Source organism: Crotalus tigris, unplaced genomic scaffold (assembly GCF_016545835.1).
Source record: "Crotalus tigris isolate CLP2741 ecotype Arizona unplaced genomic scaffold, ASM1654583v1 scf7180000017764.6130737, whole genome shotgun sequence".
NCBI classification, from domain to species: Eukaryota; Metazoa; Chordata; class Lepidosauria; order Squamata; family Viperidae; genus Crotalus; species Crotalus tigris.
In genome coordinates, this window is record NW_024096618.1 from 1,623,912 (window position 1) to 1,768,090 (window position 144,179).

Sequence of the window (144,179 nt, forward strand, 5' to 3'; positions counted from 1 at the left end):
TACTGCCCATGTGCTCAATCTCTCTCTTCTTCTCTCCTGCCCTCTTCTCTCTCCTCTGCACTTTCCTGAAGAACCATCTTTCTGCAATAAACTGTAACCTTCTTCCCAAAGCAGTCACCATGTTTGCTTATTTATTCCCGGCTTGGATGAACCAGGATGAAGACCTTACTTCTAACAATTGATAAGTCTAAAGTTTTACTGGACCATTCTTAAAGTACTTCAAAGGAAAGAGAATCCTGGGCCATCAGAGTAAATCCCAGTGGGGTTTATTTCAAAGTAATGAAGCAGAAATTGTGCAGATTGTCAGAGCAGCATGAATTCTGGGAAACTAGCACTTGAATATTTCATCAGATACATTGGGGTTTGCTTGGCGTCCAAAAGCTGCAGCAATAAACTCTCTTCCAAGTTGCTGTAGGATTCTTTGCTGCAACAGCGCAAAAAGATGCTTGCCTTTTCTTGCTTTCTTTGTATCTGCACTAGATGACTAGAACAGTTAAAATGTAAGGATTAATATTTTAAAATCATTCCTCACAATCAGAGCACCAGCAACCTTCTTTGCAAATACATTTGGGAGAATCCCAGTAAAATCATCCATGTCATCTTTTCTCTGGGAGAATTTAATGATGCATTTACATTCCAGTCTCGGAATTATACACAGCTCCCCTCCTTGCTCCTGCAGTTCTGTTTCTCATCATCTGTCAACATAGTATAGTAAGTAGGTGTTACTGCAGCAGTGGAATCTAAAAATAATCTTACGTTTGCAACTAATATGAAATCATTCTATGTGAATGTGAGAAGGCAAATCAATGTGTTAGGGACCACAATAGGTTCCACATTAAACAGTTTCCTTTACTCATCTAATGGTTTTCTCCACTGTAAGAGCTCTCAACACATCCTTGAATTAGCAGAAAACTGTACCTGCATGAAATGTGTTTAGTTCACATTTTAGTAAGACAATGCTCAAGATTTTGCAGTCTAGATCTCAACAGCACATGGAATGAGAAATGCCAGGTGTACAAATTGGATTCAGAAGAATCAGGTTCCTGAGATCGCATTGCTAACATCCAGTGGACAATGAGGGGAAAAAAGGAAGTTTCAGAAAGAAATCTATATTTGCTTTATGCAAGATTCAAAGCTTTTGAGGTGTAACCACAATAAATTGGTCAAAGTATGTCCATCAGGTCATGAAGAGTTGGAAGGGACTGAACAATAACAATTGCCTCTGTTCTCAGCTACTGCAAATCCCCCACATTTGTCGAAGATGATAATGGACAAAAAGTAGTATTTTTTATTCACTTTTTTATTCACAGGGGAAAATGTTAGCAGTGATGTAGCTAAGGACAACCTAAGATTGGCTTTCAGGGCTAAGGACAAGGTGAAACCAACATTGTGGGGCAAGGCAGAAACAAATATGTTGTGGGGCATCCCTTGATTAGATATAAGCGTAGAAAGTCCTCATCCAAAATGCAGCTTGCCCATGTTGGAAAGAGGAGCAAGTGTCACTTACTATGGTCAGCCCAAATTAAGCCAACACTTCCTTATAACTGATATTATCCTATGATGTTAGCAGGTGGGAATGGGTGTCATAGATTGGCCAGGAAATTTAAAATTTAAAAAATGCTTTAATAGGCTCCAAGGTATTGTTCTTCGACTTTCCTACTTTGATTTTCAAGGTCAGCTTCTCTGATAAGGAATTCTACTTGTAATGGAAAGCCAGCAGGTGGTAAAGAATAGAAAATCAGGAGATAAAGGCACCCCTCTTTTTAGAATAAAAGAAGTCATACCTTCTAACTGGTAATCTAACTAGTTACCAGCCAGCAAAGCCCATCCTGATAATGCTTTTTAGGTGAGAACCTCTTCAGCATTGCTACCTAATTGTCTCTTAAAATGGCTTTTTAAAAAAATTATTTGGTGGTGTTCCTTCTAATTCAGTGGTTCTCAACCTTTCTAATGCCGTGACCCCATAATACAGTTCCCCATGTTGTGGTGACCCCCAAGTGGGTGTGGCCACCAATAAGAGGGAGTAGGACAGCTAGGGAAAAGGGAAAAAATGGCGGACAGCGTGGTTTGGCGACCCCCGTGAAATGGTCGTTCGACCCCAAATGGGGTCCTGACCCACAGGTTGAGAACCACTGTTCTAATTCTTCATCATTGCAAATGTTAAATTTTAGTTTCTATTTCACTTGCTTTTCTTCTTTTTCTGATCTTGCCACAGAGAATATTTCTAAAAAGCCTACTTGAATATAATTGATCTAAACATTTAATTATCCAAATGGTTGGAAGTAAGGATTGTTTTCCTAAACATAAATTATATTTAAGTTAATGTTAAGCAGAAATAAAATTAATAAATGTAATTTGATATTTCAAACAAATTTAATAATTAAATTCCAATGGTCACCATTAGAATGTCACAGTCATGTGATCTTAATTTCCAATGTTCCCTGCCACCTTTCCACAAGCAAAGTCATTGGGAAGCCGGCAGGAAGTTGGAAGTTGCTATCACTTGAGTTCCTCTCTTAATGATTTGCTTCTTGATTGCAGCTGAGACTGCCATAATTGCTGTTGCTAAGTGATTTGATTACATAATGTCACACTTTATAACTGCATCATTTAGCGATGAAAATTCTGGTCCCAATTGCCATTGTAACCGAAGACTATTTGTATGTTTAAATATCATTATAGCCTGTCAGAAAAAAATAGGTCTCTTTCAAACAAAGAGGCACTTTGGAGTATTTTAAACAACTCTCATTCCACACTCATACAATATAACACACCCTGTATTAACTGCCTTCCTATGATATGTAATTTCTATGGGTGCTGTAATGCCAATATTAATTATGAGAGCACAGAATCTATAACTGTGAAGTGTTTAACAAGCCACTGGTGCAACCTCAAGTTTAAAGCAAGGTTGGCTATGTGATATTGTGCTATTTTTAACATGTATATTTGTATTTAATCTTGCTTTCAGAGTCACCCTCTTGACAATTAATTAACTGAGCAACTGTTGAAGCTCTATCCTCTCAGGTTTAGCTGTGACTCTGGAGACAGAGTGTGCTGTTAATTCAATTAAATTTGATGGAATAGGATAGGCTTGTCTGGGGGATCTAGAAAGATCTAGACTGATGATGCTTAATTGGCAATACATACACCCATTAAAAATAAGAGAACTGTTATAAACTTTAAAATGTCCTTAAGAGAATTTTTTTATTTTACTGTTATTGTAAATAGGACCAACATTTTTGATAAAATGATGTTGGGACATAAATAATTCTCAGATGTTTATATCTTTATAGCACAACCTTTAAATACATCCCCAACCTGATGCCCCCAGCTGTCTTTTGACTGAGCCCAGAATTCCCAGCCATGCTAGTTTGAAATTGTAAGCTTTGCAATTCCAATATGGATGGAAAACATTAAGTTTGGAAAGCAATCCATTTTTGGCAATAGATAACAATCCACCTATAAATGACCACGGTTAGGAAACACAGAATTACAAGGTCATTAGGAAGGTGTATTCAGCTGTTACATATTTTTTTAATTTACTGGCTAGCCCCATGAGGTCAGAAATGAAGCAATTTACTTGATTGGACAAAGCAAGAATATCACCCTAGATCAATGGTTCTCAACCTGTGGGTCAGGACCCCATTTGGGGTCGAACAACCATTTCACGTGGGTCGCTAAACAATGCAGTCTGCCATTTTTCCCCCTTTTCCTTAGCTGTGCTACTCCCTTTTATTCTATTGGCTTTTGAAAGCCAATAGAATAGACTCTCTTGAATAGAGTCTAATTCTATTGGCTTTCAAAAGCCAATATGAATTGTCCGGGCTGTCTCTGCCCTGCTGAGCCCGCCAAAAGTCCCATTCTGCAAACGGTGCTGCATTGGTTGAGTAGTCCTCGACTTACGACCGGTTGAGTAGTCCTCGACTTACGACCGGTTGGGGGGTCACTGCATTAAAAAGGTTGAGAACCACTGCCCTAGATGTTTCTTTTTAGTTATTCTGTAAAAATGATGTTAGAAACTTAAGCAGAAAGTTCTGGTCAACAACATTCATCTTATTCAAGAAGATAGTAAATAATCAATTATTGATTGTGTGCTCTTTTTCCTAATAAACACATTTTTCTACCTAAATTTCCAGCTTCATTCCCTCCCCTTCCTGAACCTCCCCTCAAAAAAGCATCCACTTACATGGTTGCGCCAGTTCCCCTTGAGTTTGGCACAAGGCTGATTAAGTTCTGTAATTCTGAGTTTAGGCAGGATTACACAAAGCTGGGCTGAAGAATGTTATTATTCATGGAAACATTCATGTATGATTAGTCCTCGACTTACTACCATAACTGGAACCAGGTTTTCTGTTGTCAAATGAGGCAGTTAAGTGAGATGTGCTGGATTTTATGACTGGTTTTTGCCCTAGTTCTTAAGTGAATCACAGCAGTTTTTAATCACAGAGTCAAGTGAACCACTGACTTTGGTTATTAGAAGTCGGCAAGAAAGGTCATAGATGGCCATCACATGACCCTGGGATGCCACAACCATCATAAAAATATGCCAGTTGCCAAGCACCTGAATTTTGAGCACATGACTGTAGCAACACTGGTCGTTAAGTGTGAAGACTGGTTGGAAGTCATTTTTTTTTCAGTGCCATTGTAACTTTGGCTGCTAAATAAATGGTGTAATTTGAGGACTTCATGCAGCTTTCTTGCTAGCAGTACAGCCACTGCTTCCATTGGCTGTTTAAACTTCCCAGTTTAATCTACACCCCTAGTATCCCCTAGAGCAGGGATAGGCAACCTTGGCTCTTTTATGACTTGTGGACTTCAACTCCCAGAATCCCTGAGCCAGCCATGCTTGCTCAGGAATTCTGGGAGTTGAAGTCTATGAGTCATAAAAGAGCCAAGGTTGCCTACCCCTGCCCTAGAGATTTACCATCCAAATACTAATGAGCTTCCAAATTGCTTAGGTTCTGAGCAGTTATGCCATGTAACCGACTTCAAATGATTTAGGATAGTTAAAAAAAGAAGAAAGAACTTGAAAATAATCCCTGTGCTTTGGGAATAAGCATTTTAGAAAACCCAAATATCATGATTTTCCCTGATGGGGCCCAAATACAGTGGCTGGTGATTCACTAAGAACAGAATCACAGGACTGCTGTGGGTAGTTTATGAATGTGTTGGCTTTGTGTTTGTATCTTTTCTTTTAAAAAAAATGCCAAATCTATATTGACATAATTGCCATTGGCTCCAAAATAAATGTATGTTATCATTCTGTTTGCTTTTACACAATTCTGTGTAAAACACTTGGAATACTGATCAAAACTCTCTTCCTCAAAGGATAAATAAGCTCAGTTTGGTGGGTAGTTTGATGCAGTGGCAAAGGTGCTGGCCTAAAACAGGAGACTGTTCTGGTCTCACCTTAGGCCTGAAAACTGGTTTGAGTGACCAATCACTCTCTCAGCCCATCCCACCTCATAGGGTCATTGAGGGGAAAACAGGAAGCAAGAGTATTAGTTGTTTGTTCCCTTGAGTTGACATTCATTCTTTCTCCCAGGTCCTTGGGAAGGACCTGATAGGTGAATAAAAATGCCAAAACTAGTCTAAACATCTTGATGACTGTGTGACCAATCATAATAATAATTAGAAGTATGGGCCACTTAATGCATCTGAATGATTCAAGACCACAAAGAATAGCTTTACACTGCACTGCACTGTGGAGTAAAATTTGCCTTCACAATATGCTGTTATCAGCATTGGCTTAAAGAGTGGAGTAGACACATTAATGGAAGATATAACTATCAATGACTAATATCTGTTATTATCTATAACCGTCAGTATTGGAGGTGGAATGTCACTCAGCATTGGCTGCTAACAGAGAAAGCTTATTGCCTTCAAGACTTGCTTGTGGATTCCCAAGGTACTAACAGCTTTTGAGAACAGAATCATTAACTAAATAAGCACTTAGTGGCTTTTTTTTTATTGACAAGAAGAGCATATACTTAAGTCTGGAAAAATGGAGATTCTGTAAAACTAGCCCCTTTGGACAATAATATGCAATTAGTTCTAGATGAATTGCATTTCTTTCGAAGGATCAGCAGAGTTTGTGTGCACATCCTGATCAGGTAGCAGCAAGAGCCATAAGCAATATTTACAAGCTCTGGCTTGTAATGATCATTTTGTAGCATTTTAATAACCATTTTAGTTTTAAACAAGACATCAGTATGACTTGAAAAATCAACCAAAGGTCACAAAATGGCACAGCAGAGCACAGCAATCACACACAATTAAAAAGTAAAAGGGGAAAAAAAACCACCACTCATAATAATGACAGTGATGGTTATTTGGAGTACTTGGATGTGGTAACAATTATCCATGCTCCAGATACCTCCAAACTAGTTCTACTGTAAAATGCCTCTGAAATGCAAATATTCAATGCTGATGGGAGTCAGAAAAGTTGAACACATGAGACTGCCTTAAGAAAAAATGGTTGGAAATGGACCAAAGAGAGAAGCAAGCTGGAACTAAGGAGAAACTTCCTAACAGTGAGGACAATTAACCAGTGGAATAGTTTGCCTTCAGAAATTGTGGGCACTCCATCACTGGAGGTTTTTAAGAAGAGACTAGACCAGGGGTCTGCAACCTTGACAACTTTAAGACTTGTGGACTTCAGCTCCCAGAATTCCTCAGCCAGCTGTGCTGAGGAATTCTGGGAGCTGAAGTCCACAAGTCTTAAAGTTGTCAAGGTTGCAGACCCCTAGATTAGACAGTCACTTGTCTGAAATGGTATAGGTTCTTCTGCTTGAGCAGGGGGCTGGACTAGAAGACCTCCAATGTCCCTTCCAGCTCTATTGTATTCTGACTTGAAGGAGTAGTAAGATGATATACTCAGTTATATCAGTGTCCTGGCTACCAATCCATTGTCAAGCCTAATGTTCAGTTCCACAACCCTTAAATACTTAGGACCTGGTTACCTAAAAGTTTTTAATCCATTTGGTTATTTAAACCTACTAGAAAACTTGTTCTCGAATGCATATCCTTAAGATTAGATGTATGTGTATGGTATGTAGGCCTAGTGGCTCAAGTGCTAAATAATCTCCCAGTCACATGGGAAGGGTGATTTATTGCCATTTTCTTGATCTGCTATCCTCGGCTATCCGCTATTCATCTTACACAATTTCTGAGACTCTCCAACCCGAAAGAGATTCTCCTCATAATGCAGGAAAGTCTAGAAATTCTGTTCTATATAAGGAGGCATGGGTTTAGTTCAAAGATTTGTGCTTTCAATATCAAACTCTAATGTGGAAATTGACTCCTCTTCTTGCTTTAATTTGGTGAAGAACAAATGTTGGCAGAGGACACTTCTGCTAGTTTTTCTTCAGTAATTTATAAAAAAGTAATAAATGTCAAATACCCCCCCCCAAATAATTTTTTTAAAAATTGCTTCTCCTTTGAATGTTAAAAGGACTTGGACTTTTAAAAAGAGCCACGCTATACAGATTACACCTTTAGTATGGTAAATTTAAACTTGAAAAAAAAACGTTCACTTACAAAAGCTTAGAATTTTAAAGCATTTAGGTTTTTATCAATAACATGGCTATTTAAAAAAAAATTGGATAGAAGTATACATTTAACATGGTTAAGCATGTATAACCAATGAACCAGACTGGATTTCCATACAGCAAAATCAGATACTGGAAAAATCCACGCTCGCTAGAAAATGATAAAAATAGAATCTTCAGCCTGTGAGCTTGAGAAACAAGTTAGACCTATAATCTCCTAAAGCAGTAATTCTCAACCTTTCCTATCTTCTCATCATTCATTCTATCAAATTACTTGGGTCCCACTATAAATAAACAGGCATTTTCCCCAAGGATAAAGGAATGAATGAAACTCTCTCTCTCTATATATATACACATACACACACACAGAGGGATTCCATTTTACTATCATCTGAGGTAAAGTGCAAAGTCCGTCAAATTTAAATGACTAATTCCTTATCTGTCTCATCTGATGTCTGCATACGACTGACTTGAGAACTCTTGTAAACTACAAATAGCATGCTTTTAAAGTATTCGTCCTGGAGAATAACTTTTTCAGACACTGATAATTTCCTAAAATTAGCACTTTCCTTTGTAGAGCACACCAAAAAGCACATGCGAGCATTAAAATCCCATTGCTAGTTTTCCAGGCTTCTTGTTGGATGTCGTAAACTGCAGTTTCTCATGTTGTTCAGCAAAGGTCTTCTGACTTCCCCTGCAATCTGGTGTGCATCCTTTCAGATTCTCATTTAATTCAGTGGAGCTTACTTGCAGATATGTAGACAATAGATTTTACACTTAACTACTTGTCCCCAGCCATTTGTAGCATTGCTGTCTTTATTGAAGTGAAAGAACCAACCCCCCCCCCCAAAAGAGAATTGGTTATAAAGCCTGGTGAGATTAGCAGTATGCTAGTTGATGGCTGGAGTGTACTAACCCATAAACCATGGCCTGCAAATCATGTAACATGCATAGCCCAAAACATAATATGACCTAGGTCCTAGTACATTGTACAACCTAGGCCAGTCATTCATGCTTGATATTAATATATATTAATATATAACGGCACTGCCTTCAAATAACTTATCCCTGAATAAGAATGAAGTTCTGAATTTAGACAACTGAATTCTGGAGTGATATTTAAGGGATGCCAAAGATAGGAATTAATTTGTTAACTGTTGCTTAGAGAGGAAGCTTAAGTTATGGTAGAATGGATAAGTTTTTGGAGGGTAAAGAGGAAAGAATGGAGGGAGCAGAGCAATAGAAATATTAATTAGGGTAAAAAGATGGCAATGGCTTAACAGGAAGACACTCAGTGCTTTCATATATACAGAAAATATACCAAAAGCTTTTTAAAGAACAGAAATGCAGAACTCAATTAGCCAACCACCTAGAAAAGATTACATACAGGAGAAAATGGCAGGAATTGTGATAGTGCTTTTACAGCTACAAAAAATACAGCGTGTACACATAGCCTTCAATGGACTAAGGTTACTAGTTAGTCCACGATTTCCCAGCTGAAGAAACCTTCAGGTTTTGATTTTATACCCAGGCCTCCCCTTATTTCAAAATAACTTTACATATTTGTGGAAGACATTTACTTTGCCCTTTGTATTGTTCTAAAAAAACTCGTTGGCTTTAAAAATTACTTACTAAATAAAATGCTTTTATGGATCTTAAGACCATATCCTATTGTTCTTATTTTTATTTATTTGGTACCTTTGAGTCATTGTTGACTCCTGGCTACTGCCTAACAAATCTGTGCAGTTTTCTTGGCAAGGTTTTTCAAAAATGATTTTGCCATTGCCTTCTTGCTAGGGCTGAAAGCTGACTAGCTCAAGGTCACCCAGCTGGCTTTGTGTCCAACATTGGATTACAATTCAGTCTTCTAATTTCTGGCCTGGTGCCTTAACCACTGCACCAAATTGGTTCTCTTTGCTCTTGCACAGTGGCTTATTTATGTGGCATTTCCTGAAACTATTCCCAAGTTTTGTGCCAAATCAGAACATCTACACATTCCAAGAGTTTTCTTTGCACCTCTTTTCTGTCAGAAATCCATTTATATTTAATGCTCAATAAGGATGCTGTTTTCAATCATGAGGTTTCATTCCACTAATCTGTTAAGGTTTGTATTTGCTAGCAGCAACATTCAACATTCTTCCCCAGATTTGATTGGCACTTTTGCTGTTTTATTTCCCCTTACTTTTGCTTACTGCAATGATTGTATTCCCAGGATAGCTTTAAAATAAATTTAAATATCAAATCATAGCTGCTTGCTTGAATTAATCCTGGTTTTGTAGTAGGTTTTAAGAGAACATACTGTTTTTGTACTGGCAGGTTGTAGCTTTTGATGCACAAAAGATCAGGTATAAGTTGATAGGAACAAGCACCATGAATTAAAACAAATCAGCATGACTAATCTATACGTAATGACTGCATGCAGGTGTTACATCCCACCAGAATACATGTTAAATATTTATAATTTCAATTCCTATTAATTAGCACCTTGTACCCAGAAGACATCAAGATCTCAGTATTACTTGTACAATATATTATGTTTACTCTTTTGTATAAAATAAACAGATTGTAGTTCATATAGAATCTCAAGAATTCAAAGAGATTAAAAAGCAAGAAGAAAATAAAGGCTCTAAACATTATTTATAATCTTAAATGTCATAAGGTACGAAATACGGATAGAAAATTTTAGAATATGGCCATATTCCACTGTTTTTATAACATTTCAGAATAAACTCCTCTAGCTCGTGCAGCATATTTATTCCAAGATGTGTGCTCCATATATGTTCGACTGCCATCGATGTACTGTAAACAAAATCACAGGTATTGGCCTAGTATATTGAGCCTAGCCTTCCTAATTTTGATAAACTCGAATGTACTTTAAAGTATGAAGATAGCATTTGCTTCAATTTTGGAAGCTATAGTTTTCCGACAAAATAAATGGTTGAAAAGATGGTTTCAGTATTTTTATGTATGCAGCTTACTGCCCTTTACTAGAACTGCTAATTTTGAATGCACTATAAGATTACTAAGATTTGCAAAGTTATGTAGATAGAGCAAATGTCTACTACTGATACATATTAAAATTTTTCTGGATAAAGTATTGCTAGTATATATCATTTTAATAGTGCAGAATTCATAAGATAGCAAATGTGGGAGGGAAAAATGCATAGTGGATTAGATAATTGGGTTTTCTCATTCATGCTGTTACAATGCAGCTGAAATCAAGGGTAATCAATATGCAGACCCCACATATTTTTTTCTTGAAATGTTTATTCCAAAATCCACCCCATTGAAACAAAGTCTCCCTTCAGAGGCTGGTATCTTTTCTTCCCCCTTTCACTTGTGTCTCAGATCTGTGGTAATATGTTTGAGGAAAGATTCTCTAAAACCATTATTGGCAAATGATTAGAAAATGAAAAATCCCAACTAGCTTCCCTCCCCTTTAGCCCCAAATATTCCCCAACCCTAAACATGTCAACCGCGAGAGCTCAAGACTTGGTTTCTTTTACCCTTAATGCTTACATTTAATTTTGAAGCACAACATTGGAGATTGACTCTAAGTTAGCAACAAAAAAATATATATTTACATTTCTTCAAACAAACAAACAAACAAACCAAAGAAAAGAAAAACACAAAATAACAACCAAACCCTTTTAGACAATAGTGACTTTCTTAGGGAGTTTTATTTAGGGAGCATGTTTGTCTTTTGTTTCTTTTTTAAATCACCAAGTGATTTTATATATAATTTTTCTTTCCTTTGTGTCACCACTTGCCCTCTGAAGTGGTGATCAGTTTAGGCAATGAAGTTTCACAATTACTTTTAAGTCTCTTAAGCCACAGTCATTTGAGGGCCATTTCTGAGAAGGCTGTAGGATAATAAAAGCCTAAACTCACAACAATACCCTCCCCGATCAGTCTGCTGATGCTTTTTCATCCCTCTTGCCGCAGGACGAGATTCCTCCCAGACTAATGCTCCTGTTATGCCAACTTGCTGCAGTTCAGCACTTCTCAGGCTGATCAATGCACATGGAGTTATGAAGGTGCTCCCACTTTTGAGAAAACAAAAACACAAAATACCCAGAGTGTAGAAAACTCAATGTGGGAGTTATCTGGGCAGATGCACTTGAATCTCCTATTTATGGCTATTCTCACCTTTCTCTTGGAAACAAACAAACAAAAAAAAAAGCACAAAAAGATTGGTTCTACAATTTTTTTTTCCCACAGGAGCCAACACAACAAGGCAGAAAGTTTCCACTTCTAGGAGATCAGTGGGCATTTTTGCAGAAAAATTCAATTTGCAGCAAAGCTCCTGTATATTGAGGCACTCTGGAACTCATCACACTAGCATTGTCCTCTTGGCAAAGAAGCCTGCTCCTCATATGGAAGTGAGGGGGGAACCATTGGATTTCAGTAGATCTAAATGTTATCTCCCTCACCCCATCCCCAATAGTGCAGGGGAAGTCAGTCTTCCCCGAGGCTCAGTTGCCACAGCATTCAATGCAATTAGGCTGGGCTATTTGGAGAGTTATGGGTGGATTCCTCCCCCTCCCTTATTGCTTCAGAAGCAGCAGCAAGGGTGCACTGGGTCTTCTTCCAATTCTGCAACCACTCTCCTCCTTTCCCTTGCTGCACAGACACTGGAGAGCTGCTTTTTTTTGCCATTTGAAGATCAGAGGGGGAGGCAAGGGGGAGGGCAGTCCAATTTGTGCTATCACTATGGGGAAGAGAGCAGAGTGCAAAGTGTGCATTCAAACCCTGACAAACTCAGACAGCTGGAAGGAGTGTCCAGTCACTCAAGCAGGGGAAAATAAAATAGGGATCCAAAATATTACCTTTCTTTCTAAAGTGCAAAAAGCTCTCTGCTGCCCAAGAGAGAAGTTCTTTGGACCGGCCATTCATTGCAAAGGAAGAGAGGCAGCTAATGGAGCATTAACCCGTCTTCCAGCTCAAGAGCCAACAGTTATGCACCCCCCAGGATGTAGGCATTTGTTCTAGCCAGCATCTCTAAGAATGCTAATTTCAGCAGACATACGGAACAATAGAGACCATTTCTGCTGGTGTTAAAAATCCCAGTGGATGCCCCTGAAGCCTTCAAGCTATACTGCAGCTTTTTCTCTACACAAATGCTGCCATCTTTTCATAGCAGGAAAGGTAGAACATGCTTGTCTGACACCTTCTCCCTTTTCTGGGATAATCTAGGATAAGAACATGGCTCCCTTATTCTGAAAGTTCCGCCATCCCCTCACTAGCTTTAAGTTGGGAGATGCCTGCGAGCTAAACTGAGGGCACACGGAGAGAGACCCTCACCGCAAAACAGGCATCCCTACTGCTGGCACTGCAGCTCTTGAGTAATCAGCACAAAGCAGTAGCTGCCCATTCAGCTGCTGGTGAGTGAAAAAAGGAAGCTTAGCAGAATGTGGTGGGCAAGAGCAGTTACGCTCAAGTCTTAGTAACTCTGAAGACTTAGTAACAAATTGTATACCATGACAGTACAGAAACAGGGAACAGAAATGCACCTGTTTTATACTATCCAGGTCAAGTTTCCCATAATCTGATGAGGAAGTATAATCTGTTTTCACAGGATTTATGAGAAGGAGAAAAGGTGGAGAGAAAAGGTCATGTTCCCCCTGAAAAAGTGGCTACAAAAATGAGAGCATGTAGCTGATGAGAAAGTACCCCAACAAGAGCGATTGTCCATCTCTTCTTGCTGCCACTTACTCAACTGCCTGGTGGGATTTTCTGGTTTACAGAAGTCCCAAGTAGAGGAGGGTCATTGCGATCACAATCAGGCTGGCATCTCTCCTGACTGTAGAGATGGGGTAAACTGAGGGAGGATCTGCTCTCCAAGAGGGGTTTGTCTGGGATTTTTCCTTCTCTTCAGTCTTTCTGTGGCAAATTTCTAGCTGATTTTTTGGATCAGCTTTTCATCTGACAGGCAATAGAGGCTGTTGATTGACAGGTCTGAAATGAAGTGCTCGCAGGCCTTACGGGTGATCTGTTTGCAGCCACGCAGATCTATCAGAGTGACATTAGAGATGCGTCGCAGGTACAGCAGGGACTGGTCTGTGAGCTTATTGCAACCTATGGAAAGTAAGGCAGTGTGATACATGTAATATTCATTTCTTGATTCGATTTTATTCTGCCTTTATTCCTTTATAAGTAACTTAAGGTAGCAAACTAACATAACACTCCTTTTATACCACCTATTCTCCCCACAATTCTATGACGTGAGTGGCTGGCCCGAAGTCACCCAGCTGGCCTTCATGCCTATTTTGGGACTAGAACTCAGTCTCCTGGTTTCTAGGCCAGCACCCTCACCACTACACCAAACTGGCTCTCATGCTCACTTCTTCAATGTGTTAAATATTAACAGAACAGGAGAGATATAAATGCACAACAGTACTGAAGCACACATTTAAAGGGTAATTCTCCATTAGCTGTTCTTAATCTTTCATATAGTCTGATCTCCAGATCAGCTTAAGCATCTAACAGAACAGTTCTTCAAGCTGACGTAATTAGCAATTAGACAAGCTGTTATGGAATGACCATTTTGTTAAGGATTATTTTCCTCCTGGGGTATATGTCAATTTTTTTATTGAATGTGGATGTGCAACAATCAGTAAAATGCTTGTACTATATATGGAATTTAATTTTAACATGCTACTTCAAATGAATTTCTTAAAAATATTTATAATTGAATATTATCCAAGTTCAAATACATGCAGATTAAGTTTTTATCTCTGGTGACTGTTTTGCTATATCCACATTTAATAAAGACTGGAGGAAAAGCCCGTGAAATATGGAAGATAAGCATCTCAGACTTTCATGGGACTTTGGGTTCAGGAGAAAGATGTCATAGCTTTGTGACTTGGAGTAAAAGAAGTCACCATCTGCTTGAAATTGCCCTCTTCTGCAACCATAGGTCAGAAAACTAGAGGCCATTCAGGTTAGTGGTTCTTGCCAGGGCAGAGATGTATTTTGAAAAAGTGCAAGTGCACATACCTGCCATATTAATTTCAGTGAGTGAGTTTCGTGTGGAAGATCCAACAGCTGTTAACAGGTTGGTTGACTGGTCTGTAAGGTGATTGCAGTGACCAAGATCAAGTCGTGAGAGCGCAGGCATGTGGCGAATGATGAGCCGGAGTGTGGCATCAGTAATATCCAGCCCGGCCAATCGGAAGTCTATCATGTTACGGAGTTTGCTGCGATTGTCTTGACCTATAATATAATACATAATAACATTGAAAGGGCACAAAAAATGAACATTGTATATTTCAGCCCTACACTTCCCCTTTTAAATCTCTTACTCATTAGCAAACTGTCTGCCACCCATAAATTATCCAGAAATTCCTGCTGTATGAAAATGACAAAGAAACATACTGGGTTTATCTGATGGAGGTGTCAGCAAGTCCCGAATCTGAGGATCCTTGATTCCTACTGCCCACCGAAGATCGAGGGTCCTGAGAAGGGGGCAGGTAGAGGTACTGAGAGCAGACACTGCTGACCAGGAGCAGCCTGCCAAGATGAGGTCTTTGAGGCCTGTTGAAAAACGATAGACAGACAGACAGATGCATGTGAAAATATTTTATATAATTTCCCATATCTGTTTGGAAATCATTTTCCATAGTTATTCCAGGACTCTAATTACTAAGCTTCTACTTTGAGCCTTCATTCCAGGTTATAAATAGTGTGAGGTAATAGTAGACCATTGCTGGGGTCCACAGAATAAGAATGATATCAGTATTATAAGAACAATGCTTCTTTGATAATCCATTAACATTTGCCTCACAACTTATTAAGAGTTAGGCCAAGTAACAAATCTAATCTATGGCTATCTTTGGGAAAGCAAAGGAACGCTATATTATGATATTCAGAATCCTAAAATGTATTCACAACCAATCTTAGTGATCGACTATCATAGGAGAGCAATCTGTTCAATGGGGAACCTTTAATGTGAGGCTATGACAGAAAGATGCATCCAACTTGATAAAGGCATTTACCTGGTAATCTGTTGATGAGCCAGGTAAGCTGTTTTCTAGAAATATTGGTCCAGCTGAGGTCAAGGCTGACTGGTTGCCTCCTGATTATACCACCAAGAGCCATGGGTGTGATGGATTTGTATCTGCTTAAGTCAATCTTTGTCCACAATCTCCTATCACCGCACCTATCAAATATATTGACTTAGATATAGAACATACTTTCCTACATCGCTTAATATACTTAAACAGTTCCTGACAAATCTGCAACAGCTATCTTTTGGGGCAAGACTAAGGTTATCATAGTGTAGTGGATCAATATTTTCTTTGAAACAAAGTCTAGATAGGAAAGATATACCTTGAAGTATGATATGGATATATAGCTTGTTTTTTTCTGTCTTCCATTTCTTCACCATATATATTTATTTATGCTTTTATTTTTGATATGTGAAAGTTAAGTTTTTCTATTTACAAAGATAAGTTTTACAGTAGTTAGATCACTGCTGTACAATAATCCTTCAAACAGTGCATTTGGATCTATGAAGCTTTGTAGTGATTAGAACTATTTTGTCTGGATTATTGTTGACATATTTACTCCCTCCCAATCCCTGTAGATGATAGATGGATGGATGTTCACTACATATGAAAATATCTTATTCAAAGCATGAAGACAGAGAACTGGAAAAAGTCAAAATGATGGTTCATGCTTGTTGTTTGACTTCAACCTAAATATAAACCTAGCAGACAACTTTGTCTCCCAAAAAGTAGAGAAGGGAACTAGGGGATCAGCCATATTCGACTTCTCACTAACAGAGAAGAAATGATAGAAGGTGTTGAAACCACAGGAACCTTGGGGGGGGGGGGGGAGTGATCGTGCAATATTGGAATTCAACATTATACAAGCACAAGCAATAGAACACAGTCAAACTAGAACTTTGGACTTTAAGAGAGCTAATTTCAACAAACTTAGAGAAAGCTTGGGAAGGATTCAATGGATGAGAATCCTCAAGGGGAAATATAAACCAGTTCCAGTGGCAGGTTGAGATAGAATGTTTTTTCCCAACAAAGAGACCGAAGAAGGTCTGAAACTTATGCAGAGACCAAAGAATTGTGTAGCAATAAACCCAGATTGAATATTTCAGTTGAAGAGATTTGTAATGTGAGCTCATACAAATTCTCAGTGTATAGCTACATATTCCAGTATTAAGTACTGTACTTAAAAGCTCACAGCTACCATACTTTCCGGCGTATGACGACGACTTTCTAAAGCGTTGAAATTGGTGCCAAAGTCGGGGGTCGTCTTATACGCCGAGTCGTCTTATACACCGGAAATTACGGTAGTTTCCGGCGTATAAGACGACTTTCTAGGCATGCAATTCGGCGCCAAAGTCGGGGGTCGTCTTATACGCTGGGTCGCCTTATACACCGGAAAATACGGTAGCTTTTTTCACTGAAAGAAGACTATGAACAAAGAATCAAAGCAAAGTTCTTTAAATATAATTTGCTGATAGAACAGAAACATCTTTACTTTGATTTATAAACACTTGAACACAAAACTCAAAATTCAGGGAGTTAAAATGCACAAGATGGCCATTCTCCTTAGAATATTATAACATATTTAAGTCATGCCTAGACTGAGACATGTAAAATATTACACGAGATCAGTCCAGAATATATGCTTCCAATGAACACGATTCCATTCTTAGCTATTACTAGCAAAAACAGTTCTTTATTACCTGTACATTTTTTCCAAATTGTCACTGAGCATAGAGGCAATATGTACACATTAGATATTGTGTATAAATATTGTTGCATTAATATCTTTGTTCCTTTTTTGTATCCCCATTTCTGCTTATACATAAATCTGTCAGTTGAGACCCAGCAAATACAACCTGATCTAAGTTTTTTTTGTGGGATATGCATGGATTGTGTAAGACACTGAAAAATAAAGGCATTACCAAATTGAGCGATAAAAGCTGTTCTGGCAGTAATTTCTGTACACTTACCATTTGTACCAGGTTTTGCATACACGCATACATTCACAAAGCTCCTTGCGAGTAAGGTATCGGAAGACAGACATCCACACTTCCTTTTGCATCCAGATTTCCTCACTATCTGATGCCCTGCCCCCCTGTCCGTTTAGCCTGGCTGCCCCATTTTCCTCAGCATTCTCTTCTTCTTCATCTGCACTTTCATCTTCCTCTTCCTCCTCTGCTGCTTCTTCATCTCCACCCCGCTGGGGTGTCCTGGCTGAACTTTGGCGCATGACCACACGGGGGGAGTGTCTCAGATTACTGGAGGGAGTGATAGCCTGCAACTTGGGTACAATTGAAGTGCCATGCACGTCTTTGGTAGGTCTTTGCAATGTGACTGTGAGATATGAACCATGAAGCTTGGCTTTTTCAACCTCTGAAAGCTCTTTCTTGCCACTAGGGTTGTTTTCCTTTTCCCGCACAACTGTACGTTCTGTGCCCTGTAGTCGAAGCATCTGTCGTCTCTTAAAGCGTTCATCCCGACTGGCACCATGATGGTCACTAGGACCTGCCCCTGGAGAGGACCGCGTCACTATGCTTCGAGGTGACACAGGATCATGGATCAGCTGCAACATTGGGGTAGGAGAGTGGGGTGGTGGAGTCAGAGGTTCCTCACAGCTACGCAAGGGACGCAAGACTTTGGCTTGAACTGTGTCATCATCACCATCATCCATTTTCCGTTTCTAAAAAGTGAATGATATTGTTATCATTTAAATATTGGGCCTTGCAATTAATACTATAGGTCAGGGATAAGTATGATAATCAAATCATTTTCTATGGTTACCAACCAGAAGCCTACATTTTTTAAAACTAGAAAAATAAATGAGAATGGGAAATACACACTACATTAAAAAGTTGATGGTTGGGGTTCCCAGAGCAACGCTTAGTATACTAAAGTATCAGCAGAGATGGAGAACTCCTCTTTGCACCTTGATGCTTTCAATTAAGAAAAATACTAAATGTGTTCTTTTCCCTTAGGGAAAGTGCAAGGATAGCAGTATAGTGTGTGATATTGAGAGCAAAAGGAGAAAAGACAGGCTGTGTCATCACTCTTCACTTCCTGTGTGCACAGAAAGGAAGCAGAGATAAAGTTATGTGGCTGGAGCATGAAGAAAAGGAAGCACAAAGGAAAGAGGACACACTACTGTACCTAAGAGGCTTGTTCTGTGAAAAGAGTTGCCAATTCCTTAGCAGGAATAACCTGCTAAATTACCAGCTATGCAAACATAGCTGCTATAGAATTTTTAGAGTTTTGAGAATGCTTGATTATAAGTACAGAAGAAAGACTCTGTATTTTTGCTGAGAGCGTTATTTTTATCCTGTTTTTTCCTTAGCAGACTTTGCCTTTTCTTTCATTTTGTTTCCTTGACTTTTTCCATTGTTTCTCCTTATCTTCACAGGTTTCTATTGCAGTACTTTTTTATTTCCCTCCTCATCACTCCCCCCACCCTGCTTTTCTGTTTTTTCCCTTCCCCTTCCTGCTATTCCCAGACAAGAAATTAGAGAGTGCAAAGCACAAAATTCTTTCCTTACTTCTCCTTTTGTAACTGGTAATATTCATGAAAGTGATTCAAGTTGTTCCTTTACTGCTTTAACCCTTTGACATATATGTTTAATGCATTATTAAAATTTCTGTTCTTCACAAAGATTGCCTTTCTAGCTTATGTATTTTTTTCCTTTGTGAAATAAAATGGAAACAACTTGGACTTCCATCCTTGACCATTGATTAAGCATAAGGATCTATAGATGTAATGCAAATTATGTTATTTGTGTTTCATATTAATTTCTTAACATTTAGTTCTATGGTAGAATTACATCTTATTTAGGGAGAAGCTCAGAGAAATACATTAAGACCTATATTATTGCAGTCATCATTTATTTAGAACACTTCTATATCTGCCCATCTTTCAGCCAACTCTGGGTGGCTCTTGATCAAAAATTAAGTCATATAAAATCATTTTAAAAATAATAAAAAAACCGGTCAATACATATAATATTACGACAATAAAAATGTGGTGCCCATCCCTGTTAACGTGCTATTATCGAATCCTCTCCCTATACTTGGGGGAAAAGCCAGGTCTTTAGAGAGCTAAAAGGGTGGAAGCCTGTCAAACTTCAGGGGACAAGATGTTCCATAGGGTAAGGGCTGCCATGGAAAAGACATGCTTTCTAGCTCCCATTAAATGACAGTATTTGGGGAAAGGGACCAGGAGCGTCCTGACCTATCTGACCTGGTCAGACTAGTATCGTGTTTCTCCGAAAATATGACCTGGTCTTATTTTGTTTTGGCCTCCAAAAGAGGCATCAGGCCTTATTTTCAGGGGGTGTCTTTTCCACAGTTTTACCTCACAGTGGCGGCAATGACAGTCCCGCCCAGCTGGCTCACTTCTTCTGTGGCTGCTCGCCACCACTCGCACGCATCACCCCCAGCCTCCATTTGCTGTCAGAGGCCTTCAGGAAATGCTTCTACAGCTGAGGATGGAGTTCTGGATTGACACATGCGGCGCACCCGGGCCTGCATTTCACCATCAGAGCCTTCTGGAAAGTACCAGCAAGGTGAAGCAGGTGTCGATTCATGGGAGGCCTGGTTGCAACGGTAAGTGGGTGCAGGGTGCGGTTCCACCCCCGTTTGATTTTTAGGCGTGCACCTTGCCCCAAAACTAGGGCTTATTTTGTGGGTAGGGCTTATATTAGGCCCATCCCGAAAAATCAAGCTAGGGCTTATTTTTGGGGTAGGTCTTACTTTTGGGGAAACACAGTAAATATCCTTAGGTAAAGGCAGTCCCCGCAGATAACTTGGCTTCATGCCATATGTATGGTGCTTTAAAGATGATAATCGGTACATTTATTTCCACCTGGAAATGAACTGGAAGTAATGCAGCTTGCACAATAGAAGTGCTATGTGGGCAAACCTATGAATGCCCATTACTATCCGTACTGCTGTATTCTGGACCAGTTGAAGCATTGTGGTAATCTAGATGGGGAATGACTAACACATGAATGATGTGAGCAAAGCCTCCAGGTTCAGGAAACGATGCAATTGATTTGTTCATGATAAATTCTTCAAGTTTTTAAGGAAAGCACATTCCACTATCTGTTATATATGGCAGAGGTCCCCAACCTTGTCCACTTTATGACTTGTGGACTGCTGGCTGAGGAATTCTGGGAGTTGAAGTCCACAAGTCATAAAGTGGACAAGGTTGGGAACCCCTGCTGTATGGAGTTGTAACTTCCCCCTAACTCATTTTTGAAGAATTTACTTGAAAAACTACATGTCTTCAATACTATCTGCCTGGCCTGATTCAATCTGGCAGGATTGGTAGTCCCCAGAAGTGTACCTTTTCTGTAGCAGTACCTGTTTGCTGGGATATCATTCCACCTCTGCGATTCAAACAGCCCCCATTGTATTGATATTTCAAAGGGCCCTCAATATATGGCCCTTTGCCCAGATCTTTGGTGAGATGATTGATGCTCCTTTGCTTCCTTGTTTCCATCCAAATTCTTTTCTGCCATCTTTCTTCTTTTTTTTTTTTTTTGTATTTCTTGTTTTGTTACATTTGAAATGTTTTTAACAATTTGTTAACCATCCAAAGTTTCTGGGAGTTGAGAGTCCTATAAATTTAACTGACTGTGACCAGAACCACCTTTCTTCCACAAACCCTTTAATTCATTTGAATACAATATATTTTCTTCTTCCAATTGGCCTCAAATTATCTGTAGTGATCATACAAATGTATATTTTACCGTATTTAACCAAAATTTAAAGCGATATATGCTCAAGACTATCTATGCTGAGGTATCAAATGTAACTAGGAAGTTTCAATAGTGTATAGCATATGTGAAAAGCAAGCCAATTATTCTTCCAAACTGAAATAAAACACAGCTTCTTTGAGTTGCTAGTTTAACATACAGATTAGGAAGATGACCATTTCTTGACAATATTTAATTCTCCAGCAAATATTCAGGGTATGAGCCAAGTTCTTCCCTTGCTGAACAATACTTCACAAACAGTATGTCATAATCAAAGGCTCCTACAAGGACTCCTTACTACTATAATCTGAGTTACTTAGGACTGGAATGAAGTATTGGAGGACCACCCAGAGGGCAAATATTCTCCTATTTGGAAATAGGTCTTGTAATGCTCAAAAAGGGATCACCACCTTGGATAGTTTTCATTAGAAGGATCTTTGTTGGGGGTAGCAGGCGCAACAGCCCAACTTTGCAGCTTTTGCACAGTCACGTATTCACTATTTAATAGCTGGATGCTGATCTCCCCTGGGTAAAATGTCATAATTTACTATATACCCAATTCTCTGTAGATTCCAGGAAGGTCATATGACAAAACTGTGAAGCCATCTGCTTATTATGAACAATGCACAGTATCTCTTGTGCTCATTAATAGATGCAGATATTTTCCGCAGTAGCAACCAAAAGCTCACTTGCGAGTACTATGCACTTCCTGCAAACGGTTCTCAATACACATAAACCAAGATGCTGCACGAATCTCACCTACCCAGTCATAAAAACTACATGAAATAGATATAGTCCTCGACTTACAACAGTTCATTTAGTGACCATTTGAAGTTACAAGGCACTGAAAAAAGTGACATGACCATTTACCACACTTATGATCATTGTAGCATCCCCATGGTCATGTAATTTACATTTGAATACTCAACAACTAGTTCATATTTATGACGGTTGCAGGGGTCATGGGATCTCATCTTTTGCTACCTTCTGACAAGCAAAGTCAATGGGGAATCAAAATTCACTTAACAACCGTGTTACTAATTTAAGAAATTTAGCAAGAAAAGTTGTAAAATGGGACAAAACTCACTTAACAAACTTCTCACTTAGCAACATAAATTCTGGGCTCAATTTTGGTTGTAAGTCAAGAACTATCTGTAACATTTGTCTTGTTACTCAAGAGCAGCATACTATGCACAACCAATTAAAAAATATCACTTCTTACCTGGCCTTTCTCTGCCTCATCTCCCTTATAACACTTTGGGCATTCCCAGCAATTTGGCAATTCCTCGTTCAGTAGCCCTTCCCCATCCATCTAAAGAGGAAAGAAAACTTGGCAATAATTTGCAACATGACTCATGTTGGTGTCATTCTTATAGCAAAGTAAATCAAGTTGCCTATATGGAATTTAGAGCTCCTCACCTGTAAACAGCCAGGATGAACAATTTCATTGCAGATGCAGCACTCCATTAGTTTCTTGTCAAACTCCTGGGAATCTTCATTCTTATCTACCTCTCCACAAAGTGCGCATGTGACAGAATGAGGCAGTCTGGGCTACAAAATAAAACAAGAAATCATACCAGAAAGTTCTATCTGGACTTCAAGGAGAGTTTTGGATTTGGATTCTGGGATATTTTCAAAAAGAATCACAGGCTTCATCCCCTTCATTTGCACAAATCAAAGTTTACTTCTTTCACAAAGATAGCCAATTTTTCTCCTGTAGCATTACTTACCGCCAAACATTGCCTTAAAATACAAGACTGTTTCATGCGACCAGGCCCTCCAAATTTCTTCATATCTCTGCAGTAATGACACATGCCACATTCACCCTGCAGGCAGGCCTTGCATTTACGACATCGCACCCGCCTTCTTCGTGCACCAGATACTATAGGAGAGACTGTGGGTCTCACAGTTGCAGGTCGTGGAGCTGGTTTCATGGTATGGGGCTTGGTGATAGGGATGGCAGGTAATCGTAATTTTGGCCGAGTCTGAAGCTTGAGCTGTCAGTGGGGAAAAACAGTATTAAATCTAGAGGTTCACAGAATACCAAAGATTCTTTTTCTCAAAAAGACCACAATGCAATATGCACAGACATTCAATTGCAGAATAGCTCTAAACATGGGAACAGAAAAAAAAAAACAATGCATGGAAAGGGAAAGGGGTTAGGAGTTTTCTCTGAAAAATAAGATGTCTAAGTAACAGGATTATTTTATCATTAACTAAGTCTAGGTTTTGGCAATGATAGAAATCAACACTTTAAAAATACTGCTACGTACATTATCCTTAATTTTATTTTCTGCAATGCATTCCTACAGTCATGGGCATTTGTAGGAATAAAGGCAGCAGCAAGGGTCTGTTTCTTGGTTCTTTAACTGAAATAAGAGGCTGGATTTAACAAAACAACATAATGGAAGGATTTGTATTTTCAACACAAATTTTCTAGTTATCAGAACAAATATAGAGAACCATTATTTACCTTATCCCTCTTCGGCCACTGGACAATAGGGATTCCACTAAGTGCCAGTTTGGGATCACTGTTTGAATACTCTTCAAGCAATAGCTATAGCAGAACAGAAAAAATAAAAATATACCTTTAAACTTTATACAGAATTTTAAAATTCTTTTAATATTCATCCTTACAGTAACTTACTGTAAAGATAAATAGTCCCATATATTAATGAAGATTTTGCATAATGCTACCCCTAATTTACATCAACTATCGAAAGCATATACCATCTTCAGTTAAAAAAACAAAAACTTGTGCAGATATATGGACTTTCTTCACAATCCAATTTTTATTGTTTCCATACTGTTACAGAAAGGAATGTCTAATGCACCAATGCTGAACTATTGTGATTAGACTTACTTTTAACCCTAAAACAGACAAGTTGGTCCTAAAATTCAACACCAATTAAGGCTAATTTTTCTAATAACGTTGCTTTAATGTTCATCTGTCTTTCTCATATAGCACTAAATAACCTGAGTCACCAGTCTGTTGCTCAGTGTTAGCAGCACGTGGCTAAAATCATAGGTGACTTTGCATCTCTTCCTAAATGGCTTTTCCTCATTTCTGATGCTTCTGCTGTCCACCCCACATCCACCCACTCTTGATTGCCGTTTCAGATGTGCTTTATTTACTTGGGGTTACTATGGTTACATTACTGGCATTGCCTTGTGCAGGGAGTGCAGTGTTTCTTGCAGCCAAGAGGGAAAGAACACTGCATGGGCTGGGCTTGCTCTTGCTGGCATTTACCAATGCAAGGAATTCATATTCCCATATGAAGCCTCTGCTGTGAAACGTCTATTAGTATGAGAGACTTTAAAATTGCCCCAAGAATTAGGGGAAACTAACACTGAGGACTTAAACCAAATATAAACACATCTTCTAATCCATCTGATTAATAGATTGCTCTAAGTAATGAACATATATGCAACAAAAGAAACAACTGAGTTTTCCTACTGCTGAATCTGTAATCATGCAGACTATCACCTTTATATAATGACAAATATGAATCTATTCAAAGAAAGAATTTTGATAACACATTTTATTTACAAATATAGAAATAAGCAACAATTTAAGTGGTTTAAATGTGAACATGAAACTTGTGGAAGAAAAATATTTCCTTACAACACAGAAATTATACATACTGTTTAGCTCAAATAGTAATCCTTAAGCAGATCATACTTTCCCCCTAATAAAGTAGAAGACAGGAAAAAGAAATGTTCCCTTTCACCTTTGGCTGACTAGTCAAGGGGAAGAAACCTCTGTTTAAAATTTTAGAACCACCTCATATATAAAATTAAACAGATATATGTAAAGAGCTTCAAAATTAAAATAAAATGGCACTTTAGCAATAATACAGAATCACTAACAAAATCTGCCAATCAGATAAATAAGCGATGGTGGTTATCTGGTTTAAAGATATATTAAAAGTATTCTTGCAACTTGCATGGATTAAAATCATATGTGTGTGTCACAATAAAGTTGTATCCTTTGGATTGCTATACTGATAACACAATTTTTACTAGTGCACATCATGGACAGCAATTAAAGGACAAGAACCATTATCCACTTAAACATTTATAATTTAAATAACAGAACTGAAGCCTTTTATGAAATTTTTATGAGATCTACATTTTTACTTTTGCTTTATTTTAGGAAGTTACAAAGCAGTTGATAATATAGAACTCATTTTAAAAGCGAATGTAAACTTCAATATAGATCAAACGTCTATTCAAAAAAAAAATCTGCGTGTTTTAACAAAACTTAATTGGATTTAATTTTTTAATGGATTTTTATCCACCCAGCTTTGCAGCTGTTTCCCCACCCTTCAAAAAAAAAAACCGTGGGTGGAAGGAAGTGACTGTCGCGGCTAGTCCCAGCAGAACGTGCAGTCTCCAAGCCCCGCCCTCTTCCTTACGGCACATTTTTAAGAGGAAAGGTCGGCATTTGAGGGCATGAACACGCATGCTGCTCAGGGCAAAAGGGGGGTGGACGCAAACTCCTTCAGTCAGGCGTGTAAGCTCAGAGGCCGAAAACACCCAGTTCCACCAATTCCCACGGGCATTTAGAAAGACCCCAATAGAGGGCAGCAAGCGAAAAGAGGTAGAAAAAAACTACTGTGGAACTACGGTAAGAACATTTCAAATATCCAACACATCACAGACAAACTTGCAGAAGTATGGGGTCTTGCTGCCCTCTAAAGCCAAACTTAAACGGCCTTGCATTTCCCGTTCTATCAAACACCCCCCCACCCCAAATGCAGACAAGTACCCCGAAAGAAAAACCCGCAGGTAAACCTCGATCGCACGCTCTCCACGAAAACGCGAGAATCCGCTCGTTCAGCAGAAGTCCACTCCCGATCCTGAGCCCAGCCCCACAGTTCCGGATCTGTCTGACCTTGCGTGCTCCGTTCCACTGAAGCTGCCCAGAGTCTCGCAGGAAGTTTCCTAGTCTCTTTGTTTTCTAATCTGCCCAGTTACCGCTTCGGTTTCGATCTTTCCCCCTCAAGGTATAATTTGTTCCCGTACAATCCTCGTTCTCCAGGCGAGGATTTCGGTGAAACTGGCCACTTTACAACTCTTGTCAGCCCGAGCAGCTGCCTCGCCAGAGCATGCTCCTTCCAGAACCCTTCAGCGGAAGCTTCCTCTGCCTGCAAACAATGCTGCTGCGTCACCCACATGCAGTTCCCAGCAATGCTTTGCAACGGAAGATGGCAGGAGAGAAAGGAGGCCGAGAGAGGCAGCCGAAGAACAAGAACGGAAAGCCGTTCTGCTGCAGAGTTGGGAGGGGGCTGGACTAAGCGGTTGGCTGCTTGCTAATTGGTCGAAACGGCAGCCTAAGCTGACTCCCTTTCCCCTCCCCCACCGCTGCAATTGGAGAATCCAGGGCCAGCAGCCCCAAGGGCTGACTGGCAGACTTTGGAGAACAGAACAGAGGAGCTTTTTAACCCGTTGTCTGGGTTGCTGCGGCTCCATCGCTCTCCCCCTGCCCGCCCTTGCATCACTATTTCGGTCACAAGCAAATTCCTCTCAATAAGGCTGCCTTTGAACAGTAACAATGGCTTTTAGCCGCCTAGATTAGAACATGAAAAAGGTCTTGATCCGTGAAACGGCAGAGAGGCACAACTAGTTTCTTATACCGGCGTAGCTATTCATCTGATTTATATTTAAAATGTTGAGTTTAAAGACCGCACAGAAAGCTCATTATAAAAGTGAAACTTGCACCTGGTAATTTTTCAGTGTTGTATAATCTTACTCATGAATCAACGTTTCCAGAATTCAGCACAAACTTGCGATACAGACTTAAAGACAAGTTCGTGTTGTATACTAGCCAAACAGGTATTGCTGGATGGAACCTTGTATTACTGGTTCCCTAAACTGGGTGTTTAAAATGTTTGCTGGTATATTTAAAAGGCTGAAATGGATAAAAGTGATTCAACAAACATTAAAGATATGGACTTATCATGCTTCTATCCCAAGCAATGCAACAATAGATCTTAAATGCCTATGTTACAAGTGCTAATGTTCAAAATATACAACTAGCTATTGTAATACAACAGATAGTTGGCATGTTTTACATACTGTTAAATGTTTTAGTTTGCAGTATATGAACCATTAACAGATGACAATGCAATTCAAACTTACTAAATTTTTAAACAGCCTTAAGCAGAATTCTGGATATATTACACACTTGCTGAATACAAACAAGAGAGCAACCTACGGATGCTAGGAAAAAAAGAAAATGCCTGCAGACTGTACTGTAAATGATCCCTTTTCAAATTTATACAGTTGTTTACAGGTATATTGGAACATGCCACAGCTTTCTAATTAACATTAGGGGAATAATGTTTTAACGTTTTCATAGTTTTATTTTTTACTATGGATTGTTTGTGGGTTTCACCAATAACATTACCTGGAATTATACAACTAAGCAGTATTTCTAACTGAGCGCTCACACTATTTTTATCAGACTACACAATGTAATTGGACACTACCATTTCTATGGAAATTTCTGAATTTGTCACCATTTTTCAGTAGACAAATGACATGCAGTACCCATAAAACACCAACTGAACAAATGGCAGCTGTTATCTTTAGGAGACATAATGGCTTGTGGTTCTAAACACATCTTACACATGCACACCTCTAATAACCCTCCAATAATCTTTTTCAGTCTTGCCTATCAAGTTAAATGATGTGGCTGTGCTGATCATTTGGATTAAACAAACCTTTTTCCTCCTTCAATTAACCACGAGAGAAAAAAATCCAGAAGGAGCAAAAATACACAAATATAGTTACTGTGCCTTGATTCTTATACTGCACTATACCATGTGATTTGATTGGGTTTGACTTGTATTATCTGAATCCAAATACTGGTTTATAAATTATGATTTATGGTTTAGTATATGAGGCAAATCCAGACAATTCAGCAAACTTTTCATAAGCAAGCTACATTCTAACAGATGGTGAATCCAGTCTTAAGAGGTTATCAGAAGTTAATGAAGCAGTAGATACTCTATTATGTTCTGCTTTCTTGAAAACTTAATTGGCTTCCAGGCAAATGACAAATTATTAATTTGTAGTAATACTTCACACAGTTTTATGTTCGTATTACATTTGTGCTTATGTGATGGCTGGCTGCGACCATATATTTAGTATTATTGAACCTAACAATGGCATAATTAAAAGTAATTTACCAAGGATTCTGTTCCAACAAATCCTTCCAGAGATATACATAAAGGAGTCTCAAATTATTAAGGGACTCTGACAAATACATGGAAGATATATAATCGCCTTATTATACAAAGTATTTCCTATGATAAAATTCAGGAACTTCCTTGTTTCATTTCCAGGAAACAACTTTGTAACAGTAACTATCATATATAAAACAGTATCAATGTAAGTTGATAACAACTGTGCCCATATTAGGGATGTGGAAAAATTTTTTGAACCTCCTCTTGGGATGCAAATGAAATAGTATGGGCTATATTATTCTCAGACTGACAAATCTGCATATTTCTAGTTAGTACTGCAGAGAAGGCAGAAACATTTTCAAAGACAAATTGAATAGTGTTAGGAATTTTGATAAGTACAAAATAAAATAACTGTTTTGATTCCAGTGTTAAACCAGCTTGCACTAGTACAGCACACTTAGCTATAATCGTCCAGAGGTCAGTCCTGATGAAATCTTTCAATTTATTACTGTTTTTTTTCCCTCTTAACTTGAAGGTGCTGTAGAAAAAGACAGTATTTCCATCTTACCTTAACATCTGCAATAAGAGCATCCTCATCTTCTATGCCTGTGGGTACACACTTCTTGTGTAGAGGCAAAGATTCCAGCTTGTCTACAAGACAACGCAGACCTTCAAGCTCAAACTGTGTTAGGTGCACCTTCTTGTCTTTATGTGAACAATTGCTGTGAGAATCCCACGTTTGGCCATTCTGGGAACCTCGACTGGATTCAGAATCCATGGAGAGGGTTCTCTTAAGACTTGGCAAACTTCGACACCCTTTACTTAGTTCATCATAGTCTAGATTAGCACCATTGGCTACTGGGCTGGTAAGGATTGACCGTCTAGTGACTGGACGACGTGATTCCTTTCCGCCCATAGCATCGTCTTCATCCACATTTCCTGACTCTGAGTTACACAGTTCCATATCTGTATACAGAGGAAGGAGTAATATCAGACTAAATATGTTTGATTTTTTTTGACAGCATTAAAGGTGAACATATAGTTAGATTTAAGTCATAGTACAATCTCTTAGATCTGTGTGTGTGAGACCCTTTTCTTGGTGTGGTATTATCTTCAAGGGTTATCTGTTAAAATCAAAAGTGTGTATGTGTGTGTATAATAATAAAAATCAGAAAAGTGAAAGGTAAAATAGCAGCTCTTACCCATGTTAAGTGATTCCTTCTGAAAGTCCTTGGTCAAGTGGGAACGGTTAGTGATGCAGTAGACATAGCGTTCTAGTACATACCAGCACATTTCATAATAAAAGGGATAACGAAATTTAACTGGGACCTGTAAAGGGGCAGGATACAAGAAAACAACATTTCTTCTTAAACTATTAGTTATACAATTTTCTTAATAACCCCCCCCCCCATTTTTCCTCACTTAGCCTTATAGGGAAATCAAAATGCCCCAGTATGTAGAAAATTACTGTCTTACTGTCTTCTCTCAATGAATATTAATTAATTCATACTTTACAATTCAGTATGGGGCCAGTGGCATTTTTCCAGACCCTTAATTAAAATATAAACTTATTAAAATTAGCTTTCCCATTGAGGACTTCAAAGGAGCCTATATAATCTTTAAAAAAGATCTAGGTCATCTTAACTTCTGTCCCATATAAACTAGAGAATATTATTAAGGATAGCTCAATGTGCATAAAAGTTAAACATTAAAGCGTGATGAAGATTTCTGATCTGAAGAGCAACTAGAGTACCAAAGGGGAAAAAAAAATCAGCATGGCTTTTATAAAGGAAAGGCCTTGCTTCATTAGCTTTTTAGAATTTCAGCAATTGCTGAGTCTTTCTACATGGAGACACCCTTTCTACAAATAACATCGCTCTTTCATGTTCACAGAAGGCCTTCGATCCAACAGTGTTGATAGAAGGTGAGCTATATTTTGTTACTTGCTCATGTTATAATTTCACACTTCTGAAAGGCTTCTCAAACATCATGAATAAATGAGATGGAAAGAGATTGTAAAACCTGTCTCCTTTTCTGTGTGGAAGAAGATCTTATAGATAAAATTGGTCTTACCAGTAGAAATTATTATCTAAGGTTGTTAATTTGGTCATGTTTAGACATAAAAGTTTTCCAGACTTCAGAAATGATATGCTGCCAGCTTATAGATTGGTAACTTATTGACTGGATAACAGAATCAACTAAACTACACAACGAAAAGAAGTAATTTATCTCAAAGGATTTGTCTTGATGTCAGTGATTATTATAAATCATTTGGAATCAAAGGTAGTCACTGAAATAACTAACTTGAAGTGAGCCAAGATTACTTAGCACAGTAAAGCTTTAGCAGAAACATCAATTTGTGGCATAATTCGGCAGTGAAAAATAAGGGAAAGATTAAAAAAAATCATATGGAGAGTATCAGAATTCAGTTAAACATAGACTGAAAGTACTGATCTGTATTTCAGATCAGTACTAGACACTGGATAATAATCAACAAGCCTATTATTATAATGCTTCATTTCTGGCCTTTCAGGACTAGCTGATATGATAGAAACTGATTCTGGGATTACATGACCTCTTGATTTAATCCAGTTAAGTGGATCATCTGTGCCTAGCCATTATGGGCATCGTAAATAACAATTACAATTCAAAAATATACTTTTGAGTATTAGAAAAGAATGTGGCTACCTAATGTAGACATCTATACACTGTTTCTCTGATAAAGTCAAATACCTTGAAATTTTAGGGTTTATTAGTTTACCTAGTGCTTTTGTGATTGCAAAACTGAACTTTAATAAGGATAGTAATATTCCACAATGTGTAAGTTATACAAATTTGAAAAACATTTCTGAAAATCTCTTACCCGTGTACGGTCTTCAATGCTATAGATTCGTAGCTGCATAGGGATGTTGAAGCTGTGTAGAAAGTTTCCTCCAAAAACTAGGGTATCCGTAGGAGTATACACAGCATGGATCCAACCTAAGGACCAAAGCCCATCATTTAGATAATCTGAGGTTCCATAACTGAAAATCTTGTATTTCTAAAGTTGTAATTTACATAAGTTTACACTCCCAATAGTTATATTTATTAAACGAAATCTTCTGAGAAAAAAAGTACTCTTAATTCCAACTTGTCCTAGGATTATAGAAAGGTACATCCAACCTGGCTTAAGCAACATATGTCATGCAGTTTACAAAGATGTAATGACATTTTTCACCTGAAACTGGAGGAAGGGGAGGTTTCATGATTTCTGGTTTCTTAGAATAACTGCCCATCACCCTTCCCTCAATATTTTCTACAAAATTTGCCAGATTGCCCTGTTGACCTAAATGGATAAATACTGTTTAAGTCAGAAGCATTTTTAGGCCTCTGAAGCAAAGGGGATAAAGTGCTTACATTACTAGAGAGATATACCAGAGACTTAGCTATGTACTTTGGGATGAACACTCTTCGAATGGTGCAGGAGTGTGAACGGATTTCCAGAAAACACCGAAGACTACAGGAACCATTTGTGCTTCAGTCTGAGATGCAGACAACACAGACTCATCCCCAACAGCCTGTGCCTGTCTTCAACAGTGAAGGAACACAGGGCAGAAAACATCCTGCAGCCAAGAAGGCTCCACACACATTTGCACTACTCAGGTGACCCTGAGGACACAGATAAACCTCCAAATGGCCTCAGAAACTCTCTAAAAGAATGCAAATGACCAGCTGTCTGCAAGGAATATAAATCCTTCCATTCCCCACTATCCATTCAGAGCTGAAGAAGCTTCTTGGGTGAGAAACAAAACGACAAGAAAGTCCAGTTGCCTTCTGAAAAAGCACCTTTGGGATAATCGTGACCTGGATGACTGAGAATCTCCATAGAGACATACATGGCTATTTAAACTTAATTTTATTTCCAACCTTTCAGAAAATCAGAAAAGATAAAAGTCAAAGGTTTTGCTGCTAAAAATTGGGGATTCACTGAATTTTAGCAAAGTGATCCTGGAGACGGCTAAAACAAGATAGATAGGCTGTTTTTAATTCAAAAATTGTCTATTCAAATTTAAGCATAATCAAATCATAAGAAGGACTGTATTATTCTAATACAATAGTCATATAGTTTTTTAGCAATAAAAAAGATACTAAGAATCTGCTGTTTAGAACTGTTTTTCAGTAGCTATGTTTTTACCTATGCAACATTGTTTTATATATACCTGAAGGAATGACAAAGGTATAGCCTTGCTTTAGTTCAATACGCTGACAATCTGATACCCTGTCACCAAGGAAGATGTCACCTTGTTTCCCTGATAGTAGCCAGTTTTCATATAATTCTAAGTTCTGCGGAGTGGGTGGGATTAGCCAGAAGACCTGCAAATAGAAAAAGTTAAAGGGGTCCTTCAGAAAAATCAGCTATTAAATACAGATTAGTATTCTAAATTATGCAACGTCTTGCTGAAAATTGGTGACCTACATATTCCACCTATAAGCGTCCCAGCTAAAAAATTATTTCACATTGTCTGTATCATTTCCGATGATATTCATATAGGCCAGTGGTTCTCAACCTGTGGGTCGGGACCCCATTTGGGGTCGAACGACCATTTCACGGGGGTCGCCAAACAACGCAGTCCGCCATTTTTTCCCCCCTTTCCTTAGCTGTGCTACTCCCTTTTATTCTATTGGCTTTTGAAAGCCAATAGAATAGACTCTCTTGAATAGAGTCTAATTCTATTGCTTTCAAAAGCCAATAGGAATTGTCCAGGCTGTCTCTGCCCTGCTGAGCCCGCCAAAAGTCCCATTCTGCAAACGGTGCTGCACCAGTTGAGTAGTCCTCGACTTACGACCAGTTGAGTAGTCCTCGACTTACGACTGGTTGGGGGTCGCGGCATTAAAAAGGTTGAGAACCACTGATATAGGCAAAAGTAAATGGATCAAGTGCAGAGAAGAAGAAACCTAAGTCTCTACTGCATGTTTGAGAGTTTGCTAATTTGTGCTAATTGTGGATGTTTAGTGGATATTCAACTTTTAGAAGGACAGATCACCCATTTAAACTGCAATAATTCTCAAACATTAGGGATAAATACAGTAAAAAAAAGGTAACTGAAACCATTTAGCAATGTTTCAATGTCTGATCTTTCTTACATGTTGCTTATCACATTCAACCAATCTGTCTCTTTTCTTCAAATACTCCTCTCTCTCTGCATACTGGATCCTCAGGGTAGAGCTTTAATTCCCAGAGAATTGTTCTGAAATATTTTATCAGCATTTCATCTGCAGCCTGGTCCTGTCCTAGCTACCCCAGGGTGGCACACAAATCTTTTAATTTATAACCTTCTCTTTTATAATATGTTACTAGATTCCAATAATCACTGCCAGCAGTTTGAATTATATGGAGATTGCAATTTGTATGATTGTTATTCTATTACAAAAGAGTCCTCAACCTACGACCAAAATTGGCACCACAACTTTCATTGCTAAGTAAGGCAGTTATTTAGCAGGAGTCCCCAATGTCAGGGGTCCCCAACCCCCATTCCGTGTACTGGCACCGGGCTGCTGCATGCCAGCAACGAGGCCATGAAAATGAAGCCCTGTCCACGGGATGCAGGCAACAAACGAAACCACACCACCTCCAGTCTGCAGAAAAATTCTCTCCACAGGACTGGTCCCTGGTGCCCAAAACGTTCGGGGCCACTGTATTACGTAAGTTGTTGCGCCTGATTTTATAACCTGTTTTATTACGGTTGTTAATAGAATCATTGCAGTTGTTAAATCACTCATGCAGGCTTCCTCCACTGACTTTGCTTGTCAGAAATAAAGGTTGTAAATGGTGATCACATGACCCTGGGATGCTGCAACCATCGTAAATACATGCCAGTTGGCAAGTGCCTGAATTTTGATCATGTGATTGTGGGAATTCTGCAACAGTCATAAGTGCTAGGACCATTTGTAAGTCACTTTTTTCAACGCTGTTGCAACTTCAAATAGTCATTAAATGAGTCGTAATTAAGGACTATTTGTATATTATATATAATAACTAAAACAAAACATCACATTGTATTGCATATGCAATGCAGAGCCAGTACCCCTCAAAGATTCAATGTGGCAAAAAAGATATACTAAACCTGGCAGAACAAACTAACTGCTGTTTGAAAAAAAAAATAAAGATACTAAAGTATATTAATCTTTGTGTCCTCCATTTTTTAACAGTGCCATCTGTGTTGTACTATTTACTTCAGTTTTAGACTGCCATAGAAAACTAGCCACTTGGATTTTACTCATTTATGTATACTGTAGGAGTTCAGTGAAGTATTGAAAAATCCTTATGCATTCCTTAATTCCTACAGTTAATGCAAATAATTCAGTTATTTTAAATGGGAGAGATCATTTAGTACACTTTCTCCTCATTCAACAACTGTGTTCCATTCTAACGACTTGGTTGTTAAGTAAAATAATTGCTAAATGAATACATGGTTGAAACACAGAGAGAGGGTTACGAAGATCACTGGTTCCTTCTTTCCTACAGTGTCCTGTGCCTGATCCATTTCCCACATTTTGCCCCCTTACAGGTTGGAGAGATTGCTTAAGCTGTCTTCCTGGGCTGCTTTTCTCCACATAGCAGTGATTCCCTAAAAACTGCAAACAAGGTAACAAGTTCAGTTCTGTGACCTTAATTAGTTAATTAGAACTCTTAACTGCCTGAAACTAATATGATTTTAATCAGTTTCACTCTGACGGCTTCTTATTGTCAGGCCCAAATACGTGGATTGGTTGGAAAATGAATTTTTAATCGCCATTTATTATTGTTGTAATTGTGAGTGATCAATAACTGAGGTAGTCACTAAATGAGTAATGGCTGTACAATTACCAAAACAAATGATTTAAAACAATGAAAACAAAATTTTGCAGTAGGACAAAACAGATATCTCAATTTTTTAACTTTCTTAAAAACAGAATATTAAATGATTCAAGAACTAGGGATATAAAGGTCTTCAAATAAGCCTAAAAATCTCTGGAAATTTCCATGTTTTAATAAGACCAAGTAAAAATATCTAGTAATGTCTCTGTGCCAAATGGATAACAAAAGAATGCTGCAGTTGAATAGCACGAGCAGATGTGTAAAGTATTATTTTTCTGATCTTCAAGATTTATACCTGAAAGCAAATTCTTTGCAAAAATTGTAACTATTTAAAAAGAATTAAGTAGTTACACTGATCTCATAGATCAGTGGTTTTCAACCTTTTTAATGCCGCGACCCCCAACTGGTCGTAAGTCGAGGACTACTCAACTGGTGTAGCACTGTTTGCAGAATGGGACTTTTGGCGGGCTCAGCAGGGTAGAGACAGCTTGGACAACTCCTATTGGCTTTTGAAAGCCAATAGAATTAGACTCTATTCAAGAGAGTCTATTCTATTGGCTTTCAAAAGCCAATAGAATAAAAGGGAGTAGCACAGCTAAGGAAAAGGGGGGAAAAAATGGCAGACTCTGTTGTTTGGCGACCCCCGTGAAATGGTTGTTCGACCCCAAATGGGGTCCCGACCCACAGGTTGAGAACCACTGTCATAGATTGATCTTTTCAATCTACTTAAAAAACAGTTTTCTGCATGTATCCTATTTTCCAATATAAGCTATTACAATCAACTGGCTTAGGCATGTAAATAATAAAACATGCAGTTGTTTCATTAACTATTCCTCATTTTTAAAATTTGCTCTCATGTTCTATTAATTACATACTCTGTAATATATAATATATATAATAGTTACATAGTATAACTAGTTACACTAAGGAATCCTGTTAAAACGGCCCAATAAGTTTGATTCTAGAGTAAATGTCTAAATGAGATGCAAGTAGCTCCTCAAGTGAAATGAAGTACATTTAGCAACTGCCGTGTACCGTGACCATTTGCAGTTACAACCTTTTTACTTAAACCTTCTCACAAAAAAGTACATTGCTGGAAATGCCACAGTACCTTCCCCCCTCTGTGGATGTGATACCATACTGATGTGCCACCAAAATCTACATGGAAATCTGTATAACATCCTTTAACGCTCATCAGGCAATATCTGAAATACAGTAAATCCAGAAATTATGAAAACATAAACTTTACTGAATTAAGTTGCAACACTGTGTAGATGGAATAAATGCTTATTGTTAATATTTGGTATGCCACTGACATGTTGAATGACAGTATTAATTACCGGAATCTATAGTATTAAGAATACTCTCTACTGTTGAAAGAAAAGTGGACAATAAGTTTAGTACTTGATGTGTACTTTTCATTGTATCAGAAAGCCAGTAATAGGAATCTATATCCCTAAGCAGGAAGTTCTTCCTGCTATAATTCCTGCTGTTTCACACAAACCTATTTTGCCATTCAACAATACAATGTTAATAGATGTTATCCATCCAATTAGCACTGTTGGAGGGCTTAGGAATGATGTTAGCACATCTGGCACAGACTGCTGACCTTTGACAATCAATAAAATATAGAAGGATAGGTAGCAATATAGAAACATCTTCCTTAAAACTCACATCAATGAAAAGAAAGATCTATATATAAAATTTTACTTACTTTTGCACTTTTGGATACTGCATATCCAAAATAGCATTTGTTGATTCTGTCTGGCTTTCCTTCAGATGCCTTGGCCACATATTGTCAACCCAATCAATTAAATCCACCTGGAAATATGTATTAAATCAAGATTTATGTTTGTCACAAACAAATGTTCGATATCCTTCTGCCAAAATATTAAATAGGTATGAAAGATTATACCTCGAGGTTCAAGATATATGATATTTCACTAAGTATCAATTAGTGAGGCTCTACTCACTCACTCTTTAATTAACAATCTAGTATTATTACACTGATATATTCTATATTCATGAAGAATTAGCTATGAAATAAGATATACAATAATATCTTAGAAATTTAAATGCATGTAACAATCACAATGAATGTCAAAAAAGGGAATTAGTTAGTCAGAAGTAAATATCTCCCACCTATACTGATGAAATATTACAAAAAAAAGATAGATCCCCACATAAAGACCCTAACTGGAATTGGAATTTCTGTTGCTAAGTGGTGTAGTCATTGCACAAAACATCACATGACTGCACTGCTTAGTGTTGGTAGTTTCGGTAGTCCCATTGTGGTTGTTAGTCCAGAACTACACTGTCATTGGAAGAGGATCTTACGCTTTTCCTTCACTGTGACAGTCGGCTCTGCTTAACTCTCTCCACCTACCTATCTTCCCCCCATTTTTGCCCTTTTACCCACACTGCATTCTGCCACCTCTGCCGCCTTGCACTTCCCTGTCCCTGCAACTCCAATGGCAAAAGTCAGCTTGGGGCGGCAGGGATGCAGGATGAAGCATAGTGGGGGTGTGGGATGGCAGAGTGCAGTCTCTTCACCTCCCAGCATAGTCCAGTTCCTCTTTATGGGACTCAATGTAAAAGACTGTTGATTCACGAGGCAAATTCTTTGGCTGGATTTACTCCAGTTTCAATTGGCTCTGTTGTAAACATACAGTCATAAGATGACTTCACTATAGGGCCTACATTTAGGGTAACTGAGCCATTATCTAAAGAAGAGTCAGGTGAGAGTCTTATTGGAGGGAAAAAAATTGTAATCTTGGCTTGACTGTCTCCCTTTTTATAATCTTCTATTACTCCAGTCTCTAATGCTAGTCAAAATAATTACCTCTTGTGAGGGCCATTTTAAGTATTTAAATAACAATAACAGCCCTTCTACTCATGTTCATAATCATTCTTCCATCCTCCTGCAATAAGTACTCTCAGCTTTACAAACTGGCTGCCTGTATTGCAGTTGGGAGAAATGAAATGAGTTTTGTGGGATAAGATACTTGGGAGTTCCATCATTAGTTTACAATCTTTGTTATTGGCATGCTGCAGTAAACTTAGCTTGTCATGGTCAAACCACAGCTGATACTAATGCTGTGTGCTTCAATTAAAATAAACCTACCCAATATTTATGGAATAAAATTTAAAATTATCACTTGGAGCTCACGTACGTGCAGTCTCCTATATCACCATCTCACTGGAAGTCAAATGGACTTAAATATACTTTAGTATTGCTAATGAAAGGATCAAGTTTTTTCTTCTTCCGAGCACTTTACCTGCAGGGTCCACTTTTTCAGACTAACCAAATGTTGGCCCATTGACTGATTGGCTTGTTACCTGATGTTGTGTGCTGTGAGGGAATCACTGGTCATCCAACTAGATTTGGATGCCTAAGGCAGGACTCCTAGTTTCTAACCTGGAACCTTAACAATTAGATCAAACTGACTTGCTAAAAGAATGAGAGTTAATGCTTATATTTAAATACAGACTGATTTCTCATATTGTAATTAATTTATAATAATGTAATTTATGCCACACATATTGCAAGCTATCAGTCACAACTTATTTTTATTTTAACGTGAATAATTTCCTCCAAGGACAATATATTTAGTTCTTTAGTGAAGGTTTTTTGTTAAGATTTTTATTTACAGAAGTACATTAATAGTTAGCTCCTAGTTTTCTTGTGGATGCAATTCATGGTGCTGGTTATCACCTTTAACACTCTAAATCAGGGTGTCAAACTCAATTTCATTGAGGGCCGCATCAGCATTGTGGTGCCCTCAGGGCGGGCATGGGGCGTGGTGCATTTGGTGGGCATAGCTGTGGTGGTCACGGCAGACTGGGTGGGCATGGCCATGGGGGGATGACTGTGGGGGCCAGGCAGGGTTGGGGGAGATCCAGGGGGTCTCTGGCAGATGGGGCAGTGGGCAGGAGGCTCGTCCTGCAGGGTGAGGCGGGGCAGGGTGGGGATGCCATTGCTGTGGGGCAAGGCAAGGTGAGGCAGAGAACGGGGTGGCTGCTGCCTGACACCATCAACCCTCGCACAGAGAGGCCAGCAAGTCCATGCGGGCCAACGGTGTCTGTCAGCAGCCACAACATGCTGGCCCCTTGATCGGTGCACTCTGGGGCTCCGCAGCCCACTGAGAATACCGGACCAGCCCTTCAGCAGAAGGCAGAGTAGGAAAGGCGTGTGATACAGACTGCTGGACACGCCTACTCCGTCCCATCTGTTTTTGCTTGCGGTTCGAGAGCAGGTCGCTACTGGTAATCTCCTTAGCCCCCTTGCAGATTTTGCCCTTGGCCCGCGCATGGAGCCTGTTCCCCTCGCACACCTGACGCATTTGGCCCCACCTCAGGCTGGCACTGCCAGCAGCTCATGCAGGTCCATTAGGCACCTGGCCCGCCCAGCACAAAGAAGGCAAAACGGACGGCTAGCAAGCTCGAGTAGAGGTGGTAGAGCATGCCCACGCCCAGCAAGCAAAAGGCCACCCAGAGTGGGGAAAGCCGGATCCCCATCGGTGCCATGGCCCCCCAGTCCCTGTATGCCTCCCCCCCATCTCTGCTGGGCCTGGGCAGCCATGACTCTGATGGGGATCCGACTTTCCCTGCTTGGGGTGGCCTTTTGCCTGCTGGCCCTGAGTGTACTCTACCACCTCTACTTGGGGTTTCCTAGCCGACTGCTTTGCCTCCTTCATGCTGGGTGGGCCTGCAGCTCTGGGCGACAGCCTAATGGATCTGCGTTGGCGGCTGCGGCAGGTACCGAGGTGTGTGAGGGGAATGCGCTCCACCCGCAGGCCAAGGGCAAGACCCTTGAAGGGGGTGAGGAGATGACCAGTGGCGACCTGCACTCCAACCAAAGAGATGGGATAGTATAGGCATGTCCGGTGGCTCGCATCACGTGCCTCCGACTCCATGTGCTACCAATGCCGCCACAGTGCTGTTGCTGGAGGGCCGATCCAGTATTCACAGCAGGCTATGCAGTCCCTGCTGCTGGATGCTGTCGGCCCCCGTGTGCTCACTGCCTCCTGTGCGCGCGCCTTGGGGTCCGCCGGGCTGGCTGGGGCTGGAGCCAGGGTGATGGGGGCCAGTCCCTCACCGTCTCCAGGGCGTCCCCGGGGACCAAATATCGGCCAATTGGGGGCTGGATTTGGTCCGCGGGTCTTGTGTTTGACATGTCTGCCCTAAATGGCATGGGATCTGGTTATCTGTGGGACTCCCTAAGAATATCCACCCATCCTATAAGATCAGAGAGGGTGAGCATGCTCCAAGTCCCCTTCTTAAAATCTTGCTGTCTAGCAGGACTTTGGAAGGATGTCTTTTCCATGGCTGCCCTACCTTGTGGAACACTGTCCTGCTGGCAATTTGCCAGGTCTCCACCCTTCAAGCCATTTGGAAGGCTGTTAAGACTTGGCTTTTGACTGAAGTGCTGGGATTACATTGCTAGTAGGCATGGAAGGAGGGTAGGCGAACTTGCTGTGAGGCATCCCAGTGGGTATGATTATGGCACGGGGGTATTATTTTATTGTTTTCTGTTTATGGTTATTTACTATTTTTATGGTTGTTGTAAGTTGCTTAAGATGGATGGCCGTAGAAATCTTTTAAATAAATAAATAAATCTACTATGTATAAACAAGGAGCAAATGCAACATTCGCCAGCACTGATGATGTTACCTAGTCCGATAATAAAACATCTGCAAGCAAACAACCAAGCTCAGCAAGCATCAAAGATTCCATATATCATATTATCACCTACCCTATAAAATCAACAAATGTTAAGACATAAAGCACATTCAAAATCCTGACAAAATGCAGTCAAAATAAAATATACCGATATGAAGAACAATTGCTAAGAGATCATACAGGGGAACCACCATTTTTACCGCTGTATTTGTCAAAAGCCAATTTTAATAGAAGCCCTTAACTAATTTTTTAAATGACAGAAAGGAGAAGGCCATGCTAACCTCAAGGAAAAAGAGAAGCCGATAGGATTGTGCAACCATGTGAAAGGCTCATCTTCACACTCTTGTTCCCCAAACTCAAACTTAAATTGAGACTGTACCCAAAGCAAATGCAGCCAGGCAGAAATGCTTCCCATTCTACTTCTATCTTGCACTTATTCACTCACAACTTTACTCCAAAACATCTATGCCAGCAGTATTCCAACTGCCTATAATAACTGAGCCACACCCTGTTGTTTTCAAGGATGTCCTAATGTCCAGAGGCAGCCATAGCCCCCCCCCCCAGACTCTTGGCTTACAAAAGAAAAGGCTACAACAAAGGGAAGCGGCGTGCAGGAAAACAAGGGATAAGAACAAATCTATCTAATTGGTAAAACCCAGAATTAAAGTTTCATTTTTTTTCCATCTCAAGTCCAGAAGCGGTTTCCAAGTAGAAATAAAAGTACTTTTTTTTTTTCTTTTATCAAAGCAGTCAATTTAGCCATCTCTGCAGCCAAAATGGGTTCAAACATCTCACCCCTATGCTGGAAATGTAAAACAGCAATAGGTTCATATTACCGTATGTGGTGGGAATGCCCAAAGACTCGTGAGTATTGGAACAGGACATGAAACTGGTTGAAGGATATAACAACACTGGACTTAGAGTTAAAACCTGAACTCTTCTTGTTGGGAATAATGACAGAAAAATACGATAAGGGAACAATCTACCTGCTGCTACACATCCTGACTGCAGCTAGGCTTGCTTTAGCGCAAAAATGGAAGAGCAAGGAAATGCCCACAGAGGAAGAGTTAATACATAAAATATTAGCATGTGCAGAAATGGACAGGCTCACAATGATATTAAAAGACAAATGTGGATCAGTTTATTATGAAACCTGGGATAAATTTTACCGCTGGAGGAATTTGAAGAGGACGGTTGGGATTAAAGATGAATGTTAAGATAGAAATATATGTTATTTTAGAATAAGTATTGTATATAAAACTTAGATGTATATGTAGAGATGAAGAATTGATTGTAAAAAATGGAATAATCTGATAAGAATGTATATACTGGAATGTTACGTTAAATTTATTTATTTATTTTTAACTGTATTATAAATAAAATTTGTAAAAAAAAAATTAAAATTTTTTTTTTAGCCATCTCTGCTAACTCCATCAACTTTTGCAGCCATTCGTCCACTGTGGGGATCGAAGTGTCCTTCCATTTTTGTGCATAAAGTAGACTTGCTGCCGTCAACATAAATAACATCAAAGTTCCAAATTTTTTTCCCAAGTCTTTTTCCATTAAAAGTTTCTGGTTTTTATCTTAATATCAACTTTAAGAATTTTCTATATTAGAATATGAATCTTACTCCAATATTTCTTTGCTACACACATATTCACCACAAATGATAAAAAGTCCCTTCTTTACATTTACATTTCCAACATTCATTTGAAATACCTTTATACATTCTTGATAACTTCTCTGGTATTAAATATCAACGGTACATCATCTTATAGAAATTTTCTTTTAAATTATAATTTAGTGTAAATTTTAAACCTTTCATCCACATATTCTCCCATTGTTTAAGCATTACATTATATCCAAAGTTCCTTGCCCACTGAATCTTACAATGCTTTACATATTCACTTTTACAAATTCAAATTCAATAATGTTTTATAGATCTTAGTAATAATATGTTCATCACTACCACACAGTAAAATTTCCAATTCATTTTTAACAAAGTCAAACCCATAACTCTTTTTGTCTAATTTAAATCTTTCTTTCAGTAGTAAATATGTAAACCAGTGACATACATGTCCTTATGATTCTAGCTCTTCCTTAGACTTGAGGGTAGGATCATCAAAATTAAAAGATATTATTTTACCATAAGTCCACTAGTCCGGCTTCGTTAACATTTCTTTTCTAAAAAAAGTCTTCCTGGGGAAGGATACCCAAACAGACATCTTCGCAAAAAAGCTTGTGTTATATTTATTCCAAAATCTTAGAATGGCACTTCTAAGAAAATGGCTGTTGAAATCAATATTTACTTTAACCTTGTCATACCATAAATAAGCATGCCATCCAAATCTTAATTCACGGCCTTCTAGTTTACAGTATTATGTAAAAGTAAAAAGTTGAGGTTTGATGTTATTATCTTATTCTACTGCACCAAAGGGAGTTAGAAGTCAATGACTTCCCCCCTCCTTTTTTATATTCTTCTTTTCCCTTTTTCCTCCCCATTTTTCATACTATTTGCTTTTGTATGTTTGTATTTTATATTATAAACTAATAAAAAAATGGAAATGGCCCCCTCCCCCCCAAAAGGAAAACAGAATATGGAAGCGGAAACTGATAGGGAAGCTGGAGATTGGCAGCTATTCCAGGCAGACAAGAGGATTATCAGTCAATTGCCAGGACCACAAGCTAAGGTGAGCCATCTATCATGGCAGGATTCCTACCTGGATCCTGGAGCTTTCCTGGGAGCTTGACAGCAACCAGAAAAACAGCAACCATACTGAGGCAGCATTTCATCCCCATTAATGTAAGAACTTTTGGAAGAAGGCAAAGGTTGTATGGCACTTTAAAGACTTTGGAACTTTTATTAAGTATTGTATTAAATACATACTTACATGGAAATATGCTAGATGGAAATATAACCTTACAAAATCTTTCAGAGTGGGGAGCAATTGCCTATTGTTGGGAAAGGTGTGTGCTGCAATAAAGCACTGTGTACAGATCTGCTATGCTGTGGTGTGTCCAGACCTTAGAAAATAAAGAACCCTCACCTAAGGGTAACCCTCCATTCTTGAGTCCAAGATTTCCAGCAATCTGATATTCAGGATCAAGGCTGGGACATTATGATCACAGAGAGAGAAAAGCACATTATCCCCCTCCCTTCCCTTACAATGGCAACCTTGATAGTTCCCATCAGCATTTCCCTCTTTCTATTGCTGTAGAAGACCCCCCCCTTATATTTTAAGTACACAATTAAAAATGCATTTAGCAGCTCAATAAGTTATTCAGATATTACCTGAATCCATATGGCTTAAACCATGACCCAAATTAATACTATGGATTCCCTCATTTGTTTAAATGACCTTCAAAATAAGAAAAAGTACTGTCAATGGAAAGAAAAACACCAAACTAACCGTAGTTGGCCTTTGCACCAGATTCTCAAGCCGGGTATGGCTGAACTCTAAGCTGATAACATTGTATAGCTTCTCTCGCTCTTCCTCTGGTGTTTCATAGTAGCGTGCCCACTGAGCCATGGTCATCTCAATATCCCTTTGTGTGTTTACATCCATGACATCCACCATCCTACGACTCCCTACCGGTTGATAAGATAAATAGATAATTAATTAATTTCCGGTAATATAGTCTAGCCCAAGAGAGGCAGGAAGACACATAAAACATGGTTTTTAAAAAGGGGTGAGGGGAGATAAAGGGCTATAAAGGACAAGATACAGAATAATTATCCAAGGCTTTCTGATTTAGAGGTGCTTAATTTAAAACAAACATTTTTCAATTTTTTTTCTTTCAAGGCCAGGGATTCACAATTTAAAAGTTCTGCCAAAATTAAATTCTACACATAAATTACATACCAGCTTTTATCTTGACCCGCCTGTTTAATTTAGAAGAAAAATGCATAATTACCTACGTAGAGTCGTACATCACCCACACTAAAGTCTGGCTCTGGCATCCTGAAACAGAAAAAAATGTGTAGCAGTCACGCTGTCAGTATTCCCTGTGCACAGTTTAATGATGTGAGTCTTTTATCTATCTCTCTTACAAGTCTGCTTCAAAACTATCCATCATGAAAAACCAGAGATATAACTAAGCCCAATTTCTTACTTTTCTTTGAAAATTTACTATTTTATTTCTCTGAATAAACTTTTTCAGTAAAGAAGCACTTGAACTGTGGATAAGTGGTTGCATTCTTGGCTGAAGCAGCTCTTGCTGCAAAGAGGTAGTGGATGAATTTTGAACAATTCTGTAATATTTATACTATCAAGGCTTGTAAAATTCCACGTTGTCTTATTTATTGATTGAGCACTGACAACATGAAACTTCTGCTTTACGACACATAGGAATGTGAAATGAGATGCTCTTCATATCAAGTGAAGTATTGAAAATTCTTTAACATTTAGACAAGATTCATAGTTGGCTTTTTGTTTGTGTTAGGAAGTGCAATTCAAATATTCAGGACCTGAATGCACATCCTGTTAAAACGCATATGCAGTCTTTACCCAATATACACCTCATAGACAGATTCAGCATGTATCTAATCTACCTGTTGACACTGAATTTTACCTCTACTACTTAGCTTTGGTCTCCTAACTGTATTATAAGAAAGTGAAGCCTTTTCTTCCTTGTCTACTAGGGAAGAAAATCTCATTGTAAGGCAAGTGCATGAATGTGGAAAAAATTGTAAATTGATTATGTAACTGAGTAACTGAAAGAGAAAAAAATGGATTGAGAAAGCATTGGAAAAACCTCTCTCCATGCAACCGGTCCCTGGTGCCCAAAAGATTGGGGACCTCTGTTCTACGCTGTTCAATAATATTACTAGGTTAGGATTAGATGTGGGATGGTTGTGATTTATAGGAACTCTTGCTAATTATCTAGATATTCCCTTTGACAGCCAATGGGTGGCCAGGCTAATATAGAGATGGTATCAGTATACTTTACATCCCACTATCTTAAAAACTTCCTATTAAGGTAGTCAAGTCATTTCTTAAAATTCTTGTCCTGAGGATTTCAATGAATTACTGAGGCAGCCAAGTTAGAAGCTGCTCACAATTTTGTGTCTTCCAGGATAATAAAAAAAAACCTTTCCAAACCTGGCCCCATGTTGAATGCTATATGCTGGATTTCGTATTCTGCGTGGGTGGAGCTAATGATCTGAAAGTGAGCAAAGTCTATTTATCTTGGTTGCCAGGGACATCACTCTCTAGTCAGTTTTACATCAGTGCCCTGAATAAAACTTTAGCAGAGCGAACAACTGGATAAAATGGTCAAACTCTGCCATCTGCTGGTTCCTAATAATTTCTTCTAGCAAGATCCAGTTAATGTCTACTGTAACTTACTTTATTTCTATCCTGCCTTTATTATTTATATGAAGATGCTCAGAACAATTGCTTCTAATAGTTCAATTTCAAGAAAGCAGTATGTATCCTCAAACGTTATCTAAGCTGAATGGGCTGAATAAAGGAGAAAGTTGATATTCAATCCAGGCAAAATGGGAATCCTGTTGACGGATACAAAACTGCATTCGAGGAATTGAAGTTCAGTCTTGGTTTGGAAGAAGCTGCACTCCCTTTAAAAACAGATCCATAGTCTGCTGTTTGATCCTTAATAATAACAGATGTGAACTACAGCTAAGAGCCATTTGACAACTACAGTTAATGCATTAGCAACAATTCTTCCTTAGCCACAATCACATATGGCAGTAGTTATTCATGCATTGCTTACATTTTCTCTTAACTACTGCAATGCACTCAATGGGGAAATTATCCTTGAAAAATGTGTAGAAAAAGCAACAGATACACAATGTAGTACTAAATTAACTAACACCAAGTAGAGCAGACATGTCAAACTTGCGACGTCATGTGACGTTGCGAGACGTATCGGAACTGTTTTGCCATTGCCGGCAATGGGGTGGGCGCGGCTTCCGGATGACGCGTCCAGCCCGCGGGCCGGCAGTTTGACACCCCTGAAGTAGAGGGTTCTATTTGAACCAATGCAACTGGATCAACAGCACGGATCCTCAAACATGCCTGCCCAATTAAGAAAAAAAAAATAACTGCCTCAGTGATTAACAAAACGGGTTTTGATGGGATCAAAACAATGAATTATTATTGAAAGTACCTGCTTTTATGGGAGGATTGTTTATTTTAGCAAGAAAGATAGTCTATTATTAAAAAAATGAAAATCACAGGATGTAAGACTTGGAAGGGTCCTTGTCAATCTAGTTCAAACCCTTTACTGGAATCAACTTCTTCACTGGCAGTCTTCTTCACTGTTGAACAATTCTTATCATTAGGATATCCTATCCTCTGGACCAATCCTGTCCTGACAACTCTTTAGACACTTAAAGACAGCAATTGTGTCCTCTTATAGCAGACATGTCAAACTTGCGACGTCATGTGGGATTGCATGACGTATCGGAGCTTTTTCTCCATTGCTGGCAATGGGGTGGGCACGGTTTCCTCATGACGTGTCCGGCCTGCGGGCCAGCAGTTTGACACCCCTATCTTACAGCCTTCTATTCTTTTTACTAAATACCCAAAGTTCTCACTGTTCCTGATAATGTTTTTTCTTGCAAATCTCTTATAGAAATGCCAAACTTTTGAAGTTTCTTTAGGCTATTTGTTTACAATTTGTTTCTCATCAGCTGGCTGAATGGCAAATACAGTCAAGAAAACAATGAGGCTTTAAGACTATCAACCTAAGAATGCTGGGATTCAGTGCTAAGTCCAGATTCCAGTTTGCATAACATTGGTCTAGAGATAACTGGCTTCCTCCAAGTTAACACATATAGTTGCATTATTTATGTTATCTATCACATTGTTCCAAAATTCATGACTGGATGACATTTGTCAACCTCTTCAGATGGAGGGAAGGCATTTTAAGGACAGGATTGTACCCTTTCAAACTGGTATATATCATTCCTCACTGAAATGAGGCAATAGTTTCTACATAGATTTACTATTTCTGATAGAACTGGCCAGTCATAATGAAGCAGGCAGCAAAAATCTGGCCTGATCCCCCAAAACATTTTATTTCTACAGTAACTAAAAGTGGACTCACAAATTATGATCAGAAACCTTAAAATCTCAATAGATCTTACACTAAATATGGCATCTAATTTGAATGCATGTGATTATCTTTAACTTCAATATTATGTGCATTAAAATAAGCTTTAGAATAGTCAGTTGAGTCTTTTCCTATGCTAGTCCCATCTGCAATTCTCAGAAACTTGGGAAAGCACAAACAAAGCATTCTGGCCCAGTAACACATTATCTCATCAGGGAAAATAGTGACTTTGTTTAATATCAAATTGTTATTGTTCCACCACTCACTTTATTCCAAGACCATCGCAATTCTTGAAGATCAAAGGATCTCTTAAGCCACCACGCTGAATGTACTCCGCAGTGAAGTCTGTTCAAGAAAAAAAAAAAAAAAAAAAAGGCTGGTTAGAGAAACCCCAAAAGAGAGCTGGAATGAAAAGATAGGAGGGAAAAATGAAATGATTTTGCCTACTTAATTACTTCCCTATTTTTGGAAAAAAATTGTTATTAGCAAACTTAGGATTCTATTGGCACAGATAATGAAATATAACTTTACTGATATACTAATGAAGAGCTGGCTTATTTATTAAACATACCTGCTATGTATTATCCAGAACTGTTGTGGAAAAATAGGTAAGATATAAATATTTTAAGTGTATAATTGAGCTGGACAAAGAGACATATGAAAATTCTTAGCCACATTATCCACTATAACAGATATATATAACCTGGGGCACCGTAAGAGTCCCAAAGACTTGTGTGACCTAAAATTCTGTCAAAATTATAATTTTTTATTACAACAGAAGGAAAAATTATCCAAACACAAGACAAATGAACTATTCATTTCAGTTTCAAATATGGCTTTTAACTACAATATGGCCTGGACTCATGGCTCCTGTTCAAAGAGCAGGTGGCAGATGTGGCTAGGAGGGCCTTTGCATACCTTTGGTATGCCAAGAGGTCCTGCACACAGCAACTCACATCCTTGTAACCTCTAAGTTAGACAACTGTTAACATGCTCTACATGGGGCTGCCCTGAAGACCATGAAAACTTCAACTAATGCAGAATACGGCTGTGTGTGCGGTAAATGTGCCAGATACAAGGCACATGTAACTCCACCTCTGTGCACTGGTTGCCAATGTGCTTCCGGGTGCAAGTCAAGGTGCTGGTGGTTACCTTTAAATATCTAGATGGCTTGAGATTGGTGTACCGGAAAAATCTCTTTTTTCTAAGATTCTCTACTTGTACAATTAGAATTAACAGAATGGGCATGCTGCAGATCCCATTAGTCATAGAGTGTCAAGTAGCAGAGATCAGAAGATGAGCTTTTTCCACAGTGGCCCCTGCTCTATGGCAGAGCTTTTCAATCTTTTCACCCACTGTACCACTTTTAGGATATGGCAATAACCAAGTACCATCAGTCGCCTAGCAAGGTGTCAAAAAATGACCCCCCCAAAAGAAAAAAGTGATGAAGTACAGGTAGTCCTCGACTTACAACAGTTTGCTTAGTGACTGTTCGAAGTTACAATGGCACTGAAAAAAGTGTCCCCCAAGCCACAGCCGAGCAAGATGCCTGCCTGCCAGCCCAGCGGTGCTCTTCCTCCTGTCCGAGGTTTTCACTGTTGTGAGCATTTCTGTTGAGGATTGGCAGCGGGGGTGGGGTGGGGGGTGTTTGGTTTTTATTCCCCCCGTCTGCTGGGTGGTTGCAGCAGGTTTTGGTCACTTCACATGACCCTGGGTCACTGTGACCGTCATAAATATGAATCAGTTGCCAAGCATCTGAATGTAAATCACAAGACTCTGGAGATGCTGCAACATTCCAACTGATCGGCGTTTCTTCTGGGCTCAGCAGAAGTGCCAGGATCAGCGCCGAGCTCCAGCTGGAGCCTGGCACTGATCCTGGTGCTTCTGCTGAGCCCTGACAGCCCTGCAGCTCCAGCCATCTCTCACTCAGGCTTGTGCGATGCTTCCACTGGTTCAGCTCATTCCCCCCCCCCCGCTACTTTTCTAGGATGGTCGCGTACCACCTGCCAGGTGCCAATGTACACAGGTGGTACCCATACCACTGGTTGAAAAGCCTTGCTCTATGGAACAGCCTCATTTCGGAGATTTGAATGACTCCAACTTTACTAGGCTTTCCTAAGCCCCTAAAAACCTATGTTACCATGCTTGGGGTGCTGAATGTGTTATGGGCCCTGTTTTTCCTGACTGTATTGCTTACTGGCCAAGTACCTTGCTGCTACGTACAGTGAAGGAAAAAATTATTTGATCTCCTGCTGATTTTGTACGTTTGCCCACTGACAAAGAAATGATCAGTCTATAATTTTAATGGTAGGTTTATTTTAACAGTGAGAGACAAAAGAACAACAAAAAATCCAGAAAAACGCATTTCAAAAAAGTTATAAATTGATTTGCATTTTAATGAGTGAAATAAGTATTTGACCCCTTCCCAAAAATGACTTAGTAATTGGTAGCAATCACAGAGATCAGATGTTTCTTATAGTTGGCCACCAGGTTTGCACACATATCAGGAGGATTTTGTCCCACTCCTCTTTGCAGATCCTCTCCAAGTCATTAAGGTTTCAAGGCTGACATTTGACAACTCGAACCTTCAGCGCCCTCCACAGATTTTCTGTGGGATTAAGGTCTGGAGACTGGCTAGGCCACTCCAGGACCTTAATGTGCTTCTTCTTGAGCCACCCTTTTGTTGCCTTGCCATGTGTTTTGGGTCACTGCCATGCTGGAATACCCACGACCCGTTTTCAATGCCCTGGCTGAGGGAAGGAGATTCTCACTCATGATTTGACGGTACATGGCCCCGTCCATCGTCCCTTTGATGTGGTGAAGTTGTTCTATCCCCTTAGCAGAAAAACACCCCCAAAGCATAATGTTTCCACCTCCATGTTTGATGGTGGGGATGGTGTTCTTGGGGTCACAGACAACATTCCTCCTCCTCCAAACACGGCGAGTTGAGTTGATGCCAGAGAGCTTGATTTTGGTCTCATCTGACCACAACACTTTCACCCAGTTCTCCTCTGAATCATTCAGGTGTTCACTGGCAACGTTCAGATGGGCCTGTACATGTGCTTTCTTAAGTAGGGGGACTTTGCGGGTGCTGCAGGATTTCAGTCCTTCACACTGTAGTGTGTTACCAATTGTTTTCTTGGTGATTATGGTCCCAGCTGCCTTGAGATCATTGACAAAATCTTCCTGTGTAGTTCTGGGCTGATTCCTCACTGTTCTCATGATCACTGAAACTTCATGAAGTGAGATCTTGCATGGAGCCCCAGACTGAGGGAGATTGACAACTATTTTGTGTTTCTTCCATTCCATTTCTTCCAATAATCACACCAACTGTTGTCACCTTCTCACCAAGCTGCTTGCCGATAGTCTTGTAGCCCCTTCCAGCCTTGTGTAGGTCTACAATCTTCTCCCTGACATCCTTGGACAGCTCTTTGGTCTTGGCCATGGTGGAGAGTTTGGAATCTGATTAATTGACTGCTTCTGTGGACAGGTGTCTTATACAGGTAAAAAGCTGAGATAAGGAGCACTCTCTTTACTTTACCTGTATAAAAGACACCTGGGAGCTAGAAATCTTGCTGACTAATAGGAGATCAAATACTTATTTTACTCATAAAATGCAAATCAATTTATATCTTTTTTGAAATGTGTTTTTCTGGATTTTTTTGTGGTTATTCTGTCTCTCACTGTTAAAATAAACCTACCATTAAAATTATAGACTGATCATTTATTTGTCAGTGGGCAAACATACAAAATCAGCAGGAGATCAAATATTTTTTCCCCTCACTGTATACTTTAATTTGGATGTTTTTAGTATTTTTATTGTTTCAAAATGTTTTTAGTATTTTAAACTGTAATACATTTTTTGAATTGTAAGCTACCCAGAATCATTGACTTAGATGGGTGGCTATAGAAATTGAATGGATGAATGAATAAATAGGAGATTCAAAGAGTAAAAGAAAACTCCCATGTTAACTTCTTACCTCTCATTTCTTCAACATAAACTGAATAAGGATTCTTTTCCAATGGTTAAACAAGAACAAAACAAAAACAACCCAAACAAAAGCATTCTTATAAAATGCCTCTTTCCTTGTTCCCCCAGCAATTGCTTGCACATATTCGCTGGAAGTTGTGAAAAGATATGCTTAAAACTTCATATACAGAGAAAAGCAGATGGACGGCCATGTAAATTGAGTAAAAATAAAAATCGATCAATCTGGAAATCTTAATTCAAGCAAGATTAAGAAGAGAAGTACAATATTTTATCACTAGTTTATTTAGATATCAGAAATGAGATCTGCTCCAAAATTTTTATAATTTCAAGTATCATTTTGGATATTTAATTTAACAATTCATCATCTTCTACTAGCCCAAATAATAGCATTCCACAGATCACATATTAACATTACTAATGTCAAGCTAACACATGAAATACTATTAGAATTCTAATCTCCATACTTCATTAATTATATCCCAATAATTTTTGCCCCAGAAGTGCTAAAACTATTCTGTTGGAAAGGCTGCTGTAGTTACTTATGCCATGCTTGCACAGATGAAGCTACTAAGGAGAACAGGAATGTTTCCCCTTATTACATTCTAATTTAATAGATTTATTAAAGGAGATTTCAAAAGTACTTGCAATCTATATGGAAATGGTGCACACATAGACTGAAAGGAACTTACTTTTTTAAGAATATATGGAAGTCAAAATGTATTCATTTATAGTTTGAACTCTGTATTTGCAGGGGTTATATATCAACATTCCCTGCAAAACTTCTGAAATTCTGTGAAAATCTGTCCTCTGCATCATATAGCCCTACATGTTTTCTACACATGCTTAAACAGTTATACATACACTTAAGGTCAAGTTAAGAGTATCTAACACAGACACATATAACACAAAGATCACAAGCCATCCTATTTATTATGTATAGAAGATGCATGTGCCTCACCATCACTCAGGGTGAATGCTGTGAGTGGCAGCCAGAATTTTAGTATGATAAATGTCATAATTGCCACAGCAAAAACAGAATGTATGATGAATATGGAAACTCAACTATGTTACATTTTCAGGTCATCCAACTCCAAAATTATTCTGCGAGACTTTACCAAGTTAGAAGAACAACATTACATAAAACTACAACTATATATAAAACAACAACTGTCTGAAAGAATAGAGCCATCCTTCCATATACTCATCCAGCTTAAAGTGATCCCTATTGTAACTCAAGGCCGGAGAAAAAGCCAAATTTTTAAAGAATGGTGGAAGGTAGGTAAGATGGTGGTCCTATAAATCCCTGGAAGATAATATTCCAATGAGAAAATGTAGTAACATAGAAGGCCTGTCTTTGGGTTCCTCCTACATGGTTTGTTTAATCAATAGGACTGGAAGCAAGAGCACACAAGACAATTGGTCCCTCAAAAGGACTAAGAAAAGCGAACTGCAGCATTTTATCTTCCATCCCAATGCTGTGAAGAGAAGGGGCATTGTCTTACCTGAACGCCTTTTCTCAGCATGGAGATGGAGAATCCACCAATGGGTTTGCTCTGTCTTCCTGCCCATTAGATCAAGTCAGTCAAACTTACCACGCCCGTCCTGTACTAGGACACACCCAGTCTTAACGAGGGCGAAAGCCACTGACTACAGTCTGACGTGTTGGCTCCCAGAACCCTAACACTGGACCTGGCAGACCCAAATGGGTGGGAATGGATTCTCCATCTCCGTGCTGAGAAAAGGCGTTCAGGTAAGACAACGCCCCTTCTCCAGCACAGGAGATGGAGAATCCACCAATGGGACATACCAAAGTCTCACTCTCCCTGTGGGAGGGAAGCAGTCAGGTCTGGTGTCTCGTCCCTAGATACTACCTGTTGGAGGATCCTCCGACCAAAGAAGGCGTCCGCAGAGGCAAACCTGTCCAGTTTTTAATGCCTCACGAAAGGTGAAGGCAAAGACCATGTAGCCGCTCTACAAACGTCCTCGATGGACACCTGAGTGGCCCATGCCATGGAGTTAGCTGCACTGCGCGTTGAGTGCACCGTGACACAACTTGGAACCGGCAGGGAATGCGACTGGTACATTCCCGCAATGCAAGCCCTGATCCATCTGCCTATCATAGAGGCAGACACCCTCCTTCCCATAGAAGAATGATGAAAGGAAAGAGGGCTTCAGACTTGCGGAAGGCTGCCGTCCGCTTGATATAGCAGCAGAGGGCCCTGCGGACATCCAGAGAATGCCACTGCCGTTCCAGGTCATGAGACAGATTAGGGCAGAAATCTGGAAGGACGATTTCCTGAGCCCTATGAAACAAAGTGTTGACTTTGGGTCCAAGCGAAGGACCACCTGGTCCCGATGAAAAATGCATAGGTCATCCCTGATGGAAAGCGCTGCCAACTCAGAAATCCACCTGGCAGATGTAATTGCCACAGGAAGGCGACCTTGAGGGACAAGGACTGTAGGTCACAGGTTCTGAGAGGCTCAAAGGGCGTCCTGGTGAGGGCCCGTAGGACCCACGGCAACTCCCAAGAGGGATACCTATGAACCACAGGGGGCTTGGTGTTGGTGGCACCCTTGATAAAGGAGCGTATCAAAGGATGTTGACCTAAAGGCATCGAGTTGTCACAGGTAAGTATGATGGAGAGTGCCGCCACCTGTCTACGTATGGTATTAGGCGCCAAGCCCCTGTCAAGACCCTCCAGTAAGTAGTCCACGATCCTTGGAACAGTCAAATCTGAGATAGGCAAATGATGTCTTTCACACCAATGACAGAAATTCTTCCATGTGGAATCATAGATACGGTTGGTTGCAGGCCTTCGGGGGGCCTGAATCATGGAGATGACGCCTGGAGAGCAGGATTCATCAGACAGGATCCAGCATTCAAGTGCCAGGCGATCAACTGAAGTCACTGGGGGTCTGGATGATGCAGGACCCCCTGGCTGAGAGAAATGCGACCCGGAGGAATCCTCCATGGAGGAGACCTGGAGAGGTTCACAAGATCGGCAAACCACGGCCTCCGTAGCCAATACGGAGCCACGAGGAGCACCTCCGCCCTCTCCTAAAGGAGCTTGCGGATGACCGCCGGAATCAGAGGGAGAGGAGGAAATGCATAAAGCAGACCCTCCAGCCATGGACCTTGAAGAGCGTCCGCTCTCTCCACCCCGGAGATGGGAATCGGGAGAAGAACCTTGGGAGTTCGCTGGAGAGGTGAACACGTCTATGACCGGTAGGCCAAACCTGTCTGATATCTCCCTGAAAAGGTCCGGGTGCAGGCGCCATTCTGAGTGGTCCACTGTCAACTTGCTCAAGAAGTCCGCCTGTCGATTCGTCTCCCTCAAGATGTGGTCGGCCCTGATGGAGGCGAGGTTGGTCTCTGCCCAGGAGCCCAACAGCTGGGCCTCGGCCATGAGGGTCCTGGAACGGGTACCTCCTGCTAGTTCACATGGGCCTTTGCCACCACGTTGTCCGTAAGGACCAGCACATGTTGCCTCGCAACCCTGTTGCGGAAGTGGCGGAGACCCAGGTGTATGGCTCTGAGCTCCAACCAATTGATTTGTGCCTCAGGTCTGACCGGGACCACCGCCCTTGAGCCAACTGCGACCAAAGGTGCACTCCCCAACCAAACAGACTGGCATCTGTTGTAAGCGTGAGCCGAATGGGTTCCTTGAAGAAGGACCCTCTGGTTACAGCTGGTGAGGACCACCACCTGAGAGACCGCAAGGTCTGGGGAGTGACCCTTACCTTTAAGTTGGAGGAGCTGGTGCCTTACTTTTGGAAAGGGAGCAGGAACCACTGGAGATTCCTGGAATGCAGTCTGACCCAGGGTACAAACGCTATGCACGATATTCTAGGGACAGGCCGTACTGGATGGTTTGGTGAACCCAGGAGTCTGTGGTGGTGGCCTCCCACTGGTGGACAAAGAGGGCCAGTCTGCCACCTATGGGAGGGGCAGCCTGAGAGTCACTTGGAACTTCTAAAAATGCGACCCCCACTCCGAAAGGGCCGCTTGCCCTGGGACTGCTGTCTGGGTCTGAAACCCGATCTGTCAGATGGGCGATCCTGTCTGGCCATGAAGGGGCAGGAAGGTTGAATGGGGCCTAAGCCTGCTCCAGACCGAAAGGACTGTCTGCAGATGAACAGATTGGCACGCCTGTCAGCACGCTGGCTGAGGTGGGTCAGCACCTTCCGCTTATCCTTATTCTCGGTCAAATAAGGTGCCAGGGCCTCTCCAAACAGCTGGCCACCCTGATAAGGAGCTGCAGCCAGATGCCACTTGGATTTGGTATCAGCTTGCCAATGTTTGAGCCATAGCATTCGCCGTGTTGTGACACTGAAAGCCATGGTCCTGGAGGAAAACCTGGCTGCATGAAGTGTTGCATCGGAGACATATTCCAATGCTGCAACAAGTTTGCTCAGGTCCTGGTGTGTGCATATCTCCTCCGGAGGGAGCCTGGCCTGTAGTTGACAGAGCCAGAGGAGAGAGGTCCTAGGAAAGAAGGATGCGCAAGTAGCCGCCCTTATCGCCCATGTTGCCGCCTGATAAGTCCTGTGGAAGGTCAATTGCCATTTCCTGTCCTCAGCCTTCAGAATCTCGGCCATATCCCCCGACATTGTAGACGAGGACAAGAGAGGGGCCAAGGGTTCATCCACCATTGGCACCTCCAGTGTGTCAGCCAAGTCTGGTGTTGCGCTGAACAGTTTCCTGTCCGTTCCTCCCGAAGGAGGGAAAGTGCTAGGTGAGTCCCATTGCTTCCGAACCGCGTTTAAGAAGAGAGATGGACAAGGGACATGGTGTTGAGTCACAACGGGCTCAAAGAACACCGGGTTCGGATCTGAGCTGGGCGAATGGTCCAAGTGAGGGATCCGGTCAGGGCCTACTATGTTGGCAGTTGTGCTGGCCTTGCGAAGCACTGGCAAGAAAAGGGCCGGGTTAAAGAGACCTCCAAATGGCGGAGGGTCTGGGGTGGGGTCCTCCTCCTTCGACCATGGTATATCTGGTTGGTCGTACTCTGCAGAAGATGCCCTGCTGTAAGAGGATTGAGATGTGAGGGAGGCCCGTGGTACTCAGGTGCTCCCGATTGGAGAGAGTAGGATGGGGGAAAGGATGCCACTGACTCGGTCCTGGGCATGTGGTAGGATCTGGCTGCAAGAGCTCGGTCAATCGCCTGGGAAATAAAGGCTTGAAGGCGATCATCAAAAGGAATGATTTCGGGCTCAGCTACCCTGAGCCCAGCAGCTGTTGGCGTGAAAGTGGCCTCCGGATCTGATTGTGGGACCTGCGGGGCCACTGATGGTTGGTGGATGGTGGGACCTTGATCCGCCCCAGGAGAAGAGGTGTGTGGGAATCCCCACCGGTGACCAGACCCCTTGAGCAGAAGTCGAGGGCCCCAGCAGGAGATCAAAGAACGAGGCCACTGTCTGTTCTGCCTCCGCCCAGGCCTGCCTCTGTGCTTTGGAAAATTCCTTCTCCAAAGCCTGGTGCCTCTTGCTGGCCTGCTTCTCTGCCAATTTCGAAGGCTTCTTTCCAGAGATGGTCTTAGCCTTGGTCTTGATCCTGCCTGTGTCTCCTGGTTGGAGGACCTGTGCCTTTTTCGGCTAGTGGATGGAGGGGTGGTCTCCTTAGGTTGGGGAACTGTGGTTTCCTCCATCCTGATGTGAGTTATCTCAGGTAGTGCTGAGAGGGAACTCCGGCAGCAGATCAATTGGTGGATTAGACTAATGCAGCTGGAGCAGGGGAATGCTAAGGTTCACCCTGCTTCCCTGGCCACCTGACCGGTAACTGACCCTGGGGTCTGGTGGTGTCTACGACCGCGGCAAAATCACGTGAGTGATGACAGCCTGCCTGCTCGTAGAACGTGCAGTGGTGACAAGGCCAGCAAGTTGATGAGTGTCAGCACTTTTGCGCGGCAGGTGGACTCTGCGGAGGCGGTAAATCACTCACGTGAAAACCGCTATCATGTACGCAGCCTGCTGAATGGTGGCAGGAGGGAGATGAGGCACCAGGTTGAGGCCTGTATTTGGGCCTATGTTATGCAGCGGACCTTGCTGACCTGCTCCACTGCCTAAGGCATACAGTGTCTAGTAACTAAGATAAGCTCCCCTGATAGTATGGCAGCCCGGAGCTCCAGGAGGAGGAGCTTCTGTGCACCCTGTGCCCTGATACCTGGGGAGAGATATGTACCCGGGTATGCAAGCCCTCCAAGATGGCAGCCGCTACCCTTTCAACACTCTTGTAGGATTGCCAAGAGGGCAGGACAAATTTTAAGGGAGAGAAGCAGAGAAGGAGTAGGACTGAAGACTGAAGAAAAGGAATACCACCACCACCCCACCTGTTGTCTCCTTTGGACGGCGGCGGCAGCCACGTGGTCCAAAATGGCGGCTGCAGCAATTGAAGGCTGTAACAGACATCAGGAAGTCAGCAGGTAATAGCCTGCACAAACCCCGGCAGTCCGGAGTAGCCGCAGAGCTGAAGAAACGATTAAGAGGGTGACCACACACCAACAAATCCGGCCAATTCAGCCGCAGCGAATCGCCATGCGGCTTCCAAACTGGCGGCCGCAATGCTCCGGCCACAAGGGAAAGGCACCTGAGGCCTCTGAGAAAGGCCAGAAGCGAAGGTAGTTATCCGAGGCCTCTGTGAAAGGCCAGAAGCTGAGGGGGGGGGGTCCCAACTGCAGCACTGATCCCAGTGCTGCAAAATGCGAGGAGGAGGAGAGCGGAAGCCTCTGCTCTCCCTGAGGATTGGGGAAGAAGCCCAAACCTCCGACAGTCAGACTGGGGTAGCGCTGATCCCAGTGCTACTCAGGAGACTGTAGAAAACTATTTGGGGCTGAGGAAATAAGGGAGAATTCACCAATGGTTTTGCTCTACCTGCCTAGGTTGGGAGCCAAACTTGCCACGTCTGTCTGGGCTGAAGATCAAGTCAAGACTGGGTGTGTCCTAGTCCAGGACGGGCGTAGCAAGTTTGACTGACTTGATCTAATGGGCAGGAAGGCAGAGCAAATCCATTGGTGGATTCTCCATCTCCTATGCTGGAGAAAAGGAGGAACTACATGCTAAGTTGTAGGGTTTGCAGGAATAGCACTCCTTTATGATAAATTATTATTGCTTTTCAGATTTCATGCTAAAAGTTAATGTATAATGTTTGGAATATGGCTTACATAGCAGAAACGTAAACCAGTATGAGGAGGGGGGAGAGAAAAATAGTGTTTTATTCTGAAGGAACTGGAAGATGTGATCTCAGAACCACTGAATTAAATCTTTCAAAGATCCTGGAACACTGGGGAACTACCAGAGGACTGGAAAAGAGCTGATGCAGTTCCTATCTTCAAAAAAGGGAAAAAAATGGATCCAGGAAATTACAGACCTATCAGCCTGACCTCAATACCTGGGAAAATTCTGGAAAAAACAGTCAAGCAACAAATCAGCAAACACCTAGAGGCAAACAAAGCCATTACCAAAAGTCAACATGGGTTTGTTCTAAATAGATCATCCCAGACAAATCTAATTGCATTCTTTGATCAGGTGACAAAATTAGTGAACCAGAGGAATGCTGTGGATATAATTTAGTTGGACTTCAGTAAGGCATTTGATAAAGTAGACCACAACCTATTACTTGATAAGATAGAAAAATGTGAATCCAGATGGATTCATAGCTGGCTGACCGGACGTATTCAGCGTGTGGTCCTCAATGGAGCTGCATCTACATGGAAGGAAGTGTGTAGTGGGGTGTCCCAGTGCTCTGTTCTGGGCCCAGTGCTCTTCAATATCTTCATCTATGATTTGGATGAGGGGATAGATGGGGAACTCATCAAATTTGCAGATGACACCAAGCTGGCAGGAATAGATAACACTTTAGAAGATAGGCTTAAGATACAGAAGGATCTTGACAGACTTGAACATTGGGCACTTTCTAATAAAATGAAATGCAATGGTGAAAAAAGTAAGGTTGTACACTTAGGTAAGAAAAACCAAATGCACAGGTACAGGTGCTACCTTGCTCAATTGTAGTAACTGTGAGAGGGATCTCGGGGTCCTAGTGGACAATCACTTAAATATGAACCAGCAGTGTGCTGCAGCTGCCAAAAAAGCCAACATAGTGCTAGGCTGCATTAACAGAGGGATAGAAATATGTTGAGACTCTAGAAAGAGTGCAGAGAAGAGTAACAAAGATGATTAGGGGACTGGAGGCTAAAACATATAAGGAACAGCTGCTGGAATTGGGTATGTCCAGTTTAATGAAGAGAAGGACGAGGGGGGACATGACAGCAGTGTTCCAATATCTCAGGGGCTGCCACAAAGAAGAGGGAGCCAAGCTATTCTCCAAAGCACCTGAAGGCAGGACAAGAAGCAATGGATGGAAACTAATCAAAGAGAGAAGCAACCTAGAACTAAGGAGAAATTTCCTGACAGTCAGAACAATTAATCAGTGGAACAACCTGCCTCCAGAAGTTCCAACACTGGAAATTTTTAAGAAGAAACTGGACAAAAATTGCTTATCCCATCATGTTATGTCAGTATTTTATCTTTATTAAATTCTAAACTACCAAAATTATGTACACTCTTATAGATGAAAATCTGTTTGTGATGTACCATTTTTGCCATAATTTTCATTTGTATTTTCAAATGCTCTATTATTATAAAAAACATCAATCAAGTTTCTAACAAAGGGGCTGAATTTTTTTAGAATTTTAATATTCATTCTGCCCAATAGCATCAACTATCGATGCTATTGGGCACAATAAAGAAAACAAAATTGCTTTGTCACAGCAGTTAGGTGAAATATTCCTATATAACCTCCCCTTGGAAAGGCAATATGGTAGAAAGGATACTCACCTTTGCCTTCCATGAACACTACAAAGTTAGCATTAAATTTGCTGGTAGAAAGTTTTTCTTCAAGATCAAATGTTCGCTTGCCTTCAATTTCATCATCTGAGATACCATCATCCTCATAGCGTCGTCTCATAGCACCACGCTGTAGAAGCAATTAGAAACTATAAGAATAGGATGAACCATAGCGAAGAATCTAGTAGCCAAATAGTTCCCAAGATAAGCTATACACATTTTAATTATTAGTTTTAAAAGAGACAAAGATAAAACAATATAGAAAAAAAGGAGAAAAAAAACTAATGTTGAACAAATTATTTATGCAGTTGCAATATCAAAACACAAACATAAAATAAACAATTGAACAGAAAACTCCCTAAAATTAATAAGCTAAATTTACATAAACAACTAAATATATTTATTCATTTAACTATAATTTATCAAATTAAGCATTAAAATAGCATTTTCTTGTAAAATATTATGAAAAATAGTTTAAACATATTGTTTCTGTTCTTGATTACTAAAACCCCCAGTCATATCAAAAAACTACATATTTTTTTATTCCAGTCCTTAATATTGAGGACAATACTTTTCCAAGCTTACAGTACAGGTAAGTCCTTGACATGTAACCATTTGTTCAGTGACTATTCAAACTTACAATGGCACTGAAAAAAGTGACTTATGACCAGTTTTCATACTTAAAACTATTGATTACATGGTCATGTAATTAACATTCAGGTACTTGGCAACCTGCATGAATTTATGACAGTTACACAGTCCCAGGGTCCTATGATTACCATTTGTAACCTTCCCAGCCAGCTTCTGAGAAGCAAAATCAATGAAGGTAGCCCGATTTGCTTAATGTCAGCATGATTCACTTAACAACTGCAATGATTCTCTTAATACCTGTGGCAAAAAGGAAGTAAAATGGGGCAAAACTCACTTAACAACTGCACTGCTTAGCAACTGAAATGTTGGACTCAAATGTGGTCATGAGTCGAGGACTACTTGTATCTAAATTATTCCTCATTTCCATCCCACGCCCCAAATAATAAATATTCCTCAAAAAAGGTCAGATTCCACAATTTTATTTTAATAATAATATGGATAGAATAGAATAATAACTTTATTGTCACTTTGAATGTACACTAATCGGCATACATTAAAATGAAATTTCGTTGCATAAAGCTCTCAGAAGGTTACCACCTCCAATATATACTACATAAGGTGGATGTCCATCTTATATACAATAACCTTGTTTAGTTCACAGCAAAATTGACAAAGAAAATAAAACACTACTATAGACTTCATGGTGCCCCAATAAGCAGCACTTCCACCACACATTTGCACCATATATTCTTTGGACTCCATTCATATCCTAACTAAACACCTGGGGGAACAGCCAGCTCTTAAGGGCTTTTCAGAGGGCTTAAAGCAGTGTTTCTCAACCTTGACCATTTTAAGGCATGTGGACTTCAACTCCCAGAATTCCACAGCCAGCATTGCTGGCTGTGGAATTCTGGGAGTTGAAGTCCACATGCCTTAAAATGGTCAAGGTTGAGAAACACTGGCTTAAAGGGTAGGATCCTTCCAGAATTCACAGGGGAGGCTGTTCCAAAGGGTAGGGCAGATCCTGCCAGATAACAACATATTGTTAAAAATTCAATTTGGAAACCCTTTATGGATTATATTTTTATATATGGATTAGTACCTCATTCAGAGCTTGGGTTTCTCTTAACGTGAAGCTTTAATACATTAGTTTCTGCTTGAATTATTTTTCTCTTCTATTGTAATGTTCTAAATCTTATTATACTGTATTATTTCAATGAGCATTTCAATGTAATAGTATGTATGTAATATGATGACAAATTATAAACATTCTATTACTCAGAAAACATACTTAAAATAAGAAGAAAAAAGTAAAATTTTTCCATCAATATTAATATTTTAAGATGTCAATATTGCAAGCAAAATTATTTACCTTATCATCCAAAACTGAATATAAAATAACAAAAGAAGCACTGCCTTTCACATCACAGTAGTAGTTATACGATAACAGTTTCAGTATGAAACTAATTCCTTAACAATAATGCAACCTCCATTGTACTATTAATTACTGCGTGCATGCGTATGGACACATGTATAGATATATGAAGCAAATAGAACAAAGATTAAAATATCTGAGAAGTAGTAGAGAAAGAGAGAGAGAGAATGAGAGAGGATGGAAGAGAGAGAAGAGTAATAATAATACCAAGGAGCATTCAAAGGATGTGGAATATTGCAAGAACTTCAGAGAGCTGAAAAAGAAAAAAAGAGCACTGGAAGAATATCTGAAGGACATTTGAATAAGATGCACTGAAACTGATACACGACAAAGGCTTATTAAATACCAAAGAGATCAAACTGATCTATAACAGTGGTTCTTAACCTGGGCGATATTGCCCCCTAAGGGGCGATTTCATTTTTCAGGGGGGCGATGGAATGAAAAGGGGCGACACGAGGGCAAAGGAACGAAAAGGGGGCGATATGGGGGCGATGAAGTGAGACGTTTTGGGGACACTTTTGAGACTTTTTCGTACAGTGAATCACTGCATATCTGTCGTACAGAAACATCAGATCGCTCGCTATTAGTGGATTGAATTGTGTTTTCAAATGTTCCTCCAGCTAGCTTCAGTACAGAACGCAGTACATATGTGAATATGCATCGCTTATCTTCATGCGCATTGTGCAGCAGCCTCTACCAATACAGTGGCGCGCCATTGGCCGGAATATGGGAGATATGGGAAAAAGACTGGAAATAAATTATTTGCATCGATAAGTCCTGATGACAATTTTAAAGAAAACAAAAAAAGTGTTTGCATAAATTGAAGAATTATTTCCTATGTTGTGATTGAGAGGTTATGTTGGGGGAGGGGGGCGATGACAACTTCCTCATTGGCTCAAGGGGGCGATTCGTTCAAAAAGGTTAAGAACCATTGATCTATAAGATAGACCAAATGAAATTTATCACCATTAATCAACCGCAAAAGGTACAGCTTTACTTGGAACAGCTTATAGCCTGTAGCTTTATTATTATTAAACAGCATCTACCTATCTCAGGTCTTTAATAAAAAAAATACCAAATCTAATCTAAACATTTGGCTGGCTGTTCTTCCAACCATAATACTGAATCAGATTACAACATTTAGGGGGGGGGACCTGGAACATGCCCATCTGATCTAGCTTGGTGGGAATGGGCAGATATCCTCAGAGGTACCAGTTCTGCAAAAAGCCTGGCCTTGTGGCGTTCATGTTTTTAAAGGAGATAACCAGCAAGTTGAATTGTTCCTAAAAATAAACTGACAGTCAGCAGTCCTGCAATAGCAGCAGAGTGCCTAGAATTGCATGTGCTGCTGCATTCTGGACCACTTATAACTTTTGGATGATCTTCAAAGGCAGTCCCATGCAGAGCATACTGCAATAAACTAATCAGGAAGTGTCCAGGGCATGAGTCACAAAACATGAATTTGTGCAAAGGTATTTTTCCTCCAGCAGGAGCCACGAGTCTAGAATGAAACCCAAATACTGTACTAATTCTGTCTGGAAGAGTGTTACACCATCTAAAGTAAAAAATAAATAAATAACACCTCTCCAGATTGGGAGGGAGGGGGCAAAAACTCACAGCCACTTTGTCTGACAAGTGTTGAGTCAGAACTGGTTCCTCCCCGTCTAGACTATAACAGTCTCCAAGAAATGGGTAAGCATCTACAGAGAGTAAAGCTGACCTTGACACATAGGTATGAATGGCCATTTAACAATTGTTAGAAGTTATAAATGTACACCAAAAGTGTACTTATAACAGGAGTTCAAAATTGTGTCTAATAAGAGGTCTCTGCAGTTATGTGACCAGGATTCAATCATTCCTAAAATGGCAGCCATTTTTAGTCTTGTGCCCATAGTTTTTTCCCTTGGCCACATGACTAATGAAAGCAACCAGTGTGCTTTTTTTTCTTCCTCACTGCTGCCAAATAGAGGACTAGAGGAGTAAATCTCTTGCTGCTGCCCTTGATGCTTCTTTCATTGCTGTTGCCTTGAGGACTGGAGTAGGTGTACTTGCCTTTGTATGTACTTTAAAAGATTTGTTTCATTATAGTACTGTGCTTGTTTCTAAGTACTTTACAAAGATAAAGTATTTTTTAATTACTGTGCTTGTTTGTATTTATCTTGGAATTGCTTGCAGAAATACTAGCCGGTCTGTAAGAAAGCAAATTTAGTGAAGTTCCTTTGCATTATACTGTATTATGTTTTTTGCATGTGTTTGAGATTGCTGCAGAAATACTAACCAACATCTATAGAAAGCAAAGATATTGTGAAAATATCTTTCTCACTCTACAGTACTCTGTTTTTGCTTGGAAGGTTAGTGTACTGCTACAGATTGCTTGTAGAACAGCTGATGGGCGGTCAAACCGAAGCAAACAGCAAGCCTGATCTTCTTTCACTTAATGACCTGGTTGATTCACTTAACAAGCGTGGTAAAAAATGTCGCACAAATGAGTCCAATTTATTTTATGACAGTTTTGACTTATGACCTTAATGGGCAAGGTCCATTAGGGGGTCATACCCTGAGGAGTACCTGTATGTAGGATTCATTACTTTTAGGCCAATGTTTCTTAAACCTTTTGTTCTCCGGATCTCTTCCAATTTTTGTAAATTACAAAGAAGCTTTTGTTTGTATGGATTATATTTACTGATATTTACTGCATTAAAAATTAATCTATTCAAGGAATATTTTATTGCAAAAAATAATAATAAAATTAAACCCACTGGATATTAACATAAATAAAGTATTTATGAAAAAATGCTATTTTAGTGAATAAAAAAATGAGAAGAGTTACACTGTTTTAAATTTTTGCAAGAGTCTTCAATATCCAGCTAATAATTTTGATTCTGCAGATATCGAAAGTTCCTCATACCACACTTTAAGAAACAATGACCTAGGCAAAAGGGGTTGAAATATTTTCTTAAGTCCAGAGCAATGAGATAACATTGCTTAAACTCTTCCCAGATATCAAACTAGGATGTACCTTGGTCAGTTTCATAGGACTGCCCAGCTGGAGTTCAACTCCGCTCGAATAGGCATCACAGCAACTCTGCAAGGGCTCTCTTTGCCCCTTCTTATCCAAGAGTGCCCTGGTAACCCAAAACAGGGTCCACTGGGTAGGTATCTGCAGATGCAATAAGAGCAGCAGAGTGAACTACTCTAGTCTAGTGAAAAGAAAGACTAGGGGTGACATAATAGCAGTATCCCAATATTTGAAGGGCTGTCACAAAGAAGAGGGGGTTAACCTACTTTCCAAAGCACCAGAAGGCAAGACAAGAAACAATGGATAGAAACTAATCAAGGAGAGAAACAATCTAGAAAGAGAGAAACTAGAACTAAGGAGAAATTTCTTCACAGTGAGAACAATGAACCAGTGGAAAGGCTTGCTTACAGAAGTTGTGGGTGCTCCGTCACTGGAGGTTTTTAAGAAGAGATTGAACAACCATTTCTCTGAAATGATACAGGGTTTTCTGCCTGAGGCAGGGTGTTGCACTAGAAGACCTCCAAGGTCTCTTCCAATTTTGTTACTCTGTTATTAACTCACTTTGCTGCTTTTATTATCACATGTTAAGTCCTAAGAAAGGCTCTTACCTATATCTGGTTGGCATCATCTTTCATCTTTCTCTAGTGGGCTATAAGTCTCCCTTAGGTCTGTTCATCTCCCAGAACTCCTGTGAAGACCAGGATACTGTGCAGAACACATGACTGCAAAGTCCACGGAGGCAGAATTATTGGAATATGCTCATTTCAAGCCAGGATTAAGGCCTCAGCTGAACCATGAAGCAGAGCTTCAGGAATAACTCCAGATTTTCTCTGAAACCCTATTAAGTTCATCAGTAACCTGGGATAGGCCAATCAAGACCTTTAGGCTTCCTAGAACTCCAGGATCAAAAAGGCATAACCTGTCTCTGGTATGGCACTGAGGCTAACATCACTGAGGCTAACATCCCTGAACCTCAGATCATGTTACCATGGCTTAGCTTAAGTAATAAGAGAAGCAGTACAGTACATACTCAAAGACTAATCAACAGTCATTCCATGCATTCTAATTCTGCTTTTACATGTGAGTAAAGCAAATAACACAGAACAGTTCAGAACACAGCTCAAGAGATTGCCAATTTTGCAGTGAATATTTTCCTAATTCCACAGCATTTTCTATTTTTCCTTATCTGTTTAATATTTTTAATAAATGTAATAAAATTTTAATAATTTTATTTATAAAAACTAAAATGGGTTAATTACATAAGATGACGATTTATTTCCTATAGGCAGCTTTGCCTATATGACAAGGTAATATGTTCATTCTACCCACTAATGGCCCAGTTCTTCTGCAAAATGTATACACTAAGCAGTTTATAAAAATAAACAGCAAAACTAGTGCAGCAATAAAATATATATTGCATATACCTGATAATGTACATTTTTATGCATTATTAAAGTGTAAAAGAACATGTTATAGCCCTCTTTCCAAACCTCAGCACTTAATGCACACAAGGTTTTATTGAAACCAACAGACTTAAGGATGCAATAGGCAGAACTGGTGTCCTCTTGTCCCATCACTTTCAACTTGAGAATGCACAGCCTGAATGTCTGCAGAGAGCTACAATGAGCCATGCTATTATGGCTCATGTATCCTTTAATGCAAAGAGCACATTATTAAATAGCCTACATAAATAGGAACCTAAGTCATTTAATACACAATATTGAGGTAGCCTTGTTTGTTGGGATCTTCCAGATTCCCTAGAGATTTAGAGCATCCCTAGACAGATTGTTTTATTTGCATTATGTTGCTGTAGAAACATAAGTAGTTGTAAACAAGATACATTATCTCTATCTTAAGCTCTGCTTTCAAAATCACATCTGAAAAAGCCTCAGCATCCAGCTCAAAAGACAGAAGACTATTTGGCTTTCTTCATCTTATGCTTAGATAATTCCCTATATCAAAAATCTCTGGACTCCATATATAGTCCAAGATGGTCATAATATATAGTTTAGCCTATGTTTGAGTCTGTTTTATGTTCTTGTGTTGAGGAAATCAACAAATATTTTTGATCTTAAATATTTGGTCAGCAATAGCATGTTTTATTTTCTCTACTGCTAACAAACTTTGTAAAATAAATGATCTATTCAATCAATATTTAATCTCAGATTACAGTTTTGCCGAATGATTAAGAGGAATAAATAGCAAAAGAGCTGGGACTGGGAATTCTCAAAAAACCCTTTTCTGTTGGTCATACAGGCAGTATAGATGTCAGGGGAAAAAGATGAAACTAGCAATAGTAGCATTTTTGACCAATAGTATCAAGTTTGCATTCGGAAACAATAGCTGTTCTGCACTTACTTTAAATATTTTGGCAACTATCAGTTATTACACAAAAGAGGGGTATATTATTATTATTATGGATCATCGCACAGTCAGCCAGATGTTCAGACTGGATTTGGCATTTTGTCTACTTATCAAGTCCTTACCAAGGATCTGGGATAGGCAGATGTGGATGTTTGATGGTATTACAGATATCGTTGCAGGATGGAAGCAGTTCCTAGCAAGGCCGCCTTTTGCAATTGACTAATAGCGAATTTGTCAATGCCAATGGTGTTCAAGTGGTGCTCCAGTTGTTTTGGGATTGCACCCAAGGCGCCTATGACTATTGGTACTACCCTTGCTTGCTTTTGCCACAGTCTTTCTATTTCTATTTGTAGATCTTTGTATTTTGTTATCTTCTCCAGTTTTTTCTTGTCTATTCTGTCTCCAGGCACTGCCACGTCCACTATCCAGACTTTTTTGTCTTTCTTATCGACAATTGTTAAGTCTGGGGTTATTATTATTATTTGGAAGGGACCTTGGAGGTCATCTAGTCCAACCCTCTGCTCAGGCAGGAAACCCTATATCATTTCAGACAAATGGCTGTCCAGTCTCTTCTTAAAAACTTCCGTGTTGGAGCATTCACCGCTTCTGGAGGCAGATTGTTCTAACTGTCAGGAAGTTTCTCCTTAATTCTAGGTTGCTTCTCTCCTTGATTAGTTTCCATCCCTTGCTTCTTGTCCTGCCTTCAGGCACTTTGGAGAATAGCTTAATTCCCTCTTCTTCATGGCAGCCCCTGAGATATTGGAATACTGCTATCATGTCCCTCCTTGTCCTTCTCTTCATTAAACTAGACATACCCAATTCCAGCAACCGTTCCTTATATGTTTTAGCCTCCAGTCTCCTGATCATCTTTGTTGCTCTTCTCTATACTCTTTCTAGAGTCTAACATCTTTTTTACATCGTGGTGACCAAAACTGGATTCCAAGTGTGGCCTTACCAGGGCATTGTAAAGTGGTATTAATACTTCACGTGATCTTGATTCAATCCCTTTGTTAATGCAGCCTAGCACTGTGTTGGCTTTTTTTGGCAGCTGCAGCACACTGCTGGCTCATATTTAAGTGATTGTCCACTACGACTCCAAGATCCCTCTCACAGACTACTATTGAGCGAGGTACCACCTATGCTATACCTGTACATTTGGGTTTTTTTGCCTAAACGTAGAACCTTACTTTTTTCACCATTGAATTTCATTTTGTTAGGTAGCGCCTAATGTTCAAGTCTGTCCAGATCCTCCTATCTTCTGGAGTGTTGGCTATTCCTGCCAGCTTGGTGGTGTTGTCTGCAAATTTGATGAGTTCTCCATCTATCCCCTCATCCAAATCATTGATGAAGATGTTGAAGAGCATTGGGCCCAGAACAAAGCCATGGGGCACCCCACTACACACTCCCCTCCATGTAGATGCAGTTCCATTGAGGACCACAGGCTGAGTACGGCCGGTCAGCCAGCTATGAATCCATCTGATAGTGATGCTGTCTAACCCACATTTTTCTATCTTATCAAGTAATAGGTTGTGATCTACTTTATCAAATGCCTTACTGAAGTCCAAGTAAATTATATCCACAGCATTCCTCTGGTCCACTAATTTTGTCACTTTGTTAGGCGCTACCTAACAAAGAATGCAATAAGATTTGTCTGGCATGATCTGTTTTTGATAAACCCATGTTGGCTTTTAGTAATGACTTTGTTTGCTTCTAGGTGTTCACTGATTCGTTGTTTGATTATCTTTTCAGAATCTTCCCAGGTATTGAGGTCAGGCTGATAGGTCTGTAATTTCCTGGATCCATTTTTTCCCCTTTTTTGAAGATGGGAACTACATCAGCTCTTTTCCAGTCCTCTGGTAGTTCCCCAGTGCTCCAGGATCTTTGAAAAATATAGTTCAGTGGTTCTGAGATCATATCTGCCAGTTCCTTGAGAACCTTGGGGTGTAATCCACCTGGTCCTGGTGATTTGAACTCGTCTAGACTGGACAGGTGCTCACTTACCATTTTCTTGCCTATCTTGTGTTTCTAATCTGTTTTTTATGGTACTGTTTTTGATAGGTTGGACTGTTTTTTTCCCCTTTGTGTAAAGACAGATGCAAAAAACGAGTTAAATAGTTCTGCTTTCTCCCTGTTGTTTATCACCTTCTTGCCACTTTCCCCCACTAATGGACCAATAATTTTCTTAACTTTTTTCTTGTTTTTTACATGTTGAAAGAAGCTTTTTTTGTTATTTTTGACTTTGGTCACAAGCCTTAGTTCATTTTGAGCTTTAGCTTTACTCACTTTGTAGGCTTGGGCTATTTACTGATATTCTGCCTTAGTTATGTGCCCCACTTTCCACTTTTTATACTTGTCCTTTTTATCTTTCAATATATCAGAGAGTTCTTTATGCAGCCATAGTGAGGTTTTTTTGAGAGCTGTTATTTTTCTTCTTTGTTGGTACTGTGCTAGACTGGGCTTTTATTATCTCACTTGAGTTATTTTCCCCTTGAGGATTCTCATCCATGGAATCCTTCCCAAGCTCTCTCTAAGTTTATTGAAATTGGTTCTCTTAAAGTCCAAGACTCCAGTTTGACTGTGTTCTATTGCTTGTGCTTCCAGAATGTTGAATTCCAATATTGCATGATTACTTCCCCCCAAGGTTCCTGTGGCTTCAACACCTTCTATCATTTCATCTCTATTAGTGAGGATTAGATCCAATATGGCTAATCCCCTAGTTCCCTTCTCTACTTTTTGGGAGACAAAGTTGTCTGCTAGGTTTGTCAGGAATCTGTTTGATCTTCCACTTGGTGCAGAGTTTGTCTCCCAGTTGATGTCAGGGTAATTAAAGTCCCCCATTACTATTGTGATGTGCTACCTACATACCTTAGTTAGCTGACCAGCAAAAAGTTCATCTATTTCCTCTGTTTGGTTGGGTGGCCTATAGTATACACCTATGGCAATGTCATTTCGCCCCCTTTTATATTGACCCAAATGCATTCAAGACAGTTTTCATCATTGTTGTGCGCTATTTCTGTAGAGATGTAGTTATTTCTTATATAGAGAGCAACTCCAGCTCCTCTTTTGTTTGGTCTGTTTCTTTTAAATAATTTAAATTCCTCTAGCTGTGTGTTCCATTTGTGGATTTCATCCCACCATGTTTCTGTAATGGCAATAATATCATATCTGCCCTCATTTACCTGAATTTCTAGTTCACCTTGCTTACTGTTCATACTCTGTGCATTGGTGTATAGACATTTGAATCCTTTATGACTGACCCTGTGTTTACTTTCTACATAACCCTTGTGATGCCTGAGTTCCCCTATTTTCTTACCACCTGTTTGGTTAGTGCACTTTGTATGGCACTCGCTATTAAAAGCTTGATTTTGCTTGACAACAAGGAACCCTCTTTTTATTTTCTTTTTACAAAAGGATCTAAAATGTAGCAGTGTGTTATAGAGATGAAAATAAAGTTTTACTCATTCTTTCTGCTGCTTCCCATGCAAACTTTTACTGTCCCTTATAGTAATATCCCTCAGAATAGCATATATATGTATGTGTACACACACACACACACACAAGGTTTAATCAGATTTGGTTGTGTTATGGAATTGAAAATGTCCTTAAAGATACTGAATTGAAGATTCATAAGGGACAGAACAAGACAGAGCGAATGGTGAAAAGCCAATATGTTTCTAATGCAGCTGGGAGTGCAAATGAAAAAAATGGAACTGATCTATCCAAGCACCAGAAATGGGCCAATAAATAGCATAACGCCATGCCTTTTGACATACCCCCTCCCAGAAATTAGATTGGCCTGGGACCTGCTTGTCTTTCCTAAGGTCTTAAAGACACAGTTTTGTCACTGGGCGTTGTCATCTTGATGTGGTGGCAGAGCCTATGCAATTGTCATGTTGATTTACTGCTGTTGATTCTATTTGTCTTTTTTACTCCGGCTGCTAATTGTGTTGATCTTAGTTACATGATTTATGATGTTTTTAATGGTTATTAGCCACCCAGAGTCATGAATTTGAGAGGGGTAGCCGTATAAATTGAAATAATAAATAAAAATTAATTAATTAAAAAGTGATATTTAGCTAATGGACTGATCACATGGAGGGGAAGAACCTGAGAAAAGCCAAATACAGTTTCAAACAACAAAAGGAGGGAAGAATTCTTCTTAGCAATGATACTCAACATGATGAGCAGTTGTAAGGTGCCTTGACACAATCGAATTGTATTTTAAAAAGAGGCACTGAGTAGTTTGCAGTTCCTGAAGAAAAGAGGAAGTTTCAGGAATGCAGGATGGTTAAGAGGTGTCTGACTACAGATGCAGATGACAATTACAGATAAATTGGAAGGGTAACATTTCAGAAAGAAAATGAGCAGCGTTTTTAAAAGCAAATCTGACCAAAGAGAGGTTAGGCTAAGTCTTAATGGCAGTTGAAGTAAGAATGAAGAGAGCACTCCATTAGTCCTCACAATCATGCTGAAGGTAGAGTTGAAAAGTAGCTTTCCAAGTGTCATGAAGTTATAAAGCTGCCAAGTTCAGGCTGTTCTGTAGCAGAAGGGAGGGGAGAGTTAATTTTGTGCCCTCCTCAGTCAAAAGACCAATTATAAATCTTATGGCGGATTATTCCTTGCTAATTTCTCCAGGCTTCAGACAGTTGGGGATTGGAGGCTAAAGCATATAAGGAACAGCTGCTGGAATTGGGTATGTCTAGTTTAATGAAGAGAAGGACGAGGAGGGACATGACAGCAGTGTTCCAATATCTCAGGGGCTGCAACAAAGAAGAGGGAATCAAGCTATTTTCCAAAGCGCCTGAAGGCAGGACAAGAAGCAATGGATGGAAACTAACCAAAGAGAGAAGCAACCTAGAACTAAGGAGAAACTTCCTGACAGTCAGAACAATTAACCAGTGGAACAACCTGCCTCCAGAAGTGGTGAATGCTCCAACACTGGAAGTTTTTAAGAAGAGACTGGACAGGCATTTGTCCGAAATCGTATAGGTTTCCAACCTGAGCAGGGGGTTGGACTAGGTGACCTTCAAGGTCCCTCCCAATTTTACTACTACTACTACTACTACTACTACTACTACTACTACTACTACTACTACTACCATCATCATCATCATCATCATCAATCAATCCTAAGCTGGGGGAGGTGCAGGATTGGCTAGCTGGGATATGTTCTGATCCATCTGCTCCGATTAATCAATTAGGTACCTAATCCACCTCAATTTAGACTTATATGCCGCTTAACAGTGCTTTACAGCCCTCTCTAAGTTGTTTACAGAGTCAGCATATTGCCCCCAACAATCTGAGTCCTCATTTTACCGACCTCGGAAGGATGGAAGGCTGAGTCAACCTTGAGCTGGTGAGAATCAAACTGCTGAATTGCTGGAAGCCGGCAGTCAGCAGAATTAGCCCACAGTATTGCCTTCTAACCACTGCACCACCATGGCTCAGTAGCTATTTCTGATAGCTATACCACTTGATTCTGATACTCAGCAGAGTATTAGCAACTTGATCCACTGTCAGCCAATCTACCAAAGGATCACATAGTGTAGGAAGTCTGAAGTCATTTTTTTTTTCTCCCTTGAAGCAAGAGAAATTGAACCTGGTGCCAGGAGCTGCCTCAGATCACTAAAATAAATACTTTAAGGAATTTGGTGCTCTTATGAGAAATCAAAAAATTCACATCAATAGATAAAAGTACTTCTTTATACAAAATATAAGATTGCTTACAATGAACAAGCAAGCTTATATATCACAAAGATCAACTTGTATAGGCTAGAATCTATATGTATGTACTACCTGGTGCCCATTTCTTATGCTACTTTACAAATTACAGGTAGTCCCAGAGTTTTGATTTTGTCTCTTTCCAGCCTTTGCAACTCACAACTTCAATTTCAATTCTACCATTAAATATGTGATTGGCTAATACTAATTTCTAAAAACAAATTGAATGGCTCTCTTTTTGCCTCTGTGCAGATAGTCCTCGACTTACAACAGTTTGTTTACAACAGCACTGAAAAAAGTAACTTATGATCATTTTTCACTTATGATCATCCTCATGGTCACATGATTTACATTTGAATGCTAGACAACTGATTCACATTTATGATGATTGCAGTGTCCCAGGGTCATGTGATCACCTTTTGCAACCTTCTGCAGGCAAAGTCAAGGGGGAAACACACTTAACAACTGTGTTACTAATTTAACAACTGAAGTGATTCACTTAACAAACGTGGCAAAAAAAGTAAAAAAAATGGGGCAAAACTCACTTAAAAAGTTTCTCATTTAGCAACATAAATTTTGGGCTCAACTGTGGTCCTAAGTTGAGAACTATAATTGAAACAGCTTTGTTTGTGCAGTAAATAAAACACTACTAGTGAGTTAACAATCTCTGGAATACTCTAAGAAGATAGACGAATCCTATATTAAATATTTAATTGACTCCAATAAATCTGAAATAAACATTCTAAATATTTTTAAAAATCAGTCTCCACTTTTATGTTTTTAAGCTCTAAATACTTCAAATGAATTCCTTCAATAACTGGGAAAATTTGTAAACTTAGAAATCAACTAATGACCATGAAAATTCCAAAATATAAAGTTTTCTCAGTAGTTATTTCAAACTACAGAATGGCCCATCTTGAGGCAGAGAAGTGATTCCTCTTTTACAGCTGATCTAAAAATATTTTTTCATCAAGCTTTTAAAATGATGATTTCCTGCTTTAAAATACACGTGTAAGTTTTCCACCTCTGGAGCCCAATGGATACATCTGGAAAATTGAGAACATGTGAAGAAGTTACCAGATTTTTAAATGACAGCTATATATGGAAATCTCACAAAGTACTGTAGTTTTTAATACATATATTTTTTTCTGTGATATTTTCTATACTAGCAGAACATGGCTTCAGAAAAGAGGACACAGATTATATGAATACAAATTAAAACTTAAAATAGATATCCTATTCTAACACCCTCATTATGCCCTGAAATATTAATAGAGATACAGCTATTTTCAACAATTTTTAGAACAGAAAATTCAAAGACAGAGAAAAATATGAACTATATAGACCTCTCTGATACAAGGATATAGCCAGAGAGGTGTTTGCCCCTTGGAGAAAACTATCTAAGAAAACCTTATATACAGTATAGTAATATTAAATAGTCCTCAAAACAGGCAAAGTTGGACTTAACTAAAACAGCATTACAAAACAGATCAGACCCAAGCTTATTTTCAGTGTAAGTTCCATTCTTGGAGCAAACAAACACTATTCTATACCAATTTTGCATTTTGTAAAACCAAAAGAAATCAGGGGAAATTTCTGTTAACAAAATATAATCTTCAGACAGCTGCAAAGTGTAACAATTCTCATAGTACTATAAAAACAAAAATGTATTTTAATGAGTTTAAGAATCCACATTTTACTTATAATTAAAAATAAAAGACTTGTTTTACAGTCAATTGTTCTATTGTTGTGTTCTCCAAAATGCAAATGTTTGTGACAGATGGAAAATTGTACATATATACATTAATTGTACTATGCATGTAGTCCACTGTGATTTATAACACAAATTGTTAACAGTCCTACTTAAGAATCTTTCCTGAACTTCAAAACATACATTTTCATACTTCCAAGATACTTCTCTCACTTATAGTCCCCATTTTTAATTTACAGTGGACAAAGAAATAAACGATTTTTTCTTTTATTCCTAAAATTGTATGCAGTATCGAATTTCTCATTCTTCTTCTCCTTAAGAACTTTTAGTCTTAGAGAATCGCTTTAGTAAGAAACCTTAAAACATTCCAACAGCCAATATCATTCTGATTGTCTATGGAGATTCTCAGTCATCCAGGTCATGGTTGTCCCAAAGGTGCTTTTTCAGGAGGCAACTGGACTTTCTTGTTTTTTCTTTGAAGATGTTGTTTCTCTTTTGGAGAGTTGTTGAGACCTTCAACAGTGAAGGGACACAGGGCAGAAAACATCCTGCAGCCAAGAAGGCTCCACACATATTTGCACTGCTCAGGTGACCCTGAGGACATAGGTAAATCTCTAAATGGCCTCAATGACACTCTAAAAGAATGCAAATGACTGCAAGGAACATAAATTCTTCCATTCTCCACCATCCAGTCAGAACTGAAGAAGCTTCTTGTATGAGAAGCGATATGTCTTCAAAGAAAAAAACAAGAAAGTCCAGTTGCCTCCTAAAAAAGCATCTTTGGGACTATCATTTTGATCGTTTTGTTACAGATCTTTACTTAGCAGCACTATTAATATTATTTCTCATTATTTCCTAGGCAAAAGGTGTTATTTATTTTATAACCCGCCTTTATTATTTTATAAATAACTCAAGGCAGCAAACATATTGATCCATCCTCCTATTTTTCCCACCATAATAACCCTATGAAGTGAGTTGGGCTGAGAGAGAGCGACTGGCCCAAAGTCACCCAGTCAGCTTTCATGCCTAAAGTGGGATTAGAACTCAAGTCTCCTGGATTATAGCTTGGTGTTAAAAATTTAGGATAATAGATAATAATATAGAAGTATTCCTGTTGCATAGTATAATGTATTCAGTGAGGTAAAAAAGTATTTGTTCCCCTGCTGATTTTGTACGTTTGCCCACTGACAAAGAAATGATCAGTCTATAATTTTAATGGTAGATTTTAACAGTGAAAGACAGAATAACAAAAAATATAAAAAAACGCATTTCAAAAAAGGTATAAATTGATTTGCATTTTAATGAGTGAAATAAGTATTTGACCCCTTCCCAAAACATGACTTAGCACCTGATGGCAAAACCCTTGTTGGCAATCACAGAGGTCAGTTGTTTCTTGTAGTTGGCTACCAGGTTTGCACACACATCAGGAGGATTTTGTCCCACTCCTCTTTGCAGATCCTCTCCAAGTCATTAAGGCAGTGGTTCTCAACCTTTCTAATGCCGCGACCCCATAATACAGTTTCCCATGTTGTGGTGACCCCCAACCACTTATACATCACTGCGTGGCCAAAGAAAAGGGGGAAAAAATGGCGGACGGCCTTGTTTGGCGACCCCCGTGAAATGGTCGTTCGACCCCAAATGGGGTCCCGACCCACAGGTTGAGAACCACTGCATTAAGGTTTCAAGGCTGACATTTGGTAACTCGAACCTTCAACGCCCTCCACAGATTTTCTGTGGGATTAAGATCTGGAGACTGGCTAGGCCACTCCAGGACCTTAATGTGCTTCTTCTTGAGCCACTCCTTTGTTTCCTTGGCCATGTGTTTTAGATCATTTTCATGCTGGAATATCCCTTTCCCGGGCTGGCCGCATCTGAGGCGCACGTGGCTGGGGAGCTGTGCGGGGAAGCCCCAAGATCCCCTCTGGGAGCGGCCCGCCCGAGCCTCCGCTGAGCGAGCCAGCCCTTCCACAAAGTGCGGCCCCGAGGGAGAGCAGCCCCTCGGATGCCCAGCTGGCGCAACCATTGGCCAAGCAGCAGCAGAGCCGGAGACAGAGGGTCAGTGGCGGGGGGAGGGAGGGGGCTCTGAGTCCAGGGAGCACTGCTGTGAAGTGACCGCAGGGCAGGTGGCGCCCTCCCGGCTTACCTGTTCCAGGTGGCATTCTCAGCTGGGGCATCGCTTCCTGGGCCGTCCCCGGGCCGCTCCTTGGGCAGCCGAGCCAGCCACATGTCACCCCGGGCCGGGCGGCAGTCATGGCTGGTGCGGCGGCCAGCGAGGGCATTGCACCCCAGGAAGCCAAGACGGCCACATGTCTCCCCAGGCCGGGCCGAGTGACAGTCATGGCTGGGCTGGTGGCAGCAGCGCTCCCTGGAAAGCTGAGCCTGCCACGTGTCTCCCCAGGCCGGGCCAGGCGTTAGTCATGGCTGGGTTGGCGGGGGCAGCACTCCCCTGGAAGCCAAGCCCGCCACGTCTCCCCAGGCCAGGCGGGGTGGCAGTCAGGCATGAAGCTCGCCTGGCTGCCACAGGGTTCTCCCTGCCTGGCCCCATTGGTGACGCTTTCCTTGGCCGCTTTCGGGCAGCCACCGCCACCCTCGGTGCTGCAGGAAGAGACCTTGGGCTGTGAGGCCAGCAGGGCTGGCAGCGATCGGGACCCCCCCCTTGTCCCTGCGGTGGCACTCCCCATTGCCGGCGCGGCCGCCCATGGTGCACCCGGCCTTGGCGCCCTCTTCTTGCAACGGTGAAGTGGCTGAGGATGTGGCGGGGGCTGGGCCAGGGTCAGCGGGGACCCCGACCACGCTGCAGTTGCCGCCGCAAGAGCCACTGCCTCCCGTCCTGCTCCCCCTCCCCGCCCATTTGGCTGAGGACGCGGTGGGGGGTGCCTGGGAGCTGCTGCCTCCCATCCTGCTCCCCCTCCCCATCCGTTTAGCTGAGGATGCGGTGGGGGGGGCGGCTGGGAGCTGCTGCCTCCCGTCCTGCTCCCCTCACCGTCTGTTTGGCACCGTCTGCCTTTTGCTCTCTCTCTCTCTCTCTCTTCACCTGGAGGGAGAGGGAGAGGGAGAGAGGAAAGAGAGAAAGAGGAAAGGAAGAGAAGAGAAAAAGAGGGGAAAGAGAAAGTTAGAGGAAAGAAAGAGGAAGGAGAAAGAGGAAAAAGAAAGAGAGAGGAAAGAGAAAAAGGAAAGAGAGAAAGAGAAAGAAAGAGAGAGGAAAGAGAAAGAGGAGAGAGAAAGAGAGAAAGAGAGAGGGGGAGAGGAAAGAGAAAAAGAGGAAAGAGGGAGAGAAAGAAGGGAGGAAAGAGAGAAAGAAAGGGGGAGAGGAAAGACAAAAAGAGGAAAGAGAAAAAAGATTGAGAAAAGGGAAATAGAGGAAAGAGAGAGAAAGTTAGAAAAAAGAGAGAAAGCGAAATAAGAGAAAGGAAAGAGAGAGGAAAGAGAAAGAGAGGAAAAAGAGAGGAAAGAGAAAGAGAAGAGAAAGAGAGGAAAGAGAGAGAAAGTTAGAGGAAAGAGAAAGAGAGGAAAGAGAAAGACAAAAGAGAAAGAGAGGAGAGAGGAAAGAGAAAGGGGAAAGAGAAAGAGAGTAAAGAGAGAGAAAGAGGAAAGAGAGGAAAGAGGGAGAGAGAGAAAGGGAGAGGAAAGAGAAAGAAGAGAAAGAGGGGGAGAGGAAAGAGAAAAAAGAGGAAAGAAAAAAGATTGAGAAAAGAGAAAGAGAAGAGAAAGAGAGAGGAGAGGAAAGAAGAGAAAGAGAGGAAAGAAAGAGAGAGGAAAGAGAGAGACAGAGAAATAGAGAGAGAAAATTAGAGGAAAGAGAGAAAGAAAGAGGAAAGAAAGAGAGAGAAAAAGGAAAGTGACAGAGAGAGACCTTTTTGACATCTAAAATGAAGATAACGCTGCATATATCCTTTTTTTACCTTTATTTTATACACACACACACACACACACACACACACACACACACATTAAAGGTAAAAAAGGATATATGAAGTGTTATCTTCATTTTAGATATCAAAAGGGTTTTGCGGCTCCCAGTGTTTTGTTTTCGGTGGGAAATGTGTCCAAGTGGCTCTTTGAGTGTTTTGGGTTGCCTACCCCTGAACTAGACATACCCAATTCCAGCAACCGTTTTTTATATTTTAGCCTCCAGTCCCCTAATCATCTTTGTTGCTCTTCTCTGTACTCTTTCTAGAATCTCAACATCTTTTTTACATCGTGGTGACTAAAACTGGATGCAGTATTCCAAGTGTGGCTTTACCAAGGAATTGTAAAGTGGTATTAATACTTCACGTGATCTTGATTCTATCCCTCTGTTAATGCAGCCTAGCACTGTGTTGGCTTTTTTGGCAGCTGCAGCACACTGCTGGCTCATATTTAAATGATTGTCCACTAGGATTTCAAGATCCCTCTCACAGTTGCTACTACTGAGCAAGGTACCCCCTATACTATACCTGTACATTTGGTTTTTCTTGCCTAAATGTAGAACCTTACTTTTTTTTCACCATTGAATTTCATTTTGTTAGATAGCGCCCAGTGTTCAAGTCTGTCCAGATCCTCCTGTATCCTAAGCCTATCTTCTGGAGTGTTGGCTATTCCTGCCAGCTTGGTGTTGTCTGCAAATTTGATGAGTTCCCCATCTATCCCCTCATCCAGATCGTTGATGAAGATGTCGAGGAGCACTGGGCCCAGAACAGAGCCCTGGGGCACCCCACTACACACTTCCCTCCATATAGATGCGGTTCCATTGAGGACCACACGCTGAGTACGGCCGGTCAGCCAGCTACGGATCCATCTGGTGGTGATGCTGTCTAACCTGCATTTTTCTATCTTATCAAGTAGTAGGTAGTATAGTATAGTGTCTGATTTTAGGCTTTCTGCAAGATAAATACATGGTTATTTTTAATATTGAAGAGGTTAACCTTCAAAACAGCAGCAAAAATGTGAAATTAAAATAATAACATATATAATATGTTTCAGTGAAGAAATTCTTCAGAGCTACAAGAATACTGTTTTCCTCATACTGCATCTTGAGAGACCACACTATCAAACTATTATGAAACAACCAGACTAAGAGACCATAGTAGCTTACATTGATATTTTCAAAATAGAACAATGTAGGTCAGTCAGTAATAACACTTAAAATGACTGAAAAAAATCAAGGATACCAATAAGAGCCGAGGTGGTGCAGCAGTTAGAGTGCAGTACTGCAGGCCACTTTAGCTGACTGTATTCAGCAGGTCAGCGGTTCAAGTCTCACCGGCTCAAGGTTGACTCAGCCTTCCATCCTTCTGAGGTAGGTAAAATGAGGACCCAGATTGTTGGGGGCAATGTAAATATATATATATATACATTGCTTACTGGTGTACACCGCTTAGAGAGTGCTTGCACTTAAAGCGGTATATAAGTCTCATAAATAAATAAATAAATAAGTGAATAAAAAACTAAATTAGCTGTATTTACACCAACAAAAGCAGTTATGAAAGAAATATGCATTTTTTTCCTAAGCAATTACCTATGACCTAAGTTAAAAGCATACTGAACTGATATTCATAACAAAGAAAATTTTGTGAATTATATGTACGGTAAGCAAGTGTATTAGATGCATAAACAATTTTCAATGTAGTTGTCAAGGAAATACAAAGGAATATATTCCATCTGTTTCCTCTATTCTGCACAAAAGCCTACTTGACTCTTTTTACCATGATACTTATGCCTTATTGACAATTGAGTCTCAAATCCATATTTGCATAAAACTGAAGCTTGAGACACATTAGCTGAGGATACTAGTTTCCAAATATGTGGACTCTGATACTTAATAGTTGACCCTTAATCTCCATCTTAATGAGCCCAAATAATTGAAAGACAGCATCCATCCATCCAATGCATATATGTAATCATCCCCCTATCTGTGACACTGGGTAACAAGATTTTCACAAAAGACAGTGTCCTGTTTCATAGACAGGGTTCAAAAACTTGCTAACTCAAAATGATATATTTGTTATGGCTGAGATATGTTATGGTCCTTAAACTATGACTTGTGGTTATATTGTACAAACTCAATCAAACTCAATATATGTATTTTTCAATTCATAGTTAAGCATTATTATTATTATCGATCATCGCACAGTCAGCCAGATGTTCAGACTGGATTTGGCATTTTGTCTACCTATCGAGTCCTTACCCAGGACCTGGGATAGGCAGATGTGGATGTTTGATGGTATTACAGATATCGTCGCAGGATGGAAGCAGTTCCTAGTAAGGCCGCCTTTTGCAATTGACTAATAGCGAATTTGTCAATGCCAATGGTGTTCAAGTGGCGCTCCAGTTGTTTTGGGATTGCACCCAAGGAGCCTATGACTATTGGTACTACCCTTGCTTGCTTTTGCCACAGTCTTTCTATTTCTATTTGTAGGTCTTTGTATTTTGTTATCTTCTCCAGTTCTTTCTCTTCTATTCTGCTGTCTCCAGGCACTGCCACGTCCACTATCCAGACTTTTTTGTCTTTCTTATCGACAATTGTTAAGTCTGGGGTGTTATGTTGCAGGTGCTTGTCTGTTTGAATTCTGAAGTCCCAGAGCAGTTTAATTTTATCATTTTCTATGACTTTCTCTATTTTATGATCCCACCAGTTTTTGCTTACAGGCAAATGATATTTTTTGCAGATCTTCCAATGCACCATTGTTGCTACTTTGTCATGCCGCTGCTTGTAATCAGTCTGTGCAATCTTCTTGCAACAGCTTACCAAGTGGTCCACTGTTTCTTCAGCTTCTTTGCATAGGCGGCACTTACTGTCTGTTGCTGTCTTCTCAATTTTGACTTTGTATGCATTTGTCCTTAAGGCTTGGTCTTGTGCAGCCAGAATTAGTCCCTCGGTCTCTTTCTTCAATTTTCCTGCTCTTAGCCATTGCCAGGTTTTATTATTATCTGCTTTCCCAGCTATTTTTTTCATGTATTGGCCATGTAGTGCTTTGTCTTCCCATGCCTCTATTCTGTTCTTCATTTGGTCTTTCTTGTAGGCCAGTTTGGTCTCTCCAGTAGTTAGTAAGCCTTCCTGATATACTAATTTCAGTGCATCTTCATCATTGTTCTTCAGATATTCTTCCAAAGCCATTTTTTCTTCTTCAACCATCTGATGTACTTGTAGCATTCCACGCCCACCTATTTGCCTTGGTAGATAAAGTCTATCAATGTCACTGCGTGGATGAAGGGCATGATTCATTGTCATTATTTTTCTGGTCTGCCTATCCATTGCTTTTAGTTCTGCTTGAGTCCAGTCCACTATTCCAGCTGTGTACCTAATGACTGGGATTGCCCAGGTGTTGATTGCCTTTATGGTATTTCCTCCATTGAGTTTGGATTTTAAGATCTTCTTCACTCTCTTGATGTATTCACCTCTAATCTTTTTCTTGACTTCAGTGTGCTTGATGTTGTCAGCTTGAAGGATACCCAAGTATTTGTAGTACTCTTCCTCATCCAGACTCTTAATGTTATTTTCGTGGGGCATCTTGATTCCTTCAGTTTTCATTATTTTTCCTTGTTTGATAGTAAGTGTGGCACATTTGTCCAAGCCAAACTCCATTACAATATCTTGGCTATATATACGGACAGTGTTGAGCAGCGATTCTATTTCAGATGATGTTTTTCCATACAGCTTCAGATCATCCATATAAAGGAGGTGGGATAGTCTGGCAGATGTTTTTGATGTTTGATAGCCATGTCCTGAGTTATTCAGTATTGTTGACAGAGGAAACAGTGCAATAACAAATAGTAATGGTGATAATGAATCTCCTTGAAATATTCCTCTCTTGATATTAACCTCTCCCAGCCTCTCACCATTGATCTGCAACTGTGTCTTCCATTGTGCCATCGATCTTTGCACAAATTTTCTGATGTTTCTACTGACTCCTGTTATTTCTAGGCACTTTATTATCCAATCATGTGGCAGAGAGTCAAATGCCTTTTTGTAGTCAATCCATGCCACATTCAGGTTGGTCTTCCTTCTCTTGCAGTTTTCCAAGATCATTTTGTCTATTAGGAGTTGATCTTTTGTTCCTCTGCTATTGGGGCGGTTTCCTTTCTGCTCAGGTGGAAAGAGATTGTTTTCAACTAGATGCTGTTGTACTGCATCAGCTACCACACCAGTTAGTAATTTGAAAGTTGTTGGTAAGCAGGTAATTGGCCTGTAGTTACCTGGTGTTGCCCCTTTTGCTGGATTTTTCATTATTAGGTAGGTTTTCCCAGTTGTTAGCCACTTTTCAATTTCTCCTCCTTGTAGTATATTGTTGAACTGTTTGGCAATGAGTGGGTGTATAACAGTTAGATGTTTCAACCAAAACCCATGCAGTTCATCTTCACCTGGTGCTGACCAATTTTTGATTTTCTTTGCTCTTTTTTCTACCATTTTTGTTGTTATTACTAGTTCTTTCATTTCAACTTCTGTTTTATTTGCATCCACCTCTTTTAACCAAGCCGCATCCTTGTTGTATTTCTTTGGGTTATCCCATATCTGCTTCCAGAACTGCACTGTTTCTTCCTTGTCAGGTACTGACTGATTCCTTGCAGTTTCTCCATTGATGGATTGGTAGAAACGTTTCTGATTGGATTGAAATTGGAGGTTCTGCCTATAGTTTGCAATTCGAGCTTCATATCTACTGATTTTCCTGGCTATAGCTGTTATTTGTTGCTTTATTATTTCCAGTGCTTCCTTGATCTTCCTTGTTTCTAAGTGGTATTTCTTGATTAGGTATTCTTTGGTCTTCTTGTTCTTCAGCTTCTTTTCTTTCATCTGTTCTAGCTTGCTTGCATATGATCTTAACTTGCTGATCTTATTTTCTAGTCTAACCTTCCATTTTTGTGGTGCACTGTTTGTTTGTTTTTCTTCTTTGTTGATTTTGCATCCCAGGTATTCAGTTATAACTGCAGCTGTGCTGTACATTAGTTGGTTTGTTTCTTGCAGTGAATTGGTGCTTATACTTGATATTGCAGTATTTGCATCTTTTAATGCTTGTGCTAGCTGTTTCTTTGGAACAAGCTTCAATGCAGGTAGCCTTATTCTGTTGTTTTTGTGCTGTTCTAGATGCTCAGTTATTCTTTGTTTCAATTCTTTTATTTCTTTAGTTAGAGGGTTTTGTTCTTCCTGAGGTAGAGGTGCCTGGTTTCCAAATGAGAACAGTTGTATATCTCTGCTAGATTCCTTCACTGCCAACTCCCCCTGGTTTGCCTCTACATTCTGAATTACTTCTGGTAAGGCTTTGATTTCTTTGCCCTGGGTAAACCTTTGCAGTTCGTCCAATTCTGTTTCTGCGAACATTTTATTTCGCGTTATAAATCGGCGTTGATCTGCTAGTCTCTGTTCTGTTATTTCTGATTCTGGATGTTGTTCTTTCCAGAACTGGTGCATTCGTTTTAGATATCCTCTTCTTGTTGGACTTGATCTGTAGTAACAAATCATTATTTCTTTGTTTTCCATCACTGTGTATCTACGACGGGTAAACACCTTTTCTTCCAGTAGTTCTGCAGCTGCTGGCCCTGGTTGCTCAGCCAACAGTCCTGAGTCCTGTAACCCATTTTTCACCAGATATCCAGGAACTCCAATATCTAGTGCGGACCTTGTTAACCCGGGCGACGTCCGAGCCGGTATGGCATTCTGAAATTTACGTCTCACCATATTTTTTATGGGAGAGACACTCTTTGTCTGACTCCTCTGATGAGACCTGTCCAGTATGGTTGAACCTCTAGCATAGCTCTCATCTTCCTCAGAGTACACAAGCCCCACAACCACGTCAAGGTAGTGCCCATATTATTATTATTATTATTATTATTATTATTATTATTATTATTATTATTATTATTATTTACCGTTACCCCTCAGAATTGCTGTTGGGAGATGGACAGCAATATACACTGATTTTTTTCCCCTTTTACAACCCTGTAATCCTTTTTTTATCAGGGTAGAGTCGAAGCATCTGAATGGAGCTGAGACTTTACTGGCCTGATGCTCTTCCTTATGCTTAAGTAGAGTTCACAGCAGATTTTTTCTCTGTCGGGCTGCCTAGGATTGAACGCTCAACCTTCAAGTGGGAGGTGAGTGTCTTCAGCTCTAGGGCACCAATCTGCTCTAGCCATATACACTGATTAATTATACAAATAGCTTAGCGTGACAAGTTTAGCAAAGATTTAGCAAAACAGCTAACGAAAAAATCCCCGTTAAACTGGGTAGGTTTAAAGTTAACTACTTCTTTTTCCTTTTTCCAGGTGAAGCATATGAAAACATATTTTTACACAAGGCTCCCATATACTAAATCAATACTTTAATGATAACTGAATAAGAGACAAGAGATAGGTATTTTCTATTGAATACTACTTATAATCTAGCTACTCAAACTTTTTGCCTTAAAAGAAGTTTTATGCCACCACTGTTTTTGTAAACTTGTCTATTTCTGTTGAATCAGCCAAATCTATTGTCTTTCAGACAGCATTCTCTAAAATTCTATAGTGATTCCAACGAGTGGATAGTGTGAGGCCTGCAGGCTTCATAACATCTTGGTAACCATTCTTTAATCCCCAATTGCACCATCTATGTTCAACAATGTGCTTTTTCATTTTTGTTTTCTGTTAAAACATACAAATTAAGAAAAGTCTTAACAAATGAATTTAGCATTCAAATCCCCCCTCCAAAGCAGATCTAATATTTCAGCTCCACTGTCTATGACATAATTATCAATTTATTTTTCCCAAAGAGATATAATGCAATCTTTTAGTACAAAATATTGTTCCCTCCTGTTGTAAAGGATTATTCAATAAAATCACTAAAAGCAAGCCTTCCCTGCCCATAAAAAGGTTTGCATGCTTCCAATCTTCTGTCTATAGTTGTCAATAAATGCAGATCTTTGGGATACAACTCTCATTACTTGCAAACATTATGTTTCATGGCATAAACTACTATGTTGTAAGCCAAAAAAGTGATGTCAAATTCATAATAGGGTACAGTTTCTGTGAGTGACTACAGCTAAGAACCCATGCCATGTGAATTATACAAGTATTTCAAACATTGGAGCCCCTTTAAATATATATGATCTTTTCCTCTCCATGTTCTTTATACTTACCACTTAAATAATGGTTGTGTTCATATAAGGATCTAACCTATGATTTGTTCATATGTTTGCTGAATAAGCAATAAGCCAGAAACAGAGAAACTACTTTATAGCTCAGAGCAGTTTGTACCCATTCACAATTATGTGTTTGGAGTGTAAGTGTGCAGGTAATGAAATTATTATATTGCAAAATAAGCTTGCTCATTTGCAATAATAAAAATGCATATGCATAATAAAACCATAATTTTACAGAATTTCATTCAGTAGAAATCAGATGCAACAGATAAAATTTCACTTCAGCTTTCTTCCCAGGAGAATTCCATTATTTGGCTAAGTAATTTACATAAATTTATATGTGATTTAATTCATTTTAAGTACGCTCAAATCTAACATTAAACAGAAATTTTACTATATTCTCTAATCCTGCTTGAATGGGCTCTATTTTAGATATATACATAAATATATACATTTTATTTGTTGAGTTGCTTGTCTTGTGATTATGTATTTTCTATACGATTCTCCTCATCCCAGTCCACTGACATAGTAGACATTACATCTGTAGTAATAGTTTGTTTTAGAGTTAACACTAATAATGCAATGAAATTCATTTTTAAACACCCCAAATAGAAAAACTACAGCAAACTGTACAGCAAATAAATCATTATGAAGAAAGGGTTTTCTGTAATTAGTTTCAGTATCAATGGTCCACATTTACCCTTTTCAACAAAGAGCTCTATCTGCAGACATTTATTGTTCTCAATTCTCCTTCCACATTAAAATAAAATCTGCTCCCCAAACTCACTCCATACAATATACACCTCCTATCTTAAACTAACTTCCTCCAACCTTCTGAAACCTAGTGAATTTAAATTAAGGTTGAGCACTATTTTTGTTTCTACTAGATATAGGCGACTTAATACAATAAGAGTTGGAAGACCTTACAGGTCTTCTAATCCAAGCCCCTGCTCAATACCATTTCAAACAAATGGCTGCCCAATCTCTTCTTAAAAACCTCCAGCGATGGAGCACCCATTACTTCTGACAGCACGGTATGTTTACCGCTTTAAGCTATCTATGAAAAAAAATAATACAGGCGGGATAAAAAATCTAAAACAAAAAGTATGTCATAAGGCCTCAGGTAGAACAAGTTTATCAACAGGAAGAAAAACTGCCAAAGATGGAATTGGTACTTTAAGCTCTGCCAGACTTCTAGGATAATCTTTATTGTCATTTTTTTACTGTGGGCAGGCTGGCACACATTAAAAATGAAATTCTGTTGCCTGCTCTCAAAAGTGTACACATACATAACACACATGCAAACAAGCTATATACAACAGATGTATACACCTACACCCCTACATATAAATGCATATAAATATTAATCACTGACCATCTTGAATACATAGTGGAAAGAGGAAGCTTGAGAGTTCACAAGGTTAATACTGTATGGAACAAAACTGACTGAATCTGGTTGTTCTGCTTCAGATATCACAAAGCCTCTTCCCAGAAGGTAGCAAGGAAAACAGGTTGTGAAGAGGATATGAAGTTTCTCAGACAATCCTGTGGACCCTGCTCAAGCAACCCTTATATGTGACAGAGAAAGGCAGAATTGAGATTTTAGGATTCCTTCTCCAATATTCCTCTCCAACTGTAATCAGTGAGAAGAGAATTACAGGGCTATGGGCATGCATAGGAATTGGAAAGGGAAACAAAGTTGGATAATCTCCAAGAACAGACATCACTCTCTTGCTGCCCTCACATGGGGAGATCTAAAATAGGACATTTCTGAGATATGGACTCAGGGAACTGCACCCAAAGAGTGCTTTTCAACCTTTTTCTTGGAATTCTAGTTCTTTATACTTCAGTAGTAACTGATATTGCTTCCTCTAATAATAAATTATTTTTAGTAGCAAATATTCTTCCTTCCCCTTTATATTTTTAATATTCATTCTACAAAGCTTGGGGATAAATTTTGATAGCATATAATAGAATGTGTGAAGTTTAATAAAATAATTAAAATATAAACAATTCTCTTTTCTTGTGGGAATAGAATTAGTTCTTGAGTATTATAAAATTCACATAGAACTGGAGGGCTGATTTCCTAAACTCTTATGATCTTGGCACTTCAATAATCCAGATGTATTCAATTATACATTATTATTTAATATTCCAGATGTATTTAATATTCCACTATGTATAAATGACATAACATAGAACCAGGTGGTGATACACAGGTGGTGATTTTTCAAAGTCTTGAGTAGGTCCTTTAAATGCCAGTCCAAAAGTTGTCATCAAGCCACATTTTTAAAAATGACAAGGAAATTATTAAAGATGTGTAATATACAAATGTGAATTCTAATTATGTTTAAATCAAGTTTTCAATTCAAACTAATTGCTGATAGGTAGCTCCCAGCACACCAAAGTCCAAAGGCTCTCTTTAAAGATATACTTGTTTTGGGCTCAGCCTACTCATTATAATAATATATGTATGAATCAGTCTAATATTATTAGTTTAAAAAGAATTCTAAAAATCTTAACTTGTATCTGTATACATGCAATGAATGTGCATATATTAAAATTAGTGAGAACACTCATAGTAAAAGGTTACTTGAAAATACAATCACAACAGTGCTGTTTTAAATATTAAACTTCTATCTTTAGTAGCTACAAGAAAAGGTTCCTACCAATTTTAAAATGTGATGATGCTGACAACTAATAGCAGCCAAGCAGGGTCAGCATACTTAACACTAACTGATCCACATATTTTAAGAGAATGGCAATTATTTATTGTTCAGTATCTAAGTTATTCAAAATTATTAGCATGTAACAAAACTACACTTTTCTGAAGTTTGGCAGCCCTCAGCTTAATTTTAAGTACATACATCTACTTTGTTGAAACCTCAAATTGAACACATCATATCTTAAAATATGCACTCCAACTTTGCCTTACAATGCTGTTATAACATTTCCAGGCAGAGGATTAGTCTAGATCAGTGGTTCTTAACCTGGGCGATATTGCCCCCCAGGGGGCAATTTCATTTTTCAGGGGGGCGATGGAATGAAAAGGGGCGACATGGGGGTGAAGGAACGAAAAGGGGGCGATATGGGGGCGATAGAGCAAGAAGTTTTGGGGACATTTTTGAGCCTGTCCCTGCGACTCCAAGCCTCCTCCGCCATTTGGAGAGAGAGAGAGATAGAGAGAGGCACTTATGCTTCTCTCTCTCTCTCTCTCTCTCTGATGCAGATTTGCCCCCTCACAGGGCTCCTGGTTGGCCCTGAGCCCGGGTGCCCCGCCTCCTGGGACAAGCGCAGCCAGGAAGTCCATTTCCCTGGCTGGCCCTGTACCAAGTGCACGTGGCCGGGGAACCGTGCAGGGGATCCCCAGGATCCCCGCTGGGAGCAGCCCACCAGAGCCTCAGCCTAGCGGGCCAGCATTCCTGCAAGCCATGGCCCTGAGGGAGAGCTGCCCCTGCGATCCCCAGCCATGGGACCGTTGGCCCAGCTGGCCGGGAAGGTGCGCCAGAGTCCTGGCTGCTTTGAGAGGTGAGTAGAAGATGGGGGGCAGAGAAAGGGAGGGAGAGGCATTTTCCAACCAGACCCGCGGGAGTGCCTCCTCCTGGGGTCCGGCACCGGCTTCCTTGCCCTCCTCCCCCTCCCCTTCTTCCTCCTGTTGCCCCCCAGGCGGCAGTCCTGGCTGAGGTGGTGGTCGGCGGGGGCATCGCTCCCTGGGCGATGCTGGTGGGTCATGGATGGCCGGGAGTGTCATGCGTTGCGGAGCGGCCCCAGCTCCTCCAGCAGCTGATGGGGGTGTTCTGCAGATGCCCTGCGAGTTAAGCCCGGGGACGCTGGTGGCGCGAGGGGAGGCTTGGTGATGCAGCCGACGGGCGGGGCATTCTGCAGATGCCCCGTGGCCGACTTGAGCTCAGGGACGCCAGCGGCACGTGGGATGGCCTGCCAACGTGACCATGAGCCGGGGCGTCCCTGCAGGCCCGGCGGGCAGTGAAGCTGGGTGCCTCCAGCAGCGACGGGGTCTTCTGCTGCCTCCTGCCCCCCCCTGCCCCTTCGGTACCCTCTGCCTTTCATTCTCTCTCTCTCTCTCTCTCTCTCTCTCTCTCTCTCTCTTTCTCCTCACCTGGAGAAAAAAGGGGGAGGGAGGGAGAGGAAAGAGAGAAAGAGAGAGGGAGAGGGAAAGAGAAAAAGAGAGGAAAAGAGGAAAGAGAGAGAGGAAGCGCAAGTGCCTCTCTCTCCCCCTCTCCTCACCTGAAGAAAGAAGGGGGGAGGGAGGGAGAGGAAAGAGAAAAAGGGAGAGGGAGAGGGAAAAGAGAAAAAGAGAGAGAAAGAGAGGAAAGAAAGAGGAAGCGCAAGTGCCTTTCTCTCCCCCCTCTCTCTCCTCACCTGGAGAAAGAAGGGGGAGGGAGCGAGAGGAAAGAGAGAAAGAGAGAGAGGAAGCGCAAGTGCCTCTCTCCCCCCCCTCACACACACACACACTGAGTGGGGGAAGAGGACTGGCAGACCAAGGGCAGAAAGAGGGAGGGAGGGAGGGAGAGAGAGAGAGGGAGAGACCCTTTTGACATCTAAAATGAAGATAACTGACTGATATATATATATATAATAAAGGTAAAAAAGGATATATGCAGTGTTATCTTCATTTTAGATGTCAAAAGGGTTTTGCGGCTCCCAGTGTTTTGTTTTCGGTGGGAAACGGGTCCAAGTGGCTCTTTGAGTGTTTTGGGTTGCTTACCCCTGCTCTACCCATACAGTGGCTCACCATTGGCCAGAATGGGCAGTGATGGAGGGGGGAGTGCTTCTTTCGAAACATATGCTGTATTGTACTTTTTTAGCATGCACTCCAGTTCGATATTATATTTTCTTTGTGACTTTTTAATCCTTTTTACAGTGTGCGTGACTATATATACTTTCCTCGAATCTTAATTTAGTTTCAGAGTTTTCGTCTTGAAATTCTTAGTTCCTGAATTGCGGTTTGTTCTTATGCCCTTTTTATATTTCTTTTTGCATCTTAAATTTCACTTGTAATTCAATCATTAAATGTTACTGTTTTTCTTTTCGGGCATTTCACTTTCTTGCAGTTGAATTTTGCTTTCAATGGTCATTACATTTCAATGGTCATTACATTTAATAATGAAATACATGTATCACGAAGTTTGGGAATAAAGTGACGGGTGGCACCAAAATTTTTCACACAGTTGAGATATGGGAAAAAGACTGGAAATAAATTATTTGCATCATGTTTGCATAAATTGAAGAATTATTTCCTATGTTGTGATTGAGAGGTTATGTTGGGGGAGGGGGGAAATGACAACTTCCTCACTGGCTCAAGGGGGCGATTCGTTCAAAAAGGTTAAGAACCACTGGTCTAGATCAGGCATGTCAAAGTTGTGACATCACATGACATCGCGTGATGTATCACGACTTTTCCCCCATTGCCAGCAATGGGGTGCGCACAGTTTCAGTATGATGCATCTGACTCGCAGGCTGGCAGTTTGACATGCCTGGTCTAGATAATGTGTATGGAACCTTACAGCTTACAGTCTACGGTTCTATACGTGACCTTTCTAAAATAAATTATTTTTGACTAAACTTTTAGATCTGAACTTCCACTCTTCGGTAAAGGAATTAACACAAAGATTCAAGAAAAGGCATATAAAGATTGCCTCACAGATAAGCATAATTACAATGCAGTGCACACTATTTCTTGATAAGTAATTGCTATTACGACCACATTATCCATTAACTTATCTGAAAATATAGTCATATTCAGTTTGGAGTACACAAGTGCCTTCACTTTGCTCCTAATATCACAATCTTAATATGACAAGCATTAATCACAATTCCATATGGTATTTCATTTGTTTCTTGAACTCATTCTCTTTTGAGAGTTCCATACATAAGTTCTCTTATTAAGGTGTTATACTAGCACCCTTATCCCAAAAATTCAGATGAATTAACATCTAATTCTCCTTAATTATATATTGGAAATGCTTTATTGGAATGTAGGTTATTCTATCCTTTTGTAACTCTAGCACTCACAGTCTTTCTGTTTTTAAAAAATGTAAGCTGGACCTGATCTTTGATTAATCTTCAATGAAAAGACATTTAACTGATACTGGAGTATCCACCAAGCATGCCTTTGGTCTATAAAAATATAATCCAAATAAGTCTTTTGAATTACTATAAAAATAGAATGAGAGGAAAAATGCATGATTTTTAAGATTTTATAATTTAAAGCATCACATTACATTATTCCTAGAAGATAATGGAGCCAACACATTTAAGTATAGCAAGCTTTTTACAACACATTCCACTCAATAAAATGCTGCATATCAAATCAGTTGGAAAGTTTCAGTTTCAAAAGCACAGTAGTCTAGCATAGCTGGACAGTGATCAAATTCAAAAGTGAAGACTAGGGACACAGATATAGCACCTTTTGACAGCTCCTTAAATCAATTGTGTCTTTCTTTGGGACTGTAAAGGAAAGACACAATTTCTTAAAGAAGTTACAAACAAGTGTTATATGAACACAATGCATGCTTTCAATCACCTTTTCTCCTTTGATTCAAGATCACTGCACACTCAAAGATAGCATCAGGACTCATCAGATGAAGTCAAATCATTCTGAACACAAATACAATCAATTTCTCAGGAAGACATTTTTGACTTCCCAATTTAAAACCCTGAACTTTCCTGGTAGTTTCTCTTTGAAGGAAGAACCAACATAATCATGCTTACTTTTTTTCAATATAAGCTAAACATTCCTTTTATTACAACTTTTTTAGAGTCCTGAAAAATGTAAGTGAATATTTTAAAATTGAGAAAAGCATCATGCATTGTATCTATATTTTTATTTTTTCCTCATACTCTATCAAACACTGTGACATCAACTTTCCTAGTATTCTTCAAAAGGTATACCTAAACCATTTATTTTGGTAAGTAGAGTGCAAGTTATGTTAAAGTGATCTGACTAATCTCTAACAACTATAAAGCCACCACATTTGAAAGTGAATGTATTGAACATTAGAGTATTTATATGTGTAAAGTATACATGATTGAAGTGAAACATAAAAAGAGCACATACTAACCAGTCGTTTGCTATAACGGATCCGTTCTTCTTCAGGTTCCATCTCAGACTCTTCTGATGAGAGTGAGAAGGATATATCAGAACTACTATCTTCTTCCTGTTCCTCCTTGAGATCAGAGAAAGGAAACACTATATAAGAAATTCCCCTTCAATACTTTCTTTAGGCCTTCCAAAACATGTCACACCTTCAAATGTTTTGAATTTCAGTTTCTGCCATCCATACTGATCAGAAAATAGTTATCATTCAGATAACTAGAGTGTTTGCAATCTAAGTATGATCTGACAGTCGCATGAGAGAAGCATATCAATGTATTTATTAAATGTATAAGGCCATCATGACTCTGGATAGCATAAAACACTAAAATGAGGCCAACTCCATCATAACTCTGGATAGCATAAAACACTAAAATGATATAAACAATGAAGAACAGTACTGTCTGGACATAACAACAAAACATATCAATCTACCCTACAAGTCTACCACCAACCATGGTCTAAGGCTTGAGAGAATAGTCATGTTTAAACCACCCGAGGTTTCTGGGAGTCTGGTGGCATATAAATTTAATAAATAACAATCATTTGAAAAAGGTAGGTCAAGGGTCATATGAATTCATATAGCAGGTGCTGTGATAGAGAAGGCCTTTTTGAAATAATAGGAAAGGCCTCCTTTTCATCAGGTGACACTGATCAATGGGAACTCAGAGCATGTCAACTATGTCCAATTGTACAAGAAGGGGAGAAATGACATAAGACAAATGGTTCTCAGATTACCAAGTCCTATACCATGAAGACTTTATAAATGCCATCAACACTTTGAGTTGCATCCAGAAGCTTACCGAAAACCAGTGCAGCTTATGAATCAGACATGTTACATTCTGCCTGTGCTACTGCATTCTAAATCAGTTGCTTCTGAGGGGTCTTCCAAAATTTGTCCAGTGCTAATGCACAGGTGTATGTTGATCTATGGCACACAATAAGTTATGTTTTTTAAATGGGTTGAAAAATCAATTTAAAAAAAATATGCCCAATTCAAAAAAGTTTTCATTTATAGAAAGCATTTCAAAATACTAAGATTATAAAGATAGTACTCATAATTATCATCATGCCACCTGTAAAACAACTCCAATTTGACTTATTATGTATTATAATGATTTAATACATAGAAGAGTAACCCTTTTCAGCTTGAGGAATATTTAGTAAAGCAGTTTCTAATATTATATCAACTATCCTCAAACTGAATCAGGATCATCGAGACAATCCCAAGCAACTTAGAGGGGTGTCTTGGTCTTTAAAAGACTTCATCAGGCTTGCTCAGGCAAAGGAGGACACTGTAAAAACTTGTTCTGGGCTTTGCTCCTAATTCTGTATATACAAGCTCATAGTGGGAAGCTGCAGTAACTGCAAAGTATGAGAACCCCTACAATAATGGATTAAAGCAATGAGTAAAAATGATACTTTTATTTCATGCCCAATCCTAACATCACTGTAATTATGTTTACCCATGAGGACAAAGTTGTACAAATTCACCTACCAATATTCTGATAGGGGTTGCTACCATGCAAAGCTTGCGATCCATTGACTTATATTGTACTATAAACTGAAAGTGAGTCCTCTGTTGCCCTTCTACTCTTTAAAGCATAGCTAAGGTGAGGAATCCTAGGAGTTATATTTCGGAGAGCCACATGTTATCTAACCATGTTTTAAATCCATATTGATGTAATATATTTAGAAGACAGTTACAGCCAAAACAACAGCAGCAACAAAATTCTTTTTACTATTTTAAGATATTATACTAGTCACAATTTATAATTTTAACCATTATATGTGTTGCCAATTTGATGTTTCTTTACAGCAACTATTGTGAAGTGTATGTACTATAATCATAATTTTGCTGCATAACTATAAAAGGATTCCTGTAATTAAAAGTGTATACAGCAAGATAAATCCAGTATTACAACTGCCTGACACCAAAAGCCTATTTAGGAATAATAATGTACAAACCACAAAACTGATGAATGAAGAGAGGATTCATTATTGTATAAGTAACACAGGAATCCATCTTTGGAAGCTCTATATTAACTTTTATAAACATTTCTTAAATAAAAATACATGTTAAGACAAACTGCCTAACTTGTTTTAGCCACAGTTTGAAAACTAACAAGAGTTAAGTTCTGCCTTGGTGATTTGAAGTATAATTAGCAAGAAGGAATTGGGTGGAGTAAGGGAAATTCAGAGAAGTCTACTTGCCCCCAACACCAATCTCACTTGTTGTCCCAAGGTCCCAGAGCCAATAAAATAGTTCAGAACAATACTGTTAAAAGGAGTCAGAAATTAGGGAGAATAATTATCTGGATTTTAAGCACTAGCATATTACATAATTTGCACTGACACAAATGCAGTGAAACACCTTAGTTTTCACCACGGAGAAGAGGAAGTATTAAATATAACATTGTTTGCAAAACTACAGAATATAAACAAAGTTAGCTCTTACCAGGGCTCTGATTTTCCTTTGCCCCTTTCTAGGGCAAGAAAAAAAGAAAAAGGAAAAAAAATCAATAAATTCCCAATCGTCTTCAACAGCTGGACAACTTTCGCATCCAGAAAGAGCAGGAAGCCTTCAAATACAAAGAGTAACCAATTTCCTTCTGTGGAATGGGGGTTGCCAGGGGAGATCTTGGAGGGCATACCGGTACTATATCCCGGCTCCTCTCCACAAGGCCGGCCTTGGGGGGAGGGTGTCCTGAGAACTATAGCCTCTCTTCACCTTAGCTCCCAAACGACCAACTCTGGAAGCAGTAATTCGACGCAGGAAAAAAGAAAAACTCCCACAAAGTCCCTGCCGCGACATAAACTCTCTCCCAGGTCCGACTGGGATAATAAGATAAATGAGCTTTCCCCTATCGATTTGGCCCCACAATCCCTGGAAATCCCCCATTCAAGACCAGTCTCGCCCACACACACCTTCAGCCTTCCCAATCTCTCAACTTGCCTCTCGAGCCTCTCTGCCCATCCCTCCGATTCTCACCTCAGTAGCCTTGGCTCATCTCAAACGCCTCCAGGGAGATTAGCCCAGCCCCCTTCCCACGAGACTATCGGCCCCATCCTGGGCTTTTTAGGGTGGCCCCGAACTCGCACCCAAACCTCAATCTTGTCGCTTCCACTTCTATCACCCCCCCCCGGGGGCACAGTTACAACCTCCCACTACAGAGGGCCACTAAGCACCCTCGCGTCGGTTCTCGGGCCTCCTAGTAACGCATAGGTCAATCACTCAACCCCACCGTCATTCGCCCCCCTTCCCTTCCCGCCGCCCCCAGATTCTTCCCCTCACATAGAAGCAGCAGCCGCCGCCATTTTGAACCCGTCAGACTCTCACATACACACATATTCGGCCGCCATACTGCGCCTGCGCGGCGTACCCTTCCCTCTCTGACCCCTCCCAACAAGCCTCCCCATGCGCACGCGCGCTTTTCTCCACCTGGAGTTGAACCCTTTTTAACTGCGCACGCGTATAAGCGGAATCTACTTTTGGCCTATACTTGACCGGTGGATACGCATGCGTAGTATTTATTTATTTATTTATTTAATCTATCTATCTATCTATCTGTACTTTACCTATCTCCCTTCCTCGCTTCCTTCTCTCGTCCTCTGATTTGACCGGAGCTTTACGTAAAATTGTGGCTTTCTGTTGCGCCACCTACTGGAATACTACCATTTCCGAGGCATGCAAACGTTGATTGTCTCTGCTTCACGGAGGGAAGAAGTGCTGCGAGGTTCCGTTCGATCTGGTGAACTGATCCGGAATAGGGAAATTAAGGATTCTGTTTTACATGTTACGCCCGCAGGCTAATTCTATCGCAAAGAAGCTTTATCTGATGCAGTTACCAAGTGAAGTAGGATGGGGGGCGGGCATTAAACGCATTACTAGGCCTATTTAAAAAAAAGTGTGCTTGGGGTCGTATCCTATTAAGTACAGCGCTGCGTGTTTCTCTCCTCATCTTAACGGAAAAGAAGAGCAGCCTCTCCAACCTTTTCTTTCGGGAACTGAAAAGTAACTGATTCTACCGCATCGTTTTAAGTTCTAAAAAGCAATTAGAAATTTGCTACTAAATAAAGAAAAAAACATGTTCTGGCTGGTGTGCATTCGCTACCCGTTCTCTTTCCCAACAATCCTGATCAGGCAAAGCCGGTTTTCTGTCACAATTCTGGATCGCAATGAGAGCGTAATGAGAGGACCATTTGGGTTGGAGTCGTCCTTCACCAAGTAATACAAGAAAAAAAAATGCCTCATGTTTCAAAATCTGTCCATAAAGCGTTTTAAGGGGGGAATATATAGACTGACACCTATTTAACAAAGCTAATTAGATTTTGCTGATAGCTGTTGTCATTGCATAATTGCTTTAGAGTCAATCAATGTTTTCAGTTTCACAAAGGTGAAATGTTACCCTAATATTTTTGAGGCAGAATTGAAAAAAATCTTCCTGAAAAAAAAATGTCAGTTATAGATAGTCCACTACTTAGGACACAATTGAGCCCAAAATTTCTGCTGCTAACCAAGACAATTGTTAAGGGAGTTTTGGCCCATTTTATACCTTTCTTTCCACAGTGACTCGCTGCAGTTATTAAATTAGTAACACAGTCGTTAAGTGAATCTGACTTCCCTATTGACTGCTTGTCAGAAGGTCACCAAAGGTGATCACATGACCCCAGACACTGCAACTGTCATAAATTCTAGTTGCCAAGTATTTGAATTTTGTTCATGTGACTGGAGGATGCTGCAATAGTCATAAGTGTGAAAAACAATCGTAAGTCATTTTTTTCAGGGCTGTTGTAACTTCGAATGGTCACTAAACAAATGTTTGTAAGTTGAGGACTACTTGTATATTGAAATCAGGCTTTTGCAAGATGACAAAAGTTTGTTTCAGAAAGTTTTTTTTAATACTCTAAATTTGAAATGAATTATGCATTAATAGAGATTGGCAGTAAAAGCAAGGGTCACTTAACTAATTTGTTATGAGTAGACTAATTGTATGTTTCTCCAATCAAATATTTTTCAATAGTCCTAGGTGCAGATAAACATGCATGAAATTGGGTTGTCAGTATATTATTTATTTTAAAAATCTGAGTAAGATGCATGGGGTTGAAATGCAATATGTTTACTGTGAACAATTCCACTGTAATGAATGAAACTTAATCATTGTAGGAGGTATATTTCTACTGAGATTGAAATGTTCTCCAGCATGATTGGATGGAGAATCCACAAGTGGGTTGTCTTAATCTTCCTACTTCAATAAGACTAAGTCTGAAGTGTAGACACGCCTCTGCTATGCAAGCACACCCCAGTTTTAGACTTAGTCTTTTGCTCTACAGACACGTTTTTCAGCTTCCAGGAGCAGAAGGATTAAGACAGGTTGTACACCCCTGGTTTTCCCTTCCTTTCTTTCTGGACATTTGATCCATTCATCATAGTAGAATTAGGATTGTTTGAACTTTCTTGATCAGGAAGATCCTACCTGGGACTTCCCACAGGCTACTGCCTGCCCGAATTTGAACTGCCTCACTTTGCATGAGTCATCGTGCATTTAAATTCCCTTTCGGAGGATCAGCTCGCTTCCCTGACTGGTGCGCAGCCTTAAAGCCTTGATTCTCAAGCTGGTCGCATCAGGCTGACTGTGAGTTGGCACAGCCTCTCCTGGCGCCTCCTGACCGAAGAGAGTGATGAAGAGGCTCTGCGGCACCGCCAGCTAGCTGATCAGCACAGAAGCGTAGAGGCGAGCAGCAAGTTACCAGCAGGTCAGGAATGCCTGGACCCGCATAGCGCGATCACTGTGCCTTCAAAGAGGAGCCTCAGGAGCTTCCTTCAGGAACTAGGGATCAATTATGGAGGTGCGGCCCTCAATTCACAGAGGCCTCAGCTAGACTCTTTCTCCAGTCTCAGAAGCCCTCGTCGGTTATTTTTAGTGCGCTTTAGTTGTGGCCGCCATTTTGTTTACGGCCACGATTTTGTTATCTTGGCTCTCTAACGTTTCAACTGAGCCTGGGGAGGGCAAGCTCGTCCCCACAAGGATGCATTGCCTTATTGATTGACCCCACTCCCCCTCGTCTGGGTTCCTAACCATCCTCCAATTGGATTCCTTGAGGGAGGTGCGTCACTTCAGTGGTGTTCACAGCGCTTGGGGGGGGGGGCACTTCACCACTGAATTGATCCCTCAGAGGCCTGCTGTCTCAGACGTTTGATCATTAGGTCTCTCAGACAGGAAGTTTGACTACCCCAGATAGATAGTGGCAGTTTAGCACAAGTTATTAAAAAAAAAGGGACAGAAAGCAGTTTACCTATCACTATGGCAGACTCCTTCCCTCTGCCCTTACAGGACACTACCGAGCCCCCCGCCAAAAAGAAGAACATGTTGAAGGCCAAGGTACAGTCCTCCAAAAAACCTAGAACAACTAGCAGGGAGGCCACCAGGCATCACCAAATCTTGGAGGAAGAATCCTCCAGGGTAAGGTCATTGGCTCCAGGCCAACCGCAGATCACCATTACACCTGCAGGGTCCATATTTGAGCCCTTGTCTGCCCAATTTAATTTAGCCCCAGGGGCTTAGTCTCCCCCTAGGGAAATGGCACAGACTGAACTTATCATGTCAGGGCTAAATCTAGGAATACAGGGGGTTACTGCACAAGGCACCGCCCTATCTGGGCCTCAGGCTACCTTTACGCCTACTGCAGCAGGCCTTCGCCCCCCCCCCCCCGAATCACAGTCACTAGGGCCTGAACATTTTCAGGCTATGATAACTCAGGCTTTTGCCCAGTTCATGGCCTCCTCTGTCTCCCAACGACCTCCACAAGTTCCCACAGCACCTCCACAGCACCCTGAATCCTCAGACTTCACGCAGGACATTTCCTCGGAATCGGACTCTGCAGACTTCAACCCTTCAGATCTGTCGGATGACGAGGGTGCCTCAACATCGGATCTGACTCCACCCACTGGTCTTTTTGGTCATTCCCTTTTCAGCTCCTTGCTGCTTAAGGCCTGCATCACCCCGGAGCAGGAGACCCCAGCTCCATCGACATCAAAGGACCCCAATCCGCTTTACGCTGAACCGGTGGTACCATAGAAGCATGTCCCCTGTCCCCCTTTTTTCTGCAACACAGTGCAGAAACGGTGGGGTAAGCTGGGGTCTATTCCCAATCTGGGATCTGCAGAGAAAAATTTGTTTAATGTGGCCCCCTCCTTCGCCTCCTTATTGGAGGTTCCTCAAATTGACGAGCCTCTGAATTCTCTGTTTTCCAACACAAATATTCCAGGGGACATAACCGAGGCACTTAAGGCAGAGGACAAAAAAATTTGAAGTGGCCTTGCACAGATTGCATCAGGCATCAGCCTGGGCAATCAAAGGCTCCACATCTAGAGCCTTCTTTGCTCGGGCCTCAGTACTATGGCTGCGTGAACTCCAGGACATGATCCTCCCCTGGCCAGGTTCGCATTCACCAAAACCTGGGTAAGTTGGTGGCCACATCCCAGTACATGGCTGATGCCTCCCTCCATGCCTCCAGATATTCTTCACGAGCCATAGCGGCAGACATTTCAGCCCGCAGACTTCTGTGGCTCAAGAACTGACAGGCAGACCTAAAAGCAAAATGGCACCTCGCTACTAAGCCTTATGCCAGGGGGCATCTGTTCGGTACGGCCCTCGATCCTTACTTGATAGAGGGCAAGGACAAGCACAAAACTCTCATTAACACCACTAAAAAGGGAGATAAGCGCTCAGGGGGCAGGTCATTACAGAACTACTACTGTAGGCAGTCCTTTCAGCCAGCTTCCAACTGGGACTGGGCCCAGGCCTCTCGTCCTTTCTACTAGAGACCAGAGCGCCAGCAGGATCGTTCCACATCCAGAACCTGACCATAAGTCCAGGCCAAGCGGCCCTTTCGAGGCTCGGGAGGACGCTTTTTCAAACGAGGCAAGTGACTCCACAGGCACCCCTCCTATAGGAGGCCGGCTGTCCCTTTATTCTGACATATGGGCAGCCACCACCACAGACTCATGGGTCTTAAACACCAATACTCAGGGTCTGATCTGGAGTTTTGGTCCAGTCCACTGGATTGGTTCCGGTCTTGCCCCATTTCCACGAACAAGAGCAAAGCGGCCCTCATGTCAGAGGCCATAGCTCACCTGTTACAGATATGGGCCATAGAACCAGTACTGCAGGACCAGGAAAGACAGGGGTTTTACTCAACTCTTTTCGTCGTTCCCAAGTCTTTGGGGGGCTGGAGGGCAATCTTAGACTTAAAAGGTCTAAATTACTATCTGATGTACAGGAAGTTCAAGATGCAATCGCTGCAGTTGATCTTGGCCAGCATCAGAAAAGGGGACTTCCTGACAGCAATAGACCTGACAGAGGCACATTTACATATCTCTATTTTCCCTGGGCATTGCAAATTTCTCAGGTTTAGTTGTGCCCACCAACACTACCAGTACAGGGCCTTACCATTCGGCCTCTCTTCAGCACCTAGAGTATTTACAAAGATACTGGCAGTGCTGGCCGCCCACCTGAGACAGACTCCGATTAGAGTTCAGTGTTATCTGGACGATATACTCATACAGTCCTCCTCTTTCCAAAGGGCTTGGTCAGACCTCGCCCTTGCTATCAGAACCTTTCAGGAGCACGGGTTTTCTGTCAATTTTCAGAAAAGCCATACTGTGCCCTCAACCCGGCTCCTGCATCTAGGGGCAATCATAGACACGAGCAATTGCACGGTCTATCTATCACAGGACCGATGGGACAGCATTCAGGCCCTTGTCCATCGAATCTGGTGAGACAAGGTGGTCAGTTTAGACTTGTTGTCGCAACTCCTGTGGAAGATGGTCTCCTGTGTACAGATCGTTCCATGGGCACGCCTTCACGCCGATTCTTCCATTTCAGAGGCTACGGATCAGTGCTTCCAACCTGAAGGTTCAAGTTCCGTGGCTGGCGTTGAACTCCCTTTGATGGTGGGCTTCCCCAGCAATGTCACGGGGTACAGAGTTCAGAGAGCCAGCCAGAATCACCCTCACCACGGACGCCAGCCTGTTCGGCTGGGGAGCGCACCTCCAGTCGCATTGGGCTCAGGGTCGATGGTCCCAGGAGGAATTGAAGAACAATATAAACTGGCTGGAACTCAAGGCCATACATCTGGCCCTACAACATTTCAGCAGCAAGGTAGCTGGACAGCATGTCCTGGTGCTTACCGACAACATTGCTGCAAAGGCCCACGTCAACAGACAGGGGGGACAAGGTCCAGGCCTCTCATGCAGGAGGCCCAGTTGTTGCGGTCCTGGGCGGAATTGAATCTTGCTTCCATCAGGGCGGAGCATATATCCGGAGCGACCAATCAACAGGCGGACTCATTAAGCAGAGCCACTGTGGACCATGCCGAATGGCGACTGGACCCGGGATTATTCAGGGAGATCGTGGACAGGTTTGGTTCCCCAACCTTAGACCTTTTTGCTTCCCAACCAACTACCAACTCCCGAGATTCTTTTCCATATTTACATATTCCCATCTCTGACAGCAGAGGGGACTGTTTTATGCCTTTCCTCCCTTGGCACTCCTTCCCGCGACGATCCGCAAGACTCTACATGAATGAGTGGAGATCCTCCTGATTGCACCACATTGGCCGAGACGTCCGTGGTTCACGGACCTGGTAGATCTCTCCGTCCCCCCACCGTGGAGGATTCCAGCAGGTCGTATTTCCCTCACTCAGGGGACACTTCAGCACCCAGATCTGCAGTGGCTCCAACTAACCATTTGGCACTTGAAAGGCGGGCCTTGAGCCAAGTCTCTTATTCATTGAGGGTGATAGCCATGATTCAACAATCTAGGAGCCCCTCGATGAATAGGATATATGATGCCACGTGGAAAAGTTTCTGCACTTGGTGTTCAGGTCATAAAGTGGAGCTCTCGGACATCTCTGTTCCAATTGTCTTGGAATTTCTGATGGATGGGTTGGACAAGGGACTATCCCCAAACACCATCCGCATACAGGTCGCAGCTCTTTCTATGTTACTCACGTGTGACAATGTCGCTCCCTTGACACCATCCTATGGTGTGCTCCTTTTCACCGTTACCCTTCTTGGGACCTACACCAGGTCTTACAGGCCCTCACTTCACCGCCGTTCGAGCCTATTATCACATGCTTGCTTAAACTATTATCTATGAAGGTGGCATTTCTCGTGGCGGTCACTTCGGCCAGGCGAATTTCGGAATTGGCCGGTCTTTCCGTCAGAGAGGACTTGTGCATCTTCCATGCTGATAGGGTGACCCTCAGACTAGACCCTTCCTTTATTCCTGATAAATTCCTTATACCATAGGTCCCAGGAGGTGGTTTTACCAAATTTCTGTCCTAACCCGTCCCATGACCTTGAGAAGCAATGGCATGTTACATCAAATGGACTTCGGCCTTCCGTAAATCTGAAGCATTGTTTGTATCCTTTCAACCTTCATCCATGGGCCAGAAGGTCTCTTTCTCAACAATAGGGAGATGGATTAGGGCCTGCATCACTCTAGCATACAAGACACAATCACTGACAGTTCCTAGGCATATCACAGCCCATTCTACCTGGGGCGCCGCTACTTCGGTGGCTTGGGTGACCCAGGCATCTATTGGAGAGATTTGCAGGGCAGCTACATGGTCCTCACCCTCATCCTTTGTCCGTCACTATAAGATTAACAAATATGCCTCTTCAGATGCCTCCTTTGGTCGCAGGGTGTTGCAACACGTATTGTCATCTAGCGGGACCCAGGCCCAAACTAATTCCCCCCCTTAGGGACACAGGTCTTTGGTATGTCCCACTTGTGGATTCTCCATCCAATCATGCTGGAGAAGGGGCGTTGTCTTACCTGAACGCCTTTTCTCAGCATGATGATGGAGAATCCACTCCCTCCCATCTAGGGTCAGTTTGTCCCTGGTTCCGATATTAGGAAAGCACACGCATCAGACTAACGTCTGCGTATCGCCTTAGTCTCAAACTGGGGTGCGCTTGCACAGCAGAGGCGTGTCTACACTTCAGACTTAGTCTTATTGGAGCAGGAAGATTAAGACAACCCACTTGTGGATTCTCCATCATTATGCTGAGAAAAGGCGTTCAGGTAAGACAACGCCCCATTCATGCAGCATGCTTTCATACAAAATTATTACTTCCATTTTCAATTCCAATTAGAGAACTAGTTTGGTCTACTGCACAGGTCGGCAACCTGTGGCTCCGGAGCCGCATGCGGCTCTTTGAGCCTTCCCCTGTGGCTCCCAGCCTCCTCTGCCTTTGCAGAGAGAAACAGAGACAGAGAGAGGCAATTGCGCTTCTCTCTCTCTCTCTCTCTCTCTCTCTCTGTGTGTGTGTGTGTGTAAAAGAAAGTGCACTCACAGTGTTCTCCGATGAGCTGAAAAGCTTACTGGGTGGAGCTCCTCCCTTTGCTGCATCTCTGCAGGAAGCAGGAAGCAGGAAGGGCAGGAGAGAGCTAGCTAGCCCAGCTAGGCTGACTCAGGAATTCTGGGAATTGAAGTCCATGAGTCATAAAAGAGACGCGGTTGCCTACCCCTGAGCTTCTTGGAGAACAGCTTGAAGCTTGCCAGGTGAGCAGCAGATAGGAGAGGGGGGGGGGGGAGAAAGAGAGAGAAAAAGAGAGAGGGGGGGAGGGAGGGAGGGAAAGAGAGAGAGAGAGAGAGAAGAGGAGTGGCAGACCAAGGGCAGATAGAGAGGGAGGGAGAGAGAGAGACAGAGAGAGAGAGACCCTTTTGACATCTAAAATGAAGATAACACTGCATATATCCTTTTTTACATGTATGTGTATGTGTGTTTGTGTATGTATGTATGTATGTATGTGTATGTATATATATATTAAGGTGACCACCTTTTTTACAATGAAAAGGAAGACACAAATAAAATGAAGAAAAAAATATCATAAATAAAAGAAACATTTTATTCATTGCAACAATAATACAGTCAATCTGCATGTGCAAAGTTTGCCAGCCGGGTGTTTTGGCGCGCTCAGCAGCAATTCCTATTGGCTTTCGAAAGCCAATAGCAGGAATAGCACAGCTCATGCAAAACTTGAAAAAAAAAACCATCAAAAAAAGGTGCCAGAATGCCATTCTGAGCGTTCTATGAGGGAAAAAAAGTCCTGCAGATTAGTCTTCAAATATCGAAAAGGAGTGTGTGTGTGTGTGTGTGTGTGTGTGTGTGTGTATATACACACACACACATATACATATACACATATACATATATGCACACACATACATACACACACACACACACACACACAAACACACACACACCTATAATAAAGGTAAAAAAGGATATATGCAGTGTTATCTTCATTTTAGATATCAAAAGGGTTTTGCGGCTCCCGGTGTTTTGTTTTTGGTGGGAAACGGGTCCAAGTGGCTCTTTGAGTGTTTTGGGTTGCCTACCCCTGGTCTAGTGGTTAGATCAGGTTAGAAACCAGGAGAGAGTGAATTCTGGTTCTATTTTAGGCATTGAAAGCCAAGTGGGTGACTTTGAACCAGTCACTCTCAGCCCAAGGCATCAGGTTTCGGTGACAAGTTTGTCAATTTTGTCAATTCCTGCCTCAATCAAATGGATCAACATCAGTTAAACTAAAAAAAAAAAAAAAAAGACCTTGCTCTTGTGAGAAAATAATGTTATGTTGAAAGAAAGTGATAGAATGTAGGATCAGGAGTTAAATAACTGAACACCATTGGTGCCCAGAAAATCAGGATCCCCATTCATTTAGAATAATGTTGTAGTGATTAACTTTAACCAGAAGTTTATACTCATCTTTAAAAGAACAATCTTTTGTATTTCTTTTTTTTATAATATTTTATTGATTTTCTAATTTTACAATTAAACATTTAAAAGGCAACGTGGTGACTGGGTAATCAGTGATTCCATAACATACATAAATCTTTAACACAAATCTCAAGTTACATCCGATATTTCCTCTCTTTATCCCTTAATATCTACTATCTCATGTTGAATTAATATAATTCTTATTATCAACTAATGATTCTTTAAATCATTTTTAAAATAATAAAATAAAACCATAGTTTCTTTACAAGCCTGTCGGGACTTAGCAGCATGCTGCAGTTTCTCAGCATTAGGAAGTTTCCTGCTTAATTGCTTGATTTGCAGAATAACAATATTAATTGAGGACTATTTTACTTTTGCCTTATTTCTTTTGAGTTTTCTACTCAGTGAACTTGCCCCAAACTAACAAAAGTCAGAACTAGAGTTTGTTAATTTGAAAGAAAGATATTATTTTTCACTCAGTAAAACACTTGATTCAAATCATGCACAACTGACTAACAAGATGGGCCAGTGAAAACAGCTGGCACCGTTCCAACCACCAAGAAGCCTACAATCACCAATGAACTCCAGAGAATTCAAATTTGACACAGGATATTACACTTCTTGAACTGTTGCATGAAGGGTTGCTGAACTGCAAAGCAACATGTCTGCAGGAAATATGATCTCTACTTTAGTATTTATCTCCTTAAATGTAAAGAACCCCAATTAAAGTTATAGACAACCAACCTGGGCTATCATTTTTCCAAAATTTGATTCTGTGTCCTCAAGCAGTTGCTGATGCTTCGTGACCATATGCTGTAGATCAATTTTCAAGATGATCTGTCCCTAACCTAGTCCTTCAGCAATCCCAACGGTGCACTCATTGTTACAGTAAGTACCAGCTTGTTGCCAGAGAATGCATAATGTGTCCAAAGTAGGATTATTTGAACCTGATCATATGCCATAGTAACTAGGATTTCAGAGTGCTCTATTAACGGTTTTTGCTTCATTTATTTTTGTTTTCAGATTTTGCTTTTCTTTGTTGTATTTGAAATCCCAAGCCATTGGTGTAGACAGCCAAATCCACGATACATGATATGATAGAGGTAATATTTTTTTCTAGGGTATATTCAACAACTGGGTCAGTTCAGTTTCTTCAACCTGGGGTCTTCTAGATGTTTTCAGTTTTAACTTAGAGTAGACACCAGTAATATGAAGAAAGACATCAGGTTAGAACAGGGGTGTCAAACTTGCAACCTGATGTGTTGCGACGTATCGTGACTTTTTTCCCATTGCCAGCAATGGGGTGGATGCGGTTTCAGCATGATGGATCCGGCCTGGGGGCTGGCAGTTTGACACCCCTGGGTTAGAAGAACAGAAGAATCATATTCATTTTTATGGTTCTTTTTTCTCTGACCTCAAATTGTAATAAGTAGTGCCTGAAGAAAAATATTGACATCATATACATTGTGTTTTAAGTTTTTAAAGGATAGAAAAGGAAAAAACATAATAGAACTTAAAGGTCACTATTAGCACTTTCTGACTGAAGATTTCCCTTTTTATTCTATGAATCGGGACTGCCTATGAAAAATTGGGCTTTCTACCCTTACTCAGATACACTGAACAGCTGTCCCCTTCCGCCCCCCCCACCCCAAGTCCTGCTATGATGCCTCATTACGGTGGAGGATAGGGATGATGTTTCCAGGAGGGATGAGTGAAGAATGCCAGGAGTATATGCCAAGAGTACATAATCCCAACAGGGTCATTCAAGATCTAAAAGTTAGTCCATCTGCCCAGCTAAAGCAACTAGGCTGAAGATGCTGAAAGTGGATGATAGCTTTAATGGCAATGTCAAAGGCATCATTTCATATTGCATGGGAAAATGTAATGGTAAACCACTCCTTTTTCAAATGATTTCTGTCTTTCTGGAACATTTGGTCTGAGGGGTATGCTCTAGGTCAGGGCTTTTCAACCTTTTCACCTATTGTACCACTTTTAGGATATCCAAGTACCACCAGTCGCCTAGCAAGGTGTCAAAAACTTGATGACCCCCTTCCCCAAAAAAGGAAAAAAGTGATAAAATACAAGTAGTCCTCGACTTACAACAGTTTGCTTAGTGACTGTTCGAAGTTACAATGGCATTGAAAAAAGTGCCCCCCAAGCCACAGCCGAGCAAGACACCTGCCTGCCCACCGAGTGGCGCTCTTCCTCCTGTCTGCGGTTTTCATTGTTGTGAGCATTTCTGTTGAGGATTGGCAGCGGGAGTGGGGTGGTGTTTGGTTTTATTCCCCCTGTCTGCTGGGTGGTTGCAGCAGGTTTTGGTCACATTACATGACCCTGGGACACTGTGACTATCATAAATATGAATCAGTTGCCAAGCATCTGAATGTAAATCACAAGACCCTGGAGATGCTGCAACATTCCAGCTGATCGGTGCTTCTTCAGAGCTCAGCAGAAGCAACAGGATCAGTGCCAAGCTCCAGCTGGAGCCTGGCGCTAATCCTGGCGCTTCCCCTGAGCCCTGACAGCCCCGAAGAAGCTCTGATCAGTTGGAAAGCATCACTGATCCTGGCGCTTTGGCTGAGTCCTGACAGCCCTGCAGCTCCAGCCATCTCTCACTCAGGCTTGTGCGGTGCTGCCACCGGTTCAGCTCATTCCCCTCCCCTGCTACCACTTTTCTAGGATGGTTGCGTACCATCTGCCAGGTGCCAATGTACCACAGGTGGTACCCGTACCACTGGTTGAAAAGCCCTGCTCTAGGTTCCCGCAATGAAACAATGTCATTGAGGAAGCATGCCTTTTCTACTACTGTTCCTGACTTCTGGAACAGTAGTCTCCCAGAGATGCACGCAGTGTCTACTCTCCTGCGGTTCCAGAAGGCTCTGGAGATCTACCTATGATCCGAGACCTGGGATTAAGATGTTTATGCCCTGGTCATGTGTTATTGTTATGGTTGTTTTTATTCTGGATTACTACATTGTTTATATTTTTAATTGTTTTAATTATATATCTGGATGTTGTAAGCCACCCATAATTTGTTGAACTGTCATCATAAATGTAAATAATAATGAAGCTGAAGAAATAATGGACTACCTAGTTAGCTGCTGCAGGAAAATTGCAAAGACTGATTACAAACAATGGCTTGATAAAGTACTGTAGTAACAACAGTGTGTTGGAATACCTGCAATAGTGTTTGCCTGCAAGCAAGAAGTGTTGGGACCATAAAATAGACAAAGAATAGAAAATGAAAAAGATAACATGCTCTGGGGCTTTAAGATTTGCAGAGTTAGTTGGAAGAAAAACTTGTGTAAGTCTTGAGAAAGGTTAAAGAGAAGATAGGAAACAGGCCAGGGCTTTTTTTTGTCATAGAACGCACCGGAACAGAGTTCTGGCACATTTTTTCAATGGATTTTTCAAAGTTGCTTTGAACAAAATCCTAGTCTTTTAGATACATTAAAAATTGAAGGGTTTTTTTTTTCAACTATAAAGGTAAACCTTGTAGGGTAGGCAAGGCGGGTTGTATGACGTGTGTGAGTTCCGGCACCTTTTTTTTATTTATAAAAAAAAACTGGAACAGGCTATTTTGGAATAGGGTTTCTTAGCTGGAATCCTTAATACCTCATATCCAATTGTGGTTATTTTTTACATGTTTTACAATACACCATATTGAAAAAAGAAAAATTTACGATTCAGTCAAAGCTCAGAATGAGCCCTCCGCTGTATCACAGTTTTTCTTCCAGCAGTGAAATTATTTGTTAAGGAAAGTTCTGATGGTGGGTTTCCTTCTTTCTGTGTGATTTTTTTTCTCTTTCCCCACAACACCTCAATTTTCCTCTTCAGTGACTAAATAGATAGAAATTCCAGATTTTGGCATTTTTGGCGCTAGGTGGTAGTAGTGGTCATGGCGCTGAAAAATACAATTTATGTTATTTCTAGTTCTGCATAAAAATAAATCTTGATATGTGGTGATGAGTGATGATATTGTCCTATGGCAGTCTTTCCTAATCTAATGGCCTGTAGATAAATTTGCATTATATGTGCAACACAATACTTCCTTTCTCTCTGTTAATACAAGTCTGTGAATAAATAACATATTCAGGCACATCCAAAACTGATTTTCTCTGAGAGTTTGTTATATCTTAAAGACTTATTTAAGACTAATTAATCTGAAAATGTTGGACAAAAGTGCAGTTAGATAATTTTAAATCATGAGTTTCAAGGCTATTTTTTAAATGTTTCAATGTCTTTTTTAAAAAATAAGCAGCGTATCTAAAAGTCACTGGAATAAGGCAGGCTTCTAACATGATAGACTGTGTACCCAGTTGCCCAAGGATGAGGTGTGGAGCTGGGATGGAAAAGTACTCAACTTGAAGAACCACGTTTGCAGCCTGGGTGGGTCCCTCCTCCTGGCTTTGTTCCTAGATTATCAGATGTAGTCTTGTGGATGCATTTGCTGTTCTTTTCCTTGGAAAAAGTAAATCTGGTTCCCATCATATCTTCTTTAGTGATAGGTAAATTTAACTAAACAACAACAACTTCCTTTTTTATGACCCTGTAATCCCTTAATTCGGGGTAGAGTCGGGGCAACTGGATGGAGCTGAGCATTTACTAGCCAGATATCCTTCCTGACACCACATGGAGTACACAGCAGATATTTTTTTCTTTGCGCTCTAGGAGAGAAACATCTGCCACTACCTAGGATTTAACTCTTAACTTTCTGAGAGGTGAGTATCTTCACCACTAGACTACAACGCCACTCTAACAACAACAACAGCAATATATACAAAACAGCATTTTGGGCGGCCATCCAATTTACAAATGTGGGTAAAATTACCTATTTCTAGCAAATTGATCTATCCATAAAAGACTAAGCCAGTGGTTCTCAACCTTTTTAATGCCGCGACCCCCAACCGGTCGTAAGTCGAGGACTACTCAACTGGTGCAGCACCGTTTGCGGAATGGGACTTTTGGCGGGCTCAGCAGGGCAGAGACAGCCTGGACAATTCCTATTGGCTTTTGAAAGCCAATAGAATTAGACTCTATTCAAGGGAGTCTATTCTATTGGCTTTCAAAAGCCAATAGAATAAAAGGGAGTAGCACAGCTAAGGAAAAGGGGAAAAAAATGGTGGGCTGCATTGTTTGGTGACCCCCGTGAAATGCTCGTTCGACCCCAAATGGGGTCCCGACCCACAGGTTGAGAACCACTGGACTAAGCCATCATATATACAACACTTAATGGCCAAATAAGATTAATAAGCCAGTATGTTGCAACTGTTGTGAATTTGAAATAATAATTATGTATATTGCACAGTATGATCAATATACCACTTCTGTAAATCCCATTAGAACATGTTAACTGTATACATTCAATACATAGAAATAAAGATCCAATATGAATGTCTCCTGCATAATTTCTAGTTGTAGAATAATACCATCGTTTTTCTTTTCTTTGATATATTCCTTTGAGGGTTTCTTCTAATTTTTCTATTCATCTGATCCAAAATACATGGTTTTGGAATTTTTCTTTTGTGCTATTGAAGAAAGCACTGGAGTAACTGTAATAATGTTTTTAGGAGCCACCCTAAATATTGGAACAAAATAATAATTCAGAAATACATTAGAACTACTTTGAGCAATTCATATCTATTATTGCAGCTTCTTAAGAAACAGTTTTTGAGTATACATAGTGTAGATGACCAGTAATAAGGGCGAGTAAGACATTGTGCGCAACTTGAACATGACTAACACTAAAAAAAATGTTTATTTTCTGAAACCAATTACTATAGTGAATTGCCAGATACTTAATAAATATTATTTTTCCAGTCTTAGTCAGCAAAATAATAGAGTGCTATTGAGCTCTGGTATGTAGCATTAAGCATTGTGAATTTTACATGATGTAGTGTAATCAGTGTTTGAATATCTGATGAGTTTTTCACATGATCATTGACAGTATTCCATTTTGATTTAAATATTGGAATGATCTTCTGATCTTCTTTACTATTGAAGGTGAACTGCTGTGCAGTAAGTGGAATATTGAACCATTAGATTCAGGAAGCTTGATATTCTATGTAATCTTATACTATCTATTTGCATATTGGTCCATCTCTGGAAAGTCTCCCAACATCTTTATGGGGAGATGTTATTCTAAGAGATTTCATCTCACTGGGTGGATATGAACATTTGCAATTTTTCTGGAGTCGCTCAAAGGATGGTCAGGTAAGGAGACAGGTCTTTTTGAGTCTTTGCCTCTGCTGTTCTTTCTTCATCCTACTCAAAGCTGCTCTTGAAGCCTCTGTGAATATGTCAGTAATATTTTCATGGTAGAGGGCTGAACACTCAAAATATGCAACTGCGTGGAGATTCCGAGCCAAGGCCTCTCCCTACAACAAAAAGAACAACATAGACATATAGTATCTTCTTAAAATTAGGGCAGGGTAGGCAATGTGTGGCCTTCTAGGCCTTGGACTGCAGCCCCCATCATTTTGTACCACAGGCCATTCTGCTCAAAGGTGATGACAGTTGGAATTCAACAACTGCTACTCCTTCCTCATTTAAGGAATGGGTAGAATGGGTAAAGGGCAACATACTTACAATACTGAGCTACCACAAAGCACAGGTGGTATTTCAAGATGAGGATGCAATGGTAACCATTTGTCTATGTAATTTCCAGCTATCAAGCCCAACTTGATGGGATCTGGCTGAATATTAGGGTAGGGAAGTGCTTTGGCTTTGATTCCAAAAATGTGTTTCAAAACATGGAAGGGCATAAATGTAGCATATGCCTACAATTCTTTGAAGTAGCTGCATCATTTCCTGAGACCATATGCATGCAGTCAAGGGAAAAGAAGCAGCAGCTCTAAGGAGTTGCAGACATGTTCTTTTGTACTTTCATACATTCCAAAGCATACTTTCTGTATTATTTCTGAAGTATTGTTCAGCCCTGCTATTATTAGCACCTTTTGTTAGCTTTAATGAGACTGAATGTAGGCAGAACGCCACCTCATGTATTATGTTTTTTGGAGGTAAAGATTGTGGCTGTATAGTGCAACACGATTACACAGAACAGTGGGTGTCTGATTGTACTACCTTCTGGTATGTGATGGGTTCTAGTTGGTTTTGATGTAACTTCCTTAGTAGAACTTTGTCGTTCCTTAGGTCAGTTTTGCAACCAACAAGCAAAATTGGAATCCCTTTGCAGAAATGGTTTGCTTCAGGATACCACTAAAATGAGACACAGACGGGATTAAAAAACATCAAAAGTAGACAGGTTTCAGGTATATAGAATCTGGTTTATTTTTTACTACATGTCTGAAAACTAGCAAAGAGCCTTCTATAAAGGATGTATATCTAGAATGAATGACTTTTTACTCAAGGAATTTGTTTTCATCAATGGTCTTTCGGTGGGAATGTACAGCTGTGAAAGCTGGACGCAGAGAAAGAAGAGAAAGAAAATAGACACTTTCAGATTCTGGATTTGGAGATGGTTGCCAAGAGTACCATGGACTGCAAGAATAGCTAATCAGTCTGAATTCTGGACCAAATAAAGCCGATCTGTTCTACCATTCAACAAAGACTTGCACATTTGGGGCATGTGATAAAACCAAATGATGGACTAGAATAAAATGATTATGCAGGACAAAATGGAGTGAAATAGAAGAAAAGGAAGCAAACCCAAAAGCTGCATGGGGGTCCTTGGAAGAGCTGCAAGTTTTTCTGGTATAACAATTTGACTATTTTATTTACTGTAAGACACACACCTTCTCAATAGATACTAGAGCAAGCAATTTTCATTGAGCTCACACATTATGTTGGTCTTGTTACCTTTGTGAGGATGTTGTTGAAGCTGATGGGATTGGTGACATCATAACATATGATCACTGCATGGGCCCCGTTATAGGACAGAGGACGGAGTCTGTCATAATCTTCCTGTCCTGCATGGAATAATGTAATATATATGTACAATGATTAATATTTTATATATAAGCATCATTTACAATACACTGTATGCACAAATGTTTATTCAAGATCTTCCTCCCAGTCCCTTAGCACATTTCACTTCCCATAATAGCCACAAATAGCCACATTAATATATAAGGTAGTGTATGTCCGTCCTATATAATCCCTAAGTAATTTAAAGTACATGAAAGCCAAGCTGGATGACTTTGGGCCAGTCACTCTCTCTCAGCCTAACCCACCTCACAAGGTTATCACTGTGGGGAAAGCATGAGGAGGAAGGAGTACTAGGTATCTTTGCCACCTTGAATTATTTTTTTAAATAATAAAGGCATGGTAAAAATCTAATAAATACAATAAATAGTATAGTCTAATACACATTGTTTCCTCAATCCATTCAGTGGAGTTTGCTTCTAGTTAAATGTGTAAAAGATTGTGATTTTATGTATTTGTTGATCACAGTATAATTTTCAGGGACATGTAAAGAACACACCCACACACCCACATGCACACATATTTATCCTTAGCATTCTTAATGTGCTTCATTTGTGCATAGGAGCATTGGGAGAAAGAGAAGAAACAATAGTTATCTTCAAAACATTTTAACCAGATAAACAACTTGTTTGAGCTGATTGGCTAGGATAAATGGTGACATTCCACCTTTACCAGATCTTTACTTACTTAGATTTCTTTTTTTAGAAATTCAGAAGTGGCAAAAAGGCCACTCTTTCTCTTATTTCTTCTCCTGCAATCTAGAGAAACACAACTACAATTGTTGACATATACTATGCAGTCTTTTGTTTTCTCTGCAACATAATCCCCAGGATTCAAGATATGGAAGTGGTAGATCTTTTTTCTAGAGATGAAAGAAACACTGTCTTTTCAGCTTTGTTGAAAGTATTTATTTCATCTCCAGAAAATAACATCCAGTATCTTTGGACTGATGTTATAGGAAAATTTCAAGGTTCTAGAAATGGCCACTTTGAACTCTGACAGATTGTCTGATATCTCTGTAATGGAGGGTTTTGTCATTTGCTTCTTCTCCATCTTGGCTCATTTTTATATATTTTAATGAAAGGAAACATTGAAAGGGGCTTTTGTTACACTTGTCTGCCTCTGAAATACAGTTTCTGCAGGAAGATCTCAGTACTGTCAATGGATAGGGCAGCAGGGGAAGTGGGCGCAAGCAAGGCTATAAAATGTATAAAAGTGGGGGCAACGTTGAAAATGTATAAAAAGTGACTTGCTTATTATGCAGTGAAGGGACGGTTACAGATATCCTGAGTGATCTATCTTCTTTGTAAGAGCCAAAATGTTTGTTTCACCCACGCAGAGGAACTTCAGGGCAATCTGTCTAAATAGATGGATTAGACTCACTCTCATTATCATCCCTAGTCAGCATGTAGGCTGTGAAGCCCAGCACACTTCAGGGACACCAGTTTTGATAAGGCAAAATGTTCATTGCATGGTAGATCACCACAAGATTTCCCTCTTGGTAAAACATTGTGATGCATAAAGAGATCAAGTGATACTACCTTCCCAAAAGAGCAGAAAGCTTTTTGCTTGTGGCCTGCATATTTCTGTCCATATGTGGATAAAAGATTGTGACCTGTTTTACATACTTCCTAAAGAGAGCAACTATAAGCTAATACTGTAGTGAAAGATAATTCTTTAAATTAAATTAATTTCATCCACCCCCACATTGCTATGTTTTAGGTTGCTTTTTTTCAAGCAAATAATTCTGCCTGATTATCTGGCTTTCAATCAGTAGTCAAAAATTGTTGGCAAACCCCAGCTGCATTTAACTTCCTTCTGGAAGATGATGTCTATCTATACAGGCAAAAGCTTGCTCGTTCCTCTACTAATGCAATCTCACTGGAAATATTTTTATTTCGCTAATGTATCTGTTTAAAAAACAATGCTGCCGTTTTGACATAGGCCTTACCTGCTGTGTCCCAAAGGCTGATGTGGACTTGCTTGTCATTAATGTGAAAGGCAGCAGAATATTTCTCAAAAACTGTTGGGACACAAACCTAGAAGAAGATGATGAAAAAAGTTACAGTTTTGCTTAACTGGATACCTCTTGAAGGATTGGTTGGTCTAAATTTTTTCTTCCATAGCATCTATTTCCTTTCACATTATTTGTTTAAGATTATGTAGGCTGCTTTTCCAAACAAATATTTTCCTACAAAGTCTTCAAAACATTTTGAAGAATCATATCTAACCTCTCTCTCAAAAAAATTCTAGCATCAATTAACAGCATCAGAAAACAAATCCCCCCCAACAACTAACAAATACACAACACATTTACTGAAACAATATGTTGAATAATTAAAACAGCCAGTAACCAACAAAAACAGATCAATTAAAAAGCTCCATTGGAGTGAGACGAGAAAATTAGCATTAGGCAGTCTGGAGAAATAAAAGCGTATTTTCCTATAATTAAAAAAATGTAATAAATACATAGCAAGGAAATTTGAGTACTGGCAACAATGAAAAGGCCCATTCTCAGTTGGCCCAACCTGAATAATATCTCACTGTGAAAGGGTGCCTTTAGGAGCACCTCTAAGTGATCCATATCCCAGATATTGTCTCATCCATGGCTTCCCTGCCACAATCCTTGAAGGAGGAAGCATATTATCCACTTCTGCTGAATTATTATTATAAATCTGGAGCCAATTTTCATCTGACTCTAGATTACATTTGGTAAAACAAAATCCTCAGAGTTATATAGGCAGATATTTCCAAACATTCTTTTATTCCACAAAGCTATAGGAAAGTAATTTCTTTGCTTTTCCTTCTTTTCTATCTCTGCCACATGTCACCAACCCACATTGACTTATTTTTGCAATAAAACTGATTCAGTTGTCAACACAACATACAGATAAAAGTAACCAGAATAGATCACTTCAGCTTATACATGCAGATACTGATTTGTGGAGTCCTTGGTGTTCTCTGAACTTGATTATTTGCATGCAGATGTTTCATTACCCAACTAGATAACATCATCAGTACACTGATGAGATGTCTGCAAGCAAACAACCAAGCTCAGTGTGCACCAAGGACTCCACAATTCAACCCTGAGCTACATACATTCTCTTCTGTTGGAGATCTAATTTTTGGGTGGTTATTTTTAAACAAATAATTTTCAAGGGAGACTTTAATGTGAAACTGTTAAATTATAAACTAATATTAAATTCTATAACCTGCATCAATAGAATAGTTTATTATATTATATTATGTTATATCATATTATATTACATTACATTGGGTAAGATGTAAAAATTGTATTGCTAATAGCTAATTGAATAACAATGAGCATATGTTATTGCCAAGGATATAGAACTCAGTCCCGTGGTCAAATCTGATTTCTATCTTGCTGGCAGTTTCTGAAGTAAGGCACTGCACCCCCCCATGAGTGCATCACTTCCTCTAGATGACACGTTCACCATAATAAAAAAGACCAATTAGAGAACATCCATAGAACCATCAATAACATTTTTAAAGGAATCCACTTTACTAGAGAGAAAAAAAAAAACCAACAACTTGCTACCCATCCTGGACATTTTGATCATCAGAGACCACAATGGTGAACTAGAAATGCAGGTCTACAGAAAAACCACTCATACTAACCAGGTGTTCCACTATAAAAGCAACAATCCAACCTCCCACAAGAGAAGCTGCATAAGGACTTTATTTAGACGAGCCCAAACACACTGCAGCAACCTGTAACAGCAGAAAAAGGAAATAGATCATCTATACAACATATTCCAACAAAATGGATATCCACACAACTTTATCAAAAAGTCCCTGACCACTCAACTCAACCCAACACAGCACAGCCAATACAAACTCTACATCAAGAATATCTCAAAAACCACCAACAGAGTATGACAATCACATGGAATCAGCATAGCACACAAGCCAACTAAAGCCCTTCAAAATATCCTAAGCAAATCAAAAGACCCAACAATCCCAGAAGAAAAAACAGGAGTCATCTACAACATATAATGTAAGGATTACAACAACTACTATGTAGGACAAACAGGCAGAAGACTGACAGAAGGCATCCACGAACATGGATGCATGGGTAGTTAGACATGGACTAAGTGCTTACTGTTTTCTCATCATATATACATGTAGCGTATAGATCAATGGTCCTAATGAAATAGATTTTACTCCATGAAACTTTATACTATAACAAATGAACTAATGTTAAAGTGTTACAAGATTCTTATTTCTTTTATGTAACCAATTCAAAGTCTAACTATAAATAGTACAGGTTAATCTATTTGCCCAAAGGTTCTAAGTCAATTCTGAAATACAATAAAGCCAATTTGATTGATTTTCTTCCTCTTTTCTTTCTGCAATAACCAGATTTGTTTGTACTTGTTAAAATAATTTTATTTCAGGAAGTTTTCGGTCAAATATTTCATGTTCTATCCAAATCCTGGCTCCTCATCTCGCTATCTATCAAAATGAAATTCAATGGTGAAAAAAAGTAAGGTTCTACATCTAGGCAAGAAAAACCAAATGCACAGGTACAGTGTAGGTAGTACCTTGCTCAATAGTAGTAACTGTACCTTTAAGTTAAACCCAATTTAATAAATAGATCTGATTAAACCTCATACTGTAGGCCTACCTTTACCTCTGACCAATACATAATATATATTATTACTATATATGCCGGCGTATAAGATGACTTCTGGAAGCGCTAAACTCGGCGCCAAAGACGGGGGTCGTCTTATACGCTGAGTCGTCTTATACACCAGAAATACTGGTAGTTTCTGGCGTATAAGACGATGTTCTAGGAAGGCGACTCGGCGATAAAGAGGGGGGTCGTCTTATACGCCGGGTCGCCTAATACGCCGGCATATACGGTACTAATAATAAAACCTCCAAATCACAAGATATTGGCTTTATTCTTATTCTTCCCCTCTGCAGTTTGAATATAAAGTATAAAAGACTAAAAAAAGATTTTTGTAGACATCCCAGCCTCTAAACTACCCAAGGAACCGAAACAGCAAAGTTTCGCTGTCGGGCAAGCTTCCACGCCAGCTGCCTTTCTTTCCTCTCGCTTTGCCTCTTTTTAATCTCACACCCCGCCTTCTGTAAGGGAAGGCAAAAGGCTTGCTCACCCTCTCATCAAAGATGGCCTCCATGTTTATGTGTCTCCCACTACCACCATCGGTTTCCACACCACATGGTCCGACCCAGCCAATCAAGCCATGCTCTGGCTGTGGTGCTCTGCCGCCTCATGGCTCCTCCTAGAGGAGGCAGACTGTGCCGGAAGGGACCCCACTCGCACCATAGCACCAGCAGGGCATTTTCAAAAGCAAACGAGGATAGGAAGGGGAACAATAGGAAAAGAACACAACTCTGGAAAATCCATCAAAAAAAGTTTCTGGAACTCCATTCCGGTGCGTTCTATGACAAAAAAAGCCCTGAATTTAGTAGTATTATTAGTATCCTTGGTTAGAGTCTATATCCACAGAAAAACTCCAGAAAGATTTGCTACCACAATGCTTCAGCTATTCTTCTATGACAAAGGAAGAAGAAAGTTCCAAGTATAACTGTTATGAGAATTTAAAACATTTCAAATTTAAGAAAAATAGTAGGCTTGATAAGAAACTATATTTGAATAAATTATCTTGAATAAGAAAGACCTTGACAAAAGGAAAGATCTGGCAGTAGGAAATGTGAGGTTGATATTATGGATAAAAGAAACTTACCTTAGGGAATTCTCTTTTGACAAAGACCATGAGCATGGACGTTTTCCCACAACCTCCATCTCCTATTACCACCAGCTTGATCTCAGTAATTCCTCTGGTCTCTTGTTTGGATCCTGACTGCCCTGGAGCCTCTTGACTTCTTTGCATGTCTATCAATTCTCAGGACACTACAACAAGGTCTTTTTGAATGACCTAAGAAAATGAGCCATGAAGATGTTTCTTCTTTCTGAGTAGTTTTCTACTCTCACATTGCTGCTTATCTCCTGTCCTTCTGTAGCTTAAAATCAAAGTCTTCAGCATAGCAACTATAGGTCATAGAGGCTAAGATTAGGTGTGGTTGGAATGTGAATAGAGTGACTGGCACAAGGAAGAAAAAGCAAACAGGAAGGCTGTTACAGAAGCAACCACCCATTGTGTGACAAAGCATGGAAAACATAATGATAAAGGATAGATAGAGGATAAAAATATGTTATAAAATAAGAACTCACTGCCTTAAATTGGCCCCCACCTTTTAAGTTATTTTAAAATGTTAAAAAGGTAGTTCAAATGCAAATGAGATAGGCTATCATTCATCTTTTAGCACGGGAATAGATGCTAACATATGAATGCAAATAACAGGTGAACAGCTATACTGTGTCTTGGGGGAACATATATAATTATTTGTAATTACACAATCTGGTCATTTGTAATTATGTACACAATAAGAAGCATTTCTAATTTATATATGTGTCACATATTTATGATTACTTATAAGCTCCATTACAATATGCAGTGGAATAAGAAATGAAACATGAATAAGAAATAGTCAGTGTATGTACAAAGACCTCATTTAAGCGGAAGTGGTGTACATTGGTGTACAAAGGAAAACAGTGCATGTGCAAAATATTATACAGTATTCAGAGATCTGTGCATGTATATGATATTAATCCTATATCCACATTTATGCTTGCACATAGTTCTTCAATCTTTTGATCCAAAATTTATTTTTGAGAAAAACTGATTGCTTCAAGATTCCCTGACAGGGTGGACTGAAGCTTGTTGACTTTGCAGACCAGTGCTCTGGGCAGTTATTCCAGATACAAAGAGGTACCAGGTCAAAGGTGGCTTAGCCTTCCTTGAACTCAGTGCTTTGTTTGATGAGGACCTGTAGACCAGAAGAGGTTGATCCAGGAGAATTTAGTCCATTTCTGTTCTTTCTCTTGCATTCTTCTTTTGAGTTCAGCAAAAATGCCCTGCTCTGTTCATCTTAGTAGGCCATTAATCTTGCCCCCAAGGCAAGTAGTTTGCTGTTATCACAACCACAGGATACTCTGATCCTCAAAACCAGTCTTAAAAAAAAGGCTTGAATGAATGGAAGAGGCAGAAGAAAATGTAAAATTAAACTTTTAATTTGTAATTTACACATTTTAAAAACTATAAGGCCACCTTTTCTGTTATAAGAAACTCAATAATTGAAATGCATCTAAAACAAAAATTAAGTAAGTACAGTATATAGGGTAGCAAATAATATTGTTCAGAAAGCAGCATTTAGAGAAATGCTATACTTTGTCTGATTATAATTGGACAGCCAGAAGCTTAGACTGGATTTGGCATTTTTATCCACCTATGAAGTCCTTCTCAAGGACCTGGGATAAACATGTTGTTTGGTGGTATATACATCTCAGGATGTAAACTATTCCAAGTAAAACTACCTTTTACAATTAACTAATGGTGATTTAATCAATGCCAATTATTTCTAAAGTATTCCATTTGTTTTGTAAAGTGCCTTTTGTCTTGTATGTTTAATATAGCAGAGAAGAATCTCACTAGTCCAACTTCTACTAAACTTATTTGCAGGTCAGAGGAAGTTTTATTTATAATACAGCTGTGTAGCTAGTAGCATTTACAGTAATATGCACTTTTTACAATCAGGTCTGTAAAAACTGATAATCAAAGAAAGAGATGGAGTATACAACCCCTTTACATGGTATATTCATAGCATGATGATGATTAAAATAATACATGTCATGGGCCAAGTAGAAGTGAAGATGTATCTCTCATTCTCCTAAACTTGAGTCTTTCATCCAATTGGAACTACATAGTAGAAGACAGGCAAAAGGAAAGTATTTCTTTTCTCTTTTTCTTTCAACTCACAGCAAGACTCTGGAACTTGTCACCAGAAGATATGGTGAAGGCTATTGAAGAGGAATAGTCAAATAAAAAAAAAGAAAAAACAAGGCATTTTGATTTCTTGAATTCCAAGAATTAAAATCAACACAGGGCTGAGTACAATCAACAATTATTTTTCAAGAAAACTATTAATATATAGTCATGATCTAGACATACGGTAATTTACTGTGCAGATGCAGTTCCTTTGGGGATGGGCAATAGTGACTGAACTAGAATTGCCAGTTTTGTAGCTTTTCATTTAATTTCCCTTTGAAAATTATGAGGTAGCAAGAGAAATTAGAATAGCTTTTGCTGCTTGGGTACTCAAATTAAGTAGTCACTTATCTTACTGTAAAGCAGAGGTGGAGCATACAGCAAATTAGGTCAAGATGGTGGGAAAGAAAAAATATATATGCATACTCTTCACCAGGAGGGAGTATGTATAAAAGGCAGTATAAATTTTCTGAGTTGCAACCAGCTGTAGAATCTATAATCACCAAAAAAAAACAAAGTCAGAGGTGGAACTTGTAATGTTATGACTCATAACACAACACAGCTTATCAAATGGAAGATTCTGGATCATACCTTGGTCACTCCCATTATATAAATTGCTGATTCATCATTCATCAGCATGGCCAATCCCAGATGAAATTATTTATAATTTTTTTTCTGCTTCCCTTTCTCCTACCTTATGTCATGTTCCAAAGCTCCAGGGTTAATTGGTTTTTATGTTGCAGTTGTAATAAATTTGAAGGAACTAAAATGTATGGTTTGGATTAGCTTTTTCACTGTTTCATTTTGGTTTAATATTTCTATTTTTATTAATAAGATGTTGAGAAGTGAATTTAAGATGTGACGGTAATGTTAAATTATGTATCAGTAATTTGGAGCCAATTGATCTGTGATGGAGCTTTGGGTGTATCAGTTTTAGGATATATCAAGGAAAATAATAATGTGCAGGTGAAAAGGAGCTACAATGCCAGATATAAAATCTTGGATTAAAGTAATATATTCATTGTCAGCATTTAAACTGGCCCTGTAAAAATGCAGTAAAAGAGTGTGAGATGTAAAAACCCCAAATTTTGATACTCACAATAAGAAGACAAGTCTAGTTAACAAAGCAAAGTTTTATTGGAGAAAAACATAAAAATAATAATAAGAAAAGAAAAGAAAGACATTTGCAAACGCAGCCTCCTGGACCCTTCCCAAATTGGATTGGGTTCCAAGAGCGCAACAAGCAGTTTCCAAGCTATACAATTTATATCTTTTATAATGCAGTCAAGCCTAAGAAACCCTCCTATTCCCTTTCTCTATATTCTTTGAAGTTTACATTTAAAAAGATCATTCTGGCAATTTCCATCCATCCGCTGGGGTCTTATCTTTGTTTATTTGTAATTTCCACTTTGTGATCTTACCTTTGTTTATTTGTAATTTCTACTTTGTGATCTTATTTTTGTTTATTTGTAACCTTTACTCAAGTAGGTCATAATTCATTTTCTTTGCTGATAACTTTTTGTGGTCACTTTATATAGGCAGGAAGAAGTAGACAGACCTTCTCACACATTTGGCAGTGCATTGCTACATTAGTGTTAGTGTTACATTTGTGCTAAATAGACAATCTCATATAATGGTATTACATTTCTACAATTACATTTCTACATTTTATGAAAGAATAACTTTTATTTATTTCCTTCAATTGTGATCAATATGGCTGTATGTTGTTAAATTTTACAATGTTATGTTGTTAAAAAAAACCCCTGCTTTCTAATGTGACTATGTTCTGTCTGGTGGGAGGGAAATTTGTCCAGAATGTTTGTATTGCCTGTCTTGCAGAAGTAACTGCATGCACACAAACACACAAACACACCATTCAGAATCACACTGAGGCTATCCCCTTCACCCACCTCCATGTAAAGCTCTCCAGGCTGGTTCTTGCTCTGTGGCACTAAAGCCTTTATTTGTATTCCTGCAAATTCCATGGGGGAGGAAATCACGTAATTTACAGGCGATTTTCAATTCATATGCCCTCACTGAGGAGGTAGCAGGAAAGAGATCTCCAAACCCAAGCCCTGACTATGTTACACTGGTGGACTCATAGTGGGAGTCCTAGGGCTCACTGTGTACAATTTAAGAAATATTAATAGCCTGGCTTGCACACTGGCTAACCTCAATTGGACATCACAAACCTGGATGCACTAAACCAGTGTTTCCCAAACTTGACAATTTTAAGGCATGTGGACTTCAACTCCCAGAATTCCACAGCCAGCATTGCTGGCTGTGGAATTCTGGGAGTTGAAGTCCTCATGCCTTAAAATTGTCAAGTTTGGGAAACACTGCACTAAACTGCTAAGGCAGGAAACAACCCTTGAAAATGGGCAGCCAGTAATTATTTATTAAGGCAAAATATGGCTGTGAAGAATTTTGGGGCCTGTGCAAACCTGACTGAAAGCTCACAGGAAGTGATATCAAACATCTAAAAGAAATGGCACAAAATATTGGATACTATAAATTTCTTTTCCACCTAACAGAACTTTTACCCCAGCTTCCAGACCTTCAGGGGTTGAAAGCTTGCCTTTTGTGAGCCACTGCAGGGATCTTTTTCTGCGGCCTCTATCAGTGTCTTCCCCTCTGCATTAACAGTTTAAAAACCCATTTCCCCACATCCTGGAACCCTTCCATAGAAGCACCCATTAAGTCTCCCTGAGCAGATTAATTCTTAATCTGGCACAAAGGGAAAATTGTTGGAAGTCAGCACCCACCCTCCCTCCTAGAGAAGGAAATATTTTGGGGAATATTAAAAAGGCAGAAACCAGCCCCCAGTTTCCCTGCCCCAAGCAGAAACTAGCTTTTAGAAATGCAGATTTGATAATCCATTCAGGAAGACTGAAGGCAGAAAGGCTGGAGCTAAGGGGATTAGAAAAACAAAGAGTCCAAGGATAGGAACGTGATCTTTAGGACACAATAGGATTAACCCTTCATCATTAGAATACCAAAAAGGCACACTCAAGCTTAGGTCAAAGTACATTGCACAGGAACAGGAAGAACCTCAAATACAAAGTCCAAGAAGATATAAACATCCACCCACTCCCAACTCCATTTTGGTCAGCTGTCCCAAAACTGTGTGCTGTTGCTGTTCTGCTCTTCAATAAACAAACCTTCTTTCCAAATAGCCTCCATTTTTATTTCTAGCATCTTAGCCTCCATTTTGTTTATTCCCAGCTTGGACTGGACCTGATGATTTTTCTTTCAACAACTATCTTTTATATTCATACTGTGACTTGATTTAAAAAATACCTAGATCAAATAGAATTTTTGAATAATCAGTTAAGAAAAAGAAAAAAGACATTCCCTCTCACTTCTGATCCCAAAAGCTTATTAGTCCCTGACTGGGAAATGGCTCCTCAGTATGATCTCTGGCCTTACCTTAAAATATTTTCATTAAAAAAATTACATGGAATTTAAGTCATCTCTCTCTCTTTCTTTTCTCCTTAAAGAATGACCTTGGGTCCCATACATGCTCTTTGGTATTCTCAAAAAATAAAAATAATGCCCAGTGATTTATTTGGAAGTGTACCCTCTTTTCCCTTGTGTCCCACAAGGGAAATATAAACAAAGATACAAAAGAACATTCAGCCTGAAGGCTAGAAGGAGTGGCAAAGAGCAGGTTCAACAGCTTGTTTCCTAGTAAAAGCCTATTTTGTGATTGAGCGTGGCTAATTTGATCACCGTTTTATGAGAGAACTCACAAAGTACTCTCAAAAGTCTGAACGTGCCTTTGATCTAAAATGTTTTGAGACTTTGAAGACATAACTTCAAGAAATTTTGGGAATTTGTAGAATTAGCATTTCAGCTGTATTGTTGACTTCAGCTTCTGGGATGGAGTACTACATTATCAAATGAAAAATGCAATTACGTAACTCAGATTTTTCTGTCAACACATGGGGGTGTGTTTAAGGGGACAGAGGTTTTCTTTTGGAGAGATGGCAGCCATTCTGTGGGCAGTTATTTCCTCATCTTTTTGACATATCTCTTTGTTTAAAAACTGCCATAATCTACAAGGGATAAAAACAAAAAGAAAATTAAAAAACAAAACCATTAGATAAACTCTATATAAGATGACTGAACGAAAAACAGAGCTGATGACTGTGGTGGAATAAAGAGCCAACTAATAGAACAGCTCTTCAAATCTTCTCTTGACAAGGAGAGATCACCCAAAAATACTCCAGACAGTTGCTCCTCACAAGGAGACCACAAAATAGTCTCCATCTCTGGCAGATGAAGGAATAAATATCTTGCTCAAACCATGGTTGTTGCCTTTAAAAGGACAGTGTCTACCTATTTCCTTTTCTAATCACTTTTGGGAATTACTTGTTAACTGTTTTCCAGCTATTAGGAACTTTTGGATTTATATGTTTTACAGTATTGGATAAGTTTTTTTCAATCCTTATTAAAAGAAGTTTTACCAACAAGTTGAAGAACTTAAACATTTTTTTTGAATAAGAAGTGATTAAAACTTTGATTTTAGAAAATTACGAACTAAGGGTCCAGAAAAGGGTAAGCTAGCCCCCAAATATTGGTGCCACAACAGAAAACCATTAAGCCCCCATCCCATTCATTTCCTGGTAACGAGGGACCCCTCTTAGGATTTAGAGATTGATTCTGTAGGGTAGTATTTCTCAACCTTGGCAACCTCAAAGTGTGTGGGACTTCAATTCCCAGAATTCCCTAGCCATCACCTTAAGTTGCCAAGGTTTGGAAATCCTGCAATAGGGAGAAGCCAAACTAGTGGTTGTTCAAGCCTCAAGGCACACAGAGCCTTATAGATTAAATCAACCCTTAGAATTGAACATGGAAACTTTGTTGGTTAGTGGGGTACAACCAGAAACACCAATGTAGTACGACTGGAGTGATGTTCACATACCAACATGTGGATTGCTGCATTTGGGGCCAATTGTAGATCTTCATAGGCAACTCCATGTAGACCGTTTTACAATAATCCAATTAGAAGGTGACAAGGACATGAAATACTACTCTAGTTATCTCTATCTATATTTGATCAGCAATGCTTAATGTCTTAAATGTTATATTTTTATACATTAATATTTGTGAATTGATAATATAGTCTTACAGGAAGACCTGTCAAAGAGCAATTCTTTGTATGACTCTTTTTTGAGTTTAAAATGAATGAATCAGTTTCTATCTTTCATGCATATGAAGGACAGAAAAATATACTGTAAAATCCAAATGTATTTATTTTTAAGGCACTGTATAACTACTGTTATTGCAATTCTGAAAAGAAAAATTCCTGCTTTGGAATTAAACCGATGTCCACATGATGGCAGCAAAGCCTTGAATATGATTCATAGCAACACTATGAAAAGGCTACTACAGGTTAGTTTTCTTTCTTCTGCAGAGAGCTTCCCACATGTTGCTGTTAAATAGATCAGTGTCAGATATTTGCTGATGGGATCTTATATATGAGAGTAGCAGTTCCATGAAGGAGAATTAATCTATTTTTCCAGCAGTGTGAAACTGCAATATTTCAAAATGATGTATGTACTCTACTGTAGCAGTAAGAATGTTATGTCCTCATGCTTCAAAATCTGCACACAAAAAAAGCTGAATTCTATTTTTAGCTGAAGAAGTTTAAAAAACTGAAATAGTTTCCAATTGTTTTCATATCACTAAATACACAACTGAATAGTACAGTGACCATACTTTATTATAAAGGGTAGTCCTTAATTAAGATTTATTTTGTTTAATTATTCATTTTCTTGGTTTTGCTTTTGAATTTTCCTTTGTAAAGAAGTTACAAATAATTACTTTTTATAATCCCTTTGAACTTCTTTCAGATTTGCCCCCTTTTCAGGTTTGCCGTTTATTTTTTCCAAGAAAAAATGGTTACAACTACATTGTTCAAGAAGAATTTGTTTCCACAAATAAAAATGTTCAAATATTGACACTCAGGATTTCAGAAGGGAGGGCAAAAGAATCATGGAGTGGCTGTGTAATTGAACTCTTCCTTCTTTCTTACAAATAAAAGAGCTGGGGCTTGTTGTGGCTGCCATCTTCATTTTCTATCTTTTGTCTTTACATATACCTTTATTATATTTCATTAACAAACAGAAAAATACAAATTAACATAAAGGGGAAAAGGGGGAGGGAATAACAGGACAGATGAAAAAATGACAACAAAAATCAAAGAAATGTAAAACAAAAGTGACTTCCAACTTATTTCAATACAAAGATAATAATATAACAACCTTTCTCTAGCTTAAATGAATATTCCATAAATACTAATACTAATTAAAATACTAATAGCAACCCAATATTCAGATTATATTTTTCTAATCCTAATCACAATATTTCTCAAGTCAGATCAGATTTAATTCTCAAATCCCAAAGTCAAAAGTTGATTTTTCTCTTTATCTTATAAGAAATCTAACAGTGGTCTCCAAATTGTAAAAAATTTAGTCATATTATTTATGTCTTCTCTCCCCATGCCCACAGATACACTTGTTTTACATATAGTACTGACTTCAACTACTGTGTGCTTATCGGGAAACATGGGACATTCACTACAATATATCTGGAGGGAATTAGATTGAGGAGGGTGCTTAAAATTAGTAGCAAATACATTGGAACATTAAATTTTGCCATACGAGTATGTACGGAAATATTTTCTGTGATTTTCTCTTTGTACGAGAAAAGGTCTTCAGCTACAGTTTGGTTTCTTATTTATTTAATTTAGTTTGTTTCCTGTCTTTACTGCAGTTGAATAATGAAGAGGGCTAACTACACAAATCTGCATAAATATAAGTAGAAAAAAGATTTGGCAATCCCAAAATACAGATGTGTAAAGGCCAGGAGAAAGAGATGCATCTTAATTGGTCTTCTAGAAGTGGAGGAAGCAGGAACCAAAGGCAAGTCCTCAGACAGCCTTTCCAATAAGCAGAGGATTGAACATGGCTACTTTAAAGAAATCCTGCTAAGATTCCTACAATGTAAACCTCATGGGATTTCTATAATAGGTATAATGATTTTAGAAAAGTATGATAATAGATCAAGGTGACTGCATAGTTCACCCAGTGCTATCTGGGTTGCAAAAACCTGCACAGCTGTCAATGAATGGCAGAATAGAATCACTTTGCTGCCATATAGTAATCAGTTTGGTTTTGGTGATCCAGATTTAATATTGTAGCCTTAAAGAACTTAATATCACCAAAGGATTTTTTTTCCTATGCGCTTTGCAAAGTATTCAAGGTTGCTCTTTACTATAGAAGAGATTTTTCTGGAACAAATTTCCGGTCAACCACATTTCTGAATAGGTGAGATTGAAATTTGGGCTGTAGGGGGAGATCATGAAAAAGGTTCAGGCTCATTAAGCCTCAAAAGATTTTTGGTCTGTTAGAAAAAAATAGCTAAAGTTGACTCTTTTTATTTTTAATGGCATTGGTTGCCATTGTCCTCTTGGGAGATGTCTTCTTGACTGCCCAGCCTAGGCTACAGATTTACTATCACTTAACTGAATCCCATTCAAGTACTACCCAGGCTTTACTTTGCTTAGCTTTTGAGCCCAGAAACGAATCAAATTTATGCTGCTAACCTGCCAAATAAAACTAACATTCATAGCTCACATGCTGCCATTTGTTGAGATGGAACGCAATGGAACAGAATGGAACAGAACGGAACAGAACAGAACAGAACAGAACAGAATAACAGAGTTGGAAGGAATCTTGGAGGTCTTCTAGTCCAGGGCTTTTTAACCAGTGGTACGGGTACCACCTGTGGTACATTGGCGCCTGGCAGGTGGTACGCAACCATCCTAGAAAAGTGGTAGCGGGGGAGGGGAATGAGCTGAACCGGTGGCAGCACTGCACAAGCCTGAGCGAGAGATGGCTGGAGCTGCAGGGTTGTCAAGGCTTAGTGGAAGTGCCAGGATCAGTGCCAGGCTCCAGCTGGAGCTCGGCACTGATCCTGGCGCTTCTGCTGAGCCCAGAAGAAGCGCCGATCAGCTGGAATGTTGCAGCATCTCCAGGGTCTTGTGATTTACATTCAGATGCTTGGCAACTGATTCATATTTATGATGGTCACAGTGTCCCAGGGTCATGTGAAGCGACCAAAACCTGCTGCAACCACCCAGCAGATGGGGGAAATAAAAACCAAACACCCCCACCCCCGCTGCCAATCTTCAACAGAAATGCTCACAACAATGAAAACAGTTGGACAGGAGGAAGAGCGCCACCAGGCAGGCAGGCAGATGTCTTGCTCGGCTGTGGCTTGGGGGGCACTTTTTTCAGTGCCATTGTAACTTCGAACAGTCACTAAACGAAATGTTTTAAGTCAAGGAGTACCTGTACTTTATCACTTTTTTTCTTTCTTTTTTTTTGGTTATCAAGTTTTTGACACCTTGCTAGGCAACTGGTGGTACTCGGATATTGCCATATCCTAAAAGTGGTACAGTGGATGAAAAGGTTGAATAGCTCTGTTTTAGTCCAACCCCCTGCTCAAGCAGGAGATCCTATACTATTCAGTTAAATGGCCGTCCAATCTCTTCTTTAAAAACCTCCAGTGATGGAGCACCCACAACTTCTGAAGGTAAGCTGTTTCACTGATTAAGTGTTCTAACCGCCAGAGACTTTCTCCTTAGTTCTAGGTTAAATGTGTCTTTGATAAGTTTCCATCCATTGCTCCTTGTCTTGCCTTCAGGTGATTTGGAGAATAGGATGACCTCCTCTTCTTTGTGGCAGCCCCTTAGACATTGGGAGACTGCTATCATGTTACCCCTAGTTCTTTTCTTCATTAAACCAAACATGCCCAGTTCCTGCAACCATTCTTCATAAATTTTACTTTCCAGTCCCCAAATCATTTTTGTTGCATTTCTCTGCACTCTTTCTAGAGTCTTAACATCTTTTTTGTATTGTAGCAACCAAAACTGGATTCAATATTGCAAGTGAGGTATTACCAAGGCATTATAAAATGGGACTAACACTTCATATGATCTTGATTCTATTCCTGCGCATATTCCTAGGACTATGCTGACTTTTTTGGTGGCTGCAGCACACTAAAGGCTCATATTTAAGTGGTTGTCCACAAGGACTCCTAGATCCCTCTTGCAGTTACTGCTATCGAGCCAGGTACCACCTGTGCATTTGGTTTTCGAATTTCATATTATTTATGTTGGTATCTACTATAAATGCATTTCCCTTTATTTTACCCTCTGATTGGATTTAGATAAGTATGGCTCCTGTATGACAGTAACTTTAATATCTAACAGTAGATATCTAGTTATGTATCTAGATATATATCTACAGTAACTGTAGCTATATGAAGATATACAGCTACTGTTATTTTAGATACAAAATGAATATGGAGCAAAAACATGGGAGTATTTGTCAGGCTTATATAAAGGCTTTTGAATCTAAATTAAATAAAAAAATGTGAACCCTAGAAATTATCTTAGGCAAAATCTGGAAGACATTTGTTTTGCTGGGTTCAAGTATTATTTTCTGGTTGCTTGCTCTATGTCCAACACATTGCATCTTTTTCCAATTCATATTCCTTGTTAGCATGTCAACCTTCTTGACTCTTAAATGTACAGACAACCTCATATCCTGTTTGTACCATAAGCCAGCATAGCAGAGAATGCCTAAAATCCAGACGTAGTTGAGAGATTTTCTTTTCAAAGCACTCTGGCATAGACCAAGAAATCAAATGGAAATGAAGAAAGAAAAGAAAGAAAGAAATGAAAGAAAGAAAGAAAGAAAGAAAAGAAAAGAAAGAAAAGAAATAATGAAGATAATCCTCAGCATAAAGATATACCAAAATCAAATTAATTTATTCTTTTTGGCCTGTGATAACAGTACCAGTATGCACACTTCTTTGTTGAATAATATTAAATCGACACAAAGTAAATTTTCTTTGTTGTTGTTGTTGTTAGTTGCAAGGTTGTGTCCGACCCATGGACAACATTCCTCCAGGCCTTCCTGTCCTCTAGCATCTTCTGGAGTCCATTTAAGCTCACCCCTAGTGCTTCAGTGACTCCATCCAGCCACCTCATTCTCTGTCTTCCCCTTCTTCTATTGCCGTCAATCTTTCCCAGCATTAGGCTCTTCTCCAGTGAGTCCTTCCTTCTCATTAGGTGGCCAAAGTACTTCAGGATCTGGCCTTCTAAAAAGCAGTCAAAGTTGATCTCTTCTAGGACTGACCGGTTTGATTGCCTTGCAGTCCAGGGGACTCGCAGGAGACTTCTCCAGCACCATAGTTCAAAAGCCTCAATTCTTTGGTGCTCAGTCTCTCCAACTTTCACAGCCATACATTGCCACTGGGAAAACCATGGCCTTGACTATACGTACTTTTGTTGGCAGGGTGATGTCTCTGCTTTTTACTATGCTGTCTAGATTTGCCATAGCTTTCCTTCCCAGGAACAAGCATCTTTTAATTTCTTGGCTGCAGTTCCCATCTGCGGTGATCTTGGAGCCCAGGAAGATAAAATCTGTTACTACCTCCATTTCTTTCCCATCTATTTGCCAGGAATTGAGAGGGCCAGATGCCATGATCTTGGTTTTCTTAATGTTGAGTTTCAAGCCAATCTAGTAAGATTTTCTTACTAGAGATTTTTTATTTATATCTCACTTTTATTATTTTCATAAATAACTCAGGGCAGCAAAGTTGCTAATATACCTTCCTCCTCCTATTTTCCCCACAACAACAATCCTGTGAAATGGGTTAGTCTGAGAGAGAAACTGGTCCAAATTTACCCAGCTATTTTTCATGCCTAGGGCAGGAGTAGAATTCACAACCTTTTGAGGCATGTACCTCTCCTTGTCCTTTTAAATTTTTTCAGTGGCCTTCAATACAATTAATCATGATATCTTTTTGGACTGCTTAGGATATTAGCAATTGTGAACTTTGTATTGCAGGGCTCCATCCCTTTCCGAGTAGACAATTCCAGTTAGTAATTTGGGAAAAGATTGGTTGGAAGCAGGTGGTAGAAAGCTGTTGATTGGCAGTTGGAACAGTTAGAAGCAATTGGGTGGAAGCACTTGGAAACAGAAATGGTTGGAAGTGGTTGGTTATTAGTGAGATGTCAGGCTTCATCTTTCTTCTGCTGTTCAGCATCCACATGACACCTCTGATTCAAGGCAAGGTATTGTTTGATCCCTGAAGGCTATAAAGAACTAGATGAAATAGAACAAATTGTGTACAAAAAGCTATGTTTCTGCAAAGTGCAGTTGCTGTTTCTCCAGAAACTATCTCACTCTGTAGGGCTTTGGTTATGACTCTGGATGTCCCCCAGAAAGAATAATCCCACGAATAAACCTGACCGGTTTCAACTTGCATTCCTCTTGTGGCCCATCCCAGAATGGGAGGCTCTGATAACAATATTGCACACCCTACTGACTGATAGGATATTCCATTGCAATGCATCCCACTTGGTATTTTCTTTAAAGGCTCTCTGAAAATTATAACGGATATTAAAAAAAAGCAATCTGTTTGCTGATGACTTAAAGCAGTGGTTCTCAACCTGTGGGTCGGGACCCCATTTGGGGTTGAATGACCATTTCACGGGGGTCGCCAAACAACGCAGTCCGCCATTTCCCCCCCCTTTTCCTTAGCTGTGTTACTCCCTTTTATTCTATTGGCTTTTGAAAGCCAATAGAATAGACTCTCTTGAATAGAGTCTAATTCTATTGGCTTTCAAAAGCCAATAGGAATTGTCCAGGCTGTCTCTGCCCTGCTGAACCTGCCAAAAGTCCCATTCTGCAAACAGTGCTGCAAGTTGTCTGCAGTGAAGGCGAGCTGTCTGGAAGTTTCCACCCCTCCCTGCTGAGCAACTACTAAAAATGTAAGTAAAAGAGGGCCAGGGATGGGAGGTGGGAAGCTGGCGGGTGCAGGGAGGGTTGCTGGCGCGCGTGGGGCCTGGCGGGTGCCTTACCTCCCTTGGGCTGGGCCAGCTGGTGGCCCAGCCGGTGGTTGGCCTGCGCCATCTCTGCTGCTTGCCAGCTACACCTCGGCCGGCACAGGGGGCGGCACCACGCATGCGCGGCGCTCCCGGGCAGGGAAAGTCCTCGACTTACAACCGGTTGGGTAGTCCTTGACTTACGACCGGTTGGGGGGGGCACGGCATTAAAAAGGTTGAGAACTACTGACTTAAAGCCTTGCAGCCAAATAACACTAATTCTCTAGGTATTGCATTGGCTATTAGTAGGCTTTCAAGTACAATTCAAAGTAACCTGTAAATATTTTGTGGCATGTTGCCTGTATGTTTCCATCTTCTTCAAGCAGAACAGATCCATCTGGTGTATGAGTGTTGAAGGTTTCCTTCTTTCTATGAAGTTCAAAACAAGGGTGCTTTTCTACAATATTTCCATCCCAGAAATCTCAGAGGCACTCTTCCTGATGGCATTTAAGAAGGCAATCAAGGCACAGCTGTTTCACAGAGCTTTTAATCTATAGCTTTAACCCTAAAGTTGCTGCTAATCAGGGGACATGGCAGATAGACAATTTATGGATTTTGCAATACATAGTGCTGTTTATGATTTTTATCAGTTATATTGTAAATGACTGATAGTCTTTTGGGGAGCTGGGTGGTAAATAAATGCTGCAAATAAAAAGCAGCATTTTCTGTGCCATCTAAATCAACTAAAAAGGATTGTACAACATGTTCATTTATAATTGATCTTTTTTAATGTTGGTTTCAAGTGCATCCCTAGCAGAAATAAAGCATTTCACTTGAAAGCTGTCTTCTTGATGAAAGCATTTCATCATCATTAAATGCATGAGGGTTTTTTTTTCTTATCATTCTCTTTTTACTCACATGCTGTAATTTATATTTAGGAAATCTTGTTTTGCTACCAGTTCAATTATGTCAAGGCTTTCTTGGATTTTTTTCCCAAAAAGTGAATAAAATATAAAAACTTGAGCATATACTACATATATTAAGGACTATCTGTAGATTGTGCAGGGCCTTGCTAGTTTAATGGAATTGATCAAACTGAAACTGTTCTATAAATAAACACCAATTTCATGATTTTATTCTGAAAAATTCCAGATTATCTCTTTGTATGTACTAATACTGATATGTAGTGCTTTTTTTGAAAAAAAAAAAAGATAATGCCGGAAGTCACACATGTCATACAACCCGCCTTGCCTACCCTACAAGGTTCCATTCAAAAAAGGTGCTGGGACTCGTTCTGGGCGTTCTATGACAAAAAAAAAAGCCTTGCTGATATGTGTAAGAACATCAATACTTGAATCATAGTTCTTTGATGTGATTGAAGTTAACTTGCATGCACTCCCTTTTTAGTATACTGTAGAATTTAGATTCACAAATACTTGAGCTTGTACAGCAGGGGTGTCAAACTCGCAATGACATGTGATGTGACGTGATGTATCACGACTTTTTTTCCATTGCCGGCAATGGGGTGGGTGTGGTTTTGGCATGATGCATCTGGCCCATGGGCCGGCAGTTTGATACCCCTGTTGTAGAGGCAGAAAAGAATGTGTGTGTGTGTGTGTGTGTGTGTGTGTGTGTATTGCACAATAGCAAAATACCATTTTGCTGTATCTAGGCAGCAATCTACTACAATGTGGCTAAATGATTTAATGAATATCCAGGACATGATGTGTGTATGTGTAATTGTATGTGTATTTTTATGTGTATGCATGCATGTATGGATAGATATTTTTTCCTGGAAGTTCTTGTTGCATGCCTTGATATCTTCTTGCCATTTTAGCAGCATTATCATAGGACACCTCTCTGCCCTTACTGAAGTCACTAACACTTCCGACTGTATTTTTCCTTAGTTTTGTTGAATGAAATTGTCTCTGAACAGTACCTAATTTGGTTACTGAATGCCTACTTTGATTTTCCAAATGAACCCTTCCATTGTTGAGTCTCCAAGAGATCTTTCTGCATCCAAAATGAAATACCTTCTTCATTCAAGAAACACCAAAAATGTGTAATATTCACTTCTGTATAATATATATTACAAGGTAAATGACTGCAGCTGCTCTAAACCTCATCAGCTAAGAGTATTAAGTCTCTTCTTGTTCATTATAGTTACATGATTAATACTCAGTATTTTTCCTCCTTAAACTGGTGTTTTAATCCTGTGTTTCAATATTACCAGGTAATTTGCACATATATATAGGAAATACCAAGTGCAGGCCCACATCCATTTTTCCCAAGGGTCATTTTCAACTTTGCTGCATCTGTGAAGTTCATAGAATTTCAATACTGTACTTAACAGCATATTTGTATTTTAATTATGTTGTTTTATAAATATGTTATTAAAATTACAATAACTAAACTGTTCAGACTTCTCTTTAACCATCTGGTTGAGCATTCCCCCCCCCCCCAGCCTTTGTATGCTGGCCTTTGTCTGGCCTCTTTTCCCCTAACTATAATGTTATGTCTTAAAACAGCATTACTTAAAAATGATCACAGAGTAACGCTGATGTGAGAAAACGTATTAGCACATGTTTTCAATGACATTTCTTCTTTTCCTTTTATTTTTTTCAATCAATTTGTAAGAGTTGCTTCCCAGAGTGATAAACATTCAAGAGACTGTCCTGTAAAAGCTTGAAAACATTCCTGTTATCAATGGAGAGACTTGCCTCCTTGCTGGTTAATTGAAAGTCTGTGCAAAAGGAAAAGCAGGCATCTGCCCTAATGTACACAGACAAATTCAGATAACCTTTATCGTCATTTTTTTTCCTGTGGACACAACGGCACACATTAAAAATAAAATTTAGTTGCTTGCTCTCAAGCGTACACATACATAACACACATTTAAAACATACTATATACAACATATGTATAGACCTACATCCTTACATATAAATAACATATAAATATTAATCACAGTGAAAATAATTCTGCTGTAGAAATTCTTGTATGGCTACTCTTTTATCTCAATAAAACTTTATAAGGAGAACTTTGCGATGTTTGGAAAAAGGTAGTGTTAGTCTCAAAGCACCAACAATACCATGAGACAAGCAGGGCCTCTTTTCAGAGGAGAGTAGAGATCAGGATAGAAACCTGGAGACAAATGCTGTGACTCTGTAGGGGAAAGGCCAAAAAAAGACCTAGGAGGATTGGTGAGGGAGGTCCCATCCCTGGAACAAGAGTCTGGCCATAGGTTAAACAAAACTGCGGGGCTCCAAAGGGAAAATCCATTTTAAATAAACTATCAAAGCCCAGTGTTATATTTCTCTATTAGACTTTCTTGGACTACTTAGGTATAGTCCTTGTTAATTTTTAAAGCAAACACTAATTGTTTTTCTCTGAACTATTGGCTTAGGTGGAAAAATAAGCCCAATAGATTCCCATGGTGACCATTCTGATAAAGAAGTAATTGTTTGCTTTGTAACTTAACCATGGAATCCCCTGATCCTGAGAAATCATTCCAAATTTGGGATTCTGAGAGGAAGTGTATTGTTAGCTGTGTAATAGGATACTTTCAAGTTCTTGACTTGCAGGGAGAACCTATTAGTAGAAAGCCTCTAAGCTTGAGTCTTTTTCTCAAGTTCCCTGTCCATCCCTTCCTTGGGTGCAGCTTGGGGGCAGGGAGAAGACTGAGGACAATCTCTCTTTTTCCTTTCTTTTGGGGAGGAGACACTCTTTCATAGGATGCCTTGTTTCCCTGAAAAATCATCATCAAAGTTGGAAGGAACCTTCTAGTCCAAATCCTCTGCTCAGGCAGGAGACCCTATACCCATTCCAGACAAGTTGCTCTCCAGTCTCTTCTTAAAAGCCTCCAGTGATGGAGAACCCATAACTTTTGAAAGCAAGCCATTCCGCTGGTTGGAATTTTCATGTACACTTTAATAAATCGGGGTTTGAATGTATATACTCAAAAATTGTGCAAGTATGAAATATTTGAAGAGGAAATTCAAAAGTGGGATCCTGTTCCTGGGGTTTCTTCACTGAGGGGGAGATAAATCCAGAGAGAAGCACTCACTCTGGGGGATTACTGTCTGCCATATATGGGAACATGCTACTGCTGGTTCAGTGTTGGAGCAATGTTTTACTTGCTCCTGCCCTTAAAGTCAGTGTGGAAACTGCTATAATTGTTTCAGCCTCTCTCAGATAACCAACTTGTTGAAGATAGCTGTAACTCCCATAAGAGAGGGAGCAGAACACTGTGGCAGTAACTTTGGTGATGACCACTACCTTCTCTCCACATCTATCAGGTCTTCTTTAAGTCAGGTGTGCAAACAGAACTTTACCTGTCCTACCCGAATGATGTCTACTAACAGACTAGAGGAAGATGGACCCAAGGAGAATTGGAGTGCACTTAACTGGTTTTATTCTTGAGATTTCTGCCATCCTGGCCCACTCCCATGGAAGGCCTCCAGCTTTTTTGGAAGGGAAAGTTGCAAATGAGGCATTGGGGATAAGGAAACAAGTATGTCCCAACTGTTAGATTTATGGTGGCATGAGCAAATTTATATTCCACATTCCACTAAGGAGATCAAGGTGGTGTGCATAAGGCTTCCTTCTCCTACTTTTCCCCACAACAATAACCTTCTGTGATAGATTGGGCTGAGAGAGAGTCCCTGAGCGCTTAACTAAGGGCAGACTTAAACCTGGGTCTTCCTGTTCTTAATCCATTAAGTATAGCTGTAACCTTTTCAGACAATGCTCTGCTCTGTCTGGTCAAATATTTGCCTAGGCTGAATGGGAAGACATTGTGGTAGGGATCCTGTTTTATCTGTGCAAGCTTGAAAAATGACCATCCCTCTTAGAATTGCTCATCATCCCCTAGGATATCATGCCCCATAATCTGAGAAGCCGTGACTTCCATTTTTAGTTTAGCAGAGCCTGACTTTGCGTATCTGCTTAGTTGTCAGTTTATCATCACAGTTCTCACTACGATTTTGGCAACTATCCTTTTCTATAGCAGTTTCAAGTAGAACTGCCTTAGCACACACTTTCTAGCAGTGTTCATGCTGTGCCCTTTGCCCATCCTGATACCTTTCTCAGCATTTCCAGCAGTCACCAAATGTTGCCTCAGCATTGCTGCAGACCTTCGCTTCCTTTCAGTCTGAATTCAATTTTTCTTTAAAGGAAAAAAAGAGAACATAAAAATACAGATAAAGCAACTGCTGTTGCACACCTTGTGGCCTTTGCTCCATCATGATTATGTCCCATCTAATTCTGTTCATAAAGGTAAAATACTGTAGAACACCTCTATTTCTTAGGTTCTTTTTTGTATTGTTGGCTACTTATTTTTTTTTAAAAAAACATTTATTCACAGACACCTATAAACTTTACTTGATTACTGCTTTTCTTAGGAGACTATGGGAGACAGGAATGGTTCTAAAGAGTCATAGATGTGAAATGGGCAGCTATATAAATTTAAATAAAAATATAGGCTTTGCTTTGAACAGATTCATCTTTACATTCAGTTTCTCATGTGGATTCTTCCTTCTCTCTCCCCCCCCAAAGATGTCCTAAATAATTGCCCACGGAAGATTGTAAATGGGTCATTAGCAAAGAATAGTTCAGATATTTCAGCGAGGATTTTGAGAGAATATCAAACAGAAGATTCCTTATGTCCCTTTCACTGGCAATAAAATTATAATTCTGATTGGTTGCATAGTCAGCCAGATATTTGGACTGGATTTAGCATTTTTGTCCACATTGAGTTTTTCGCAAGGACCCCAGGTAGGCAGATATTTACTGTAAGATATAAGATGTTCCAGGCAAAGTTGCCTTTTGCAATTGACTGATGTTGATTTTGTCAGTGCTGATGGTGTTCAAGTGGTGTTTCAGATCTTTTGGAATTGCATCCAAGGCGTTATTACTATTGGTACTTATCTTTCCTTTCTTTGTCACAGTTGTTCTATTTGCAGATATCACAAAACAACTTTGATTTGCTAGCCTTAGTTCTCTTATTATTTTGTCCTACCCTGAAATTACAAATCAGATGCATCAGGCAACCATATTATTTTGTTTAATGCATGCTCTGTTCCACTGAGCTGGATTAATTTATGTCACATTTTCTCTCTTTCCCTTACACACTTCGTGAATGAAAACTGAAATGTATTTTGTGAAGCTGTTGTGAATGTGCTGCCATATTTAACATGTTATTTTATTAATGTGTGATTCCAGAAAGGAAAAATATTCATAAATAAAAGAGGACCTTCCTCTGCAAATTTTAAATGGAGATACTCTACCATGAGTCTGAGATCCATAAGATTCTTCAATTCATGTGGAAAAATACCGATATATATATATATATTAATTATTCAAGGAAACCCACAACATTTGTAATAGGAGAATGTAGTTTAAGGACACCAAACTGAATTAATATAAAGAGTGGTGAGTACTAATTTTGGATCCTGGAGCTGGACAGTTTAACATTTTGGCAGAGGGGGAAATATTTATTATTCATGAACAACAGAATAACAGAGTTGGAAGGGAATTTGGAGGTTTCCAGTGTCAAGAAGGAAGCCCTATATCATTTCAGACAAATAGTTGTCTAATCTCTTCTTAAAAACCAATTTAGTTTTTATTTGGACTTATTTAGAATCATCTTCCTTTTTTCATACTAATTTATTTCTTCTATAAATATTTGTACTTAAAATCAAATTTGAAAACTTCAAAACAATATTAAGCAAAAAAGAAGGGATATAGATTACCAACAAGATGTGTCACTGCTTGCAAGTTACTTTAATTTGGATAGAATCAATTGTTCCCTCAAGTTAGCAGATTTTCTATTTAGTATAATAATTTCTAGTCTTTCACGCTACCGTGATGCAATACCTTACCCATGGTGGTAGTGTTTTTGGAAAGACTGATGATTTCTGTATTGCAAGATAGTTTTTCTTTGCATCTCTGCATAGTTTAAGTCAATAAATCATTCTCCTACAGTTATACATTATACAGATATACAGTGTTGAGTCCTTGGCGAAAAGCAGACACGAGAAGCAGTTGTAGTTCTCAGTTTTCTTTATTCTGTGTTCAGCTCACAAGTAGATGGCTTCAGCAGCTCCCAAAACCTCCCAGCTTCTTATATAGGCATTTCCCGGGTCAATGCGATACTTTTCCCGCGCCAGCACCCGCGCATGCGCACGGCGCTGGCGACAGCCTGTCTGGTCCCGGGCAGCTTTGCACCTGCCCGGGACCGCCTGCAAACGCCCCGAGCCGTTTGCAAGGCTCGGGACATAACACCCCTTTCCCCCGGGCTAAAACTACTACCAACATATAATCATTTATTTTATGCAGTGTTCTGCTTCTCAGTGCTCCTATCGTTACCTGGCTTTTGTTTAGCCAGCAATGTTATGTAATCCTCTAAGTATTTAGGAGACTTCCTTGCTCTCTGTGACCTTCTCAGCTCTGGGTTTCTGACAGGTGTTCCCTGACTGAGGGGTGACAAGAGCCTGTTCCCCTTATCATGCCTTGGTGCCTTCCAAGGACTTTGCCCCGATGCCTGGCCTGCTCGCTCGCCCACTGGGCTCATCAGGCCAGGGCTTCTGTCACTTTGTGACCTGGTTGACCTGCCTAGCTGTAGGCCCTCGGGCCCCTTGAAGTGATAGCCACTGCTGGGCGTCTCTATAGAACCTCCTAGGTCCGTCCAAGACCTGTCAGGAGGCTGTCCAATCCCTAAGCCCCGTTCTGTGTCCGGGCTCGTGTGGGTCTCTGTACCTTCCCAAAACTCAGTTACTCCCTGATTTGGGCTAGAGGTGTTGCGGTCGGGACTTGGTTCCTCGACCACCTCCCTGTAAGTTTGACCCCCTGTAGGATTAGGGGTAAAGTCAGGCCAACTCTGGGGATTGTGTGCCAGCTCTCTTGCGGGGAATGATTTGTTGGGATGCTCCCAGGTATCCTCCGTGACTGGAGTGCTGTGTGATGTGTGTGGAAAGTGAGTATGCCCCCGGGGTGACTCCCTGGCTGGAGTAGGCGTGAGTGCCTGTTGTGTGGGTAAGCTCCATGAATTCCTTTTCGGAGCACTTGCGGAAGCTTGAAATGGGCCGTCAGTGGCTCCATCAGTGGAGATGGGCAGCAGCTCGTGCCCTTCCCTTTGCTCCAAAGGGTCCCCCTCTCCCCCGGAAAAGACCCAGGAGTCTCAGCTGGAAGATGCTGCCTAGGGTGGAGTTGGTCGATGTGCCTGCGTAGGACACGACCGTTGTCCAGGGCTACCTCGTAGGATAGAGGACCCGTGACCCTGGAAACAGAAGCGGGGACCCATGTATGACCAGGCCCGTAATTGCGAGTCCAGACCGGGGCACTCTCAAGTAGTTGTCTAGGTGCCCTAGGATGTGAGGTGGATGAAGGCAATCTGTCCGGATGCAACCGGTCAAGTTTAGTAGTAAGTTGACGCCCCCAACGAAGTTCAGCTGGGCTTCTCCCTGTAGAAGTGGACGGGGTGGTGCGATAAGAAAGGAGAAAGTCAGCCAACCTGTGATGCCAGTCCCCGTAGGTGAGTCTTTTCAAGGCGTCCTTTGTGATGCGCACCATACGTTCAGCCATACCGTTGGTGGACGGGTGGAAGGGTGCAGACGTGGCATGACAAATCATGTTAGCCTGTAAGAAAGCTTGGAATTTGGAGGAAGTGAATTGAGGGCCGTTGTCAGACACAATGACATCTGGAAGCCCGTGTGCAGCAAAAATCCCCCTCAGTACCTGAATAGTCTTTGCAGTGGTGGTGGATGAGACAGGTACAACCTCAAGCCATTTCGAATGGCTGTCAACAAGTACCAAGAAGAACTGGCCCTGAAAGGGCCCAGCGTAGTCAATGTGCACCCTAGACCATGGGGACTGTGTTTCCTCCCATCTATGCACGGGAGCTTGGGGCATCTCTGGGCGAGATCGTTGGCACAGGTGGCATGCATGCACCTTAGCCTCAATATCTTTATCTAAACCAGGCCACCACAAGTGGCTGCGCGCAAGAGCCTTCATACGAACAATGCCAGGATGACCCTCGTGGAGGGATTCTAAGACCCTAGTCCTCATTGAGGTGGGAATGACAACTCTGTTTCCCCAAAGCAGACAACCCTGAGAAAGGGACAGATCGTTCCTTTTGGACCAGAAACTCTGAAACTCAGGACTAGGGCAGTGCTCAGGCCAACCAGACAAAACCCAGGAACGGACACGTGAAAGTGTGTGATCTGTACCTGTTTCAGCGGCAACATCCCTGGCACTAAGAGGGAGCTCGGGCAAGGCTTGGATTGATAGAATGTTGACAGCTGGCGCAGGGTCAGCTTCTACTACTGGCAGAGGCAATCTACTGAGGCCATCAGCATGGCCCATTTCTTTCCCAGGCTTGTGGAGTAAAGAAAAATCATATGCAGACAAAAAAATAGACCACCTAAGCATTCTAGGGGAAATGATTTGGGGAGTCTGCTTACGTGTGGTAAACAGTCCCAGCAGAGGCTTATGGTCAGTGAAGACCGTGAAATGCCTGCCATATAGAAAATCATGGAATTTTTTAATTCCAGCAACAACAGCCAGAGCCTCCCTGTCTATCTGAGCGTAGTTGCGCTCAGCAGAAGACAATGTTCTGGAGTAATATGCAACAGGAACCTGAGTTCCATCAGACCTGAGGTGGCTCAGGACAGCTCC

General features: G+C 40.2%; 2 protein-coding genes across 6 annotated transcripts; both read right to left on the reverse strand.

Annotated features, from left to right (window-relative positions):
• Positions 1 to 10,799: 10,799 nt before the first annotated feature.
• Positions 10,800 to 97,362, reverse strand: KDM2A (lysine demethylase 2A). 5 transcript variants are annotated; one of them, XM_039341057.1, is made up of 22 exons: positions 97,275 to 97,362; positions 96,438 to 96,465; positions 93,948 to 94,052; positions 60,923 to 61,061; positions 48,363 to 48,441; positions 44,935 to 44,981; positions 44,430 to 44,608; positions 37,052 to 37,158; positions 36,449 to 36,542; positions 32,699 to 32,852; positions 31,363 to 31,478; positions 29,702 to 29,828; positions 29,068 to 29,465; positions 23,780 to 23,863; positions 23,037 to 23,303; positions 22,726 to 22,857; positions 22,529 to 22,618; positions 17,530 to 18,239; positions 15,548 to 15,711; positions 14,928 to 15,086; positions 14,550 to 14,765; positions 10,800 to 13,628 (listed from the first exon to the last, which is right to left on the reverse strand). In XM_039341057.1, exons 1-22 carry the CDS (start codon positions 97,295 to 97,297, stop codon positions 13,447 to 13,449), a joined length of 3,600 nt encoding a protein of 1,199 aa, XP_039196991.1. In that variant the 5' UTR covers positions 97,298 to 97,362; the 3' UTR covers positions 10,800 to 13,446. The 5 variants fall into 5 exon arrangements, with proteins under 5 accessions (XP_039196991.1, XP_039196995.1, XP_039196996.1 ...); XM_039341059.1 differs by having other exon boundaries at positions 13,447 to 13,628; positions 97,324 to 97,341; XM_039341058.1 differs by lacking the exon at positions 97,275 to 97,362 and adding an exon at positions 96,972 to 97,198 and having other exon boundaries at positions 13,447 to 13,628.
• Positions 97,363 to 112,393: 15,031 nt separating this feature from the next.
• Positions 112,394 to 120,779, reverse strand: RHOD (ras homolog family member D). The gene is made up of 5 exons (XM_039341063.1): positions 120,455 to 120,779; positions 116,668 to 116,755; positions 114,591 to 114,700; positions 113,856 to 113,990; positions 112,394 to 113,149 (listed from the first exon to the last, which is right to left on the reverse strand). Exons 1-5 carry the CDS (start codon positions 120,599 to 120,601, stop codon positions 112,982 to 112,984), a joined length of 648 nt encoding a protein of 215 aa, XP_039196997.1. The 5' UTR covers positions 120,602 to 120,779; the 3' UTR covers positions 112,394 to 112,981.
• Between the last annotated feature and the right edge of the window lie 23,400 nt (positions 120,780 to 144,179).

Coding starts and splice junctions, on each gene's coding strand:
- RHOD (XM_039341063.1), bottom strand. CDS start 120,601: ATGCAAAGAAGTCAAGAGGCTCCAGGGCAGTCAGGATCCAAACAAGAG. Junction 116,756..120,454: donor TCAAAAGAGAATTCCCTAAG/GTAAGTTTCTTT, acceptor ATCTTCTTCTAG/GTTTGTGTCCCAACAGTTTT. Junction 113,991..114,590: donor TCAACAACATCCTCACAAAG/GTAACAAGACCA, acceptor GTCTCATTTTAG/TGGTATCCTGAAGCAAACCA.
- KDM2A (XM_039341057.1), bottom strand. CDS start 97,297: ATGGCGGCGGCTGCTGCTTCTAT. Junction 48,442..60,922: donor AGTGTTCATGGAAGGCAAAG/GTGAGTATCCTT, acceptor TTTCTTGAACAG/ACTTCACTGCGGAGTACATT. Junction 15,712..17,529: donor TGCAAAACCTGGTACAAATG/GTAAGTGTACAG, acceptor TATATTTGATAG/GTGCGGTGATAGGAGATTGT.